Source organism: Mesoplodon bidens (assembly GCF_964165515.1).
Source record: "Mesoplodon bidens genome assembly, chromosome: 11".
NCBI lineage: Eukaryota > Metazoa > Chordata > Mammalia > Artiodactyla > Ziphiidae > Mesoplodon > Mesoplodon bidens.
The window spans coordinates 6,039,000-6,179,341 of record NC_138167.1 but is presented as its reverse complement, the minus strand read 5'-3'; the positions used below and the strand labels follow the sequence as shown (position 1 = coordinate 6,179,341).

At 49.3% G+C, this 140,342-nt stretch overlaps 6 protein-coding genes and 1 pseudogene across 32 annotated transcripts; 4 read left to right on the top strand and 3 right to left on the bottom strand.

Moving 5' to 3' along the window:
• Window positions 1-13,472: 13,472 nt before the first annotated feature.
• PEX5 (peroxisomal biogenesis factor 5) lies at window positions 13,473-30,895 on the bottom strand. 6 transcript variants are annotated; one of them, XM_081249635.1, is made up of 16 exons: window positions 30,757-30,895; window positions 29,979-30,141; window positions 29,627-29,662; window positions 29,225-29,357; window positions 28,873-29,004; window positions 23,054-23,159; window positions 22,444-22,534; window positions 21,928-22,038; window positions 21,573-21,665; window positions 21,087-21,206; window positions 16,909-17,052; window positions 16,634-16,704; window positions 16,024-16,236; window positions 15,614-15,779; window positions 15,116-15,273; window positions 13,473-14,919 (listed from the first exon to the last, which is right to left on the bottom strand). In XM_081249635.1, the coding sequence occupies exons 2-16, from the start codon at window positions 30,123-30,125 to the stop codon at window positions 14,718-14,720; spliced, it is 1,923 nt and encodes a 640-aa protein (XP_081105761.1). In that variant the 5' UTR covers window positions 30,126-30,141; window positions 30,757-30,895; the 3' UTR covers window positions 13,473-14,717. The 6 variants fall into 6 exon arrangements, with proteins under 6 accessions (XP_081105761.1, XP_081105766.1, XP_081105762.1 ...); XM_081249640.1 differs by lacking the exon at window positions 30,757-30,895 and adding an exon at window positions 30,417-30,591; XM_081249636.1 differs by lacking the exon at window positions 30,757-30,895 and adding an exon at window positions 30,277-30,410.
• A 16,935-nt stretch (window positions 30,896-47,830) lies between these two features.
• CLSTN3 (calsyntenin 3) lies at window positions 47,831-96,589 on the bottom strand. 14 transcript variants are annotated; one of them, XM_081248416.1, is made up of 22 exons: window positions 96,439-96,589; window positions 94,730-94,909; window positions 90,893-92,471; window positions 83,152-83,330; window positions 82,593-82,696; window positions 73,596-73,718; window positions 72,963-73,158; window positions 71,147-71,355; window positions 70,735-70,884; window positions 70,292-70,477; window positions 69,429-69,710; window positions 68,529-68,641; window positions 64,961-65,123; window positions 64,174-64,230; window positions 63,332-63,489; window positions 63,052-63,200; window positions 57,176-57,402; window positions 56,707-56,877; window positions 55,390-55,535; window positions 55,018-55,153; window positions 49,430-49,632; window positions 47,831-49,322 (listed from the first exon to the last, which is right to left on the bottom strand). In XM_081248416.1, the coding sequence occupies exons 4-22, from the start codon at window positions 83,313-83,315 to the stop codon at window positions 49,182-49,184; spliced, it is 3,078 nt and encodes a 1,025-aa protein (XP_081104542.1). In that variant the 5' UTR covers window positions 83,316-83,330; window positions 90,893-92,471; window positions 94,730-94,909; window positions 96,439-96,589; the 3' UTR covers window positions 47,831-49,181. The 14 variants fall into 14 exon arrangements, with proteins under 14 accessions (XP_081104542.1, XP_081104551.1, XP_081104548.1 ...); XM_081248425.1 differs by having other exon boundaries at window positions 90,893-91,124; XM_081248422.1 differs by having other exon boundaries at window positions 94,730-94,862.
• On the top strand, window positions 76,852-81,439 carry RBP5 (retinol binding protein 5; the record flags this gene model as incomplete). Its single annotated transcript, XM_081248507.1, is given in 7 exon segments — window positions 76,852-76,906; window positions 78,033-78,113; window positions 78,393-78,462; window positions 78,464-78,497; window positions 78,501-78,569; window positions 80,828-80,929; window positions 81,386-81,439. Coding segments are annotated over 6 exon segments (402 nt in total). The 5' UTR covers window positions 76,852-76,906; window positions 78,033-78,040.
• On the top strand, window positions 95,869-107,726 carry C1RL (complement C1r subcomponent like). 4 transcript variants are annotated; one of them, XM_081248477.1, is made up of 6 exons: window positions 95,869-96,029; window positions 96,598-96,877; window positions 101,371-101,557; window positions 103,375-103,500; window positions 103,626-103,700; window positions 105,963-106,689. In XM_081248477.1, exons 1-6 carry the CDS (start codon window positions 95,947-95,949, stop codon window positions 106,574-106,576), a joined length of 1,365 nt encoding a protein of 454 aa, XP_081104603.1. In that variant the 5' UTR covers window positions 95,869-95,946; the 3' UTR covers window positions 106,577-106,689. The 4 variants fall into 4 exon arrangements, with proteins under 4 accessions (XP_081104603.1, XP_081104602.1, XP_081104601.1 ...); XM_081248475.1 differs by having other exon boundaries at window positions 95,872-96,029; window positions 96,601-96,877; window positions 105,877-107,713; XM_081248474.1 differs by having other exon boundaries at window positions 95,872-96,029; window positions 105,877-107,713.
• A 1,428-nt stretch (window positions 107,727-109,154) lies between these two features.
• Window positions 109,155-118,592, top strand: C1R (complement C1r). Of its 2 annotated transcripts, none has more exons than XM_081248440.1 (11): window positions 109,155-109,307; window positions 110,045-110,273; window positions 111,540-111,732; window positions 112,048-112,194; window positions 112,288-112,484; window positions 112,934-113,081; window positions 113,177-113,298; window positions 115,075-115,153; window positions 115,503-115,658; window positions 117,051-117,125; window positions 117,706-118,592. In XM_081248440.1, coding segments are annotated over exons 1-11 (2,118 nt in total). In that variant the 5' UTR covers window positions 109,155-109,305; the 3' UTR covers window positions 118,476-118,592. The 2 variants fall into 2 exon arrangements, with proteins under 2 accessions (XP_081104566.1, XP_081104565.1); XM_081248439.1 differs by lacking the exon at window positions 109,155-109,307 and adding an exon at window positions 109,868-109,950.
• A 6,589-nt stretch (window positions 118,593-125,181) lies between these two features.
• Window positions 125,182-126,414, top strand: LOC308625172 (cell division cycle-associated protein 7-like; annotated as a pseudogene). Its single transcript has one exon. The product of its transcript is annotated as a cell division cycle-associated protein 7-like (transcript).
• Window positions 126,415-130,408: 3,994 nt separating this feature from the next.
• On the bottom strand, window positions 130,409-140,095 carry C1S (complement C1s). 4 transcript variants are annotated; one of them, XM_081248443.1, is made up of 12 exons: window positions 139,937-140,095; window positions 138,922-139,079; window positions 138,478-138,685; window positions 138,103-138,280; window positions 137,111-137,236; window positions 136,110-136,309; window positions 135,536-135,689; window positions 134,915-135,030; window positions 134,285-134,363; window positions 133,630-133,758; window positions 133,003-133,077; window positions 130,409-131,636 (listed from the first exon to the last, which is right to left on the bottom strand). In XM_081248443.1, exons 2-12 carry the CDS (start codon window positions 138,960-138,962, stop codon window positions 130,837-130,839), a joined length of 2,106 nt encoding a protein of 701 aa, XP_081104569.1. In that variant the 5' UTR covers window positions 138,963-139,079; window positions 139,937-140,095; the 3' UTR covers window positions 130,409-130,836. The 4 variants fall into 4 exon arrangements, with proteins under 4 accessions (XP_081104569.1, XP_081104567.1, XP_081104568.1 ...); XM_081248441.1 differs by having other exon boundaries at window positions 138,922-139,053; XM_081248442.1 differs by having other exon boundaries at window positions 138,922-139,050.
• Between the last annotated feature and the right edge of the window lie 247 nt (window positions 140,096-140,342).

The window sequence follows — 140,342 nt, the reverse complement described above, 5'->3', positions numbered from 1 at the left end:
CAAATAACACTTTGAAAGATTATTATGTACAAGAAACTATTACCTGTGATTACATGTAAGAATTCATGTAATCTTCACAACAATCCTGTGAGATGGAGTTTTTGTTAACATGCTTATTCTACAAAGAGGAAAACCAAGTTCAAAACTCATTCAAGGTCACCCAGCGAGCAAATGCAGTATTGTGAAGACAGGCAGTCTGACTCTGGAGTCTGTGCTCTTAACCTCCACTCCTTAGCAATCCTGGGTGAATGGTGTGGGAAGCAGAAGGCAATCTTGGAGCTGGTAGCAGAGCTGTTACTAAGGTTCTTTGGCGCCATCTGCTGTTGATCCAGGGTTGGCAGTGGCAAATGGTCTGGATTCTCTCTAGCTGTTTTTTATTCCTCTTACTGGATCATCTGCATATGATGTTTTCTTCTTCTGTTGGATCATTTATTCAAACAAAGAGACTGAGATTAATTGGTTCTCACTTAAACTATCATCCCTTGAACTGGTTGATTAAACTGGGAAGAATTAAAAGGCAGAGGATGATGACTCCAAAATGAGTTCACCTTTCTTTGAGTTTTGGAGCTGGTCTGACTTGTGCTTACCTTTAACCTGATCCAAAAGACTTGGAATTACTTTGGCTTTGAGAACCATCAGCAAGTAAGAGAACTTCAAATATATAACAGTGGTGGTAGTCATAGTTTTTTCTGCACGGTGGCAGTTCCCAGATGTTGTCAGTGGCATCAGCACATATATTTTTTGAACCAATGAAGACTGTGTAGTCAAATTTAGAGGAAACGTGATCTAAGCTCAGTCCTCTTCAAATTTTTCAAAATTATTTGAAAATGTTATCAACTTAGATACACATTAATTCAACTTGAAACAAACAGTTTCTTTCTTTGTGACATTTGAGATTAAGCCAGCCAGCAGGCATCAGGCGTAGGTGTTCTCAAACTGCTTGGAAACTTTTACTAGAATAGAACTTGGAGGAGAACAAAAGATACAGCCCTAGGTGGCAGCCTTTCCTCAAGACAAGGGGCCCACTGCCTTAAAGTGTAGGATAAATGTGTGATATGCTAGAAATCCTAGGACAAGCTGTTTAAGTGTTTTATCCTGAGATTGTGGGTGGGGATTTTTCCCCTGACTGAACTATTTCTTTTCTTTTCTTTGAAACACAAGGCTGCCTGTAATGGTTAATGTGACCAAACTTTAATTATTTTCATCTATTGTTTGAACAACTGGGATTTTGTTTCCCTATATGAGGGCCCAAGAATATTGAAAGACAGTGAGTAGAGAATCTATGATTTCAGGACCCCAAGGGAACTCCAGCCTTTGGATTCAGAAGCAGCATCTGCAGCGACTATATATTTCTGGAGAAAAGAAATGGGTAAATTGAAAATAGAAACTGAATCACAGGTATGAAAAACAAGATAAGGGTACCAGATTAAGAGATAAAACTACTAGGTATAAAATAGATAAGCAACAAGGATATATTGTACAACACAGGGAAATATAGCTATTATTTTGTAATAACTTTAAATGGAGTATAATCTATAAAATATTGAATCACTATGTTGTACACCTGAAACAAATATAATATTGTAAAGGAACTACACTTCAATTTAAATTTTGTTTCTAATTTATAAAAAAGAACTGATAAATTGAACAAAACCCATTTGTGCATTTACCGCTAGAGGAAACTTTGATCTAGATTAGTTTGCCTGTCTCTAGAATATTCTTAAATTTAAAGGCAGGAAAGTGTCTCAGTTGCTATGGATTCCTATTTAAGTTATTGTAAGAAAGACCATTAAGCAGTCTACATAAATCCTGAAAGAAATCTCAAAGGCTACTGTGGTAGATCACTGTAATATTGTCCTCAAAGAAATCATACTTCCTATAGCCACATCTCTGTAATGTGTCACTTCTTCTCATCAAGAGACAAAGTCTATTTCTTCACACGCTTGAATCTGCATTTCACTTATAAGTTTGTAAAATAAATGATTTGCCTTGACCAATAAAATGTGGCAAAAGTGAGATTGTGTGAGCCCCAGAGACTTGGTCATAAAAGGTCCTATAACTCCTGTTGGTTCTCTTTTGACACCCTGACACCACCAAGCTGTGAAGAAGCCCAGTCTAGTCTACTGGAGAACACGAGACCACCTGGAGGAGAATTGAGGATGTGTAGCCAACAGCCAGACATGTTATGCAGACATCTGGGACACCGCAGTCCTAGATGGACCATCAGATGCCAGCTGGCAGTCCCATGAGGGGGCCCAGGTAAGTACAGAAGAATCACTCAGACTGCCAACTCACAGAATCATGAGAAATAATCAAGCGTTGTTGTTTTAAGCCACTGAGTTTTGGGGTGGTTTTTTTTTGCAGCAAGACAAAATTAATACATCTCCCAAGAAAATCCAAATATCCAACCAAACTCAGAATGCTTTAAGTACACTAGCTCTTTAAGAAAAACTTTCCTATTTGGAAAACGAGAGTATAATCTTCATTGTCACCACTCTAATTTGCCCAAATATATTAAATATATTAATATCTCCTATGAACTAATAGTTCATAGGACTAAATCTTAAAATGATGAGATTTTCTACTTGGAAAAGGATTTTTCAAATGAAACATTGAATTGCTTTGAATTACAAATCCCTTGGTTAAAAGTAAATGCCACACTGACAAAAAGGAAAAAAAATTAAATACATATGGATGAGTGTGTATAAAATAAATTCTTAATAAAAAATTAAACATTCTTATTCTCTAAAAAAAATTTATCTACTTTAAAGTGTTTTTGGATGAGAATAAAAGAAATATCACTTTGGTTTAATAACCTCAGGGTCCCTGCACTGTTACCAGAAAAACTACAAAAGAAATGCAAATGGACAATTAGCTAATGATTAGGGATCATGAAAAGGTTGAAGAGAAACTAAAAATAAATACAAAAGATTCCAGGTCTAAATTCCTTTCAAATATATTGTTGCAAATTGAAAGATATTTTAAAACCTTCTTGTCCTAAAATTTAAAAAGCAAAAAAATAGAAGTTATGATGGTAAAAATAAATATGAGAATTAAATTTTAATCCAAGTTCACTCTAATCAAAGTAAACTGATATGTGAATTTTAAACATATAGGATTTCTATATATTTTCCTTCTGATTTTTCCCACATTGTAAAATAAAAATGCAAATGTGGCATTATAGCTTATGCAAGACTTTGGACTTTTCTTTCTAAAAGCCAGGATTAGGAACTTCCCTGGCAATCCAGTGGTTAAGACTCCGTGCTTCCAAATCAGGGGGTACAGGCGTGATCCTTGGTCGGGGAACTAAGATCGCACATGTGGCGCAGCATGGCCAAAAATAATAATAAAATAAAATAAACGCCTAGGGACTTGCACTCGTGGTCCAATGCAGGGGGCCCAGCCTCCATCCCTCGTCAGGGAACTAGATCCCGCGTGCCGCAACTAAAGATCCCTCGTGCTGCAACTAAGACCCGGCACAGCCAGATAAATAAATAAATAATATTTTTTAAACATTTTTTTTAAAAGCCTAGATTAAATGAAACCTCCTAAATTACTTATAGTTGCCTTAGAGATAAAATAAGTTATTACCTTTGCTATTATTAAGAGCATATAAAGTATGTAGGTGTGAACATGGGTGTTTAAATTTTTTTATTTAATTAATATTTAAATTTAATAATTTAAATAATTAATGTCTTTATAAAATGGTTTTCTTAATCTTACTCATCAGTACAAATTATGTAGACTACAAAGTTAGTCCATTTACACAGTCCGAGTAAAACCTTAAGATGCCATATTTCTCTGATAAGTTTGGACAAATCAACAGTAATTGCATGGACTTCCCTGGTTGCGCACTGGTTGGGAATCTGCCTGCCAATGCAGGGGATATTGGTTCCATCCCTGGTCCGGGAAGATCCCACATGCCGTAGAGCAACTAAGCCTGTGAGCCACTACTACTGAGCCTGCGCTCTAGAGCCCGCGAGCCACAACTACTGAAGCACTTGCGCCTAGAGCCTGTGCTCTGCAACAAGAGAAGACACCGCAGTGAGAAGCACGCCCACCGCAACAAAGAGTAGCCCCCACTTGCCACAACTAGAGAAAGCCCACGCACAGCAAAGACACAATGCAGCCAAAAATAAATAAATGTAGGGGCTTCCCTGGTGGCACAGTGGTTAAGAATCTGCCTGCCAATGCCGGGGACACAGGTTCGAGCCCTGCTCCAGGAAGATCCCACATGCCGTAGAGCAACTAAGCCTGTGAGCCACAACTACTGAGCCTGTGCTCTAGAGCCCGTAAGCCACAACTACTGAAGCCCACGTGCCTAGAGCCCGTGCTCCGCAACAAGAGAAGCCACCGCAGTGAGAAACCTGCACACCACAACGAGGAGTAGCCCCCGCTGGCCGCAACTAGAGAAAGCCCACGCAGCAACGAAGACCCAAGGCAGCCAAAAATAAATAAATAAATAAATAAATTTATTAAAAAAACAAAACAGTAATTGTTTTGTTCATTGATGTTAACTTCAATATAATTTCTAAATTTTCAAAATGACTTTAGAGGGACTTCCCTGGTGGTCCAGTGGTTAAGAATCCACCTTTTAATGCAGGTGACACAGGTTCAATCCCTGGTTGGGGAACTAAGATCTCACATGCCGCGGGGCAACTAAGCCCGCATGCTGCAACTACTGAGCCCACGCACTACCAGAGAGCCTGCATGCTGTAACGAAAGATCCCGTGTGCAGCAACTAAAGCCCGACGCAGCCAAATAAATAAACAAATATTCTTTTTAAAAAGGACTTTAGAACTTTTGAATAATACAATATTGTAAAAATTAGTTACTAGTTGGTATTTATCTGAAGATTTCTAAAGAAATTAAACACATACTCATGTTTTTAATGTAATATTCACAATTTTCTGAAAACTCTTAACAAATAGGAAAAACAAAAGCCTTTATAAAGTGATCAATTGTTTTTTCCAAAAAATTAGAGTAAGACATTCTAATTGGTAAAAAGTTAGAAGTATTGTATGTACAAGCAAGAACAAATTCTTTTATTCAATATAGGTTCTAGATAGTACAGTATGATAAGAAAAATATACAATAAAAGTTGTAAGTATTGGAGAGAAAGAAATAAGATAATTGATTTTGTATGGTATAATTAACTATGATTTTAGAAAATCTGAAAGAATCTATTTCCAGATTAATTAAACCTACTGAATTTGTTAGAGAATTTGGCAGTCGGATATAAAATCATCATACCAAAAAAATCGGCATTTTCATATACAAGAAATAAAATGTTAACATATAATTTAATAAATACATGTATTATAATAGCAAGTACCTAGAAGTGAATCTAACAATTATAAAACTTTACATTAAAACAATAACAGGGCTTCCCTGGTGGCTCAGTGGTTGAGAGTCCGCCTGCCAATGCAGGAGACACGGGTTCGTGCCCTGGTCTGGGAAGATCCCACATGCCGCGGAACAGCTGGGCCCGTGAGCCATGGCCGCTGAGCCTGCGCGTCCCGCAAAAAAAAAAAAAAAAAAAAACACACACACACACAAAAAAACAAAGATCAAAATAAATTGAAAGACACTTATACAAGTTTCAATGAAGAGAATAATCATTGTAAAGACTTTAGCTCTCTCCAAATTGATCTACAGATTAAATGCAATCCCAATTAACATCTCAATAGTCTTTCTCATGGAATTTTTTTAAACATCTTTATTGGAGTATAATTGCTTTACATGGTGTGTTAGTTTCTGCTTTATAACAAAGTGAATCAGTTATACATATACATATGTTCCCATATCTCCTCCCTCTTGCGTCTCCCTCCCACTCTCCCTATCCCACCCCTCTAGGTGGTCACAAAGCACCGAGCTGACCTCCCTGTGCTATGCGGCTGCTTCCCACTAGCTATCTATTTTACGTTTGGTAGCGTATATATGTCCATGCCACTCTCTCACTTTGTCACAGCTTACCCTTCCCCCTCCCCATATCCTCAAGTCCAATGATGGCATTTTAGGTCCCTTGAAAATTTGGGTATTCTCATTTCCCTTAGTATACGAGTACTCTGATACACAGCCATACATTTCTTTCGAGAAGATTTGGAGAATATTCATTGAATATATTTGTGGTAGCATTGCAGGAATCCTTTTCAAGAGGACCTAGCCTCCCTTTCAATCAATAACTGACTAAGACCTTGAACCTGAGCACGGGATCATGATTTTCCACCACAGCGACTAACATCAATCAGCCTGTTACATTACTTTCATTGGCTACCTACCAATGGCTCTTAGGAACACCATGGTCTATTAGCCTTCACCCTAATTTCCTATGGGTCAGTGTCCCCTGGTTTCCACCCCAACCTTACCATCTATTACAGTAATTATGGCCACCTTGCTCTTGTGGCTAAGTGTTTCCACACAGCCTCTGCTATTCCAGAATCCTGTCATCCCAATTGACACTAGGGACAACAGTGTTTTAATTAATCTTATGTGGGGCTCAGTATATCTTTTTAATTGAGCCTTGAGCCCCAGGACAATTTCCATTATTTGTTTAATTTACTTATTCATTTGTTCTTCTTTTGTAGTTTCTAAGTTTGATACGTTAGGTTTCCTAGATCTGTCCCCCTAAGTCCTTTGGCTTTCCCCTCATTATTATGTCTATGCTCTTATAACTTTCTATTGTTTTTGCTTGCTTTTCAGAGCATCAATTTGGTTCTCAGCAGTGATCATACTTCTTTTGTTTCTCTATTGCATTTTTACTTAGAAAATCATGTTTATTAATCTTACGGTTACCAGGGGGAAAGGGAGGGAGGGATAAATTGGGAGACTGGGATTGACATACACACACTACTTTATATAAAATAAATAACTAATAAGGACCTACTGTATAGCACAGGGAACTCTACTGAATACTCTGTAATGATCTATATGGGAAAAGAATCTATAAAAGAGTGGATACATGCATATGTATAACTGATTCACTTTGCTGTACAGCAGAAACTAACACAACATTGTAAATCAACTACACCCCAATAACAATTAAAAAAAAAAAGAAAATGTTTATTAGTCCAAAGAAGTCCTTTTGTGCTCTATTGGCATTTTCTTGAGAATCCGTGTGTGTGTGTGTGTGTGTGTGTGTGTGTTTTCTGGAGTTCTCTTCTGATTCTCTTATCAGTTGGCCATGGTTGAGTTCTGCTCCAATACTCTCCTCCTCCCTCCTGCCCGTGTAAATGAAAGCAGGACCGACAAAGGTGCAGCCCCACAAGCACCAGAAAGCAGTTTGTCAGCTGTCAGTGGCCTCTGCAATGTCACTGGTGGTCAAGGCAATCACTGCTCCATCATACTCAGTGTGGTGCCCTGCCACTGTTGCTCTCTCTCACGCTGCTCTCCTGTGATTCCTGGCACCGGGGTCCCTCACAAATCACTTATAAGCTCTGTAGCCAAGCTGCAGTCCCCAAAGCCACAGCCTCAGAGAGCTCCTTCCCACACCACGTGACCGCTGACACGTGAGCCCTGGGCCCCGAGGAGCCTCTGTGCAGGACGGCTGCCCCACCCCCGCAGATCTCCCTCTCCAGGAGCTGTGTTCTCCCTTCCGTGGTACCAAAAGTAGTTAAAGAAGGTCTTTGGCTCGTCCCATGGCTTTGTTCTGAAGAAGGGTGTACCCTGTGTGTCTGTCCTTTAGCAGAGCCCTCCAGAAAAGTACCCGTCCTATAGTTTTGTCTCAGGGCACTTTCTTTTGGAGGAGGAAGGCACGGTGACAAAGGATTTCAGTCCATCTTCTGCAAATAGGGAAGAAGCAAAACATTATTTCCACATGCGAATCAGCTCTTTGGGCATTTCTGGATTCTCTGCCCACATTTCTAGTATATACAGTAAGTCCCCTACATATGAACTTTCAAGGTGCAAACTTTCAAAGATGCGAACTGCGTTCACATGTCCAATCACGTAAGTTAGTTCACGTGTCTGGTGTACATTGTCACGTGTGTGCATCCTCCACAAGTGGTTGTGCTTTTGTGTACTTTACCGTACAGTACTGTATATAGTAGTACAGTATCTTTATTTCAAGCCCAGGATGTCCAGAAGCAAGAGGTTAGCTAGAATTGAATCCAGGAAGGAACGAGAACCTGTGCCATCAACGTCAGGCGTGAGTGAAATTGCAGCTTGCCCTCCGTCTCCTGTTGCTGACGATCCTTCAACTCTACCATCTCCCACCTCCTCTCCCTCCTCCAGTCAGTAACTCTTCTTGCCTGTTCACTCGATGCCAGCCCCTGTATGCCAGCTGTTGTGCTGTACTACTGTACTTTTCAAGGTACTGTACCGTAAGATTAAAAATGTTTATTTTTTGTGTTTTTTATGTATTGTTTGTGTGAAAACTATTAAAACCTATTACAGTACAGTACTATAGAGCCGACTGTGTTAGCTGGGTACCTAGGCTAACTTTGTTGGATTTAACGAACAAATTGGACTTACGAACATGCTCTCAGAATGGAACTCGTTCATATGTAGGGGACTTACAGTATTTGGTTCATTCAACAGGCATTGATTGAACTTTCATCTGTTGTGCAAACTGTGAGAAGTCAGAGGGAAGAGACAGCGTGTCATGTCTAAGGAAGTATATCAGTTTCATCATGAGGAGTTGGGGGTAAATGAAATGAGAAAAAACCAAGAAGTTATCACAGTAATTCACGAGAGGATGAGCCCCTAAACAGAAGTAATAGCAAAAGTACAAAAAACAGAAGACACTTGTGGGCTTTATTGAGGGGGTAGACCCTGAAGAACTGGGTGACTAAGGAGAGTTACAGGAAAATAAGGAGGAGGAATCCAGATCCACTCACAGTTTTCTCCTAATAAGTCTCCAGGAGTGTACAAAATGAGGAGCCACGTTGGGGATGAAATTCCTGTTTTGAATTTGTTGAATTTAGGGTAGCAGGGAAACATCCAAGCAGAGGAGAAAGAAGATAAGTGTGCAATGTATCCAAAGCTGGGGCAGAGATCTAGGCTGGTCTGTTATCACCATTTAAATGGTAGTTACAGCCACAGGTGTGGATCAGGTCGTCAAAGAACCTGCAAAGCAAGGAAAGGCCAAGAACAGAGCCCTGAGGAACATCAGCACTTCAGGAGCAGGTAGACAAAGAGATGCTTAAAGGAGACTGAGAAGCAGCAGCTTAGGAGAGAAAAAAATCACAGAAGCAGGGGAGAGGATTTAGAGGAGAGAGTGGGGGACTTCCCTGGTGGCGCAGTGGTTGAGAATCTGCCTGCTAATGCAGGCGACACGGGTTCGAGCCCTGGTCTGGGAGGATCCCACATGCCGCGGAGCAACTAGGCCCGTGAGCCACAACTGCTGAGCCTGCGCGTCTGGAGCCTGTGCTCCACAACAAGAGAGGCCGCGATAGTGAGAGGCCCGCACACCGCGATGAAGAGTGGCCCCCGCTTGCCACAACTAGAGAAAGCCCTCGCACAGAAACGAAGACCCAACACAGCCAAAATAAATGAATTAATTAATAAACTCCTATCCCCAACATCTTCTTAAAAAATAATAATAATAAAGAAAAATAAAGAAATGAGCTATCAAGCCATGAAAAGACATGGAGAAACCTTAAATGCACATTACTAAGTGAAACAGGTAATCTGAAAAGGCTACACACTGTATGATTCCAACTATATGACGTTCTGCAAAAGGCAAAACTATGGAGAGAGTAAAAAGATCACTGATTGGTTCAGGGAAGAGGGAATAGACAAAGCAGAGGATTTTTAAAGCAATTAAAATATATTATAATAATGGATACATATCATTATACATTTATACAAACCCATAGAATGTGTAACGCCAAATGTGAACCCTAATGTAAAGTACGGACTTCGGGAGACTCTCATGTGTCAATGTAGGTTCATCCTTGGCAAACGATGTACCACTTTGGTTAGTGATGTTGATAATGGGGGAGGCCACGCATGTCTGGAGGCAGAAGGTAAATATACAGGCAATCTCTGTACTTCCCTCCCAATTTTGTTGCAAACCTAAAACTGCTCTAAAATCTTTTCAATTTAAATTTTTTTAAATAATCATTTTTTAAATATTTTTTTAAAAAAGAAAATAAGTATAGAGGAGCCTCAAGGAGACAATGCCCATGAAGCACTTCTTGGAGAAGATGATGCCCCGGGATGCTTACGTGCTGGTTGGCTTGACGGTATCATGGAGATGGTCCATCAGCAACCAGAGTTTGGGGGCACTAGGATGTCCTTATCCAACTAATTGCCCTCATTCACAAAGCAGCCTTTTAATTATTTCACCTCCTATCAGTTTACCTAGAGAGGGAGAATGCTCTGGCCATACTCAAGTAAGCACTCAGACCATCTGCCAGTTACATTTCTTCCTATAAACAGAAAAACCTGAATTAAAAGTTGCTTGTTTCGGGCTTCCCTGGTGGCGCAGTGGTTGAGAGTCCGCCTGCCGATGCAGAGGACACGGGTTCATGCCCTGGTCCGGGAGGATCCCACATGCCACGGAGCAGCTGGGCCTGTGAGCCATGGCTGCTGAGCCTGCGCGTCCGGAGCCTGTGCTCCGCAATGGGAGAGGCCACAACAGTGAGAGAGGCCCGCGTACCGAAAAAAAAAAAAAGTTGCTTGTTGCTTTTTTGTCAGAAGACCTACAACTCAGAAAAAAAAAAAAAAGTCATTCTTTATAGATTCATACCTTTCAGGAACAAACAACTGCCTCAATAGATCCTGTACGCCTGGTAATCAGTGTATTTTACAGCCTTACACGCTCTTCATTTCCATTCTCTCTTTAGGCAAACATATCCAGTCTCGTGGCTTTAAACTCCATCTATATAAACAAGACTCTCAAGTTTATATACCAAGCCCTGACTTCTCCCCTGAGATTTATGTATCCAATTCATCTACTTGATATCTATACTTACAGAGATCTCTACGTCTGATCTAATGTGTCCGGTATAGAACTCTGTATTTTCCTTCCCAAACCTGCTCCGTCCAGTTTCCCCTTTCTCGGTTGAGGGCAACACCATTCTTGCAGTTGTTCAGGCCAAAAGCCTAGAAGTCAGCCTTCATTTCCTTCCCTCACCCTCTACATCCAATCCGGCAGCAAGTTCTAACAGTTGTACCTACAAAATCTGTCCGGCTTCCTCCACCTCTGTGCTACCATCCCTGTCCTCACTCCATCTCCAACTTCGACCAAGCACTACCGTCTCTCTCCTGGCTTGCTTACTGCAGGATCTTCCTAACTGGTCCGCCCACTACAGCTCCAATCACTCCAGTCCCCACACTCGCAGGACCCATTCTTTACACTGCAGCCAGAGTGATCTTTGAAAACTAAATCACACCATGTCACTTTTCTACTTACAACTCTCTAGTGATTTCCTGTGGAACTTAGAATAAAATTGAAACTCTCCACCATAATCAGAACGAGTCCAGTGGTAAAGAATCCGCCTTCCAATGCAGTGGATGCAGGTTCGATCCCTGGTTGGGGAACTAAGATCCCACATGTCGCCGGGCAACTAAGCCCGCGTGCCACAACTACCGAGAGAGCCCGCATGCGGCAAACTACAGAGCCCATGCGTTCCGGAGCCCACGTGCCACAACTAGAGAGAGAAAACCCGCACGCCACAACTAGAGAGAAGCCTGCACGCCACAACGAAAGATCCCACATGCCTCAACGAAGACTCCACGTGCTGCAACTAAGACCCAACGTGGCCAAAAAAATAAAGAAAATTTAAAAAGAACAGAGCCCAGCTGCCAGGCTGCCGTGCTCCTGACCGCCTCCACCCTGTCTCCTGCTGTTCCTTCTCTCCCTACGCTCCGGCCCCCGTCCCGGTGGACTGCACAGGGCTCTTCTAAGCTTGGATCAGAGCGTTTGCTTTCCCCCCTGGGACCCGGACCAGGCTCCCACCACAACAGCCCAGCCCCATGCCCCGCTGGCCCCTCCCACTCAGACCAGCTCACGACAAAGGCCTTTCCTGACCACACTAACTGAAGGTGCTTATTTACTTATTTGTTCCGTTGCTCCTTCAACTAGTACATCAGCCGTGAGAGCAGGGACCTCGTCTGCCTTGTGAACTGCATCCCTGGTACTGGACAGCACCTGGCACGTGATAGGGGCTCAGTAAATACTGGCTGAATTTGATGTGGATTCAAGAGGCGCTTGGACCTGACCATGCAAGGAAAGCATCCTCTTGGACACCTTCACGCCACCAAACACAGACAAAGCAGATCAACCTGGAGATTTTGCTTAAACCAGAGGTTAGCTCAACTCCTAAGCCATTTACCCAGCCAGACTTTTTTCCTTCTTTTATCTCCACTCCAGAAACTGCTGCATCAGCCTGCCCAGCCCACTCCCAGGCCCGTGGGCCCTGCACCACTGGCCTTCAGAGCCCCAGGTGGTGGCAACAGATGCCCTCCTCCCCGTGATGTTTTCTTTTTTCTTTTCTTTTCTATGCAAGTATTACACACAGAGAAAATTTGTAAATTACAGAGAAGTATGACAAAGAAGAGGGAAAATCGCTCATAATCCTGATACATTTAACATACTGGGAATTTCCTTCTTCTCTTTTCAAGGCACTTTCTTCTTGAGATAAAAACTGTAAAAAGTTTGCTAAACTTTCCTTCTCATTATATTGTTAGCATTTATTGTCATTGGAAATTGTTCCATAAACATAATTAAATAGCTTAATAATATTTCACTGTCTGGATAATTACTGAACCAGTTCTCCTTTAGACATTTTAAATTCTAACTTGGATATGGACATTTATCTCCAAACATAAATATTCTTTTTTTTTTTTTTTTTTTTGCGGTACGCGGGCCTCTCACTGTCGTGGCCTCTCCCGTTGCGGAGCACAGGCTCCGGACGCGCAGGCTCAGCGGCCATGGCTCACGGGCCCAGCCGCTCCGCGGCATGCGGGATCCTCCCGGACCGGGGCACGAACCCGTGTCCCCTGCATCGGCAGGCGGACTCCCAACCACTGCGCCACCAGGGAAGCCCCTGTAAATATTCCTACTTTTAAAATTTTCCCCAGGGCAGAGACCCATCTTGATGTGTCTCGAGAGCTCCTGATAAAACCAGGCGGAGCCAGCACTGAAAGGCTGGCATCTCAACGCCCTAAGCACTGAAGAAACTACAAAAGTCCTCCCGTGTAATAATTCGTAATAAAAAATAGCAAACAGTCACATCACACCCCATATCTTCCTGTATAGAAGTAACACAGATGTAAAAACTGCATGATTGTCCAACATCCGTCTCCTGCTACACCATCAGTCCCACGAACACAGGGACCTTGACCACCTTATTCATGTGCCTCGCATACAGTAGGCGCTGAGTAATTACTTGGTAGACAGATGGGTAATCGATGTACCAATGAGAATTTGAAAGATAAATCGAGAAAAACTGTTGAACACCAACCTCCAAACAGCAACTCCCCTCCCACCATCCCAACTGCACATCCAGCAGCAGGACTCAAAGCCATGTCTGTTCCATTTATTCCTCATACAAATATTTTACAGTTTTATTTTTTAAATCATTTACACATATTCATACAAAGAAAAATAAACTTTAGGATGGAACCTTGGGGCCACGGCAGTCTTAAAAAAAAATATCTCTGACCATTAACTACTGAAGACAAGGCAAGAGGCTTCACGGCCACTTCAGTCATTTCTGGGCTTGGTGCATCTCCCCAGCAGAATCCAAGCTGCTCACTCACTTTCCCTCAGCCTTCACCTTGTGGAGGTGATATGGGGGAAGGGGGTTTTTCGACCCTCCCCCCTACAAACATTTCAAGGACAGCAAAGGCTCAAGGTAACACTGAGCCCTCTCTTTGTCAGGAACTTGGCAACACTGCAATTTCTGAACCAACTTTCCAGAAGAGCTAGCTCAATGCCTACTCGCAGGTCTTTCTAAGAGGAGGGGGATGGCTGCACTCAGGACATTCCTCGTCCCACCTGCTGTCCTCCCTCCACAGGCCCCCAGGCCAGAGCCCCTGACCTGAGCCCATGTGGTCCCTTCGAGGCTCATTCCACAATGAGGCTTCCTCTCCCCACACCCAAACACTCTGTAGCAACGTAACCCTGGCAGCCCCTGAGGACCCCTACGGTAATGATGCCCTTGACTGCGTGCAGCGTTATCCAGGGACTCTGAGCTACAGCCAGGGGAGGTCCAAGAACGACAGAACTACGAGCACCCCAACAACCCAGCTCTGCGGAGCCAAACCAACATTTAAATCACACAGGCCAACCCCTGACACGTCCCACCCTAGACACAGTCATCAGAGGTGCTTGATAGAACCTGCCACACACCACTGCGCGAGGAGGCTGTACTATTATCAAGTCCCGGTAAAAGGAGAAAGGTGGGGGGTAGGACAGACGCTACAGATGTGGTAGACCCAATCAGAAATGGCCGCAGATGACAACCTGTATCTTTGGGTCCTTCCCAAAAAGCAGCACCAAGAAAGGGCGTGATGAGCAGAGAGATCTGGAGCTGCACGGACCGCCCTTGAATTATCAAGGGACTCCGACAACACAGCTCATTTTCCTACAATTATGCAGGAACTAGAACCCAGACTACCCACCCCTACACCGAGGCAGCTCCTGAGAGGCAGTACTGCTTGTGGCCATCAGCCCACCCCCTTGGTAGGCCCATTTGGGGAGAGGGGATCACATCCAGAGCAGGCACTGCTCCGGGCAAACACTCGCAGGGCAGCCCATTCCACTGTCACTGGGGCAGGCCGAACATCGCTAGGAGGGTGGACAGATCCCGGGCGTCAGCCGCCCCGTAGGCGTTGCTCTGGCCTAACATGGACAAGGCTAAGCGCAGGGTGCTCCAGATGTTCTCCGACATGGCACCCCCTTCGCCCCGAGGGCCCCGGCTTTTCCTCTGCATGTTCAGGGCCTCCAAAAAGTGTTCCACAGCCTCACTGCAAGGGAGAAGAATGAGAGCTGGTGAGCAGAACGCCAGTGGAAGGAGGTAGGTCAGCTGGCATGCGGAGAAAGCAAGCTGGAGCTCGTAGTCAAATAAGAGGATCAGAGAATGAGGAGCCAGGGCCAAAGGCAGGGAGAAGGAGTTCATTCATTCATTCATTCATTCACTCATTCCTCAGTAGGTACTCTCACCGGTGGGCCCCAAGGTTGATGCAACTGATGCCCAGGTTGTAGCGGGACCGTATATAGCCAGGCTGGAGCTCGAGGGCCCGACGGTATGCAGCTACTGCTTCTTCACTCTGGTTTCCATTGGCCAGGGTGGCCCCTAGCTTATTCCACAGCAAATAGTCCTAGGATAGGGATGGACAAGGGTTAGAAACATGAGCCAGGCTCAGATCAAACTCTGCCCGATCTCCCCCTGGCTCCCCACTCTGTTTCTCTCATGTATGTTACGGTTCCATTCCTGTCTCCACAGGTCACTGTGTGGCCACGACGTAACCACTCACCCCCCGCAGACTCCCCTAAGTCCAGATGACCCTAGACTCCCGCTCTTCCTTTCCCAATTCTCCCAAGGCACCCAGTACATGGAACAATGGAATGAAATATCCCATGACTCCAAAGGTCCCAACAAACGATTCCTCCATAAGGTACAGAGTCCTGTCCTATCTCCCTTCCTCCCCTGAGGCTCACATTGGGACGAACGCTGAGGGCGGCTGTGAAACAGTCCACTGCCTTGTCATACTCCCCACTCAGGTTGAAGAGGACTCCCAAGCCACACTGCACATCAGGGTCAATGGATGTAGGGTCCAGGCGCACAGCTGCCAGGAAGAGCTCTTTCACTTCGAGAAACAGGGAGCTGGACAAGGAAGAAAACAAAATGCGGAAAAGCAGGTGGGTGGATACGTCTATATTCCTACCCCCCCCCAAATAACCCTCTCACTAACCCATCATACCCCCGAGATGCACCCATCTATCCTTCCAATCCTGAGTCTTCCATCCCACTCTCAGACCCTGAGCCTCCATCTATCCAAAATTCCACAAGCCAGGTCCTCCTTCTACTCGGGCTGCCACTCGTCATCCCAGGAGGTCCCCACACTCACTCGGACAACAGGGAGCCCAGGATGCGCTTGCTGGGGCCCAGGCCCGCCCTGCTGGCCCCTTCTTCCCCGGCTGCCACCAGGTGGGCATAGGCCGGTGTGTAGCGCAGCCAGTCTCGCAGGGTCTCACAGGCCTGCCGCTGCAGGGACTCGTTGGTGAAGCTTACAGCCAGCGCCATCAGTGCCGTCCGGTTGTCTGGCTTTAGCTCTAGGCACCTGTTTGGACAGAGGCGGACAGAGCTGGTCTCTGCAGCTGACACTGCACCTATCAGCAGCCTGGGAGCCGAGCCAAGCTTCAGAACGCAGAGTTACCTGCCAACGCCCTCAGTTGAGGTGTAGAGGAATCCTCTACGGGTGGGTTATTAATAAAGTTACATTCCTGAGAAAGGGAACATTTCAGCAGCCAAGGAACCAGCCAGGGTCCCACAAATAAAACCAAAAGCTGAGGAATGAATGGAGCCAGTTATCTGCAGACTCACCCCAAAGCTTAGAGTTTCATCGTGAGAAAACACTCGTGTTAGTAGCCAGAAAGAAGAGTAGGATCTGTCATTCTGAAGGTTATTTGTAGAGCCCTGGGACCACCTTGCCCCCCCTACCCTTTCAGTGTACTCACTTCCGCAGCGCGCTGATGGCTGAGAGTTCTTGCTCATTCTCTGCCTGGGTGGTCCCCAGGTACTGCCAAGCCTAGAGAGAAGTTGCCAGATTTCATCACCCCGGTATCCACCTTCCCACCAGTGCTTCGTCTGCTCGCGCCACCCGCCATCTCACTCTCAGAACCCGACCCCAGGCTGTCGCCCAGGCCCTAATCCATCGGCACAACCCTTAGGGCCCTCCGTCAAAACTGGAGAGAGCGTCTCTCATCTGAAGTCAGAAGAACAAGCTGCTCACTTCCATGTGCTTGGGGTCTTGCTGCACAGCCGCCTCGAAGAGCAGGACGGCGTTCGGCAGGTCCCCCTCCTCGAGTCGCCGCAGCCCTTCCTCAAAAGGCTGGGGGTGGTCACGCAGGGGGTTCTCCTCCTCAAAGTGGTACCCCTACAAGGAAGGGAAGCCAAGTGAGACCCCGTCTCGGAGGGAGCTATCACAGAGCGGCAGGAATGGGAGCTGACAACCAAGACTGAGGTGGAAAAGAAGCTGAAGGCCTCCAGAAAGGTATCCGGATAAATGCTGGCAAATTCTCCGTGGCATAAAGGAGATCACCTACGACCACAGCAAAGAAGTTCCATGTCATGCCCACAGCAGCTGGAAAGCCAGGCAAATTCTGCTCCACGCTGGGATTAAGCTCATTTTAGGAAGTTTTTACCAGCTGGTGTTTCCACATCCTTGATCTCTCATTACTGGACAGAGCACATTTCTTAACAGGATTTGCTTACAGTAATGAGATAAGTTCTCTTTAGCTATTCAAGGAGCATTTCTTGTTATCCTGCAATAGTGTGATAATCTATAAAGGAGACGCAATTTGGAGTCAGAGGCCCTGCTATTCAAATGCAACTCTTACCCAGCTCACAGAGTCCTGTGCGCACTCACTGGACAGCACGTGTTCAAGCACTTTGAAAATTTTAATTTATTCCCCAATTTCATTCTTACAAGTTATTAATATTAATCTGTATCTGATAGTAAATGAAAGCTAGATTCCAAAATCCTGAGGGCAGAAAACGCTTCAGAAAGACCGGTCCTCTTCTAGCTGAGGCTTTCTCGTTTGAGGGAAGTTACGATGCTCTGTGCAGAGTTCTGCCCCCAGGTCTTCCACGTAGGCAGAGAGGTGTTAAGATAAAAGGGGTCCCTAGTAAGCGTGTGACTTGGGACAAGGGAATAAAATGCTCCTTTTTGGAGAGTAGTGGTTACCATCACAAAACAATACCCCAGAATGAAAACAAGATGCTAAATACAGGGCAGGGCCCTTTCTAAATGTAGTTAAGGACAAATCAGAATGAAACTGTACGAAATAAAGACATGAGTGAGGCCCTTCTCCACTATCATTGTGAAACTGCTCAAGGACCAGAAACGCTTAAATCTTGGCAGCAAAGTTCTAAACCATTATAAGTAATCTGCAAATTATTTGTAACAAATAAAAATTAAATAACTACAATGGAGACTTAAGAAGCGAGACATACAGGAGATGGATTTGGGATACATGTATAAAAAGTATATTCACGTTGAGAATAGGTAATGTTCCTGGGGCACCTCCGTGCAACAGGAAAACTCAGAAGACAGAAAAGGACCCTAGAACAAGGATCAGCAAGGGGCAGAGGATAAATATTTTGTCACAACTACTCATCTCCACCAGAGCAGTGAGAAAGGAGCCACAGATGATATGTAAACAAGCACGGCTGTGTTCCAATAAAACTCTATTTATGGACACTGAAGTTTGAGTTTTATCAATATATAATTTTCACATTTCACAAATTGTTACTTTTCATTTTTTTTAAACCATTTAAAAATGTTAAAACCATTCTCAGCTCACAGGCCATTAAAAAAAAAAAAAGGTGGAAGGGTAGATTTCCCATGGGCCACAGTTTGCCAGCCCCACCTAGACTATTAGAGTTCCACAAGATGAAGCCTTCTGCATTCACCCTCGACTACTGCCCATCCTCAATCCATGTTTTAAGCCACCCCGTAGGAAACAGATCATTGTCACCTATAACACAATTTCCTAATGAAAGTAATTCCTGCCTCTCAGAGCTACTGAGAGCATCAAATGAGAATATCTGCCACAGCCTTACCGAAAAGCTTAAAATACTGTGCGTGAATAGGTATTATCCTCAGGAGACAACGCAACAAATCAGTTCCATCATGCTGCAACCGCAGGGTTCTCTAAGTATGCTCTTGTCTGTGTTATCTATCCTCCTTGAGATTTTATCAATTGCTGATCAGAGAGGAATTTTTCAAAAGTAGAATATTTGTTGTATAGATGGGAAAAAAAAAGAAAAAAACAGAGTCCTCTGGAGGAACCTTTAACAACCCACAGGATGCAGGATAAGCTTGGGATCACTGTTGCATCTTAAAAAGTCTAATCCAAGCCATTCATTAGGTCTGATCCATCGTCTGGTCTGCTCAAAATTTCATAGGATCAAACTGCAAAAATAGGATCACTACTAAGTAGAGTGTGTCCCATCACAGAAATTTCTCCTTCACGCTAACAGTATACAGTATCATATCTGCTCCAGCTGTAGGTGTAGCCTTGAAAATTTAAGGATCATGAATAAAAAATACCCATGAATTTACCTGATAGAGTCAGATCAACATTTGAAAAAAAAAAAAAAAACAAGTACTACTGACATATAATTTATTAACAGTTTAACAAAAGGCAGACAAAATCTGGAACATTAATGCAAATGTTTCTAATCCTAATTTTGCAATATCCCAAGGTATCAATGATATCAAAATAGGGTTCAAAGATCTAAAAACATAATTATGTTTTTAAGTTTTGAATTAAAGAATTTATTCCAACTATCATGTCATAAATACAGAAGTAAAAAATGCTAAGAGGAGGTGCTGCTCATATGATATTAGAGCTATGTCTATATCAAAACCAGGGAATTTTTTTTTTGGCTGTGTTGCATCTTCATTGCTGTGCACGGGCTTTCTCTATTTGTAGTGAGCGGGGCTACTCTTCATTGCAGTGCACGGGCTTCTCATTGCGGTGGCTTCTCTTTTCGCGGAGCACGGGCTCCAGGTGCATGGGCTTCAGTAGTTGTGGCACGTGGGCCCTAGAGCATGCAGGCTTCAGTAGTTGTGGCACACAGGTCAGTAGTTATGGCTCACAGGCTCTAGAGTGCAGGCTCAGTAGTTGTGGTGCACGGGCATAGCTGCTCCGTGGCACGTGGGGTCTTCCCGGACCAGGGATCGAACCCGTGTCCCCTGCATTGGCAGGCACAGTCTTAACCACTGTGCCACCAGGGAAGTCCCAGGAAATTTCTGTCTAAACTTTATACCTTGCCATTTATAAGTCGACAGGGCCTGTGCAACTTATCAAGTGTCTATTACAAGTTAATAAAAGTATTATCTCCAGGTATTTCCTTCAGTTCTTCCTCATCACAAGTCTACAGAAGAAACTCTTACTATGGAAAACCCGGAGGACGGCGTCCCAAAAGGTAAGCTCCCTTTTCTATTATATCACAGAACAACTCTCAGAAAGTCAGGCTGGGATAATAAACAAAATCATCTTTTTCCTAGTACTAAGATTTTCATTGGCTTTTAAATACTAGCCTTTTCTAAGTTACCTTGAACTCTGTTCTTCTCTGTCTTCGCAAGATCTACCTCCAGAATCCTGGCCCTCTAGTTCTAGCCCCAGCCAGGTCTGAGCTGAGAAAAAGACACCACTGATCACCTCCCCAGTTCCTGTTTTGCCTTTTTCAAAACCAAGCAATTCTCTCCCTCCCCAATCGCGCTTCAACTCACAGCTCAATTATCACCCACATGTCCGAATGCCCCACAACCCACAAGCAGATTTTTTTCACAGTGATGCCCCGATGTAACATATGCTTCTAAGGCAACAGTATATACTACATGCAAAATTCAATCATTCTTCACCACCAACTTCTGGGAAATCTTCCTAGCATTTGAATTATTTAATATAATTCTTTGAAAATACCCTAAACTGGGGGCAAGTGGTTAGTACCTACAGGAAGAGATCAGAATTTAAAATAAACTTGTGAGTTAAAAGAGTAAATAGATACTAAGGTGGAGGGCAGAGAGATAGCCTACCACCCACCACTCTCTACCAAAGGAGCTGTCAATCTTCTTAAAATGTTTTCAACCAACCTCCAAAGCAGGGCTCCTTCCTCTGCGCTCCTATTGCATCGTGTGCAAACCTCTACTCTAGGTATTCTGTCGCTTATTGTTGTTATTTGACAAGGGTGGTCTATTATCACTAACTTTTACGTCCCAAGAATAAAGCGTACTCTCAATAACTGGAGGAGAGCAGGGGCAAGGGAATAATTCAGGCTGCCTTTCACGGAAAGGGGCTCAAGAAAATAATTACTTAAAAGTGGGTACCCTTCAGATGCAGGATTAAAGGAGAGACAATAAAACAAGGAAATCCGGCAGTCTGAAAAACTAGTTCTTACCTTATCGTAGGAAGCAGACGTGAGGTCGTCATAGTCAGAAAGCCAGGGGTGGGCCTCGGCATCCCGTTTGGCCATCTCCTCCAACTCCGCCTGCAACTTGTCCCAGAAATCGACCTCAGACTGTAAGGAAGGCAAGGCAGATAGAAACAGAAGATTCATCATGAGCACCCCGCCCCACCCTTAGTTCCACTAAGATGGAGTCCCTATGGCAGCAGTTGTTTAATTTCCATGTGTTTCAGATCACCTGAAGAGTTCTTCTTCATGCAGGTTCCTACATCCTACCCCCAGATTCTGACTCAGTAGTCTGTGATGCCCAGGAATTTGCACTTCTGATGGGCAACCACCCCGTCCCAAGCACTCCTGACAAAGAGCATCCAAGAACACTATGAAGTACAATGTTCACCCATCTCTGATGTTAAGACACCCACTCTCTCCAAAGAAGTGTTTTCTCTTGACTGGTTGCACCTGTACTAGCTGCTCTCTCACCTCTATAGCTGACTTGGCTCGTTCAAACTCCATATCAAAGGCAGATGTGTTTACCGGCCTTGTGAACTGGTCAACCCAGGCCTCTGAGGTACCCTGTGACAAAGAAGGACGGTCATACCACCACCACCAACTTTCTACCCACTAAATATCAACTAAATACCCATTAGACACCACCAGCCTGGGCACTTCTGAGAAGAACATTCTCAGAATCTCTTTCCCACCCACTCAGGACCTGGATGCTACCAAACAAGCTGGCAATAAGATCCCTTCCCCATCTGGGACCACTGAACACTGAACCCACGGCCGGGGGCACCAGCCGGCTCTGAGGTAGGACTGGGAGGTCACAGTGTCCTACCTGCTGCTGAATAAACTCTGCTGCCCACTGCTCTGCCTGAGCTCGGCCCGACCCTGCGCCGGACTCCAGGGACACCTGCCCCTCGCCAATCTGCCGCACGAATTTCAGGAACTGGGGCACAGAGACACACACAGGCCACTTGGGAGAGGACTTCCGGGTGTGCCCTCTCAACCACGCCCAGAGAAGCCTGCGCTTACCCCTCCCCCTGACCATCTCTAGCTACAGACAAGATAGGCTAAAGACCCTGGAAAAAGCAGAGAGCAAAAAGAAAGGGATTTCTGGCTCGAGAGATCTGAGAAGGCACAGAAGAGACAAAGGGTCAGTAGGCAAGGAAAGGAGGGCAAGGATACTGGAAGAGGAGGCAGGGTTGGAAGTCTCTGCTCTCTGTCCAGACAGGAAGGAGTGGACCTCGGAGCTCATCTCTTTCGCCTTAAACTAAACTGGGGTAAGAGAAGCAGGACTCCTGACTTCTCAGACCAGCTCTGCTGGGCAAAGCAGCAGCGGGACGTGGCTCACCTCAGAGTTAGCCAACTTTGGGTCATCCACCTTGGCCACAAAGTCGCTGGCCGCGTGCTGCAGGTCCTCCTCAGGCTGGTACTCATCATACCTGGGACAGGTGAGGACTCGCTCATTTTACACACATTTTTTAGTCTGCCACATCCTTCCCCACTCCCAGCCCATGGCAACTACACTTCTCATCGGGGAACAGAGAGGGTGACACTCCTGCTCTCTCTGGTTGAGGACCTACTAATTTCAATTTACATTAAAGAAGGACATTTGGGCCGGAGTGGCAAAGCACTAGCTACGTGCTTTTACCTCTCTCTGTCCCAAACGCGGCTTTCCAGAGAGAAGGAATAGACAGTTGCAGGCTCCAAATTAAAAGGGACACAGGGTGCATAAGATCAAGTTACACACTTTTGGTAGGACACTTAGGATTCTCGACTCGATGATGTTTGAGACATAAATGAATCGGGGTAATAATACAAGCGGAAACCTTAGAGCAGAAAATGAAGGGACTGCAACTGGGTTTAAGAATGTGGATAGAGCAGCTTGGTGGAGGGGAGCAGGAAACCTGTCCAGCGCTCCTTTCACAGGGGGCCACCCAGAGAGAAGTGGCTGGACTCACCAGCGAGCAGTGGCAGCTGTCTCCTCGGGTTCTCCCAGCCACAGCTTCTCCTCTGACTGCTCCAGATATTCCTCAGCCCAGCGGACCGGGGACACAGACAAAGGGTCTGCAAGGAGCAGAGAGGTGGGGAAATCAGCGAGGGATCAGGAAAGGGAGAATATTAACTCAGAGACCACCGGTCAAAAGAAAATACTACTAAATTTTCAACATCCAACCTGCTCCCAAGGGGCCTAGGGCAGGAGTTTACTGAACTGGGGACAGGAGACCAAATAAGGAGGCTCAGGAGAGAAGTAGGGACCAAACCCTTTTGTTTGAAGTGCAAGAGCCCTCACTAAGAAATAGCGGGCACTGGGCCTCCGCCTTCCTCACAGGTACTGCAGGGACCCGGCAGGGAACCAGGGGAGAACACAGGAGCTCCCATTCTTCAACCAAACCTTGGTCTGTCCTCCATCTACAGAGTTCACACCCTCCCAACAAAAGGAGCCTCATAATTGGGAGACTGGGATCCACATATACACACTATTGATACTATGTGTAAAATAGATAACTAATGAGAACCTACTGTACTGCACAGGGAACTCTACTCAGTGCTCTGTGGTGACCTAAATGGGAAGGAAATCCAAAAAAGAGGGGGTATACGTATATGTACTGCTGATTCACTTTGCTGTACAGTAGAAACTAACACAACATTGTAAAGCAACTCGACTCCAATAAAAATTAAAAAAAAAAAAAAAAAAAAGGAACCTCATAGTTCATCCTAATATACCTACCAAGAGAATCTGAGAAGCAGAATGCTGGGCTAGAACTAAAGATACATGGGTCCGCTCTTCCCACTGGGTTTTTTTTCATTTTTTGAGATGTAACATACAAACATGAAGGTACGTAAAGTGTACCAAACTTAGGTGTGCTGCTTCATTAATTTCTACCCGTGAACACACTCAAGCCACCACCACCCGGATCACGACATGGACCGTCTACAGTTCCCTCACAGGCTCCCGCAGGCCCGCACCCCCCGGGATAAACATTATTCTGAATTCTGTCACTTCTGCCTGCTTTTGAGAGCTATGTTTTTAAGTCTAATTCCAGAAATCATCTTAGCAACTCTCATGAAAAAGGGCACTGCTGCAACATCAGAATAAACATATCAAATGAGGGTGCTGAACTTTCCGCAACCTCCAGGACTTCGCTCTTTACTATTCTGGGGCCAGGAAAACAAAAAAGTAACGACACAGATTAGTTAAAGGATTTAAAGGGGCCCTGAAGAGTGAGTGCCCGGAGAGAAGGGTGGGCCGGCGTGTTCCTTCCTTCTACTCTGCACCCATATCCTTACAAATGGTCATCCTGTCTCTGTCCCTAATTTGAAGATCTGCTACTGCTTTTAACACCAAGAAGGCAGGTTTACCGCCTCGGGATTCATATGCAACAGAACTTTCTATTCCATTTAACTGAGACCCTGCCTGAATAATTTCAACAAACTAATCTCAACATCTGAGAAAATAATGTCAAAATCTGAAAAAGAAAGAAAAAAAAAGATCAAGACTCACAGGTTTCACCTAAGCATAAATAATAAGTGATTTATTACTAATAAAATAAAAGATACGTTGACAATTTTTTTGATCACAGACTTGGTCTCTTAATTTCGAGAACTCCTAACATTTATATCAAGATTTCCCTCACTAGCTTTTACAAGCAACATTTGTCTTTCCTTTGCCCCAGCTAGACTGTTAGCTCAAGTCTGGAGACCTAATAAGGAAATGCTTAATACTCCGTCCCGTTCTGCTGAAAAACACCCAGTCCCCCCTCCTCACTCTCCGGTCACTCCCTCTCAACTAGAGTGTTTCACAAAAGCATATTCTGGCCAAAAGTACTCCACAAATTGCAGAGAACACCATTTCTGTGAAATGCTCCTCTAAAGGACAAGCAGCAACAGAAAAAGTACAAAGCACCTGGACTTTAAAACAGACGAGAGGTAGTTTAGAAAAAAGAATCCCAGAGATAAGTCATCCTCAAATAGCTGTAATTTGGTATTTAGCCATATTGGCCACAAGACTCAGGATTTTCTGGCATTGGGAACCTGCTCCAACAAAGAAGTCAAAATAAAATAACCAAAAGAATACTACCTGGCCTTCAAAATATTTTTTGAGAAATTCTTACAGAAAATCAGATTCATCAGGATACCTGTGAGATGGAAGCAACTAAGTCCTGCTGAGTGGGAGGGACTATCCTAAGTCACAGAGATCACAGAGTGACAACCAACAGCCTAGATACCAAACCTCTGATTCAGAGTGTTCACCTGGCCTAGGTTCTCACTGTGTGTTCATTTCATCTAGGCACATCTACCCCAAGCTCAACAGGCAAAAACTCAGAACTTCCCACCTTCACCCATGGAAGTTTCCACATCCACTAAGTAACATAGTGATCAAGAATGCAGGTTCTAGGGTCAGGCTACCTGCACTCACATCCCAACTCCACCACTTATTCACTGTGAGTCTCCAGACAAGTTATCAACCCTCTAAGTTTCCAATTCCTTATCTATGAAGTAGATATAATAATAGCTACCTCACAGGGATCCTTGTGAAGACCAGATGAGATAATGCCTATGCAAAGCACAGCGTAGCAAATATTAGCTATTGTTATCATTACTGTCTGCTCAAGGCAAATCCATACAAAAGTGGAAAACATCACAATGAGATTATTAGTCCTTGTATTCCATAGCCTCTTCCTCTGCCATCCAGGGGAGAGCTACTGCCAATCATCATCTGCTACTGCTGGCCAGTCCTCTTCCTATGCAAGTACAGGTTTATCTCTCATAGTTGTCATATGAACCTCACACACCATTTTAGCTGAGGCTGTCTAAACTCAAAACCCCTTAAAGATGCGTTTCTTCTCTAGAGCTGAGCAATCACAAGATGGACAATTATTTGGCGCAGAAGATTGGGGTGAGAGGGAGGAGTGGAATTCCATCAAGAAATATTTCAGACTAAAAAAATGAGCTTTATGTGGTAATGGAATAATTTTATATCTTGATTGCAGTAATGGTTATGCAAATTTATATATGTGATAAAACTATAAACATACAAATATAGGCATGTAAAACTGGTGAAATCTAATAAGATCTGTGGATTGTACCAGTGGCAATTTTCTGTTGATATTGTACGTAACTAACAAATGCAAAATGTCACCACCGGCGAAAACAGAGGGAAAGACACACAGAACCTCTCTGTACATTTTTTTGCGACTTCCAGTGAAACTATATTTCCAAATACAACATTCTAACAAGGAAAAAACTAAGCTTCAAGGTTCCTTTTAAACTAGATTCTGGAATCCTAACAATGGGGAGTTAAAAATAATAAAGATTTAAAGAATATAACCTTCTCTCAACTTGCAGTCTACTTATCCACAAAGAAATAGGTAACCTGTACCACTACTGTAATAATATCAGCCATAAATGTTATGAGGCTAGTATCCATGGGTTCCACATCCACAGATTCAACCAACTGTGGATGGAAAATATTCAGAGGGAGAGGGGCAGGGGAATTCCAGAAAGTTCCAAAAAGCAAAACTTTGTATTTGTCCCATGCTGGCGACTATTTACAAAGCATTTACATTGTATTAGATATTATAATAATCTAGAGATTTAAAGCATACGGGAGGGTAGGTTATATGCAAATACTATGCAATTTTATATTATTTTATATAAATTTTATATAAAGGACTTGAGCAATTTTATATATAAAATTGCAATTTTATATATAAAATTGCAATTTTATATAAAGGACTTGAGCATCCAGGATTTTGGTAACCACAGGGGTCCTGGAACCAATCCTCTGCAGATACCAAGGGATAACTGTACTAGAAAATCAATCCCCGTTAGCTCTTTCTCCCAGATCTCAATTCTCTCATTCAATAAATTCTGAAGGGCCACTACATACAAAGCAATATACTACTGCAATAGGACATTTATATGAAGGCAGATCCCACATAGCTCAATATCCCTTTCCAGCTTTCCATATCCCTGCCTCTGTGAAGCAGGCACAGTTCCAAAAATATGTACAAAACAGAGGAAGAGAGAGATCCCCCAAAGACAATTTAACAGGTAAGACAGGTCCAACATGTTTTTCTAAAGTAGTTTTTCATTTACAGGTTAAGGAAGATTTCAATGGCTCCAAGTATTCAACTAATTTTAACAAAAATCTCATCAATCTCAATGCTTATAGTAGTGATGAGTTTTTCCTGAATTATCAAAAATGACTGATGCCCATACATTATAACAGAAGTCTCTCTGCAATAAGAAACGGCACTTAAATCTAAGGTTTGTACAAAAAGCTGACTTTCAGTCTGGTGGCGGGTCTTTATTACAGCTCAGATTTTCCAGTTGGGGCAATTCCACACAGAAGATTCTCAATGATAGTGTAATGATTCGAAGTATGGAGCCTGGAGTCAGACAGACATGAGTTTGCATATAATCTCTGTTACTGAATGATTTCAGACAAAGTATTAACCCTTCCAAATCTCAGTTTCCTTGTCTATAAAATGGGGGAGGAATACCTACCTTGTATTTCTGTGAAGCTCAACTGGCTCTGAGAATATAAAGTGCATAGAAACCAAGAACACCCATTGTTCTTCCTTAAACTCCAACTTAAAGGAGGGAAAGGGAGTCATGATAAAAGAGACCAACAGTTTTTATTAAAGGTGAGTTTTAGTTGTTAAGATTTGGGGGGTTTTCTCTTGTGTGTGGAGGAAGCCCTGTCTTTAGGAGAATAAAAATGATTGGGGGCAGGGGGTACCAATTAGGTCCCATCAATCATGTCATGAAAATTCAGAAACTGTGATGATGTGAGCACCCTGTGAGGAAAGAATCTTTGCAACTTTCTCCCTTTATCTCTTTTGTGATTCTTGATTTCTTACACTGGAAACAGGCTAACAGTGCTCTCTTTGAGGGCAATCAGGAAGAGCAAAGAGGAAGAGAATGCCCTTGCCCAGGCCCATAATCAGAAAGGCTTGGGGGAGAAGAATCAGTCCCCCAGGATGCAGTGAGCACAGACAACTCAAAGAGGGAAAATTAGGCTGGGACCCTGAAGAGCTTAAGTTGCAGGCCTAGCAGTATGCATAATGGGTAAGCCCAGACTCTGGAATCATTCAAACGCAGAGTCAAATCCCATCTCCACCACTTACAAAGCAGTGACTCCTTGGGCAAATTATTTAACCTCTCAGCCTCAGTTTTCTTATCTATATACTAGGAATAATAACTACCTCAAGGGTTCTCGGGGGGATTAAACGGACAATGCATTTAAAGCACTAAAACAAAGCCTAGAACATGGTTAAGTAAACATTAGCTCTTGTTATTAATTTTTATTATTATCATCAAGACCATACACTTCAGGCCTTTGAACTCCACAATTCCACTTTCCAAGGCTCTAACCCTGTTCAAGATGACTTAATGCCAGAATCCCAAGGGATGTGTTAAACATTTCTCTCTTCCTGGGGCAACACTGCCATCCATCCAATCTGCGGATCCTCTCCACCAAACTACAGTGCTAAAGTTCCAGATAACAAAGAAGAAAACCTAACTCCTCGTGTTCTCTCTCTCCTCAAAATCTCTTATCCAGTTCAAACTCACGCCTCTGTTTAATATAAGTTTCAATTCCCTGTTACCACCTAAGAGAAATCAGGTTCAGTGCCCTATAGGAAAGAGTCAAGAGTCCAGAAATGTCATAAGCAGCTGAAATCACTCTATATCCTAAAATGAATGAGGGTCACAGTGTAGAACTTTGCATCACAGGCACCACTGTAGATCTTCCCATAAGAAGCCTCCTCACCTGTAACTTCAGAGATGAACTCTTGGGACCAGTCAGTCTCATTGTAATCCTGAGTTACATCCACAGCATCTCCAGCTGCAAGGAACTCCTGGGCCCAGTTCTCCGACAAGGCCAAGTCTGCCACACCAGGGGCTTAAGAGAGAGACAGAGAGAGAACTAAGGAAAATACCTATCATTCTATCATGCCTAAGGAACCCTGAGTGCACATGAAAACACTCTGTTCCTTTTGTCTCCTTCTGCATCTCAGTTCCTCAATACCAGCAGTATCTAAATACGGAATCCCCTTGTCCCTACCTGCACAGAAAATGGTGACCCCCGCCCCCCCCCACCCAGAACCAGACTCTGGACCCACCTCTCTGGGGTGCCTGGCGGAAGTTTGACTGTTCAATCTCCTGCATCTCTGCCAGGAGGTCATCCATCTTGAAGGTCTGAGGGGCACGGGATACAAGTGGTGCATTCTGGTCCTGGAGGAATTCGGCCACCAACTGTCGGAAGAGAGATGGTGAAATGAACCCAGCAAGAGACAGGGGCCCAATGGATGAGGGATACTAACCTCAAACACAAGGAAAGGGAAACACAGAAACTATAGATTTGGAAACACTCGAAGAATACTTAAATCAAACACAAGCAGGAGAGCTGAGGCAAATCTCATTTGATCAGGGAAGTCCACAGACTGAAGTATGGATGAGCCAAGTTTAAAGTAAAAATACAATGGGCGAACGAAAAATGCAACAGAAAAGACTGGCATATTTACCTCATCTTCAGAGGCTACCCCCAAAGGCTTAGAGACCTAAGACAAAAGAAAGGGAGACAATATGGTACAGTGGTGAAGACCACAGCCACAAAACTCAGTTAACCCTGGGTTAAAATTCCAGCTCTTCTATTCAAAAGGCAAGTCACAAAACTTCTCAAAGCCTCAGTTTCCTCATCTATAAAATGGTTGCCTTCGTCTCTATAAAGACATTCAATGTTTAATATAGTAAACACCCATTGCGTGGCAACTGTTATCATTTCCAACACAACAGAGACAGCAGGTATCCCAAAGTGTGCATCTGGACCCTCCATCCCAGCTCACAGCTCGGGCTTTCCGCCTGAAGAACACTCACCGCCTCCGAGGCTGGGGCTGCTGGGGGCCAGGGGCCAGGCCTCAACCCCTCCTGACGAAAGGCCTTGTCCTGGGTGAAGTGCCCGGCCAGCTTCATGAGCGGGTTGGCACCCCCGCATTCCGCCTCCACCAGCTCCCGCATCGCCATGGTGACCGCCGGCTCTCTGATGGGCAGAGGTTTGGAACTGAGGTCCCGGAGCCAAACCCTTCCCCAACCCACAACTCAGCCTGGACCTGGGAGAGGCGGTTTTGGGCCGCTGGCCACTCTCCACCCCTGCGCCTTCTGCTGCGGCCCCCACCTCTGCCAGGAGTCGGAGGGCCGCTGCCCTCCTGCCGCCCCCCTCAAAGGCCACCGCTCTCCGCCTGGGCCTCTCCAGCGGCCTCCACGACGGCGGTCTCAGGCGGCGGGACAGGCGGCAGCCGCCCCCCACAAACGGACCTGAACCCCAGAGGAGCGGGAGGACAATTCCGCAACTGAGCTGTACGGGAGCATTGGCCGGGCAAGGGAGAGCGGACACGCCGCGGGACCGTTAAGCCCAGTCCCCTACACCCGCAGTCACCGGGCGAGCACTGGTGGGGGCCATTCCCTCTCCGTAAGTCACCTAAGCCCCTCCCCCTGCTCGGCCGGTCCCGGCCCACCCATCCGGCGCTCAGAGCACCCAGTCTCCCCGACCCGGGTCGCTGCTCAAGCTCCGCCCGCCGCGACCCGCGAGGACACCGCAAGGGCTGCTGAAAGACCAGGAAGGTGTCCTCGCGCCCCCTCGGGGCCCGGCACTCACCACCGCGCGCGAAGCCACACGACCCGCGGGGGTACCTGGTGCGGGCTGGAGCGGGAGGGGAGAAAAGGGGTTGGGGAGCCAGGGGCGGGGCTCGGGCTTAAAGGGGCCGTGACCGCCGCGCGACAGTCGCGGCCCTGCGGAAGCTGTTTGGGGGGGGCGGGGCCTTAAGTCTGCGACGCAGCGTGGCGGGAGGAGCCGTGGGTCTTAAAGGAGAAGTCTTGGAGCCTCGACTCTGCGAGCACTCGAAAGGATCACGGACGCTAGGACTTGTTTGATGGAAAGCTCAAAGAAGAATGGAGCTAGGAGGGGCTTCCTGGCCTTTGGGGGAAAGCCGAGCACGCAGATCCTGGGCTCAGATCATTCTGCCTCTTCCCGGGGGCGTATTGTGACCCAAGGGGATTCCCTCCCTTTCTGGGCCTCGGTTTTAGAGAAAGGCCCTAATGCGGGAGTGGTGGGGGTCAAATCCGGGGTCTTCCCCAGCCTTCTAGGCCTGCCCCCTCCCAAACTGCCCCTAGCAGGGCAGCGTCACAGTCTCCATGGTGACAGAGGCCTGCCCCCAATCCCTCTGCCACATCTGCGTAGTGGGGGAAATAGCACTGGATGACGACAAATTCCGGTGACTAAAGTAGGGTCCAACGCATCCTGAGACCTCAAGCCGATAACCTACTGGGAAGGTGCACCGTGAGTCACTCCTCTCCCCTCCTTCCTCCCTCACCGCTGGTCAAGGTCACCGTGGTGGCCTTATTCCCCCTGCCCCAGACAGGGAATGCACAAATATGATGCAAGAAGTGATCTTTAATCACGAAATAAGCCTCAGGCCCCACAGTCTGCCACAGAATTGGCTCTGGTGTCAAACCTCAAGGACACTGGGAAACAAACCCTGAAATCTCACCTGCCTCCAAGTCCAAGGGTGTCCCGATGTCATGAAGAAGGGCAGGAGGTGCTCAGGGCTGCTGGTAGATGGGCAAGGACAGGTCTGTGCCAAAAGGACAAAAGTACCATGCCAGCCTAGGGTACAGGAGAGGAGGCAGGTAGTCAGCAGGTGGCACCCTGGGCCAGGCTGGCTTCCTGGCTGTCCTGCAGATTTCACAGCTGGAGGCCCCAGGGGACCAGAGCGGCATGGCTGTGTAAACTCATCCCTGAGATGGTAGAGAAGCTGTTCTGACACCTCAGGGGAACAGAACAGCAGGGAAAACCTGAGACTGTGCAAAATTTCTCTTTTTCCTTACCTTTTCACCATGGATCCCAGCCCTTGCCTGTTTTCTGGTCTCAGGCTGACATTGTAAAGCAAATACCTAGTACCTAATAAACTAAACCATGCCAGTGAGGAAGGGATGCCCTCTGGAAAGTGCATACTTTAAAAAAGAGGATCCCCCGGGGGCTTCCCTGGTGGCACAGTGGTTGAGAGTCCGCCTACCGATGCAGGGGACAAGGGTTCGTGCCCCGGTCCGGGAAGATCCCACATGCCGCGGAGCGGCTGGGCCGGTGAGCCTGCGCAAAAAAAAAAAAAAAAAAAAAGAGGCTCTCTGGAGAGAGCAATGTTTAACTGATAGGATACAGTAGAATGTCAGAAAATCAAGGCAATCAGATCCCAGTACCATTTAAACCATAACACACATATAACCTTCAGCTCTGCTAGGCGTTTAGTAACTGATTAACAATAACTCACTATGTATGCCGCTTGTAGGAGAATCGTAACAATGATAATAACAGATGTTTATTGAATGCTTACTTAAATCCAGGCATTGTACTAAACATTTTATGTCCATTAACACTTTTAATCTTCATAATACCCCTGTGAAATAGGTATTACTAATCCCATGTCACAATTAAGACTTAGCCAAAAGTCACACAGCTAGGAAGTCAAAGTTCAATCCAGACATAACTCCAAATACCTATCCATTACACAACACTGCCTCCCAGTCTTGCTTATAAGCCCTGGAGAGCTTTGGTCTCCTAGGCCATAGCTCTTCACAGAACCTGGCTCACAAGCCCAAGAGGGACTCTGGCACTGGGAAAGGACTACTAGATTTACTTGGGCATTTAATATTTATTGAAGTTCCAGGTTTAAAACCTTAGATTTTGTTATTCCAGATTCAACTTTAAAGTCTTATTCTATTCATAACAAATATTTTTATTAAATGGATATAATTATTTTTTACCTATTCTTTAATTAATATTTTATTTTACTTATTCTTTAATTAATGTTTGATAAATTCAAGTTTAATAAGTTAAGTTCCTCCAATTTTTAAACACTTTTACTATATTTACTATGTGCCAGACATTGCTCTAAAGCATTTTTCAAATACTGATTTATTTAATTCTCACAATAACTTAATAACAACTGTTATCATCCCCACTTTATAGATGAGGAAACTGACTCACAGAGAGATTAAGTGACTTGCCCAAGCTTCTACTAGTAAGTTGCAAAGCTGTGAATTTAACCTACACCAGGGGCATCAAATTTTATCTGTAAAGGGCCAAGCAGAAAATATTTTTGTCTTTGCAGGCATACGTCTCTGTCACAACTACTCAACTCTGCCTTTGTAGCATGAAAGCAACCGTGGATGGTACGTAAAGGAATGACTATGTCTGTGATTCAATAAAAATTTTTATGGACACTGAAGTTTGAATTTTATATCTTTTTTTATGTCACAAAATATTTTACTTCTTTTGATTTTTTTCGACCATTTAAAAATGTCAAAACCATTCTCTGCTTACAGACTGTACAAAAACGGGCAGCTGTACATAGTTTGATGATCCCTAACCTATACAACCTGCTCCCAGAGTCCCTGCTCTTAAGCATTATGCTAGACTTACCCTTTTGAAAAATAAAATTTAAAGATCTCCTTAAATATTTTAAACTACATGGCATTTAATATACATATTTTAAAACACTTTAAATGGCTGACAGGGCACACCACCCCATCAGGCAAAATCTTTCTAAACCCTTATTCAACCCTGTAGGTCTAATAAATCAAATTTATAAACATTTATGAAATTATCTTAGTCCTCTTAAAATCTCAAGTCTAAAACTTTACTTCCCAAATTGAAGGCTCATACATTAGATTCTCTTAAAGATCAAACGTTTTAATTCATAACGTCACTTACACACATCTGGATAGCAAATTTACTGGCTCAGGTAGGTCAAAATTACTGGGTTAAATTTTTAACCACAGTACAGGTACTTAAAGGGTCAGAGGTTTGAGACCAAGACACAACACTTAGGACCTACATACTCCCAAGACGATGCTGTCTGAATCACAAGTGAACACTCTCAACCCATTTTTAGAGATGAGTTCTGTCTCCTGTGTCATGAATCCCCAAGGCCATCTCCTTCAACTGATAATGATACAGAACTCACAAGTTACAACCTTATCTAGTTTTTATTGTCTCATTTAGGTGCAGCTAATTTCTTTCACAGCTTCACTTGGGTAAATGAATGTCTTTACTTCCTAAGTGTTAAGTTACTTTGTAGCTTTTTGTTGGGAGAAAAGTTGGAAATGAGGAATCACCTCATCTGATCTGATTCTTCAGGGTTTTTTGATGATGTTAAGATGCAGTGTAGGGGCTCCCCTGGTGGCGCAGTGGTTGAGAGTCCGCCTGCCGATGCAGGGGACACAGGTTCATGCCCCGGTCTGGGAGGATCCCACATGCTGCGGAGCGGCTAGGCCCGTGAGCCATGGCCGCTGAGCCTGCGCATCCGGAGCCTGTGCTCCGCAACGGGAAAGGCCACAACAGTGAGAGGCCCGTGTACCGCACACACACACACACACAAAAAGATGCAGTGTAATGGAAATATCCATGCTCTGGAAATTGCAAACCAAGGTACAGTCTTCACACATGTACACGTAGAGGGGCTTGTTGGTTATGATGGCCCCTCCTCCTTTCACCCTCAGTTGACATCATTGGCAGAGACAGCTTGACAAGGGAGGAAAGCTGTACGTGAAGTGAGACGCAGCAAATCCCAAAGCTAGGCTCATCTAAATACGCATGGACAAAACTCACTTTGCTTTAAAAGTGTTCAGAGTAGTGAAATCTAGATTTACCCAGGTGTATCCAGAACTACCAACGTAGGTTTGGGTAAAACCCAACATACGTTTGAGTACCTAACTCTATCCCCTGGACACATAGCAGGGAATTCCCCCCAGATAGCAACAAGGACCATCATGCATATTCCCTTTATCCCTGCTTGGAGCGGAATCTTACCACTTTTAGCAATACAGGGAAGATTCAGTCTATGTCACCCTTACCAAAATCCAACTGGGAAACCTTGGATCCTTTCTCCCCCCAAAGTATGGACGGAAGCAAGGAAAAAAGAAATCAAGTTTTTTGACTTGGGAGTACTTCCCCCAATGAATGGTTTTGCTCTCTTTTCAGGATTTTTCACAAAACATCTATAGCATACACAGATATACAATGTGTTTGTATGTTGATTTGTTTGTTGGGGGAAGACTTCTGCTTTGGGAAAGATGGCGTAGACTTGCTTTTCTCTATTGCTCCCATTAAATACAACTGAAAGCCCTGGACATTATATGTAAAACAAACATAAGAAGATTCTGAAAGGTGGAAAAAAGAAAGCGGACTGGCTAGGACCTTAGGACCCGGGACACAACATGGTAGTGAGTTCTGTGGGTTTCTTTTTCCCTCATACCTCCCAGACTGGATGCTAGAGAGGTCAGCAACCTGGAAATTCCAGCATGCACAGACCAAAAAAAAAGCTCCAATAAAAGTCAGCTCTCTAGGGACTTCCCTGATGGTGCAGTGGTTAAGAATCCACCTGCCAATGCAGGGGACATGGGTTCGAGCCGTGGTCTGGGAAGATCCCACATGCCACAGAACTACTAAGCCTGTGCGCCACAACTACTGAGCCTGTGCTCTAGACCCCACGAGCCACAACTACTGAGACTGCATGCCGCAACTACTGAAGCCTGCACACCTAGAGCCCGTGCTCCACAGCAAGAGAAGCCACCGCAATGAGAAGCTCGTGCACCGCAACGAAGAGTAGCCCCTGCTCGCCGCAACTAGAGAAAGCCCACGCGCAGCAACGAAGACCCAACACAACCAAAAATAAATTAAAAAATAAATAAATTTATTTTTTTTAAGTCTGCTCTTTAGCCAAAAGACCAGGAAAGGGGTAGCCTACAAAAACAGAAACTTCCAGACAATAACCACTCTTCTCCAGCCAAACTCCAACTAAAAAACTGTGGCCCCCCACCAGCAAAGGCCAAGAAGGGAGCCTAGACTACCAACCTCAAGAAGCTATAATGAGACACCCCACACTGAGGTGGTGTCAGAGAAGGCCAGGTAAGGAGCCCATCTCCACAGACCAGTAATGAGGCTCTCCCCCATTCCTGGCAATGTTAGTGGAGACCACGTGGGATGCTGAAACTAACCCCCCTGCCCAGCCCAGCAGTAAAGGAGACGTCCCAGCCCCTCAAGTGTCAGTGGAGGCCAAATGGGGAACCTGGACTTCTTCCTCCACATGGTGGTAATGAGGTAGTGCCCCTTCTTTCCCTGCAGGACTGGTGTACAAAATAAGCCATTCAAAACAGAAGGCTTAAATAAGAGCCAGAGTCTATAACAAAATGCAAAAATGTCCAGGTTTCAATAGGAAATCACTCATCATACCCAGAACCAGGAAGATCTCAAACTGAATTAAAAAATGTCAACCAATAAGCTCCAAAATTTACAAACAGTTCATGCAGCTCTATATCAAAAAAACAAACAACCCAATCAAAAAATGGGCAGAAGACCTAAATAGACATTTCTCCAAAGAAGACATACAGATGGCCAAGAGACACATGAAAAGATGCCCAACACTGTTAATTATTAGAGGAATGCAAATCAAAACTACAATGAGGTATCACCTCACACAGTCAGAATGGCCATCATCAAAAAGTCCACAAACAGGGCTTCCCTGGTGGCGCAGTGGTTGGGAGTCCGCCTGCCGATGCAGGGGACACGGGTTCGTGCCCCGGTCCGGGAGGATCCCACATGCCGCGGAGCGGCTGGGCCTGTGAGCCATGGCCGCTGAGCCTGCACGTCCGGAGCCTGTGCTCCGCAGCGGTAGAGGCCACAACAGTGAGAGGCCCGCATACCGGAAAGAAAAAAAAAAAAAAAAAAAGGGAAACCAAAATTGTGAAAGAAATATTAAAAAAAAAAAAAAAAAGTCCACAAACAATAAATGCCGGAGAGGGTGTGTAGAAAAGGGAATCCTCCTTCACTGTTGGTGGGAATGTAAATTGGTACAGTCACTAGGGAGAACAGTATGGAGGTTCCTTAAAAAAACTAAAAGTGGAGCTACCCTATTATCCAGCAATCCCACTCCTGGGCATATATCAGGAGAAAACCTTGGTTCGAAAGGATACATGTTCATTGCAGCACTGTTTACAATAGCCAAGAAATGGAAGCAACCTAAATGTCCATCGACAGATGAATGGATAAAGAAGATGTGGTACATACAATGGAATATTACTCAGCCATTAAAAAGAATGAAATAATGCCATTTGCAGCAACAGGGATGGACCTGGAGATTATCATACTAAGTGAAGTAAGTCAGACAGAGAAAGACAAATATCATATGATATTGCTTATATGTGGAATTTTTTTTAAAATGATGCCTCTGAACTTATTTACAAAACAAACTCAAAGACTTAGAAAAAAAACTTATGGTTACCAAAGGGAAAAGGTGGGATAAACTAGGAGTCTGGGATCAACACGTACACACAACTATATTTAAAATAGAGAACCCACAAGGACCTACTATATAGCACAGGGAACTCTGCTCAGTATTCTGTAATAACCTAAATGGGAAAGGAATTTTAAAAAGAATAGATACATGTATACGTATAACTGAATCACTTTGCTGTACACCTGGAACTAACGCAACATTGTTAATCAACTATGCTCCAATATAAAATAAAAATATTTTTTAAATGTCAACCAATAGATGCCAACACCAAGATGATAGAGATATTAGAATTATTTTCAGGTAGCCATGATAACTATGCTTCAAGAAGCAATTACAAACCCAGTGAAACAAATGACATAGAGAACCTCAGCAAACAGATAGAAGCTATCAAGAAGAACCAAATGAAAACTCTAGAACTGAAAAATGCAATAACTAAATTAAAAGCTCAGTGATGAGCTCAAAGGTAGAATGGATAGGATAGAGGGAAAAAAATCCGTGAACTGGAAGATAGGACAATAGAAATTACCCGATCTGAACAACGGAGAAAAATTAGACCAAAAAAAAAAAAAAAAGAAGAAGAAGAAGAAGAAGAAGACAGAAGGAAAAAACAAAAAACAAAAACAGGGCTTCCCTGGTGGCGCAGTCGTTGAGAGTCCGCCTGCTGACTCAGGGGACACGGGTTCGTGCCCTGGTCGGGGAAGATCCCACATGCCGCGGAGCGGCTGGGCCCGTGAGCCATGGCCGCTGAGCCTGCGCGTCCGGAGCCTGTGCTCCGCAACGGGAGAGGCCACAGCAGTGAGAGGCCCATGTACCGAAAAAAAAAAAAAAAGTCATTGTCCCAAGCAAACTAATGTTCCCAGAATCTGGAACAATGCATTATACAATCCAAACCCATATTTGCTCAGGTCCGTATTCCCTCATCTTAAACTTTTGGGACCAGTTATGTTTCAGTATCCAGAACTCTGGGGATCTTACTGAGGTAAATATAGTATATGCATTACAACAGTGTATATGGATTACGTACCTTCCCCAGCCAGGTCTGGGGCAGCCCCCTAGAATCAAGCACACTAATACTTCTTCTGAAAAAATATGAATATTTACTTTGAGATAAAGTCTATAAACAGTTTCACCTGTTCAGGGCAGGATGGATTTTGGCATCAGATTAATTAAAAACACTTTTGGTTTTCAAAATTTTGTGGACTTCAGGACGGCTGGTGAGAGATTGTGTGACTATGCAGCCAAAGCCCATAGTAAAGACTTAGAAGTAACTAGAGAAAATGAATAATAGAAGAAATATTGGTTTCAGGGTCAGGCTATGCCAGTGACTCTGAAATTAAACTCTGTTGAAGGGATTTTCCAATCAGGAGGCTGATGTGGTGTAATGCTCACGTTCCACTGGCTCAGCCTTTCGGCCACCTTAATAGAGAAGGAACCTGAGAAATGTAGTTTAGACTAATGCCCAGAATGGGCTGGACTAAGGTTTGGTGAGTAGCTGGCGATCTCTGCAACATCCACCCTTCTGGTCACCAGTGTCAGGCTATACCAAAGACTATGATATTAAACTCCATAGAAAGGATTTTCCAACACAGAAGTTGTTGGAGCTGTTTCAATCTTCCAGTTTTTAGTTGTTCCCTTATGGACTCTACTACAGCTGACTCCAGGCTCCATACTTAGAATCATTACACTATCATTGAGAAGCCTCTCTGTGGAATTGCCCCAGTTGGAAAAATCTGAGCTGTAATAAAGACCCGCCACCAGACTGAAACTCAGCTTTTTGTACAAACCTTAGATTTAAGTGCTACCTCTTATCGCAGAGAGACTTCTGTTATAATGTATGGGTGTTGCCAAATCTGGTTCCCTATGCATCGATGCTGAATAAAAATACGGAAACAGAGGACTGGAACATAAGAAATAGAGAGGCTTTTTATTTTCTTTGCCAGGCAAAGGGAAGACACAGTAGGTTAATGCCTCAAGAACTGTGCCACCCTCCTAGGGGGATCAGGGAAGAATTTATACATGGGGCTCTCAGTCCGGGGTATGTGATAAGGATCAAAAGTGGTGAAGGTCTTGCATTTCTTTTCTTCTGCAAACTCATGGCCAAAGCTGGCATCAGGTGGCTCAGCAACCCGGTCTGGTGTCCCTAAAGCTATCGGCCCGTGACCTTCTTCCTGAAATGAAGAGTGCTACAAGGGAGTGTAGGGGGAGAAGAAATGCCAGGTGCAAAGGGTAATTTGTATGGAGTCAGAGAGTAATCAGCTTGGTGAAGGACAAGTCTAGCTACGAGTGTCTGTTAGTAGTAACAGCTAAAGAATGACCAAGATGAATTAACTCTTTCAGGCCTGTTTACATTGTTTCCCCCAGACGGTTCATTGTTTCCTTCTTTTCCTTGTTTATCAGAAAAGTCTCATTTCTATTTTTGCTGCAACATGGGCATCAGTCATTTTTGATAATTCAGGGAAAAAATCATCACTACTATAAACATCGAGATTGATGAGATTTTTGTTAAAATTACTTGAATACTTGGAGCCATTGAAATCTTCCTTAACCTGTAAATGAAAAATGACTTTAGAAAAACATGTTGGACCTGTCTTACCTGTTAAATTCTCTTTGGGAGAACTCTCTATTCCTCTTGGTTGTGTCCTGGACAGGAGATCCCTCTTGGCACCCCCTGTCTTGTCTGGGCCATGCCTTCGCCATCTCAGATTTCTTTAGATCCCATCACTCTTTCTGATCCAACAACTGATACCAGCTCCACAAACACTCCATCATTGTGAATATTCGCGATGTCTGATGCGCATAGAAAAGACTATTTCCAGTTACCTGGGGTTTAAATTAATATTTAATTTATTAAAATTGTAAGTATAAAGCATGGTTTTGCTTAAACCTTGAAATTCAAGTTACAAATCCTGAAATTCTATTTATAGATGTACTACATTTTTAAAAATTACTTCCACTTGTTCTTTGATTGATGTTTAACTCAACTTGAACAGATTTAAATTTCCTTAGCAATTAGTCTAATCTACAAAGTTGGTAAAATTTCCGTAACTGTTTTACACCATATTCATACACTTAATATATCTGATTTTTCCCCCTCATGTACTTCAGTTGCCTGACAAGGTTGTATTTAAAATACTCACAGGGCTTCCCTGGTGGCGCAGTGGTTGAGAGTCCGCCTGCAGATGCAGGGGACACAGGTTTGTGCCCCGGTCCGGGAAGATCCCACATGCCGCGGAGCGGCTGGGCCCGTGAGCCATGGCCACTGAGCCTGCGTGTCCGGAGCCTGTGCTGCGCAATGGGAGAGGCCACAACAGTGAGAGGCCCACGTACCGCAAAAAAAATAATAAAAAAAATTAATAAAATACTCACAAAATCTTTCTTATAACATAAGCAACTCTTGTAAGTCTAATTACTTTATTTACCATGTTCTGCTGTTTGATTTCTCTTGAATGTTCTAATACTGTTTATAAGCTTTCGACTAAAAATCATAACTCTAAAATCAACAGATATTTCAAGTTGGAAACAACAAAGTTTAACTTAAATTCATATAGATTTTAAAAAATAAATTTATTTATTTTACTTATTTATTTTTGGCTGTGCTGGGTCTTCGTTGCTTCACATGGGCTTTCTCTAGCTGTGGCGAGCAGGGGCTACTCTTTGTTGCGGTGTGCAGGCTTCTCTTTGTGGTGGCTTCTCTTGCTGCAGAGCACAGGCTCTAGACACGCAGGCTTCAGTAGTTGCAGCACATGGGCTCAGTAGTTGTGGCTCATGGGCTCACGGGCTCACAATTCACATGAGCAGGGCATCTGTTGCATTGTACCTTATCCCGTCTTGGGTAGATGTTCTGCTACTGTATCCCCACCTAGATGTCAGCAAATTTCCTTCACTTATTAAGTCCTTTTGTATTTTTCTTTCTTACCTGATCCTCTAGCCTTGTCGATGACCTCTCTTTTCTAAGCCTCTAATTAAGTGTCATCAGACCCACATAAACCTGCTTTTCCCTTTCATATCTGCCTGGCCTCCCAGACCTTGCACTCCTTCCACATGTATCTAGCCTGTCTTCAAAGACCATAGACCTTTCTTCCAGTGAAATCTACTTCTTCCTCCAGCTTAATCAGCCTTGTATTTTTCCTTCAATTTTCACCTCTTTTATTCCAGAAGAAAGACCAAACTTCATGTTGTTATTTTGTTGTTGTTGTTTTTAAGCAGTTCTTTCTTGATTCCTTGAACAAACATGCTTGTTAGAATCAGAATGTTCCAGACACTGGCCTTCTGAATTACCCTGTTGAGCCCTTGGGTTTGCAGTAAGTTCAATTTTTTCTCTATCTTCACAGGAAAATGATACATCCGCTATTAAATAAGGGATCTTCACTCCTTTTGATCTCTTCACTGGAAAAAATATACCACTCTTGCTAGCTAAAACCACAGTCTAAAATTCAAATTCTTGGCCAAGGATTGTATAATTGACTAAAGGATTATAAAGGTTACAATTCCAGAGCCACCTTGAGATGGTTGTCGGTAAGTCCTGGGAGCTTGTGGATAAGCCTAAGGATCTGAGAGGCTGGCCTTTCACACTTCCTTCCCTTGTCCCTGACACAGTTCACAAGGACAGGTAGAGGCTGCTCACGCATGGCCTACTTGGGCCTACACAGAGTTCACGGACACATGCTCAGGAGTGAAACTCAGCTCCTTTTGAGGTTTGAGTGTCAGCCTAAAAATCTGGCTGAAAAACATGGCAGAACAAAAAGTTATTCCATCCACCAGTGCCTTACCTGGAAAGCCTTTGTAGCTAATATTTTGAGGTAAGAGCAAAAGACCATATATTTGGTGAACTAACCTCTATTTTTGCCTTACCTGTAGTGCCAGGTCACCTTTGCCCATGAAATCGGCACCCGAAAGCCTATGAGCTCTTGTTACCAAGACCCTGTGGTGCTCCAAGGACAGTGGTGCTTCAAGGACAAAGGACGACCCTTCCTGAAAATGTTTCAGCTGTTACACCCCCTACCGGACTCTTACCCGCCCTCCCACCACGTTGCCATGGTTACGAAATTCCTGAGCCCACCTGGGCGACGCCCACCTGGGCGACGGGACCTGTCCCAAGTAAGGAAAAGCATCTGCCCTGTCCCACTCTCACCTGTAGAAGGAAGGTATATGTGCCTCGGCCAATCAGTAAATGAAATTTTCACCTCGGACCATTCCTTTGTTTTCTGGCTGTAAAAACTGATCAATAGCATATGTTCGGGCTCGACCCTCCCAGACCGCTAGGAAGTCAGCCCGCTGTTCTGGCTGCGACACTTCCCTCTAATAAACTCTATCTTCTTTACATTCTGCCTTATATCTGAAAATTCTTTTCCAACCCACGTTCAGAGCACGACAGACCCTAGCAGCTCCTGTTGGTAAGGCCCCCACTTATTAACAAAATAACCTGTGCTTGTCTCAATCAGCCTGGTAACTATAAAAATAGCCAATCTCCTATGGGCATTAGCCCCAATAAGCTTCTGTAAGCTGCCAAGGTAAAGAAAAACCCAGGCATGTCTGGCTCCAAAGCATGTGCTCAAAACCACAAGCCTGTGCTGCCTGGGCTTCAGGGAGAAGGAGCTTTAGGGATCCTGCCATCCCTGAGACTTTGTCACCAGGCTAGGGTTGGCTCTGTCAATCTCCCAGTAATCAATGATAATGATAGCTCACATATAACAAGCCGATTCTGAGTTGCTTCAGAAAAAGTTATCTTACTGAAGCCTCACTCAAGCCTTGGAGTAAACAATTCCTTTTGATACCTGGTGAGCCAACACTTAGAGAAGCTAAAGCCCAAGGCCGAACGCTGAGTGCTGGGATTTGAACGCAGGCAGAACTGATAGCAAAGGCCTCCTGGACCCCTCCTCCCTCCTCCCCACCACCTCACAGTAGGAGGCGCCCTCTGTGCTGTGGGATTTCCTCCAAGCAGCAAGATGGTATAGGAAGAGAAGGGCCTTGAGGTGGCCTGGTGGCCTGTGGGGGGACAAGGCAGCAGAGCAGCTAACTCACCTGGGCCTGGTACCCTGGGGCTTCGCTCTGTGGTCGTCTGCAAATTGTATCACCCTCTGTTCACCGTTCTGTGCCCTTTGGACTTATTCTCCCTCTCTGTGGCGCCCCGGAGCGCAGAAAGGCTCCTCTCCCTTCAGCGGCCTAACTGAAAATCGGGGCTTTTCTCAACTGCTGCTTTGGCCCTTGGACAGCCTCTCCGCAGCCAATAGAGAAAGGGCAGGATAATCCCAAGCCACCTGTTTAAGGGAAAAGACCACATCTCATGGGGATAGGGGAGGGGCTGCAGAGTGGGGATGAGAACTTCAGACATTTGGGTCAGGTCTTTGAGAATGGATATTCGGGGCGGATGTTCCTTTATCCTGTGGATTAGAATCCTGGTCGAGGTGATAAATGGAATATTTATAAGTGGAACGGAATAGGTACAAATGGAATATTTCCTGCCATATCAACAAACAAAGGATGTCACAGCCACCAATGATTGCAGCCCTCCAGCGTGAGCTGGTGAGCCCTGAGGAAACTCAGGGTGTGAAAATACGGGCCCCAGAGAGCTAAGGTGCCTATTAAAGGAATGATTTCAGTGAGCCCAGGCTCTTGCATCTTCCCATCCATAGAAAAGTGCTAAATTCCTTAACTTGAGATGTCTGGTTTTCTTTATTTAACAATAATCTTTTGACGTTCCCAATTACCTGCTCTTTGTCGCAAAACTCCTATATATCCTGGCTCCCCCCCTCGCCTCCCCGGAGCAGTTTTTCAGAGGTACCTGAAACGCTGTCTCCCCGACTGCAGTCCTCATTTTGCCCCCAAATAAAACTTCACTCGCAACTCTCACGTGTGTCTTTGTTTAAGTCAGCTGAGGCATCATGGGGTTCCAATTCCGTTTCTGACAAATCCAGCTCCACCGCATCCCAGAGTCCCCATGCCCCACCCACTGTTGCTAAATTTAAACCCTCATCTGTCCTTTTCCTGTAGGACGGGGGTATTTTAGGGAGCGACAGCGTGGTGCCGCAGGCGATGCCGTGACACCAGCGCTGTGAAAATAAGCGTGCCAGCTCCCCGCGTGGGTCAGAGGCCCCCGCCCGCCCCGGACTCGCAGATCTCCTTCCACACCGTCTCCCTTCCTCCTGTTCCTCGTCTCTCCGGGAGGGGGCGCCCTGTGAGGGAAGCCTCGGCAGGACGCTGGGTGGGGAGGACTCGCAGGGAGGCAAGGTCCAGGACCCCAGAACCCACAGCGCACCGAGGAAGACTGTGGATGCAATCTCAGTTCATTCTACAGACACCCGGGGACATCCCAGGGTCTGCGGATTTCACCCATCAACGCAGTCCAGAGGAGCCCTGAGGGGGCCCAGGGGACATACCTTGGGGGCCAAGGTGGAGATTAAAATCTAAGGGGAATACGAGATCTTCCCCGCCCCCAGGGCAGGGGCTGGCGGCTGGGGAAATGCGAGTTTCAGGATTGTTGCTGATGGCACATCAGCCTGAAGGTTGCAGGGTGGTGGACTCCTGAAGTGGGCAGAGCCGTGGTGTGTGAGCGCGTCTGTGTGTGTGTGTCCGCCCACCCGCCCGGAAGACACAAAGGTGAGCTTTCAGGTCTCCAGTCTGGTAACAGGAAGCAGAACGCCTATGGATCTTGAGCGCTTGGTTACCGTCTCCGCCTCTACAGCCCGGCTTCTCCCAAGGCCTAGTTTCTCCATCACGCACTTTTCAGGAAGCTCGTTAATTTTCACTGCAGAGAGTGGACTGCAGAGGAAAACAGCCTTACAGTGCAAAAGAAAAGACTTGAGTGAGGCCAAAGGAGATGTTTGCTGTTTCAAATGAAATGGGAATAGGGAAATTGGAAACCCTGCCCAAGGCCTGGCATCCTGGGGCTCTGGCGTTGGGGAGAGCCCCAGGGACGTTGTGAGGGACGTTGGGGAAGAACTTTCCAGATCTTGAGCAACAAAATAAAAACCCATTTGGACTCCTGCCTGCTGCCCTTTCTCTGCACGATGGGGGTTGGCATCTTGCCTCATTCCTGATGCCTATTTCCAGTGTGTGGTGTGTACGTGTGTGTGTGTGCGTGTGTGTGAGACAGAGACAGTGAGAGAGGAGGGTGGGCCCACAAGCAAGAGCAGTAATTTGGGGCATGTGTGGCTGCGGGGGCACAAGGGCTTCCAAGTCTTCTCCAGGCACCCACACTCCCGCGGACACTGACCCCCATCACGACACGACCACCCAGCTGTCATGTAGGGAGGGGCTGGCAACCATGGGCTGGCATCTGGAGTGTCAACACTGACGGTGAAAAGGACGGACAGAAGGGACTTCCCTGGTTGTCCAGTGGTAAAGACTCTGTGCTTCCACTGCAGGAGGCATGGGTTCAATCCCTGATCAGGGAAGTTCTGCATGCCTCACGCTTCAACCAAAAAAAAAGGGACAGGAAACGTTACACCTATAAGACACAGTCAGTGCTCGGTGGTTCTGACCCTGGAGAGTGTCTGGAAAATGAATGCAGAACGGCGCATTTCAGAAGAAACCCCCGCTTGGTCCCAGAGACAGATGATCCAGGAAGGCTGGGAGCTGGGCAGGTGCTAAGAGACGGACTCTGTGCTGCCGATACGTGTGTACTCAAGAGAGTGACAGAGGGCCCTGCAAGCTCGCCCTCTCCCGCACCCGAGAGCTGGGGCTTGAACTTGAATGAAGACCCCAGCTCCCGAGTCTCAGCCACGGTGTAGGGGCTCCAAGGGCAAACACTTAGCTTTGGCTCCCCTTCATGGGAAGCTGTGGTCCCCGAGGCCCGGGGTGCCTGAGGACTAGAGGGGACGGTAAGGGTGGGAGGCCTGAAATTTAGGACCATAAATTAAAAGCTCTCTCTCACACCCCATTAGTGCTGAGGCTCTGCCCGCTGAGCCATCACTCTGAGCCTCTGAGTAACTCCAGGTAGAACAGGCAGGGCTGCCCCCCACGTGTTATTGCCACAGACATGGAAACAGGACCTTGGCCTCTGCGGGGGCCCCTCCAGGAGAGGCTGCTGCAGGCACCTGCTGGGCCACCGCTGTCCTCTGTGCACTGGCCCCCCCGGGCCAGAGGGCCATCAGGGCAGCGCCATTCTCCCCTCCTACCAATACCTCTTTTCTCTTATAATCAGTCTGAGAGCTACACACGTCACCTCATTCATCATTTATGGAGCCCCTACTGCATGCCAGGCCCTGTGTGAGTTCTGAGAATACAGCGAATCTGGTGGTGGAGACAGACGCGCACCACCATGTCGTAAGGAGTGCTGTGATGGAGGCGTGAAGAGGTGCCAGAGCACAGAAGACTTCCTGGAAGAGGCAACGCTGGAACCAGGTCTTCAGTGATAAGGAGAAGATTGCTAGGCACACGGGGGGAAAGGCCACGCTAGACAGAGGGAACGGGACGTGCAAAGACAGAGGCGAGAAGGAGTAAGACAAGTAGTGGTTTGTGTGACTGACACCCAGGTGTGCAGGGGTGGTGGCAGAGAGGGGCGGGGAGGGAGGGAGGGGGGTTGAGGGGCCTCTCAAGGTGTCGGGACTTGACCCTGGCAATGATATGGAAGTAGGGAAGGTTCTAGAAGGAGAGCTGCACTTTATAAAAGTCACTCGGACCCAGAGCCGGGTGGAGTGGAGCAAAACATGGGAGGCAAAAGGAGAAGAGTTAGCAGGCAGGGGAGAGGCTCCTGCAATAGACCAGGCATGCATCGAAGACGGCGTGATCAAGGCAGCGGCAGCAGTAGGGGAAGAGAAAGAAAAGACACGTGTGAGAGATTTTAAGGGGTAAAAATGAGAAGGTTTAGTCATCATTTGGACATGAGGTTAACGGAGAGGGAGAAATCCAGACTGGCTCCCAGGTTTCTGCTTAGGTAACTGGGAGAAAGGTGAAAGGGACAGGTAACAGAAGAGAGCAGAATCCGGGACAAGGCTGCGTTTAGGCACAGGATGTCCTAGGGGAACTGCCAATAGTAGTTGGGTGGGAGGTCTGGGTGGGAGATTAAGTATGGACATCAACACATGGCTGGTGGCTGAAGCCAGGGGGAAGAATGGGCGCCTGCCAGAAGTAAGACCAGGCACAGGTGGTGCACGCAGCAGGTCAGTAAGCTCCACTCCCACCCCACTGTGTCCGTGAGAACCACAGAGAAGTAGGGGAAACATTACTGATACTCAAACCCCCATCCCACAGAAAGGAATTAAGACCTGGATCCCTAGTCTTTCCTGGGGCCGGGACAGCACAGGAAGGATGCTCCCCTACAGCACACTCTTCTGAAATAACCCCATCTGGTTTCTGCCCCTTACAGCCTGAGGGACGTGTCTCAGAGCCCGTTCTCTCTTATTACAAACAGCAGGGTTCGGCTTCCCTGGTGGCGCAGTGGTTAAGAAACCACCTGCCAGTGCAGGGGACACGGGTTCGAGCCCTGGTCCAGGAAGATCCCACATGCTGCGGAGCAACTAGGCCCGTGCGCCACAACTACTGAGTCTGCGCTCTAGAGCCTGCGAGCCACAACTACTGAGCCCGTGTGCCACAACTACTGAAGCCCGCATGCCGAGAGCCTGTGCTCCGCAACGAGAAGCCACTGCAATGAGAAGCCCACGCACCGCAACAAAGAGTAGCCCCTGCTCGCTGCATCTAGAGAAAGCCCGTGCGCAGTAACGAAGACCCAACGCAGACAAAAATAAATAAATAGATTTATAAAAAAAAAAAAAAATAGCAGGGCTGTCTGCACTCTCTCCCTAGACTCCCCGGGCAGGGCGCCCCGGAACCCCAGGCTGAAAATTCCAAGGGATGGGGAAGGGTTGACAACGTCCCCCACAAAGCCCCAGCGTCTGCGGCATTCCCTCAGTTGTCTATACTCTTCCCACAGGTGCTGAGGGAAGAAGACAGTGGGAAACAACCAGCCCTGCCCCTTACTTCAGCTCAGAGGCCGAAGGGGCCCGAGACCCCAGAGCTGCCACCCGCACAGCGCCCACCGGGGATCAGCCAGGCCAGAGGCAGCTCACCGAGCTTTTTTCTGGTTGTTTTATTTGAAAACCCTAGGGTGTGTCCCCTTCCTCAGCACACCCATCCCTACCCTAACCCCAAGACGTGACGATGCCACACGCACACGAGGCTGTGAGCTGCACACGGAACGCAGGGGGTGCGCTCACGACGACATGAAAAAATATACATTATATATAATACACCCGGGGCCCCTACAAGCCAGCCACAGCCGGGTCCTGTAGGAAGGGCAGGGGCTGTAGGACCTCAGGCAAGGGGAGGAGGGAGGGGGGCCAAGAGGAGAAGCAGGGATCCCCAGAAGGAAATGGAGAGAGGTGGGCTCCTAAGAGAACAGGGGAGGCCCGGCTGGGGGTCTGGTGGGGGGCTCCGTGGACAGGAGAGTAGGCAAGGGAAGGGTACAGGGTTTCCTTCAGTCCCGCCTACAACCCATACAGCGCGTGGCCGGCGTGGGGAGAGACAGACAGGGGTGAGCGAAGGGGCCGGCTGCCAGCCAAGGTCTGCCACCCGGGGGGAGGAGGAACCCAGAGGCTCGGAGGGGGGTGGGCTGGGGGAGAGGGGGAGGGGGCGGGCTCCGGTAGGGCCACGGGGTTCTGAGATTAAAGGATGACTCTTCCAGGAGCTGCTCCCTCTGGGTCTCTCTTCTCTCAGCGTGTCCTCCTCTCTCTTCGGGGGCGTGTCTGTCTCACCAGGGCGGAATCCTCTCTCTGTCTGGGGAGGGGTGGAGGCCTTAGTAGCGGTGAGGGGGGGTCTCGATGATGCGTCTCTCGTCGCTGCTGGGCGAGTCGGCTGCCTCGGAGTCGCTGCTGTCCTCGTCCTCCTGCTGGCTGCCCGCAGCGCCCGCCATGGAGGCCTGCCGGCTCTGGTAGGACTGGGGGAGGCAGGGAGAGGGCGAGCTCAGCGGGAGTCCGCACGCTGGGAGTGCGCCCCAGCTGCGCCCCGACGCTGCCGACACCCCCTTTCCCCCACCCCGCGCACCTCCATGGGGTTCACGATAATGGTGAGAGCTGAGTCATCCCAGAAGAGGTCGGGATCCTTGGGGTCACTGGAGGCCCCCGGGGGCCCGCCGGCCCCCGAGACGCGGCGGTGCAGCGAGTGGATGCGCACGAGGCCCAGGACGACCATGAGCACCAGGAAGCCCACGCACACCACGATGATGAGGGTCGCCGCGCTCGGGACCACTGCGGGGAGAGCCAGGCGCACCTGAGCAGACTCCGCTCAGGGGCGGAGTCGGGGACCTGGGCAGAGGCAGTCCCCGAGCAGAAGGCAGGTCCATGACGGCCCAGAAGAGGGGTCTGCCCTGCAGAAGCTGGAGGAAAAGTAGAGCTCCCCCCGGGACGGGCAGAGATGGGGAGGGACAGAGAGCCTGAGGGAGGGAGATCTGCAAAGCAGGTAAGGGCAGGGGAGGAGAAGGGCTCCCAGCCCAACGCTGGCCGGAGCAGCCCTGTTCTCAGCGCACAGAGGGCAAGGCCTGGGCCCTGCCGGGTCCTCCTGCCTGTGCCTTCCCTAGGGACCACGTAGTCCAGGAAGGAGGTGCCCAGAGCCCAGCGGGGAAAGGAGAGAGGCGGCCACACAGGCTTGACCGTGCAAGAGGAGAGAATGTTCTCCTGCATCGTAAGAGGAGAAGCAAGCTGCAAGCGCGGCCTGGCACCCAAGCTGGGGACAGGTCCAGGGCACAGAGAGCAGCCCCTTCACGCACCCACCTGGACAGAGCTCACCCCTGCTCCGTGACGCCTCCCATCTCCTTGCGGGCTCGAGCCTCCTGGACACCTGGGGCCCCTGCTCCCCTCGGGGTACACCCACCTCCCCCTCGGCCCTGTCAAGCCTCTGGGCCTGCAGCCACACAGGCTCGGGGGTGTGGACTCTGAAGGGCAGTGAGACGCAGAAGGGCGCGTGGACCCTCACTCGGACCTTAGAGCTGATGGCAGCAAAGCAGACGTGCAGGCGCAGGTACGCGCCCGGGAAGAGTGTGTGGGCGCCCAGCTGGACCGGGCTCACCATGCTCCGCACCTGCACCGGGCCTCTGCCGGCCTGCACAACTGCCCACACCAGCCACCTGGAGACCTGCTCACACGGCAGCATCGAAGGGACGCGCCTGAGGGTCTCTACCAAGGCAAAGGAGAGCCACACGTGCAGTGCTACCCAGCTCCCCGCCAGCTGGGCAGACCAGGACACCCCCTGCAGGAAGGCGTAAACGCCACAGACCTGGGCCCTGAGGGCCACAGGGCCAACAGTCGTGAGCACAGCCTTGCCCACCTCCTGTACACACACACACACACGGCCCCCAGGGGCAGCTGGGCCACTGCACGGCACATGGGTGCGCACCCCTGCCTGCCGTGTAGGCACAGCAGCTTACTAACCACAGAGGCTGCATGAGGCCCACAGCCTCACGGGACCCTGGGCAGTCCCGTTACTGAGGGACTATTAATGCATGCGTCACACACACACACACACACGCACACACGCACACAAATTTACCCACAGCCTCTAAGACTCACACTTTGAAAGACAGAGCAGAGCGCAGGGAAGCACACAGCACAGGAGCTCCCCAGCCCTGTGGCACACCCATCCTCCGGCAGCACACACACGCTGCCATGCGCTCCAGAGCCAACCAGGTGTGGGCGCACCCCCTGCCTGAGCAGCCATACTAGCCTCACAGCTCCGAGGCCGCCCTGATGATGCTCTGCCAGGTCGGTCCCCAGCCTGACCTGACCCATAGCCCACCTGGGGCCAACGAGAGCTGAGTCTGCTGAGCAGGCCAGGTGGGCTCCCGGGCACCGGCTCCGGGGAGAGACAGGGCTGGCTGGATGAGAATTTCTGCACTGTCTGGGGATGGGGGAAGAGGCGGGGGAGGAAGAGTTGCCCTTTCTGCTCCTCTGTAGGCAACAGCCCCTCCCGGGTCTCCGTGTCAGTGGGCAAGCTCCGAGGGCAGTGACCTCACCAGCAGAATGCCCCTGTAGCTAAGCCCAGGCTCTAGAAGGAGTAGAAACCCCTCCTCAGGGTGGAGGCCATAGCAGGTGAACTTGCTCTAGGGGCACAGTGACGACAAGCCAAAGCTTCTGTTTTGTGCCTTAATCAAATGCATTTGTTCCTCTGAGCCCCTGGCCTGGTGAAGGAAGTGACAAGTTGACTGCCAAGAATAAGAAATGACCACAAGAAAGACAAAATGCAGACTCTCTATCTGCAGGCAGACAAGTATGGTTAATTAGTTTCTAATCAGCCAGGAGGCCAGGGAGATGGGAGGATTTTTACATTAGTTACATTACATTACATTAGACAAAAATCAAGAGTTTAGGAAGTACCATCAACCTTTCTTTCTACATTAGACCCAAGCAGTTGATTCTGGCCTTGAATGACCTCCAAGGACAATACGAAGGGGTGTTTTAGTTTTAGCCAGTGGCCCGTGTGAAACTCCTGGCTCCGTGTGATTGTGAGATAGGGTTGAAGCCCTGTCCACAGCTCCACATGGAGCCCCCTTTCTGAAGAGCCTAGAGAGAAACATCCTTCTGCTCTGGGTCCCCGGGCTTCTCCTGAAGCACTGGTTGGTCCCATCATAGGACTTTCCTAACTGCTCAGCTTTCCTTCTGCTTCAGCTACAAGGAAGCTCAGAGTCCAAATTCTGGCCATTCTAGCAACGTCGCAGCATCTCACAGCAGGTATTTTATGAACTGACTTATTCCTTGGCTTCATCGTCTTCTTTCCTCATTGTCCTTTCCTCCTCACTTCCAATTTCATTTTCTATTTGTATCCTATTGCACTGCAGGCCTTTCCGCAAAGCCTCAGATACATGTAGGTAACAAACCAGGAAACGGTTCCAAACTTGGCTGCACGTTGGAATCACCTGCGGATCTTTAAAACCCCCTGATACCTGGCTCCCGACCCCAGACCTTCTGATTGAACTGGTTTGGGTATGGCCTAGGCACCAAGCGTTTTTACTGTTCCCCAGGCGACTGTGATGTGCATCAACGTTTGGGAAGACTGGATAAATGTCTTCATTGCTCATCTTACCCTTCTCAGACAGCCTCATTCTCCCTAAACACAACTCCCCATACCACCCACCCACCCTCAGTTCTCACCCACCCTCATTCTCCCTCACTTCCATCTACCCTTCTACCCTTCAAGGTCCAAGCTCAAGGTTTGAATGCACCACCGGACCTTCCCTGGCTCACTGTCCTGGTTCACACTGATCTCTCTTTCCTCGTGCACTTAGGAGCTTCAGAGAAATGAAGCCCCTGTCTCTTTGGAGGGAATTCTATCTTTTACTCTTTTGCATGGTCAGAGTAATTTGAAATTGCAAAACCACAATCCAGTAAATCCACTCTTGGGGCTGGGAGGGAGGGGAAAGGGAGAGAACACCTTGAAGAGTCAGGAAGGGTACATAGAACAGGTTTGATGAAATGGATCTCCTGATAAGCTGAGGAGGTGTCAATCACCAAGGCCCTCAGGTGAACTATGAACCCTGTGTCCTACTCTGGCCAAAATCAGGGGAAAAGGCAAAAGCAGGCTGCCGCTCTCAGCTGGGATCTCAGAGCAAGCAGAGAAAACAAGGATGAGAGTCTTACCGAGCCCAGCAGCAATGCCAACCTGGATGCGCCTTGAGCCTAACCTGAGTGGCAGAACTCAGTATCCAACCCCGAAGAGGCTGAGTGGGATAATTCCCAAGGAAAGAACTGGAGGAAGAGCTAGAGAGTTATGGCCCCAAAAGCCTATTTAACAAAAACAGGTTTAGTTCACTCACACACCTCTAAAGATCGTGTGAAGCTTCCTAGAACCTTTGCAACTTGGTTACGCCTTATACTCCCTTCTCACACCTATATCCATCTGCTTTGCTGTAGGAATCACAGGAAGAACACTTAAAAAGGCGTCTGCAGTTGTTTTCAGAGAGAGCAAGGATGAAGGGAGCCAGTCCCAGGGAAAGGGAAACACAAGAGACAGTGCAGTGGTGGCCACTGCCCAAGGAGAGGAAAACCGACTGAATTCCGGGGATACCAGGGAGCTAGCCTCTGTCAAAGATATACTGGGAAGCCCTAAGGAGCTCCCCCAAATTAGGTGCACCTATAAAGTAACGAGACTTTTTTTTTTTAAAGCATCAAACATAAATGGATGGTATAGAGCGCAATGGTTAGAGCACGGGCTCTGGAATCCTGCTGCCTGGATTCGAATCCTGGCTCCACCATGTTTTAGCTGTGTGACCTTGGATAAGGTACTTAACCTCTCTGGGCCTCCATTTCTTTGCCTTTAGAGGGGATAATTCTAGTACTTATTCCATCTGTTGTCTGTAATGATTCACAGGGTTAATAGGTATAAAGCCCACAGGCAGGGTGCCTGGCACACCGATGTGTTCATTATTCTTCCAATTACACGGCTGATGAGCGAGTGTCCTTTCAGGGTAGGGTTCAGTGACCATGACCTTCCAAGAGAGCATTTTTGGAACTCTTTAGGGAATTGCCTTCAGAGCCTGAGATACGCCTCTTGACTTTTTTAAAAAGTGACAAATCTCTGCCCTTTGAGAGTTGGTTTTATGTTTACAAACACAGAATGCTATCCAGAGCCAACTCTGACAAAAGTGGATGCTGAAGTTGGGTAATACTGAACTGGGCCAAAAGCAAGGTGTGTACCAAGAGGAACAAAAATAAATGCATCTCATAAAATGACTTTGAAAGCAATTCTAAAAAGAGATTCCAAAAATCACTTCCAGCAACATCAGAATCATTGCAGTTTTAACAATGGGGGAGAAGACTCATTTTAGAATATTAGGTGTAAATATTAGGTTACAAAATAGTTCGATCCCAAGTTTGTTAAAAGAAAAAAAAAACAGGCACAGACAAAAGCTGGCACATAATAACACCGTATTAACAATGGTCAATTGTGGTGGAATTATGGCTGACTTTTCTTCTTTATACTTATAGTTTCTAGTTTTTCTATAATTAAGTAACTCTTAAATTGTGGATTAAAAATTGCATCGTTAGTAAACAGTCATGGCCAGGGAATGAGATTGCTTTGAGAGGCAGCGCTCCAGCTGGATGTAATACTTGGCGTGTTTGCACATTTTGTTTTAGAAACAGTCTTATGACTTTATGGATAGCACATAATTACACATGCAATAGCACCAACTTTCTCCTTGAGGATAGGAACTGTATCTATCCTATAAATTTTGTATTCTTAATTGTATTGTGGACAGTGCTAGTACACAGTAGGTGCTTAATACATACTTGGTAGCTTCACTGTTGAGGACCCCTAGGTCCAGGGCTAACTTGATATTGTTGGGAGAGGGCAGCAGGAACAACAAAGGCTAAACCCACACTGACCACGATCCCAGGCATGAGTGCCCCTGTGATGACCCAAGGCTCGGACTCTCCACTAGGCAAAGTGAATGATCTGGGGGATAAAGGGATTGGATCACAGCCGTCAACTAAGTCAAGTTCCACAGGAAACAGAATCCATGGCTCCACCCCCTTCCTCCCCCCACCCCCACCCCCACGGCCCAGTGGTGGCGGGGAGGATGCCTTGTGCCCACCCACTCCCTCCACCCACCCACCCGGCTGGACCCACGCAGTCTTACGTACTGGAGTTCCGGTGGGAGCTGGCCAGACTGTGTCCAGCCATCTCAGGCGGGGGCTGGTGACCTCGGTGCAGGAACTGCTGGGAGCTGAGCATGTGGCTGGGGTGAGTGACCCGGTTCACGCTGTGCAGGACGCTGACCTGGGGCGAGGGTGGGCTCAGTGGGCACGCTCGCTTCTCCCCGCCCCTCCTCCACCCCCCGAGGGCCCAGCTCTCCCCCACGCTGCCCCCCAGCTTCCCCTTCTTCTCCAGCCACCGCCGGGGCCAGGAGTCCCCTGGGCTGCAATTTCCATCCCCACGCACCAGCAGGTTCAGTCCACCCGACCCTGGCTCCTCGCCAACAGAGTTGGCTGTGGAAGGAAGGGGACTCTGGGTACCTCCACGACGAATTCATTGCTGGAGTAACGCCCGTTCATTTCTGAGCAGGAAAGCCGGAACTTCCTGGCATAGAGGGCAGCCCCGCGTCGCAGCCGGTAACGAGCCAGCCTCAGGATCTCTTCATACACAGTGATGCCCTCCACCCCTGGCGACCAGGAGGCAGCTCAGGGCAGGAGCCAGCCAAGAGGCCTGGAGTCTCTCTCCCAGACTCCCACCAGCTGCCACCCCTCAACAGGGGTGCGACCCGAGTTCTCAGATGGAGAGACGCTCCCCTGCATCCCCACCAGCTCCGACTGACTGGGATAGAGTAACCGAGGCTCCATTTCTGCCTCCGCCCTCCTCTGAGAGCTGGGAGGAGGGATGGAGAGAAGGAAATAGGAACACCCTGCAGGACAGAGGGAGGTGGCAGCGGGGGGAAACGGAGAAGTTCTCGGTGAGGCTCTGGAAGGGAACGGAAACAGGAAGGGACTGACCGCCTCATCGTCTACTCTCCCTGATGGAGGGTCCTTCAGAGAGGAGGAGGCTTCCCTGGGAAGCTACCAAAAAGTCATTACCACCAGACATTAAGAGATGAGCACTTGACTTAAAGCTATGCTGTGTCCATGAGATTAGTGAGACGCAAGACAGAGAAAAGGGCGAGTACCAAATGGCTAGAGGATTAGAAAGCTACTCAGAGGACTTCCCTGGTGGCACAGTAGTTAAGAATCTGCCTCCCAATGCAGGGGACACGCTTCGATCCCTGGTCCAGGAAGATCCCACATGCCGCAGAGCAACTAAGCCCGTGCGCCACAACTACTGAGCCTGCGCTCTAGAGCCCGCGAGCCACAGCTACTGAGCCCACGAGCCACAGCTACCAAAGCCCGCGTGCCTACAGCCCGTGCTCTAGAACCTGTGCTCCACAACAAGAGAAGCCACCGCAGTGAGAAGCCGGCACACCGCAACGAAGAGTAGCCCCGGCTCGCCACAACTAGAGAAAGCCCGCGCGCAGCAACAATGAAGACCCAACACAGCCAAAATAAATAAATAACTTTAAAAAAAAGAAAGCTACTCAGAGACTGAGCCAAAGAAGAGTGGAGACCAAAGCGGAGGTGAGCTGGGCTGGAGAGAAGCTGGGCAAGAACCATCAGAGCCTAAACCCCAGCCACCACCTCTAGGGACAGTCTGGAAGCCAGAGGGCATTCCAGGCAGGGAAGGTGCAAGGGGGCACTTGGCCACATCCCTGAGCCTGGAAGGAGGACCCTCTGAGTTTCCCAGAGACTTGACCACGGGGAGGGGCGCACCCAAGGAAAGAGGACAGGTTCTCGGGCCCCACTGACCGGCAATGGTGAGGTAGGCAGACGTGTTGGTGAGCTCCAAGCCTCGCTGCTGCAAGGACGCCACGTCCAAGAGCAGGCTTTCCCGCTCGGGGTCCAGGTCATCCCCCACCAGAGAAATCTCACAGCCATCCAGGTTGTGCACGATCTCATCCGACATGCGTGTGTCTGTCACTGGACGGGAGGCAGTCAGGAGCTGGGTCAGAGCTGAAGGGCCCACCTCGTGGCCACGCTTCCTCCCCTTCCGGGGTCATCCCCTGAGAGCTACCAGCATCACTGTCAACAACGTCACTACCCATCAACCTTCTGACACCCGGGGGTCTCCCACTGGCTCTCGTTCCTGACAGGGGTTCTAGAAACGTGAATGAGGGGTGAGGTCGCTCTCATGGCCAGCCCCAGATCTTTTCCTTCACTCTGGTTCCAGACACGGACCCCTTCTCTGGACACTATCACTCCTTGAGGTCAGCCTCACCTGTGCCCTGCCAACTCTCATCCTTTTTGGCCTCCACCTGGTGAGAAATGGAGCAAGTGATTTGAAGATCAGGGAACAAAGGGACCCCTTCGGGTCCCTCGAAGTCCACAGCTGGGAGGGCAAAATGAGCAGTGCCACTCAGCAGGATCTGAGGGGCATCAGGCTGGAGCACCACCACGTAGCCCTCCACGTCGGGGATGGAGACACAGGATTCTTCACTGAAGCACCTATATGAGAAGAGGGAGAGAGGCAGCCTGTGACCCCATCACCCCCTCCCTTATAATCTACATTCTGACCACCACTCTGGGCCTCCACCTCCACAGAGAGCACCCCGTGTCAGGGAGGGAAAGGGAAAGAAAGGGGGATAGTGTCTCTGCACGACCATCACCCCCATAGCAAAGCTGGAGGGGGAGATACCCTTTCCAGGGAGGATAACACTGCAGGGAAGGGCCAGCGGCAGAAGGTTAGGCAACCCTGACCTTTGGGGATGATGACATCACCAACGCCCCACCCCAAGACCATGGAACATCTATCAAACAGTATTTTACAAACTGAACTTACAGAAATATATATACATACATAGTTCTTCACCCAAGATGTTAAAAAAAAAAAAGTGTGTTCAGTACACTATCCGGTAGATACGTGTCAAAAAATATTCAACAGGGCTTCCCTGGTGGCGCAGTGGTTGAGAGACCACCTGCCGATGCAGGGGACACAGGTTCGTGCCCCGGTCCGGGAAGATCCCACATGCCGCGGAGTGGCTGGGCCCATGAGCCATGGCCGCTGGGCCTGTGCGTCCAGAGCCTGTGCTCCGCAACGGGAGAGGCCACAACAGTGAGAGGCCCGCGTACCGGAAAAAAAAAAAAAAAAAAGTATTCAACAGGGCTTCCCTGGTGGCGCAGTGGTTGAGAGTCCACCTGCCGATGCAGGGGACATGGGTTCGTGCCCCGGTCTGGGAAGATCCCACGTGCCGTGGAGTGGCTGGGCCCGTGAGCCATGGCCGCTGGGCCTGTGCGTCCGGAGCCTGTGCTCCACAACGGGAAAGGCCACAACAGTGAGAGGCCCGTGTACCGAAAAAAAAAAAAAAAGAAAAAATATTCAACAACAAAAGTGGGGTGGGGGTGGGGAGCATATCAAAGGATGCCCTCAAAACTATAATTCAAAAAGATTCATACATCCCTATGCTCATAGCAGCATTATTCACAATAGCCAAGACATGGAAGCAACCTAACTCTCCATTGACAGATGAATGGATAAAGAAGATGTGGTACATATAAACAATGGAATATTACTCAGCCATCAAAAAGAACAAAATAATGCCATTTGCAGCAACATGGATGCAACTAGAGATTATCCTACTAAGTGAAATAAGTCAGAAAGAGAAAGACAAATATCATATGATATCACTTATATGTGAAATCTAAAATATGACACGAACCTATCTATGAAACAGAAACAGAATCACGGACATAGAGCACAGACTGGTGGTCCCCAAGGGGGAGGGGGTTGGGAGAGGGATGGAGTGGGAGGCTGGGGTGAGCAGATGTAAGCTTTTATACATAGAATGGATAAACAACAAGGTCCTACTGTATAGTACAGGGAACTATATTCAACGTCCTATGATAAATCATAATGGAAAAGAATATTAAAAAAGAACATATATATATGTATAACTGAATCATGCTGTACAGCAGAAATTACAACAACACTGTAAACCAACTATACGTGAATTAAAAAAAAAAAAAAAAAGGATGTCCTCCTGCTTGGAGTGTCTTCAATTCATCCCCTCCAGTATCAGAGAAACACATTTCAGTAGGTGAGCTAATCTGACCATCTTGGACCTGCATCTACCATCCCATGAAGCCTCACTGATCCTGGTGCCAGACAAACCCTCCCTAGAGGACTGAGCCAGCTCAAACCAACAATAGCACAGCAGCTCGGGGAACACGCTCCCAGGATTGCCTCCAGCCAGTCAATAATTCTCAGAGTGCTTGCTGCTTTGTGAAGCACTTTGTCCACATTCTTTCATTTAACCTTCTTTGGCTGCTGTTGCAATAGGGATAAGAAACCAAAGCTCTCGGGTCAAGCATCTTGGCCACATAAGAAATATGTGTCCCGGGCCAGGCTTGAAACCATTCTTCTCATTCCAAGTCCATGACTCTTCCACTAAACCACAGCCACCATGTGGGTTTGCATTAGTCCAATTTATTTGTAAACAAGTGCCCCCTTGGAAGTCCCTGGTGGTCCAGTGGTTAGGACGTGGCGCTTTCACTGCCCTGGACCCAGGTTCAATCCCTGGTCAAGGAACTAAGATCCTGCAAGGTGCACGGCACAGCCAAAAAAAAAGGAGGTGCCCCTTGAACAAGCAGTCTTCACAGGGGAGGTGGTAATTCCAGAGCAGGGCCTATGATGCATACACCTGGGCTAACAGAAATGATTTTGTTGAGAGGACTATCACACGTATTACCGAGCAGGCCCAGCTTGACTACTGTAGCCAGAGGGAGAAGGTGTAACCTCAGCGGATACCATGAACGCAGAGCCCTTGAAGGTACCAAACCCACAGTTTGCTGAGCTCCTGTGCCATAAAGAGCAGGGCCTGAGACAGTCTGCACAGTCGTCCAGCGAGACCCGGATCAAAGCCTCTTGGAAAACAACCCCAGCTAACTCTGGAAACACAGACACCAACAGACACTCCCACTGTGATGGGTGATCCAAAGGGGACCCAAAAGGTACTAGGGGGCTGGTCCAGACCCAAAGGACACTAATGAACTGGTCAAGAGATTAGAAATGGCACGCAAACCTTAAAACAAGAGCCAACATGGTCACCATCACATGAATGGAACAAACACAAACCCACGAGAGTTCAGAGTGGGAGAGGTTGTTTCTGGCTAGGATGGGAGTGGGGCGCTTGACAAGGGAGGGTAGGAATAATCAAGAGAAGTAGCAAGTGAGCTAGCCTTTGGAGGAGGGCAGAAAGTTGACCCTAGAGTGGAGGGTGAGGAATACACGAAGGGGGGTAGAGGAACGTGAGGCAGGAAACGCTGGGCCAGACGGTCACGGGCTTTGAGCGCAAGTTTTGTGCAGTGGGCAGGAGGGAACCGTGGATGTCTTCTTCAGCAGGGAAGTGTGAGGATGGACATTCTGATTCCAGATCACTAACCTAGCCTCTGGGTAGAAACTGAACTGAAGTTAGAATACTAGACATCGTCCACTAGTTAGGAGGCTAGAGCAATAGGCCAGATGAGAGGTAATGAGTGCTGCTGGAGATGGGAAAAGAGGAGACGGATGCCAGACATGGGCACAGAGCGGGATCTAGGTGACCTGGTAACCGATGGGGTGTGGAGGATACAGACGGAGGAATCAAAGGCGATTCAGAAGCTGCAAGCCGGGGTAACTGCGAGGACAGAGACCCCATTACAGAAGCAGAGAATTCAGGGGGAGGGGCTAGTTCAGGCATCGAAGTTCATTATTAAGCTTTAGCTCGTTTATCTGAGGTGCTGGCAGAGCTTCTAGAGGGAGGTTACAACAAGCAGGAAGAAATTCAAGAGTTAGGGAAAGAGAACAAAGCTAGAGAAAAAGGTGTGGTAGCCAGATGAGCTTCCCAAGAATCCAAAAGGTTAAAAAAAAAAAAAAAAAAAAAAAAAAACTTAGGGGAAACCTGCATTGACTGAATGGCTGCATAAATCTGGCTTTAAATGGACAGAGAGAGGTCCAAGCACTGAACACTGGAAGCTAGGGAAGCCACATGGACCAGGGCAAGGATATGCATCACTGGAAGGAAGGTGCCGCTGGGTATCTGTCTCTCCCTGTTTCTCACACACACACACACACACACACACACCTCTATATTTTCTCCTTCAACCTCAAGGAAGTGTTAGGGCAGCACTAACACATGGTAGCCCTAAAGTGGAGAAATGAGACTTCTCTCCTTCTTAACCTCATAAAGGAAAAAGGCCCCTTCCCTCGACTGAAGGACCAACGTCAGGTTCCCAGTCCTTGGATAAGCCTCTTCCCTGGGCAGGAAAGAGGTTGGAGGAATTCAGATAAGCCAGTCAACAAAGAGGGTGTCAACTCCCCCCTTGTGGGGTTGCCCCATGCAGAGCTCCACCCTAACCAAGAAGACAGAGCTCTCCCTCTGACGTGGCTCCTGAGCCTACGAAGGGAATGAGGCCATTCCTTGGTCCCTGAGGGATGAAGCCCTTCATATCTTCGTAGCTGGGTGAGAGCCCTCTAACAGCTAGAGTTCTGACTAGAACACGGTGGGGCGCATCCTCAGCGCAGATCTGCACCCACGTGACCTCATCTGCCGTGGCCTTCAGCTCCCCACCAGGACCACACCATGGACCAGCAGCCCAGTTCCCCAAAGCCCTGCCCCTGCCTTCCAAAGCTCTGGGAGGCCTGACAATCAGGCCCAGTCACTGTCCAGGGCTCAGAGCCCTCGCCTCTCCAAACCCACCCATGCCAGGACAGGGACAAGTCAGAGATGTTTCTCTTCAGACAGCTTTTGGAGAGACTGAGGCCGAGCAGGGGAGAAGGGAACACAGGAATCCTGACCCTTACAGTATGTCATCCACCACTGGATGGCAGTAGCTCCTAAAAACTGCCCCATAAACATAATACGGGGTGAAAATGCCTTTGTATAATAATAGCCAGTGTTGACAGAACAGGCACTTTGCTGGGCATTGGATCTGGATTCTATCATTTACCCTCACAACATTTCCATGAGTTAGATTCTATTGTTATCCCTGCTCTAGGGCATTTTCTCACTGCTAAGAAGCTAGTAAGGGGTTTCCCTGGTGGCGGAGTGGTTAAGAATCCGCCTGCCAATGCCCGGGACACGTGTTCGAGCCCTGGTCTGGGAAGATCCCACAAGCCGCAGAACAACTAAGCCCGTGTACCCCAACTACTGAGCCTGTGCTCTAGAGCCCACGAGCTACAGCTACTGAGCCCGCGTGCCACAACTACTGAAGCCCGCGCACCACAACTACTGAAGCCTGCGTGCCTAGAGCCCGTGCTCCACAACAAGAGAAGCCACTGCAATGAGAAGCCCGCGCACCGCAATAAAGAGTAGCCCCCACTCGCCACAACTAGAGAAAACCCGCGCACAGCAACGAAGACCCAATGCGGCCAAAAATAAATAAATAAATTTATTTTAAAGACTCTGTGTCCATAACTGTTATGCTTTCATGACCTCTCAATCTGTATTTTTAAATACCTAATATACTTAAACCTTGAAGTAATGCACAATTTTTCATTTAAAGAATTCAGAATCCTTCACTTAGAACTCAAAAGTCAGCAAACTTTTTCTATGAAGGGCCAGACAGTAAATATTTTCGACCTTTTGTACCAGTCTCTGTCCCAGCTACTCAGCCCTGCCATCATAGGGTGAAAGCAGCTCATTTCCATAAATAATATGCAAATGAGCAGCAGGCCAGATTTGATCCTGGGGCCATAGGCTGTCAATCCCCAGACTTAGATCATCCTGTTTGATCTTGCAAGAGCTTGATGAATCAAGCAACTAGAGGTCTTTGCCCAAGGTCATCCAGAGAATTAGTACTGAGTCAGAATGTGTCAGGTCTCCTGGCTCCCAATCCAGTACCCTCTTCCGTCCCACTTTACATATCAGCACAGAGACACAGAGATTAAAACCCCCCAAATCCTGGAGGTGTGCTTCAGTGGGAAGAGTCATGACTCTTTATTGGAAAATCTGAGTCTGGTCCAGACTCTTCTCCCAGCATTGCTGTGTCAATTGGGAAGGTCAGTTTTTCATCCCTAAAACGAGGGAGGTGTGCCTAGCCGTCGGTGGTGCCTAAGGCCAAGGAGTCCTGACACTGTCTGGCTCTGTCCCGTGACTTGCCCGCCCACCCAACACTCACCTGACGGCAGTGGTGAGGCGCAGGGGTCTGACGCCGGGCGTGGCAAAGCGCAGAGTGTTCATGTAAGCCACATGCTGCAGGGCATGGTTGAAGGTCTCCACATCATCCCCCTCCAGGGTGAGCAGGGACTGCGAGGGGTTCACGTGGACCTGGGCCCCAGACACAGACAGGGCTGAGAGCAGGACCAGAGGCGGGAGAGGAAGGGAGCAGAGGTGGGGGTGGGGAAGGGCGGGGTCAGGGGGCATGCCTGGAGGGAGGGGGCTAGAGGAAGGGGCGATACCTTCATGCCTTTGCCCAGGCTCTCGAAATCCCTATAGTCCAGCCCCTCCCGACATGCATAGAGGCACTCGATGACCTCACGGCTCTCCAGGCGACCTGAGCGCACGCTGAAACCAGCCAGGTAGCCGTGGAAGTAGTGGTGGATCGGCAAGGGGTCTCCTAGGGCAGGAACACAGGGGCGGACCAGGGGTGAGACGAGACACAAGGAGAGGGGGCTGAGAGAAAGAGCAGCAGGCTGGAGAAGGAAGACGGGAAGGAGCCAGGTGGAAGCCAAAAGAAGAAAAGATGGATGAGCGGCAAGGGAGGCGAAGGGAAGATGGGACAAGGCAGAGCGAGAAGACAGGATAAAACCGGGGGGGGGGTGCGGAGGGCGAAAAATAGAAGCCACAGAAAGGAGAAAAGCTTCCGGCAGAGGCAAAAGGAGAAGGAAAGCAGGACCAAAGGGAGGAAACAGGAGACTCAAGGCAGAAAACGAGGAGGGTGCGCGAGGAGGTCTTCACGGTGCATGCGGGGAGCACCGGGAAGGATGCGCGTGAGCTTCAGGGATGCCCAGCTCTCCCGGCCGCGTGGCTGCCTCCTGCCCTCTGCGCTCTGCCACGCGGAAAGCCAGCACGAGAACCCTCGACTTCACTCCGTGGGCAGCAAAGGACCCTGGCGCCCAGCCCGGCTCCATCTGGCCGCCCTCCCGGGCGAGCCCGCCTGGCTGCGGTGCTCGGAGGCTCTGCCCCCTGGTGGTGGGCGAGGCGGTGAACGGTGAGGCCGGGTAGGACCCTGCGGACGCGGGAGCCGGAGCCCTAAGCTGAGATGCTAGGTCTCCGGCCTCCAGGTCTCACACGCAAGTACCTGCTGTGGCGTCCGTACTGTTGTTGCCTCCCTTTTCCTTCTCTTTGTTCTTCTCCTCTGGGGGAGAAAAAATGCCAGTGAGCTCAGGGATGTGTGGCCAGATTGACAGAGAGGACAGGGAGGTCTTCCAGGCGTTGCCCCTGCCCGTGTAGGACTTGAACCTCTCTGCTGAATCCCAACCCTTCTTTTGTCATGTCTGAGATGATCTCAGGCCTCTGTTATAGACAAACTCCAAATATGCTGCTGAGGAAACACAAGGGCTCTGGTACAACGCACACACACACACACGCATAGATACACTGTACACACAAACCAGATACATCACATACATACACCCACCACATATGCAAATACACCACCCACCACACACACACAAACACTCCACATACACACCACACACACACACACACACACCCTCCCAGAAGGAAAAAATGAAAGAAACAGCTTAAGAGTTAGAAGGTTGCTGACCCTCTGCAGGGTTACTGTCCTCCAGCAGGGGAATGGGCTGTGGAATCATCATCACTGGGATGTTACAAAGTGGGAAGTGACGGAAGTTACAGAAAGAAAGATGCTGGTGATGCCTGAGCAGGAAATTCCTCCAAGTCAGACGTGATGACCAGTCTAACAGGAAGGAGACCTGAGGGGCTGTGGTCTCCTCCCCAAGAGATCTCTCCCAGCCTCCCTGCCCAACTTCAGGGCGATGAGCGCATGAGGTCATGAGCTCCTCCATCAGCCACTGGAGGCCCCAACCATGAGCACCTCCATGGAGAAGCTCAGCAGGACTTACCGGTCCAGCAGGCCCCAATCATGAGCGCAGGCTCCCTTCGGGGCGGGTGGATGAGACCATTGTCGTGGATGAGGGCAGGGTCGAAAGAGATGCCATCGGCATAGAGCGTGACCGTGGGGAACTCGAGGTTCAAGGCATAGTGGTGCCACTCGTCATCGCAGACCTGGGGGGCGGGGAAGGGCAGGAACCTGTCACATCATCCCCAGGGAACGAACACAAGCCTGGGAGGCAGGGGACAGTCCCTCAAAGTCCCTGTCCTATCAACAGGTCCTACTAGTGAATTGCTGCCCACCCAGCTAAAGGAATAATATCCTTGCCCAGAATCTATCAGGCTCCAACCTCGTACCTAAAATTCCACTCTGCAGGTAAACCTTTAAAAGCATCAATATCCCTGGGCTTCCCTGGTGGCGCAGTGTTTGATAGTCCGCCTGCCGATGCAGGGGACACGGGTTCGCGCCCCAGTCCGGGAAGATCCCACATGCTGCGGAGCGGCTGGGCCCTTGAGCCATGGCCGCTGAGCCTGCGGGTCTGGAGCCTGTGCTCCTCAACGGGAGAGGCCACAACGGTGAGAGGCCCGCGTACCGCAAAAAAAAAAAAAAAAAAAAAAAAAGCATCAACATTCCTAAGAGGAGTACGACACTGTCCATCAGCAGGTGCTGTCCATCCCGAGTCCAAACAGAACTAAAAGCTGTGGGTTTCTGTGCCGTTTCTCCATCTCCATTGCCACCCAATCATTCAAGTCCTCAGTCTCTCTCTGGTGCAACAGTCTCATCTGAGCACTTACACGCTTAGGTGTCTCCGATACCTTCCTCCCATAGTTGCCAAAGGGATCTTCTTTTTTTTTTTAATCTTTAAATCACTACTGAATTTAATGTTGTCAAACTTAGTATTCATTAACAGCTCATTACATTTGAAAAGACTGGATTCTCCTCACTTCACAAATGTTCCCAAATATAAATGACAATTGTTGAAAAATATAGCTAATTGCAAATTAAATGAATTACTTGTAACCAAATCTTTTCTGAAGCAAAATTAGAAAAATCCTTCCTATTTTTGCAACAAAAAAAAAATTTTTTTTTTTTGGCTGAGTTGGGTCTTTGTTGCTGCGTGCGGGCTTTCTCTAGTTGCGGCGAGCGGGGGCTACTCTTCGTTGCAGTGCGTGGGCTTATTGCGGTGGCTTCTCTTCTTGAGGAGCACCGGCTCTAGGCGCGTGGGCTTCACTAGTTGCAGCTCTCGGACTCAGTAGGTGTGGCTCACAGGCTCTAGAGCACAGGCTCGGTAGTTGTGGCACACGGGCTTAATTGCTCGGCAGCATGTGGGATCTTCCCGGACCAGGGATCGAACCCATGTCCCCTGCATTGGCAGGCAGATTCTTAACCACCACGCCACCAGGGAAGTCCCAAAAATTTATAGTTAATTTGAGAAATACATCCCAAATTTGGTGGAGCAGCACCTTCAAAATTTAAGATTTTTTTTTAATTGGACTGTAGTTGATCTACAATGTTGTGTTAGTTTCAGGTGTACAGCAAAGTGAATCAGTTATACATATACATATACAAAGGGATCTTCTTACAATGTAAATCTGATCAGGTCATGTCCCTGCTGTAAACCCTTCAAACGATTTCTCATAGGACAAAATCCAAATGACCCCAACTAACAAAGTCCACCATACACCTGATCGCTGTCCAGCTCTCCAACCTCAAATCCAGTCTCTGCCCTTGTTCACTGTGCTCTCACTCCCTGGTCCTCTTTCCATGCTTGCAACAGGTTGATCCCTTTGCTGCCTCAGGGCCTTTGCATCTGCTTTTCCCTCTGCCTGGAACTCTCTCTCACAGCTCTGTCTCATCCTTCAGGATGAACTGACATTTCACTTCTATCAGACCTTCCCTGAATTCCAATCTAAAGTGAGTTCCCTTCTCCTTGCCTCCTATTCTCTGCCTCAGTCCCTTGTTTCTTCTTTCACAGCATTTATCACAACTCATCGTGTTTATATGTCTGCTTACCTTTTAAAAATCTATCTCCTCAACTAAAATGTAAGCTCCATGAAGGCAGAGGTTTTGTTCCGCCTTAGACCCCATTGTATCCCCAGAATCTAACAGAATGGCAGGGAATTGGTATTTACTAGATCTTTGTTGAATAAATAAGGGTAAATAAAAGAAAAATAGAAAGAGGAATGTTACCAGTATTAGCAACGTGGGAGAAAGATCCAGAAGAAGCAAATGTCAGAATATCTCTTTAAAAGAGTGCCACAACAGGACAGGAATAAAGATGCAGCCATAGAGAAGAGACTTGAGGACACAAGGAGGGGGAAGGGTAAGCTGGGACAAAGCGAGAGAGTGGCATGGACATATATACACTACCAAATGTAAAATAGGTAGCTAGTGGGAAGCAGTCACATAGCACAGGGAGATCAGGTCGGTGGTTTGTGACCACCTAGGGGGGTGAGATAGGGAGGGTGGGATGGAGACGCAGGAGGGAGGAGATATGGGGATATATGTATATGTATAGCTGATTCACTTTGTTATGAAGCAGAAACTAACACACCATTGTAAAGCAATTATACTCCAATAAAGATGTTAAAAAAGATAAAAAATAAATTAAAAAATAAAAAAAGAGTGCCACAAAAAGCAGAAGCTTTTGGAGACAGCCCTCAATTATCCAGTTTGTGGGTTTTCGTTCCCCTTTCTCTCTCTTCCACTTCCTGCCTTTTTTCAGCCATTTCCTTACTCAGCCACTCCACCGGGGCTCACAAGAAAAACAGGAGGAGATGGAAACACAGTTCATCCCCACGGTCCTTGTGGTCAGCTTGGAGAATGAACAAAGAAGAGGCTGCAACTGTTGGCTCAAGAGATTTTTCTTTTCTTTTTTTTTGGCCCATTTAAATTTATTCCTCATAACCATGAAAATAGTGAGAATTTATATACATATATGTGTATATATATATATATATGTGCATGGATATATAAATATACAAACACACACACACATATATATATACTGCTTTTTGGTCTATAAAGGTCTATTACATCATTTAATCCTACAACAACCCTGGGATACAGAATTCTTATTATCCTCACCTCATAGGTAAAAAAAAACTGAGTTGTAAACATATTAACCAAGATTTCATGGCTTGGAAGTTCCCCTAGCGGGACTCAAACCTAATCTATGTTCCTCAGATTACTTATTTCCTCAATTACAACATGCTAACTGCTTGAGAGTCAGGGATCTGCACTGGTAAGGTTCTAGATATGAAACAGATGAAAGAAAACAAGAGGGGAAAGATGGTTGGTCAGGTGTGGTGTTCGTAGTCATTTGTTCCCTACTTCCTTTTAATCCAGGAGTGCTTTCTGCAAGAGACAAGCCTTGGAAAAAGAGAACAAGACAACGGAGCCAGGGCGAGGGGGGCGGGGCGCGCAGGGAGGTGTAAACATAGTCAGGAACTGAAAGTGGAGATTGAAAGAAGGGACACAGAGCAACCCAGAAAATGCCCACCCCTGCCCTAGGACCTCCTCCCCTGAAAGCAAGTTACATGCACCCAGCTTTCCCAGCAGCCTGGCTCCAGCCTCACCTGCTCCAGCTTCCAGAGGAACTTGACTGGCCGGGCACTCTCCAGCAGAGGCCAGTAGAGGAAGGCAATTCTGCAGCCATGGACGGTCAGCGAGTAGTGAGAGAAGCCGTCCTCTGAGGGCAGAGGATGGGGACAGAGGTCAAACACAAAGCGTGGGCAAGAACAGCTTCAAAGCACCAGGAGGGAGGGTATGCCGGATCCTCTTCATCCCTTCAGGTTCTCTCTCTCTCTCTCTCTCTCTCACACACACACACACACACACACACACACACACACACACACACAGAGTCCAGTGTAGGGCTTCTCTTGGGCACTGTGACTGGCTGAGGGGGGACACTGACCAGCCTGCCTCCACCCAGATCTTTACTGGTCCTTTGCTTAATACAAACTTCACGGGCAACACTCTTTTCAGTTCAAGAGAGATGAGCTCCGAGAACAGGCAGAAATGAAAGAGCAGGTCAAGGCTCAGCCCCTCAAGAGGGCTGTGCTACTGACATAGAGGGAAGAGGGGTCCTGGGAGCTGGAGCCCACTAGCCCTTAAAGAAGGAGGATGGGGTGGTGGAAGAGGAAGAATGGGGCACAGCATTACTCAGGCTCTTCCACTGCGACAGGAGGCTTTAAGGGGAGCAGGCCTGGGGGGGCAGTCTACTACACGGTGGATGCAGGGTGATCAGGCAGCTGCAAATGGGAAGGGCGGTGAGCAGTTCCATCACTCGGAGAGCGGTAGGATCTCAGCTTGTCATGTTGGGAGTAAATCACAGCAATACGAAACCTAGCACTGCTATCTTACAGATGAAGACAGAGGAGTGACCCGTCCACAGTCACAGACTGGACAGTGACAGAGGCAGGACAAGAAGCCAGTCTCTCCACACTCAGACGGGTGCCCTAAGGAAGGCTCACCATTTGGGACAGTGTTACACACGATGGTTTCCTCTTCCTTCTTGCCCTTGTTGGGAGTTACACCGTGCTTCATCCAGAAGGACAGGGTGAAATGGTCACTGAGGCTGTCCTGGGGCCCGGAGCCCAGCCCAGCAGTGCCACCCAGTGGCACCTGCACAGCTTGGGTGCCGTTGAACCAGTAGATAAGGCTGCTGTCCTGGCTGTAGTGCACCGAGAGGCCCGCCGTCCAGTTGGCATTGGGGCCGGGCATGGGCAGCAGATCCACCTCCCCAGGGGCCGCGCCTGCCGGAGCCCCAGAAGGCACAGGTGTCAGAGCGGAGAGGCAGCAGATGGGGAACAGGATGCAGGCAGGGAGAGAGGGACAAGAAAAGATTTCCTACAGCTACTTTCACCGCCTCTTCTGGCCTTTCAGAGATGAGAACAGAATGGCTAGGAATAGCTCTACAGTGACCTCAACTCCAACTCTTCATCTCTCCCTGCCATTGTCCCATAATGTATCTGGTGCCTTTCTTGGGCCACAATTATGCATCTTTGCCAACCACATATTTATGTGCTCTTTGGACCACAAGAGATAACCACATGCCGGCAGATATATACATCTATGGACGGGCAAAGGGAGATGTAAGACAGATTCATTATTTCTGTTTCTGTTTTTGGCCATAACGCACGGCTTACAGGATCTTAGTTCCCGGATCAGGGATTGAACCTGCTCCCTCTGCAATGCGAGCGCAGAGTCCTATCCACTGGACCGCCAGGGAATTCCCAAGACAGATTATTAAGAAAGAGGCAGGGGAGTTTCAGGCAGAGGCTGGGGGTAGGGGGCACAGGGGACAGGCCCGGGGAGCCAAGGGGGACACACCCACCACAGAGTTTCCGCAGTGCCCTCTCTGAGTAGTTGTCACGGTCACAGCCCTTGGCCACATGGTTGGTCTGCAGCTCTATGGTGGCCTGAATGTTCCAGAGAGGTTCATCACAGGTCTCCAGGCGGATACCAGGGAACAAAGCCAAGCTCCCAGCGCCTGGTGCATATTCAATCCTTTTGTTCCAGCCTGCAGGGGTGAGAGGGAGCTGGCAGTGGAGACGGAGATGGGTAAGGCAGCCCCTCCTATCCATTCTGCTCTGGCCACATCCACGGACAGTCTCGGGCTCCTACGAAAATAGCCAGCCAGGGTAGGCAGCTACAAGCCTTCCCCAAATATCCCTCCCCTGACTCCTAGCCTAGCCCCTGTGGTTGTCAGAAGGGATGCAAAGGGAGACCAAGGTGAAAGATGGGTTACAAGACAGGTCCCAGAGCGGAGCTCTTCACCTTGCCAGCTGGGTTTACAGGTGGGCTTCACCTGGATCTCCACCTCAGCGTCATCCACCGCCCGCTTTTTCCCGCAGTCATAAGCCGTCACCGTAAACTTGTAGAGCTTCTCGCCACTGTACTGCAGCTTCTCCGTGTTCTCAATGTTCCCTGGGGTGGGGGTGGGGGATGGAGAGGGTCAGGAGCACTAGAGAAAGTCTGGGGAGGCCAGGGAGGACTTGTGAGCTAATAGGGCAGCAGGTGAATTAGACAGCGGGAAGCTGGGAGGAAGGAATCTAGGGAAGGAGGCTCCACATCTGGGAAGGACGGCGAGGAATGAGGATGTGAGGGGCAGGAGTGGAGGGCACAGCCCCGAGATGTCCTGAGGGACGCGGGCGCCCAGGGCTGAGCAGCTGCGGTGGCAGGGGCTCACCGTCGTTGTCGATGAGGAAGGGGGTGTTGGGCGTGAGGATCTCGTAGTAGCAGATCTGGCTGTACTGGGGGGAGCAGTCGCCATCGATGGCCTCCACCCGCAGGATGCGGTCGTACAGCTTCCCCTCGGTCACGGCCGCGCGGTACAGCCGCTCCACAAACACTGGGGCAAACTCATTCACGTCATTGACCCGCACGTGCACGGTGGCCCTGCAGGTGCCAGAGCGGGAGGAGGACGAGGAAAAGTCAGCCACAGGTAGGAGTCCAGACCGGGAAGCAGAGCAGGCAGGACCAGCAGGTCCTGGAGCCCGGGGCAGCGGGCACGCTCATCCCCCCCAGCCAGGGCACCAGACCCAGTGAGGGACAGGCACCACCGGGGAAAGGGTGACTGATGTACGGGGTGAGGAACGACCCCAGGGGATACCAGCGGCCGATTTTGATGACTTCTATACAGAATGCTATAGGCTGGGGACAGCCACACGAGACAGAGGATTCTGTGTCCAGCAGGTTGTTCCTTCATGAGAGTCAAATCCAATGGGACAATCAAGGAAGATGCAGGGACTTCCCTGGTGGTGCAGTGGTTAAGAATCCACCTGCCAATGCAGGGGACACGGGTTTGAGCCCTGGTCCGGGAAAATCCCACGTGCCGCGGAGCAACTAAGCCCGTGCGCCACAACTACTGAGCCTGCGCTCTAGAGCCCGCGAGCCTCAACTACTGAAGCCCACGTGCCTAGACTCCATGCTCCGCAACGAGGAGCCACCGTGATGAGAAGCCAGCGCACCACAACGAAGGGTAGACCCCCCGCTCGCTGCAATTAGAGAAAGCCCGCGTGCAGCAACCAAGACCCAAGGCGGCCAAAAATAAATAAATAAATAAATAAGCCTTCTTAAAGAAGAAAAGGAAGATGCAGAATAAAAACCAAATTAAAAGCAACCCTATTCAGGGAAGTGGCATTTGTACCAGAGTCACAAGTCATCTGATGGGTGCAGTGAGCAAGCCGGCTGTGCCCCCTCCCCCGCCCAGGCCCCCCGCGGGGCAAGCAGAGGCTGGGGAGGGGCTAAGCCCTTCATGCTGAGCCCTGCCCCCAGCCCAGATCCTGGCACCCAGGGCCCAGAGGCAAGGGTCCTGTCTCCAAATGGGAAACTGAGTCATCACGAGGAGTGGTTTATCTCTAGTGCCTCGTAGTGGCCCAGGAGTCCTGACCGCCCATCTTCCTCCCATTCTCAAAGGAGAAGTGAGCTGGGGACAGATGTCTGAGCCCTGGGCCCCAGCCTTCTTCCTGCCGTAGCCAGTTCCTGCCCTCCCTCACCCGCGGCTGTGTGTGTGCATGTTCTGTGTGTGAGTGTGGCACACACTGCAGACGGCCGGACAGTCGGAGGAATCTGGGTGTGTGCTGAATGTACCATCTTCTTCCTCGTTCTCTCAGCATCCTGACTCCGGGTATTGAGCCCTTTCAGTGTCAGGCACTGCAGTGCCTGCTTTTTATACAAACCATCTCCTTTCACCTTCACAGTAACCTGAAGAAGTAGGCATCACCATCACCCCATTTTACAGACACGGAAAAGCAAATCCAGAAAGGCTAAGAAGTTGCCCAAGGTCGTAAGAGGCAAAGCCGAGATTAGATCCCACTGAGTTCTACCACATGCTTCCGTCCCCTTGGCTGAAGGCTCCCGGACGACAAGGCCCCGTCCCTAAACCCCAGGAACAGAGAGGGGAGGGGGTAGATAGTCAGTGACCGCGAGGACAGAGGATGGTGAGGGGCCTGGGAGGAGGTGGGGGGCCTGCAGCAGAGGGCAGGGGACAGGAGTGTCCTCACTTGTGGGACTTCTTGGTGTTGGCCCCGTCGGGGCCCTCGCCGCAGTCATAGGCCTGGATGGTGAAGGTGTGTTCCTTCTGGGCCTCGCAGTCCACGGGTTCCTTAGCCCGGATCAGCCCTTCTCCTGTCGCCTTGTCCAGGATCACGGCCTCAAAGGGCACTCCAGACCCATGCAGCCGGAAGCCACAGATCTCGCCTGGCCAGAGAGGGAGGGAAGGACGCAGCTCCTGCACCACCTCCAGGGTCTCCTTCCCACACTCGCCAACGCCCCTCAGGCTCCCACTTCACCTCTCCTTCCAAATCCCTGTCCCTTCTCTTGCACATGGAAAAGCATTAATTATCAGACATTCAGCTCCAACCCCAGCTTCCCTGAGCGGCAACCTCTCAGAGATCCCTGGTCTGAGATCTGGCAAACTCTGACTGCGTTGACCCCCACCTGCCCACCTCCTCCTCTCTGGCCCCCTTTACTTTACCACCTTGCCGTGGCCCGTTTCCTCCTGGAGTCTGCTTCTTCCTCTCCCCCCACGTCCTCACTGCGCTCCCTCCCAGCACCTCCCCTCTCCTCCCTTGCCCCTGCCGTCCCGCCCACTTCTCTCTGTCCTACCCGCCCACCTCTGCCCCAACCCCGTTTACCTGCGTAGCGCAGTGGGGCATCCTTGTCCAAAGCAAAGAGGGGTGGGTTGAGCAGAACCGCGTTGTCGTTCTCCATGACGATGCCCTGGTATTCCGCCTCGATCCACGGCTTGTGCTTGTTGGCTGCCCCCACCCCAGGGAGAGGAGAGGAAGCGCCCTGTGAGCTGGCCCTCCACCTCCAGACAACACACTCCAGCATCACCACCCTGTCCAGCCCCTGCAGAAGCACCTGCAGGAGAAAGGACTGAGGACGAGAAACCAGCCATGAAAGGAGTCAGAGGGTCTGCGGGAGGTCACAGGAGAGACAGTTTCCATGGCCACGGCCTGCCCTGCGGGGAGGGGGACTGCCATGTCCCCTGGGAAACCTGGTCAGAAGATGGAGACTCTCTTGAGAGATTTCAAGAGTTAGAGTGTAGACACTGGGCCTTCAGGGAGCAGTGGTGGGCCATCAGAAGGCCCTGGAAAAGGGAAGAGATAGATTAAGGGCAGAGTTGAGATTAGGAAAAGCAGACTAGAAGCTTCCTGGGGTCCTGATTGTTTATCATCTCCACCACCACCACCCCCCCATTTCAATCCTGATCCCTTCTTCTCCCGGCCAAGCCCCATCCTAAGGCCATTCTCCCAGGGGAGAGGGAAGAGGAGAAAAGAGAGAAGGGAAAATCTATAGGCCAGAGGGAGGAGGACAGAGAGGGCCAGGGATGCAGCAGAGGAATCAATGCCGAACGACTGGGCCCAGCAGAGCCGACATCCTCGGGGATTATCGGACTGGCCTAGAAACACAACAAATCCTCTCCCTGCTTCTCACCCTCACACCCAGAGAACACACTCATAACCAACACGGTCCTATGTCCCCCAGAAGGCCACCAAACCCCACACTCCCTGAGCCCCGCTCTTATACAGACTCATGGCTGAGTCCTAATTCTCGCCTACCCCACCCCTCTTCCCTTCAGCCACCAGCCAATCCACGACGGATGTGGGACTCACTCAGCCTCCACATCTCCCCATCTGCTACCAGACTCAACTCAATCACGTCTCCTCCCCAGGACCAATCTCCCACCAGCCTGGTGAGGGTCTCCCTTCCCCTCACCAATGCCAACCTCCACTGCCTGCTCTACTGAATCCCATCAAGCCAAAGCACATCCACGATGGCCCATCAGCGAGACCTGGGCAGAGGAAGACGTATCATCAGAGGGAAACTGAGTCTCCAAAAGGAAATTCATCCCCAGTATGTCATGGTGAGCAAGAAATCCTGATTTCCATTCTTTCTTCCAGTGACATCCCCCAAAGCCTTCTGGTATCTGAATGCCGGCCCCTTCCTCGCCGAAGACCCACCATAACCCCCTTCTCTAGTGGCGGAGGAGAAAGCCACAAGATGGTGCCCAGAAGGCAGCACAGGAAGTGGCAGGAGGCTCAGAAGCCGGCTGAGGTCAGAGATTGAGCCGAGGATGGAGGGGCTGCGCACAGCTCACGCCCCACCCTGCCCTTCTGCTGCCTTCCTCTTGGCCCCCGACTCTCTCCTTGTGTCCATCTCCTCTAACTGACTCCTGGGCTCCCTGTCTTTTCCCTCCTGGACTCTCCCCCTCCCCCTCTCCTCAACTGTTCTTCCTGATTTCCCTTTCATTCCTCTCTCTTTTTTTTTTTTTTGGCCTCCACCTTGACCCTGGTCCACCCCCTTCTCATCCCCCCCCACACCTCATCTCCCTTCTCCCTTCTCCTCTCACCACTCATTTAGCACTCCAGGACACCCACCTCTGCCCTTCCCTGCCCGTCTCCACCTACCTGAGCCCTCGGCCCCCACCCTCTCCCTCCCTCCCTCCTGGTCCCTCGGAAGGCCTCACCCAGCTGAATTTATCTGCTGTCTGCAGAGAGGGCAGCTCTGGTAACCCTCAGCCCAGCTGTATGCAGACGGAAGGTTATGGATGCAGAGGAACACGCCAAAACATACGTGCTCCGAATTGCTGAGCTGCAGGGAACAGTTTCTCCCCAGGATGGGATGGAGAGGAACCAGATGGATGTGCCACACACCCTCAGCTCCGGCACACCCCGGTGAAAACGGAGACCCGCCCAGAGATGTGTATCGCCCCTCAGGGGCAAGTCCTTCTGAGATCTGAGATAGCTCCAGGAGGGAGAAATTGGGGGAGGGGGAGAGAGAGACCCCAGGATGGGAATGGGGACCAAATGGGAGCAAGAGAAGCACATGGGTAGAGATGGACCAGAGAGGAGGATGTGGGAAAGGGGGTGCGAGGGAGAAGAGAAGGGGGCAGGTCTGAGAAAACGGATGGGAAGGGGGGTGGTCTGAAGAACCACCTGTCATGTGCCAGGGAGCCTTAAGGGCTCCTGCCCACCCCGACCACCCCCCCCCCCGCCCTGCCTGAGACCCCTCCTTCAGTGCCCCCGCCCCCCGCCTCACTCACCTTTGTTGCAGGAGCTGGAGGGGAGCAGGGAGCCGAGCAAGAGGAACAACAGCAGGAGGGTCATGGTGTGGCGCGGGCAGGGCAGGGCCCCGATCGCTCTCCCCTGGGAGCCTCAAGCCCGCTTATTCCACCTTGGGGGAGGGATGCAGGGGCTCTCCAAGGAGGGGAGGGAAGAGAGCAGGCAGCAGGGCAGAGACAGAAAGGAGCCTGCCGCCCACCCTAGTCCATAGAGCAGACCTGAGCAGCCCCCCAACCTGGGTGGCTGAGGTGGGGGACTGGCAGTGGCTTCTTCTCCTTCGCTCTGGAGCCCCGCGTCCTGGCTCTCTCTCTCATGCCCACCCCATCCCCGCTACTGCAGGATGACGTCAGCACGGCCAGGCGAGGATTGATGGGGCCGCTGGCCAATCGGGTGACGGGGGGCGGCCAGGTGCTGCAGGGCGGGGGGAGGGAACCAATGGGACCGGAGAGCAGGGGTGGGAGAAGGTGTTAGGGCTTTTTCCCCTGACTGCAATCTGGGGGCACAAGGGAAGTGCGGGGGTTGGGGAGGAAGCTGGAAAGCCGTAGAGGGGGTGGGAAAAAAGAGGGCCATGGGGAGAACGAAGAAGCGAGATGCTCGGGGGTGGGGAGAGGAGACGTCAACGGAGACCTGAGGGAGGCGAGGAGGGACAGCATCCACGTCACCCCACCACCACCATCACCAACTCTGCATTAACCTCTTTTTACAGCCCATTCCATCAGCAAGTCCCTGCTGGGTGCCTCCTGGGAACCGCGCAGTCAAACCCACAACCTGACCCCGACCTACGCTAGCATTTCATTTCCCAGCCCCAGGTCTCTGAGGAAGCCACGGGGTGGGCAGCCGGGCCGTGGACCCGGCTCTGGGACCGGAGGAAGAGCGAGGTATTTGCGCTCACCCTCCCTCACCCCCTCGCCCCAAATTTCCCACCTTAAACCCTGATGAACCAGCCCAGTTGGTTCTGAAGCCAAGGAGGCTGGTGGGCTCGAGAGGCAAAGAAGAGTGCGCGTCGTCGGGGGAGGTGGGGGGAGTGCGGGGCGGGGCACACAGTAATTGAGGCGCACCGCCCCCCGCAATGGGAGTACATCTGGCCAGCGTGGGCTGGCCAACGGCTGCGGACGCGGGTGGCTGACGGTACCACCAGTGACTCCAAAAGGAGAGGGGAACCTCTGGGTCCCAAGCCAAAGCGCGTAGAATTCTCCCGAACAGCCAAGCGACCCCTCCCTCACCTTCTGCTCCAGCCAGACTTTGTCAGGCTGCTGGCGGCCCCCTCTGCAGTTTCTCTGCTCCCCTCTTAATGGTCCTATAAGACAGAGTCTGGAAAGCCGGTGTCGGGGGCCCCAGCTCAGCGAAGCTGTCTGAGGGAGCTGTAGGGACCAGAGCTGGAGGATTTTCTTCACTGGGGCTCCCGGCCAGCTGGCTGTCCCCACTTCTTTCCCCACCTCCTCCCCCTCATACCTTTCGGGATCCCCGACTCAGCCCCGAGATCTCAGGATATTGTTAGAACTCACCCTTGGGTGAGTCTGAAAGGGCGCCCCCCTCCACCCAGCAAGACCAGCTCCCTCCCAGGAGAGGCTGCCCCTGGAGTCTCAGGATGGTTCCCAAACCTGCCAGAAATGGGCTGGAGGCCAAAACTGACCTTCGGGAAGGCTCAAGTGTTGCCTGACTGACAACCCCAGATCCTGGTCCAGGTTCCCTCCTCAGGAAAAGCCGAGGTCAGGCAAAAACTTGCCAAGTCCCTGCCCCTCTCTGGAGCTGCAGACACCAGCCTCACACTCGTCACGGCGGGTGGGGGAGGGGGGGGAGGGAAGGAGGAAGTGTGGCAGGAGCTCTTACTGCAACAGGGCCTCAGCTCTATAAAAACCCTGGTAGCACAGACCTTACACAAGCTGCCTCTGTGTGTGCAGAGGCTGGCCAGGAGTCTCCCAGCCCCACCTGTCAGATGACACCCGCTCCGTCCTTGCCCTGTCCCCTCTATTCTCCTGAAATCTTGACCTCCACCTTGGCCAGCCTGGACCATGCCTCCCAACCTCACCGGCTACTACTGCTTTGTCTCACAGAAGAACTTGGAGAACTACCTGCAAGCTCTAAGTAATGGCCTCACCCCTCCTGAGCCCTTTCACTCCCGTTCTCCCTTCCTGCCTCCAGTCCCATTGAGGAGGAGGGATGCGAGGGTCCAACATTGTGGAAAGGCTGGGGGTCGGGGGGCTGGGCTCCTTTTCTAGCCAGGGGCATTGCTAGGAAAGAGTAAATCCACAGTCCCAGACTCAGCCCAGGGAATGCTCCCAGCTCCAGGCTGCTGCTGCGAGTGGAGGAGGCCCTGGCCAGCTGGCTAAGAGGACCCTTGTCCTAAGAGGAGAGGCCCCGTAGACATCAACGTGGCTCTGCGGAAGATCACGCTGCTGCTCAAGCCAGACAAGGAGACCGACCATCGGGGCAACCGTGACAGTGAAGATTCTCAGCACCTTCCGAAACTAAGTTCTGGAATTCGAGGTGGGAGTGGAGTTTGAGGAGGACTTGAGGATCACGGAGGGACGGAAGTTCCAGGTACCTTTTCTCAGGCTGGCGGGGAGGGGGTGTGGATGGGCAGGGGGCACTTCACAGAGTGGGGCAAAATACAGTGACCTTTCCCATCCAGAGCCGGGAAGTGATGACCACAGCAGGCTATGGAGTCCCTAGGATAACAGGCTCCTGATGTCACCCACCCAGCCCCCACTCCCTCCAACTTCTCCCCTGCCCCCTCTTAGCACCAGCCAAAAGGGCAAAAGGCGCAGGTCACCCTCAGGCCAATGAGCAAACATGTGCTCACCCTCTAGCCTGTGACCCTGTGGACACCACAGTCTCTTTTCCCTCAGCCTCTTTAACTCCACTCTCGTGCAGTCCTTTCTGCTTCTTACATGTTCCTTTTGGCCTCCTTTGCAGACCGTAGTTCCCCTGTTAATCCCTTAAACTGGGATTTGCCCCCCAGTATTTTGTTCTTGACCTTCTCTCTCTTGTCTGTATACTATCCATGGGCTAAATCATCTACACCCATGTGTTCGGTGGCCATCTATAAACTGCCTTGGACACAGATTCTCCGGCCAGAGGCACCACCTGAGCTCCAGGGCGAAGTTTCAACTGCCTGCAAAATGTTTCCATCTGCATGCCCCAAGGTCAAACCCGAAGTCATGATCTTCCTGCACAAACCTATTCCTGCTTTTATATTGACTGTCTCCCTCAATGTCAACAACCAGCAGGACCAAGTCATTACCTTGTGTTGGTCCTGCTGGTTGCGTCACAGTCATTACCTTGTGTTCCCTTACCTCCATGCTTCCAACACGTGCGCGCGTGTGCACACACACGCATGCACACGTGCACCACATGTAATGGGTCAAGAAGCCTGTATAACTCTTCTGTGCTGTCCAGTATGGTAGCGACTAGCCATATACAGATATTGAACATTTGAAATGTAACCGGTCCAAATTGAGATGTGCTATCAGTGTGAAATACACGCTGAATTTTAAAGACAATACCAAAAAAGAGTATAAAACATCTCAGAAATTTTATATTGATTACATGCTGAAATTATAATATTTTGGATATTTTAGGTTGAATAAACTAGATTATTAAAATTAATTTCACCGGTTTCTTTTTGCTTTTCTAATGTGGTTACTAGAAATTTTTAAAATTATATATGTGGCTTGCATTTAAGACATACTGCATTTCTATTGAGCATCACTTGTTTACATGGCTCTTATCTGTTCCTTCCTAACCTTTCTCTTTGTCTCCACCTTATTTCAAGCCCTCATTTCTCCTGGTGCCCAGTCTTGACCCTCCTCTAATCCCTCTGCCTACTGTAGCCACAAGGATCTATCGAAAATGTAAAAGTGACCACGACACTCCCTGACTTAAACCCTTTCAGTGACATTTTGTTACGTTCCAGGTAAGGTCCATATGCTCCACATTGCATCCAAGGGCCTCCACACAAACATACTGGGTTAGAGCCCCTCACAACTACCTACTCTTCTTTCTTACCTCTACACTGTTTCTATCCTTGCTGGAAAGTTCCCATCATCTCCAATCTAATTCACTGCCTTGAAGACGCACTCCCTCCCCACTCCCACCGGCAACAGTCTTGCCTGGTATCACAGATACCTACCAACTGTTCCTCTATCTGATCAAGATTCTGAGCTCCCTGGGAATTCCCTGGTGGTCCAGTGGTTAGGACTCTGCACTTTCACTGCCAGGGCCCTGGGTTCGATCCCTGGTGGGGGAACTAAGATCCCATAAGCCGCATGGCACGGCCCCCCAAAAAATCCATAAGGTTCTGAGCTCCTTGTTTAGGGGGGCCTGTCCTATTGGGGGCGCCTAACAATGGTAATTGGAAGGCCCAGGCCCACCCAGCTGTGATTTGGGGGGTTGACCCTTCATTCTCAGGGACACTGCAGCTGCCCTTGAGACTGAGAAAAAGGAGAAAAGAGATTCCCTGATTGGAGATTCCCAATCTCCCTTCTTTCCCAAAATCTCCTCCGGGTCAACCAGAAGTGGCAGAGGACAAATTCTCCGTTCTTCATCCCCTAACCCCCAATTTCACCACCCCCCCTCCATGATCCTGCTTCATCCCTGCTCTGCCCAAATGGTCACTGTCACAAACAGTGGCCTTTAGGAGTGGGGGATGGGAGTCCTGCTGAATCACTCAGAAGGAATGGACTGTAGCAAGACAGTGTCTGCTGGATGCAAAGCAGGCAGCCCAGCCAGAGTGAGCTGGATGCATTTGGGGTGTCCTGCCCCCCCAAGTCTCCCTTTATTCCCGCGTTCCCCCATAGACCATTGTCACCTGGGAAGAGGAGCAGCTGGTATGTGTAGAGAAAGGGGAGGTTCCTGACTGGGGCTGGAGACACTGGCTGGAGGGAGAGACGTTGTATCTGGTGAGCAGGGTGAGGGCTGGGAGAGGAGACGCAAGTGAGTGTATCTGAGAGGGGGGCCTCCAGCTAGGATGCATTCCCTTACCCAAATCAAGTCAGTCTGCTACTCCAGCCTCGCCTCCCTTCAAGGAAGGCAACTAAGGAGGGGAAACAGAAGCCCTGGAAAGAGTGGAGAGAGGAAGAAGTGGAGTGGCCAAGGTGGGCCCTGGTTGTAAGTCAGACGCATGTCCGTAAATCATGACCGGAGACATGGAGACTTAGCCACTTCAGTTCCCTGACCCAGCTACCTTCCTTCCTCTGGGGTGGAAAGCTGAGGGTTTGCAACAACGCTACAATTCCCCATACATCAAGTGCTCTAGCTGATGTGTCCTGAAGGATTCAATGGAGGTCAAGGGCCTTGAGAAATGGGCTCTGCTGGCAAGAACCTTCTCTGTTCTCATCATTCCTACTCTACCCCAGGAAATGACTGCAAGGGATGCAGGGCACGAGCAGGTCTTCAGGAAGGTCAAGTAGCCGGAGAGGAGCTGAGAGCCCCCCCCGGACCACGGCAGTCCCCAGTCTCCTCTTGTCTGTGCCCCCTTCAAGCCCAGATGGTCCCAGGTCAGCAGTCCCTTTCTCAGGCCACTTACCCTCCCTCTGCTTCCCCCCTCCCTCTACCCCATGTTAATCTATAACTTGCAGCCCCCAGGCCAAAGCCCTTTCTTTCTCACACTCCACTGCACAATAGCGACCTCATATCCAGTTCAAGATCTGGCCTCCTGGATGAGAGAAACAGGCAAAGGGGAAAGGAGCCCAGAGGATAACGGATCCCCACTCTCTTTCATTCATCTGGCCTCCTATTTTCTATCTAAGAACTCAGCTTTGAGCATTTGAGCATTAGTGGAAACCATACTGGTGGACCTTTTGGAAAAGTGTGACTGGATTCAAGAATTTAAACAGCAGCTACTGGGAGAGGGTTTTTGTCCGTTTCCTTGTCCTTCTTCTTGAGAAACCTCATGGGCTCAACAGAACCAGGCCCAAGGCATGGCCCCAGCCACACAGAGTTCAACAGACCACGTTGACCAACATCTAATGAGCCCTGGCCATTGTAGGCTTGCATCCTACATGTTGGGGAAGAGGGATGGGTCAGGGCGAGACCTCTGTCCAGTGCTGGGGGAGGCTGGAAGCTTCTAAATAGTGACCTGGCCTCCATGTCTGCTTTGGGAAGGACAGGCGGTAAGAGTGCCAGAAAAGACTGAAAAGGGAAGCAGATGAAGGATACAAGGCCAAGGGCTAGAAAGATGAGGGACATGAGGGCATGAAGGTGACAGTAGGTGTGAAGGCAACAGGCTTCTAGGACCCTCTGCCTGCAGTCCAGCAAGGCTGGGGACGGAAGGTAAGGGGGACAACTGAAGACAGCACAGCCCCTCCCTTAGGGTCCCTGAATCGCTGCCCTGGACAACAGTCCAGATGGGTAGGGCCTGTTCAGATTCAGGGCCAGCTCCAGCCTCTGGTCACCTCCCTACCTCCAGGGGCCTTGGCTCTTTCAGAATAAAAGTCCTTCCTGTAGGGCAAGAGCAGAGAGAAGAGGGCTCAAGGTGGGGTGGGGACAGAGCCTGGCTGGGGGAGAGGAGGGGGATGCTGGGAAATCCCTGGCCTGTGCTCACTGGATGAACACCCCTGCTACCTCTTCCTGCAATGGCCAGGCCCCTGCACATCCGAGATGGTCTCTGGGGCTCCGGCCAAGAACCAGGATTGCAGCACTCATCCCACCACGAGCCTGGAATGAATCTGGAAAAGAATTTGGACAAGAATGCAGAGTGGGGCTTCCCTAGTGGCGCAGTGGTTAAGAATCCGCCTGCCAATGCAGGGGACACGGGCTCAAGCCCCGGTCTGGGAAGATCCCACATGCCGCGGAGCAACTAAGCCCGTGCGCCACAACTACTGAGACTGCGCTCTAGAGCCTGAGAGCCACAACTACTGAAGCTCGCGCACCTAGAGCCCGTGCTCTGCAACAAGAGAAGCCACCTCAATGAAAAGCCTGCACACCGCAACTAGAGAAAGCCCGCTTGCAGCAACGAAGACCCAACACAGCCAAAAATAAATAAATATTTTTAAAAAAAAAAAAGAGAAAGAATGCAGAGCGGACCTGAGCAACTTCATCCCTGTCCAACCTCTCCGCAGGGTCCCCAGCAGAGTGGGGAGGGCAGAGCAGCAGAAGCTCAGAGGAAGTGGGGGAATCCTACCTTTTCCATTCCCAGGTGCGGTGAAGGCACAGGAAGATGCTCCGTGTGTATTCACCAGGTCCCAGCCACTCCGAGTTCACAGTGCATATCCAGGCCTCTCCCCATAGGACTGCTGTCTGTGCTCTGCATGTCGGCCCCTCGCTGGGATCTTGCCTGGAGCACATAGGCCTCCATGGTGACTGTTGGACCCAAGCGGAAGCAGCCTCAGTCCCCCAAAACTCCTGTGACATGAACACCCACACCCTCCCTCCTGCGGGTTCACATCCTCCACTGGACCACTCCCCTCCAGGAGCCAAAATCCAACAAGAGGCCTGGAGACCCCAAAGGAACACAAGCGACCAGAGCAGGACTGAGCTGCTTCTGGGCATCTCCAAGGGGGTGGGAGCGGGATCCACCCAGATGCAGGAAGCCAGGGCTGCCATTTCCCCCGTGGGCAGCAGGGGGCAATGCTCGCTGCAGTAGGAGCCAGAGACCCACCAAGTTCAGTCCTCCCTCCTCCAACACGCTGTTGGATATTTTGTCCCTGCCCCCACTAGACAGACAGACAGACAGACAGACAGACACACACACACACACACCCCAATCCCAGCCCACATGCTCACCCTGCGAAGACCCTACCCCTCATTCAAATCTGGCTGCACCACTCACTGTCAGATGGAAGAGATGGTCACCAAGGGCACCGACGTGTGGGTGATGAAAAGGCGGGGGGTAGGGGGGAGCTACAGCCACGGATGGGTGGTCCCACCCCAGCCCTTCTAGGGACACACAAAGCTGTGCATCCCAGGACCGTCTTTGACCTCATTGACCAGAGTCTGAGACCCCAGGGAGATGATCAAGAATCAAATATGTTTATTTCCACGTGAGATAGAGTGACTGCACGCTTCTAACGCAGCTCCACGCCAGACCCCTGCCCCTCCCCGTCCGCCAGGCCCAGATAGCACCAAATGGTTACAAACAACCTTCCAGCCTGAACTCCAAATGGTCCTTTAGCCTTGATTCTTTAGGTCGGTCCAGAGCTCTCTGCTCAGAAAAAACTGACCAACATGGACCAGAGGTCAGGATCGGTGTGTGCCCTGAAGCAGAGGACCCCGTGCTGCCCGAGGACTCAGGCCCCACGTCCTGGTAGGGGACGGAGTGACAAAGTCTTGCTGCGTATCCCCTTGCAACTGCCCTCTCACCTCAGCCACCGTCTCCCGCATGCCCCCACCCCACGTGCCCAGACCTGCAGGTTGAAAGGGGAGCAGGAAATACCTCAGCTGCAGAACACAAAGGCATCCCAGGCAGGAGCTGATCCTGTAACACAGTGGGACCCCTATTGCAGCAGGGGACCCTTAGAGGCCACTGCAAATCCTAGGACACCACGAGAGAGCAGAGTCCTGGAATTCCCATCCTTGTGTCATCTCTTCCCACCTTGTATCAGGGTTGGTCTGTGTGACCAACAGAATGTGGCAGCGGGGATGCTACGTTCCCTCCAAGGCTAGATTATAAAAGACACGGGGGCTTCCTTGGTGGCGCAGTGGCTGGGAATCCGCCTGCCGATGCAGGGGACACGGGTTCGTGCCCCGGTCTGGAAAGATCCCACATGCCGCGGAGCGGCTGGGCCCGTGAGCCATGGCCACTGAGCCTGCGCTTCCGGAGCCTGTGCTCCGCAACGGGAGAGGCCACAATGGTGAGAGGCCCCCCGCGTAATGCAAAAAAAAAAAAAAAAAAGACACGGGATTTTCAGTATGACATTGTGCCTGTAGTTAACACTGTACACTTAAAATTTTGTTAAGAGGGTAGATCTCATGTCAAGGGCTCTTACAACAATAAAAAAATTTTTTTTTAATTTTAAGACATTTGGGCCTCCACTTTACTCTTTCTATCTTAGATCACTCTGGGGAAAGCCAGCTACCATGTCATGGGGACACTCAAGTGTCTTAGGAAGAGGGCCATGCAGCAAGGAACTGAGGCCCCCAGCCCTCAGCCGTATGAGGGGACCATCTTGGAAGCAGGACCACCAGCCCCGTCAAACCTTCAGGTAACTGCAGTCCTGGCCAAGACCTTGACCATGAGAGACCCTGAGCCAAAACCACACATCTAAGCTGCTTCTGGATTCCTGACCCTCAGAAACTATGTGAAATAATCCATGTTTGTTGTTTTAAACTGCTAAGCATACAAGTGATCTATTATACAACAGATAACACATATTCTCAAATATGAGTTTCATCATAAATGACCCTAATCCTATCACCATAGCCTCAATAACTGGCAAAAGGGTTGGGGGCAAGTGACTTAGGGCGATAAAAACCTGTCCATCCACAAAAAGATATGGCTCTACACCCAGTGTCATAGGCCCTTCCATCCTAGCTCTAAGCTCAGACACCTTCTGAGCATCCGGCACTGGGGGCCCAAATCTCAGCGTCAGCCCCTCTAGAAGTCTAAAGAGAATGGAGTTCAGAAACAGACAGGTGTCGCCTGTCCCTCCTCTTTGAGGCCCACCTGCTGGACTACTGTCTGAGAACCCACCTCTTCCCAAGATAATTGTTAAAAGGAACATCCAGCGTCTTCGGGTGATACCCCACCCCTTTCACCAGTGTGTGACCTTACTCTGTGGCTTCAATAGGACAAGTGCAGCAGAGTCTAACTCAATAAGCCTCATGTCGTTAGAGAGAGTGTCCATCCAGAGGCAGGGAGGATATCTTAGCTAGAGTCAGATCCTTGCTGGTGGGAAGTTGATTGACAAATTCTGCAGAGGACAGAGCGGCAGGGTCCTGAATCCCAGCAGCAATGAGGGGAAGGTGGTGTCCCGACGTACAAGGCAGGGGAGAGCCACACCTGGACCTGGCTTTACCTCGCAGAGTAAGGAATCTCTGGGGTCCTCCCCTACTCTCCAGGGCCAGCACAGTAATACCAGAGCCAGAAGTTTCTTTGCTGAAAAGAGGGGGGTGAGATGGAGAAACATCAGTGGAAGAAGACTTGGTGTAGATGCCAGAAGATGTAGCCAAATCTGATGACTGGAAAGAGCAAGCCACCAAAGAAGTGTTTTAATGACTCTCTGTTCTGCTGTGCTCTCCCCCTACCCTGCCACACTGTAACTTCTTCTGTCACCCAAGAGAAGCAGACTGCTCACCGGGCCAGATCCACTACCACTGCCAGAAGCCCTATCACCAAATGAAGACCAGAGCAGGTAGTAGCCAGGCCCCCAGGTGAGGACCAGCCAAGCTATCTCAAGGACACCGTCCATTTATAAGGCTGCTCTCTCCAAAAAAAGGCAAGGTACCCAGCAATGAGGGGCAGGGTCACATGACAATGGCCAGGACTCTCACTGGGGAACAGTAAAAGGTGCAGGGCTATGGTGGGAGTGAACTTCACTCCCTCCCCCCACTGGCTCAGGAGAACAGGAAGGAGGCTCAGGCACCCTCTCCTGGACCATATGGCTCCACGGCCAACCCCAGCTCCTGGACGCACCTGTCTACCATGGGCTCTCTTCCTCCCCGGGCACCTGCCTTGGAAACTCCTGTACCTGCGTGGTGCACACTCTCCCTCTCTGCCCCATAGGGTGAGCTCATGCACAGATACAGGTGGGTACCTCCGTGTGCCCCAATAACGGCTGAGCAATGTTGCCCTGACAGTCAAGGAGCTTGGGCTTCATCTTGAGGATCAGAGGGCAAAGTCCTTGAAAGGCTTTAGGCTGGGGAGGGGCATGATTGGTGGATACTGTAGACAGACAGCTGACAGAGTAGGGAAGGTGGACAAGAGGGGCAAGGCTAGTGGCCGACCCGCCTTTGGGGTTGACCCAACCCCTCCCCACTCTCCTTAACCTATGGAACACAACCTGAAACCAGAGATGACTTGGGAATAGGGGAGTGAGCAGGACAGACCTAACTCCAGCAGAGTCACCCTTACCCCTAAATCCCTGGTCTGCCCACATCTCTACTGGCCATTAAGGACAGAAGCCCAGCTGACTCAGGCCTCCCCTGCCCCCTCCGCTCTCCACCTGGCTCCTGTATCTCTCCTCACCTGGTCCAGACGGGAAACTTCTCTGTCCCCTCAGCCCAGGGTCTTCTGAGGTTGTTTGGATTCCGAGAGAGAGCAAACTCCTCTGGGGTCTAATGAAGGCAGCCGAAAAAACCTCCCTGATCCGGAAAACCCAGCGTCGCCCCTCCCCCACACCTCCACACACACGCCCCTCCCCCGCCACCCCTGCCCGGTTGGGTCCTTCCCCTTGCGGGACAGCAGGTGGCAGCACCGAGGAGAATTTCAAAAATAAAAGCAAAAATAAAAATGCAAACTCGGAAAATGAGTCTGTGTACTAGGTGCGCTCACGGCCATGCCCTCCCCCTGCTTTGTCTCCATTCCCCCATCACAGCTTTGAAGAGTGTCCCCGCCCCTGCTCTGCCCTTTGCCCTCTTCAGTTAATGAAAAACACAACTCAGTGAACCCAGAAGCAAGCTCAGAAGGTGTAAGAATTGGAGATGAGGGGCAGAGTAAAGACAGCGGGATGCAGATGTGTCTTGAGACATAAGCTCCCAGGGTGGAAAGGATCCGTGTGTGGCCTGAGCTCGTATCCGAGGACCAAGAGTTCTTCTTCATTAATCACATGGATTAAAGATGCCCCCAGAGCCAAGATCTAACATCAGGATCCATGACCTCATCCTTCTAATCTCGTCTGGCTTAGAAAGGGCTGTCTGGTCACAATGATCACTTTAAATACATTTATTTTGTAATTATCCAAAGGATTTAACAACATGACCAAAATTTCACTAAACAGAGAAACATTTTTTAAACCATCCATAGTGATGTACTCTAATAGACCGTTATCTTAGACTGGTCCTGTGTTTTCTATTTTTGTGGACATAGTGTACTTAGAATTTTGCTTCCTTTATTTTCTTTATTCAGTCCTCGTACCTGTCTTGGGGGCCTGCACACAGATCGGATGGGCTTTTGCTCTTTAGGGGCTCACATTCGGCTAAGGGAAGGGGGACAAAATAGATGATGGAAAGGCTATAAATTACCAACTGACCCAGTTTGCCCGGGACTGAACCAGTTTTAAGATTGAAAGCTCCATGTCCCAGACAAACCAGGACGATTTCTAGTAGGTCACCCTACTAGAAGCAAGTCCCCCCAAATTAAACCCGGTTAGAGTCCAGAATTCCATTTTCACACACATAGTGGCCTTTTAGCTCCACCTCTTTGCCTTTCTCTTCTTACTATGTTAATTTATTTTTAGTAGTTGCTCTAGGCAACTGTTCTCAAACTTTATACCCTTAAAAAGTATTGAGATCACTTATTCTTTCTTCTGCGTTATTCATTCTGCTATTCAGTGCCTTTAGCTCAGCTCTCATCTCTGCAAATGATTTTTCTAATTTTTCTTGGCTCCTTCTTATAGTTTCTTGCTCCATTTTTTTTTTTTTTGCGGTACGCGGGCCTCTCACTCTTGTGGCCTCTCCTACTGCGGAGCACAGGCTCCGGATGCGCAGGCTCAGCGGCCATGGCTCACGGGCCCAGCCGCTCCGCGGCATGTGGGATCTTCCCGGACCGGGGCACGAACCCGTGCCCCCCGCATCGGCAGGCGGACTCTCAACCACGGCGCCACTAGGGAAGCCCTCTTGCTCCTTTTTACAGTAATGTGCTCTTCTGTCCATAGCCTTTCTTAACACCTCAGACAGTGGTACACATTGTAAATCAACTATACTTCAATAAAATAAATTTTTTTTAAGTATTACGGACCCCAAAGAGCTTTTGTGTATGTAGGTTATATCTATTCATAGTCACTGTATTAGAAATGAAAACCAAGAAGAATTTAAAACACCAGGATACACAGCACACATCCTGTTAGTTGTCTGGGGTGATGTCACAGCTCATGTAGCCTCTAGTAACCAAGCCCAGGGTGCCCTCATGAGAGGAAGACAGAGAAAAAAGATGTCAAGGACACCCCGGGGACTTCCCAGACCACAGGCAGAAAACCACGGTTCTAGAGAGAACAGCGTCTAGCAATTGGAGTTAATACTGTATGAAGAAACCAGCCCCCAGGGTTTATGCTATGGTTTTCATGTATGTCACATCCACATATGTTATAAACCCCACGATACAACGTTATGTCTTGCTTTAAATAGGTATATGTATTTTAAAGACATTAAGAAGAAAAATATGTCTTATATTTACCTACAAATATACCATTTCCCTTGATCCATTCTCCAGCTCTGCTCGTCCACCTGGACTCCTGCCCCTCAGGCTAAGAACTGAAGCATTTTTCCCAGAGCAGGTCTGCTCACGACAAAGTCTTGAAGTTTTCTTTTACCTGAAAATGTTTTCACTTCATCTTCAGACCTGAAGGATATTTCCACTGGAGAAGTAATTCTGGGTTGACAACTTTTTTTTTTCTTTCAGTGTTCTAAAGTGCCACTGCCTTCTGGTCTATATGGTTTTTGATGGGAAAGCAGTGACATTGAGAGTGTTGTTCTCTGCTTGCGATGTGTCCTTCATCTCTGGCCTCTTTCAGGATTTCCTTTTCATCTTTGGTCTTTAGCAGTTTGACTCTGATGTGCCTGGATGTGCTTTTTTGTTTACTTTCAATTCTGCTTGGAGTGTATGGAGTTTCTTGAACCTAAAGCTATACGCCTTTCACAAAAGCTGGAAAGTTCCAGTCATTATTTCTTTGAACGTTTTTGCTGCCTCACTCTCTCTCTTCTCTCCTTCTGGGACAAGCAAACTGAGGCAAGTACTGTTCCACTATATTGGCTTTCTCACCCCAGAACATTGCACATCTCTTCCACAACCTTCTTTCTGCTCTGAGGCTTCCTCCCTACCCTTCCTTCCAGCCACCCTGGCAGGGAAGAGGCAGGAGGGTTCTTTTGGGGGAGGTCCCCCAGCCTCTTTCTCACACTAAGTTCTCAGTGGCTGGTGGACAGAGCTCAGAGCCTTGGGAAAAACTCATCCCCTCCATGAGTACGTTGAGATGACATTTTTTTAGTGCTGAAAAAGAAGGGAGTCTCTGATTTCAGTGGAGAGAAGGGGGTGAATTTCAGTGGCGATTCTAGGGGAGTATCTCTGTGTAGCTCATGGGAGCTTGGTGACTGAGGCACTGAGCACAGAGCTGCTGGAAAGTGTCCCAGGTAACCAGGGCTCAGACTGGGTCATGGCCACAGAGACTGGGAGAGCAGGTGGGGCTAATGAGGAGGAAGGTCTCTTGCAGCACAGCCGCCATATTGAAGTAGCTACCAAGCACCATCCACTAAGACGACCGTATAACATTGTCCAACGGGGAAACTATTAATAATTACACGGGAACAACCGGTGTAAACTAGGACTGTTCCAACCAAACTGAGACATATGCTCTCCCAAAAGATGATCCTAAAGAGTGTTCTGGAAGATTGGGTAAAGTTAGTCCACCACAGCTACAAAGAGGGGAGAGTCTACACCCTGGTGGGTGAGGCACTAACAATCTTGCTAGACCTATCCGAGTCCCTCAGGGAGATGAGACAGTGATGGAAAGGAGGAGCCCTCCTTCCTCTAGGAATTCCTTCAAATAAAGAGAATCAGGGTGGGTAAAAATAAATGAAGAAGTCACCAGTATCGTGAGCGCAGATAGCGGTTAGATAGGTATAGGATGGAATAGCTATAGTGAAGCTATAGTCAGAGAGACAAATAACACAGCCTGTGGCCCCCTGAGCCTTATGATCCCCCTCCTCCCAGGGCCGACTCCTGGGGGCTCAGCGCCATGGCCCCTCTTGTTCATTGGCAGTCCCTGGCTTTTTACCTGCAGGTGTCAGTAGGAGGCTTCCTCTTCTGGGGCTCCATTTGCCTCGTCCTTCTGCTGCAATTGCCCCGACCTAGACTTGTCAGGCCATGAGGCCTCCCTCCCATGGGCCAAGCCATCCGCAGTCGGCCACCTTCTGTGTTCTGACACCCAGTGAGAAGGCAGGACCTCAGACACGACTGTATCTCCAGATTTCCAACTCAAGGCAAGGTGGAGTAGCGAAGACCGGGCACTGCGAAGGAGTCCACAGAGGTGAATTCCACTCCCCGTCATGGGACTCTTTCTCCCTCCACCACCTCATTTCGATGGGGTCGGGCCCTGGTGTCCCTCCCAGGGCCATCGCTGCTCTCCCCAGAGCACCCAGCCTGGAAAGGAAGGGCAGAGACAACGAAAACCATGGGCTAGGGGACAACTGATAGAGAACCAGGACCATAAAGAAATGGAAATTGAGTCTCTAACATGGAGAACTTTTTTAAAAATGGGCAACTGGGGCTTCCCTGGTGGCGCAGTGGTTGAGAGTCCGCCTGCCGATGCAGGGGACGCGGGTTCATGCCCCAGTCCGGGAAGATCCCACATGCCGCGGAGCAGCTGGGCCCGTGAGCCGTGGCCGCTGAGCCTGCGCGTCCGGAGCCTGTGCTCCGCAACAGGAGAGGCCACAACAGTGAGAGGCCCGCGTATAGAAAAAAAAAAAAAAAATTTAAAAAATGGGCAACTGGCATGGCTCCACAGCTTGTCCTTTGAGTTAAGCCTGGGTGTCAATGGGTGAGAGGTCTTCCCGGTCTCAGAGACATCAAGCCTCAGTTGGGTCTCAGAGACATCAAGCCTCAGTTGGAGTAAAACCGTCCAATACTTCAGCTACCCCTGAGCCAGACAGCAAGTGGTATCTACTCTAGAGACTTTTGAAAGGCCGTGCTGATGATCGCTGTGTTTCCAGGGACTTTCTGCCACTCCTGAGCCTTGGGGTCGCCCCCAGCCACAGCTGCATTGCCTCGCTTGGGCCAAGCCCGCACACTTGCCTTGAAGTGAAGGGACCTGTCTCCCAACTGAAGATGAAAAACATAATGTGTTCCATATCCACTTAACTTTCTCTTTTCTTTACATTTTCAGCTTCTTAGGCCTACCTTTTCTTCCCTCTAAATACTCTGTAATGAAATGCTGGTACTTGGTTTTCAAAAGCAAGACCCACAAATGCTCATGAAATAAATCTCAGGAAGACGAGAGTATAATCCCTCTTATCCTGGAGCTGCAGAAAATCAGACATGATTCTGCTTCACAGACTCAATTCTGATAAAGCGGTGAATCAAGAACATTCAATCTCAGTGGTGTGAAAATAGATAATCCTGTTCTCTGTTATGCTTCTGCCATCTTTGCAAGTGTAACTTGTACAAAAGGATCTTTTAAGATATTCAAACTTCAGAGATGATTGCTATAGGAGCACTGCAATATCATCTATAAGCCTTAAAAGGCTGCAATTCAGGAATTCCCTGGCAGTCCAGTGGTTAGGACTCCACCCTTCCACTGCAGGGGCCACGAGCTCGATCCCTGGTCGGGGAACTAAGATCTTGCATGCAGTGAGGTGCTGTCAAAAAAAAAAAAAAAAAAAGTTGCAACTCTGGTTAGCCATTGAAAACTTATTACTCTGAAAACAATATTTAAATTAACCACTTCAATTTCCAAAAAGCATAAGTACTTGTGAAACTATTGTTTGTTTGTTAGACCAGAAGTATACCTTTGGGACTCTCTTCTCCTTTCTAGCATAAAGGTAAAATCCCATCACTCTGCTTGATTTTTTTTTAGAGATTTCAACAGCTTAAGAGCCTACAATTATTTGAATTAACAGGAGAAATCCCTGCCCTATGCCTTACCAGGAGAGGCAGGAATCAGCCTCGTGGGAAGGGCTGGAAAAAGAAAGAAGCGGGACTTCCCTGGGACTTCCCTGGTGGCGCAGTGGATAAGAATCCGCCTGCCAATGCAGGGGACATAAGTTCGAGCCCTGGTCCAGGAAGATCCCACATGCCGCGGAGCAACTAAGCCCGTGCACCACAGCTACTGAGCCTACGCTCTAGAACCCGCGAGCCACAGCTAGGGAGCCCACACTCCACAACTACTGAAGCCCGCGCACTGCAACAGAGTAGCCCCCACTCGCCGCAACTAGAGAAAAGCCCACGCGCCACAACAAAGACCCAACACAGCCAAAAATATAATTAATTAAATAAATTTTAAAAAAGAAAAAAAAGAAAGGTAAGAAGGGGAAGCAGCAGAACCCTGAGTTCAGTTAACCTGAAGGGATTTGGAACTGGTCTGTGACCTATAGCACCACTTCCCTGGGGGGTAATTATAAGAGAGACAAATGCTCTGACCATCATATGTGGGGTCCTCATCTCCGTGGTGACCCTGTTACAAGGTGACAATAAAAACTCCCAAGCCTGACAGCAAGCTACCTCCTCAAGTCAGAGGCTCCCAGGAGGATGGAGCTACATGACGCTTAGCAGAGTGGAAGCTCCAAGAGATTAAGCTTGGCTGGAGGAGGATGAGAACAAGAACACAGAGACCTGGAGAAAGGGAAGAAAGCGATGGAGGAGAGGGAAAAATAAAGGAAGAGTAACGACAAGCAGGGAGCATCCCCCAGGTACCTGAGCCATGTGTGGGGCCCCAGAGTAGAGGTCACTTCATGAAATGGGGTGCAGGCAGTTGCTTCCCAAGCTCTCCCTGGGACTAAGGGTGGAGGAAAGATGCTCTAGAAGGAGAGGAACCCAGAGGAATGGTGCTTGACAACAGGACAACAAAATATTACAGATGTGAACCATGTTAAGAATCTTTTGTATCTTTAGATTGTTCTCACTTATTGGATAGCTGTGTTTTGTTGCCTCGTGTAGGGTAGGGGAAGCATCCTACAGGAGAAGAGGAAGAGGGGAAAGTCAGGTCCCAAAAAGTGGCAGCAAAAAGTGCTTAGCGGGCTTCCCTGGTGGCGCAGTGGTTGAGAGTCCACCTGCTGATGCAGGGGACACAGGTTCGTGCCCCAGTCCGGGAAGATCCCACATGCCGCGGAACGGCTGGGCCCGTGAGCCATGGCCACTGAGCCTGGGCGTCCGGAGCCTGTGCTCCACAACAGGAGAGGCCACAACAGTGAGAGGCCCACGTACAGCAAAAAAAAAAAAAAAAAGTGCTTAGCAAAGTGATGGTGGGGCTGGAAGAAGAGGGGTTAGAGGGTTAGCACAGGGGAGGAGGGGAGGAAGCTGGCTAAGAGGCTTTCTACCCAGGTATTCAAGATTCAGCTACATGCACGTCACCATCTCGTATCCAGGCAAGGCAGCATACCAGCCATCAGTGATGGAGAACCCAGCAGCCACAGTCCTGCCTTCTTGGAGCCTGCTAGCTGGCCTGGGGGACGGTTTGGAAGGGCCCCTAGGGGTTCCCAGAGAGAATCGTTTTTTTTCACTCTATATCTTAATTTATTCTTTTTTTACTTTCATTGGAGTATAGTTGATTTACAATGTTGTGTTAATTTCTGCTGTACAGCAAACTGACTCTGTTATGCATATACACATATCCACACCTTTTTAGATGCTTTTCCCATATAGGGCATTACAAGGTATCGAGTAGAGTTCCCTGTGCTGTACAGCAGGTCCTTATTAGTCCTCTATTTTATATATAGTAGTGTGTATGGGTCAATCCCAATCTTCCAATTTATCCCTCCCCCCCCTTATCCCCCCATAACCATAAGTTTATTTTCTACATCTGTAACTATTTTTGTTTTGTAGATAAGTTCATTTGTAGCCTTTTTGTAGATTCCACAAATAAGCGATAGCATATGATATTGCTCCTTCTCTGACTTACTTCACTCAGTATGGCAATCTCTAGGTCCGTCCATGTTGCTGCAAATGGCCTTATTTCGTCCTTTTTTATGGCTGAGTAATATTCCATTGTATACACATACCACAACTTCTTTATCCGTTCATCTGTTGATGGACTGAGAGCACGGGCGTGGGTGAGGAGCCTTTCTCAGCAAATGGCAGCCTTTGTGGGTGGAGAATAGGGAGGGAAAGGGTACCCAGGACTCTGCGATGAAGCCACCACGAGCTAAGAGCCTGAGCCCCAGAGGTGCGCAGAACTTCTGGACCAGGCTGGAGTCCACCACAGGACATGACCCTGTGACCTCCAGGGGTGCAGAGGCTGCCCACACCTGCCTACACACCCTCCCCTCCCCTCTCCGATCACAGTGGGTGTGCAGACTGTTGTGAGCCAGCTCTGTGGGCAGCAGGGATCCCCAGTGGGCACACCCCACCCCCTCGCTCACTGGTCAGAGGGAGTCTGTTTCCACGGGGAACAGTTTGCGGGTGACCTCTTAGAGCAGGACTCCCAGCCTCCACAAGGGCTTCCTGGTCCCCTACCAAGCTGTGGGTGAGAGTCCCCCCTGGGGGTTCAGGGAGGGCAGCCCCTGCCCACAGACATGGCCCCGGGTATCTGCCTAAAGAAGCTTCGGCCTGGGCCTGACCCCGGCCCTGCGCCAGCCTGACCCTGCTGGACCAGCAGCGTCCAGGGGTTGTGGGCAGGATTCAAAGACTACCTAAGTGAGTGCTGCCAGCCATGCTTGGTGAGGAGGGAGGGGGAAGGAGGGGCTCCAGTTCAGGCTCACAAACTTCAGTTTCTACAAGAGGCTGGTCACAGAATGAGCCAAGAGGTCAGGGAGGGAGAGGTATGGCCCATTAAAGGGGACAGCCTAACTCACAAGGAGCCATCCTACCGTGTGTGATACATGCACATGGTAAAAATTAAATAGTTTTAAATAGTGCAAAAGAGTCAGGAGTCAGTGCCCTCCCACCCCTGGTCTCTCCTGAGGGCCAGCGTGGTTTTCGAGATGTTTTTCCCGAGTTGCGGTGGGTGAGCTATTACTGAATCAGACAGCAGGTGGCGCTCAAGCCAGAGAATTAGAAAAAGGGAACTGCCGAGAGTTACTCAACGCATTTCCAGTAACTTCTCCCTCCTCCCCCGCAGGGCCTTCTCCAGCCCCACTTCCTGTTCCCTGGCCCGGGCCAGGTTCCCTCAGGGCTCAGATGTCGGCTTCCAGATGCCCGGACTCAGAGTGGGGGAACTGTCTCTGGGGAAGCCCCATTCCACTCGCTGCCCAGGCAAACACGTGAGTGTGCCTGGAGGGGCTGGAGAGGCTGGGGAGGCTGCGGAGGAGGAGGGTGGGGATGCGGAAGGGGACCCAGGGTCAGATGAATACACACACAGCCTCCAGCAGCCCTTCCCCGGGGTGCTCAGGCTCAACGCTCCAGAGAGGACCCCGTCACCTTTAAATGTCCCTGGGGCTTCCCTGGCGGTCCAGCGGTTAACACTGATGCTCCCACCGCAGGGGGGCCGTTTGATCCCTAGTCAGGGAACTAAGACCCCACATGCCATGTGGCCAGAAAAATAAAATAATAAATGGCCCTCACTTGTACTCCTGTCGCTCCCTCAGACCCCAGGGGAGGCTGGCTGAAGCAGAAAGCAGCCCCTGCGGGGATGAGACTCTCCAGGGAGGTGGGCAATGGTGGAAAACTCACCTTCCTAGCGCGGGCTGACCAGGAGGCTGAAAGAACCGGGGTGGGGGGGCAATAAGGGAGTGGCCAGAGGTGCCCAGGCGTCAAGGGCTGAGGCCACCGCTGCTGAGCCTTTGCCAGGCCTCTCAGCCCTCAGCACTGCCTGCCCCGTTCATATCTCAGCAGGCTCCAGGCCACAGCCATGTGGTCCCATCTGCCCTCGCCCACTCCCAGGTGGTGGCTGCTCCTCTGGGGAGTCCTCCAGGCTTGCCCCGCGCAGGGCTCCGTGCTCTTGGCCCAGCCGCTGCCCCAGAAGCTGACGTCCCCGGGGTACCCAGAACCATATGTTAAAGGCCAAGAGAGCTCCACGGACATCGAGGCTCCAGAGGGCTTTGCCGTGCGGCTCGTCTTCCAGGACTTTGACCTGGAGCCATCCCCGGACTGTGACCGGGACTCAGTCACGGTGAGCTGGGAGGGGCTCCGCGGAGGGAGCCTCCCGGCCTGAAGCCCAGGGGCAGCGGGAGGTGGCCAGCCCCGAGGCGCGAGGCTTACCTGGGAGGCCGGGTGTACCTAGCGCACAGCCTCCCACCTGAGGCCCGGTGCCGACCTGTGCCCTCTGCCGTCTGGGCCCCATAGAAGAGGACAGGGCAGCAGGTCTGGCCCTGCCTTTGGAAGTCTCAGAAAGCAACACACAAACACTGCGCATCCCTAGAGTCAAAAGCAAGAACTCACACATCAGTCGTTAAAAATCCATCATCAAGGGCTTCCCTGGTGGCGCAGTGGTTGAGAGTCCACCTGCCAATTCAGGGGACACGGGTTCGTGCCCCGGTCCGGGAGGATCCCGCGTGCCGGGGAGCGGCTGGGCCCGTGAGCCATGGCCGCTGAGCCTGCCGTCCGGAGCCTGTGCTCCGCAACAGGAGAGGCCACAACGGTGAGAGGCCCGCGTACCGCAAAAAAAAAAAAAAATCCATCATCAAGTATGTTGAGTGCCTGCTCTGTCAGGCTAGGAAGCTGGACGTAAATATAATAAAAGATTAGGTGACTATGAGTTTCCCTTAGAGGCGCTATAGCAAAACCTCACACATGACAAGGGCATTATTCAGAATAAGGACACTTTAAAAACAGAATTTTACGTTACCTTTTTTTAAAAAATAAATTTATTTATTTATTTATTTTTGGCTGCGTTGGGTCTTCGTTGCTGTGCGCGGGCTTTCTCTAGTTGTGACTGAGGGCTACTCTTCGTTGCGGTGCACGGGCTTCTCACTGCGGTGACTTCTTTTGTTGCGGAGCACGGGCTCTAGGCGCACAGGCTTCAGTAGTTGTGGCACACAGGCTCTCAGTAGTTGTGGTTCACAGGCTCTAGAGCGCAGGCTCAGTAGTTGTGGCACATGGGCCTAGTTGCTCTGTGGCACGTGGGATCTTCCCAGACCAGGGCTCAAACAGGTGTCCCCTGCATTGGCAGGCGTATTCTTAACCACTGTGCCACCAGGGAAGTCCCTACATTATCTTTTGGTTTAAATTTTATTTCTATCCAAATAATACATGCGCATAATTTAAAAAAAAATAAGAGTACGCCAAGGCTTATCATCTCCAGCCTCCTCCCCCTGCCCCATTGCTGCTCCCCAGGGCAGTCATTTATGATTCATGTAGCTGTTTCATCTGGTATTTATGTTCAGAAGTATAAATAATTTCTCTATTAACTTCCAGCTGTAAAAGATGAGGACTAGCTTTATCTCTCTTAGACCTTCACCACCCACGTTTCCCCTCCCCCATCCTCTCAGTTTACCTCTATTATCGTTTTTAGTTAAAGCTATATTCATGTTTTACATCATTATGACTTTAAAATGCTCACATCTGTGCACATGGTGTACAATTTCCTTTCTCCAGCTTTTGGATTTCCCAGCAGTCCATAACTACATAGTGTTTTGGGGGTTTGGGGGTTTTTTGTTTTGATTTTTAGTTTGCTGAGTTCTCTCTGTAACAAATCTCCCCCAAACTCTCAGCCAGGAGAGTAAATCTCTCGACATCTTCAAGTACAAATCTCAGTCTCTCAGTCTTCCTTTGCAGTTGGTGACATCCCACCCCATCCCACATGGGGTGACATCCCCATGACTTATTTCTTCAGTCTGAGTTCTTTGCTTTCTAAGCCTTCACTTGTCTGGGAGTTCCCTTTTCCCACATTCTGGAGATTCCTTTTACTTGTCCTGTGTTGGAAGTGACTCTCATCTCCTTCTCTTTCTTGGTTTACTCTCTCCTTTTGGAGAAGCATATTCTCCTCGAGAAAGGGAATGAGAGAACATTTTAGAGCATCTTATATAGCCCTGAATGTCTTAGTTCTCCCCTCACACCTGGTGGATAGTTTCTCTGGATCACATTCTAGGTTAGAAGTCATTTTCTCTCAGAATTTTAATGACATTGTCTTCTAGCCCTAGTGTTGTTAGAACTCCTGATCCTTAGTGTTTTCTATCTAGAACTTTCAGCATATTTTCCTTATTACCAGCATTCTGAACTTTCATCAGGATGTGCCTTGATGCAGGTCAGGTCATTCTGTACTCATTGTACAGGGTTCTTTTAATCCAGAGACTCTCTTGCAAGACGCTTCAATTTGAGAATGTTCTTGTATTAATTTTTAAATCATTTCCAGACATCTACTTTATTTTCTCCTTCTGGAACTCCTATAATTTCACTGTTGTTAGGTTCTGGACAGATTATCCAGTTTTGTTATCCATTCTGTTCTGTTTTCCATCTCTTTGTCTTTTTGTTCCACTTTGTGGGAGATCTCATTGTAAATACCAACTTCCTAATGATTTTTTTCCTGCTAACATTTTTTCATGTCTAAAGGTTCATTCTCATTTTCTAAACGTGCCTTTTTGTTGAATCTCGTTCTTGTTTCGTAGAGGCAATATCCACTCTTTTCCCTCTATTGGGATTATTTTAAAACATTTCTCTGCTCCCTGTATTCTCTCTTCTTCACCAAGTTCCTTTGTACTGTTCATTTGTTCTGGCCTCTGCTTTTCATGTTGGAGACTTTCCTGCAACGTGTGATAATCCTTGGCTGTCCAATCATATTTAAGAGTGACGTGCAGAACACTCTTGGATGCTCTGTGTGGATAGCTGAAATCTGTCAAACGACAGGTTTGGAAATCGGGTTATCCACGAGGTGACCCAGATGTACTGCTGGGGTCCTCCTGCACATCCACAGCAGAAGGGTGTTCTCTGGTGACAGCTGGTTTCTTCAGAGGAATCCTCCCGTCTCCTGCTTACGCCGGTTCTGACACCTCCCAGGGATCTGTGATCAGAACCTGCTGCTTTCTGTTGCCCCAGCCCAAGACTCAGGTCACATGTGTCCATCTCCACTCCACCTTCCAAACTCTGTGGGCATCTCTCAGCAGCTCTCACCTCCCCTCACCTTTTTGTCCTTGATAACATATCCATTTTTATCCCTCTGCTGTCCTATTAGTGGGATTTGAGGTAGGAGAGGAGATAAATGCATGTATTTATTTCTTCAGGTTTAGCTGAAGTCGGGACTATACTTTATTCAACTCAGCCTATGTCTGTCGAGCACCTACAGAGCCCTGTTCTCCTTAGCCTTGAATAATTTTAATCCCAGCCTGACTCTTCCCTTGTCACTGACGGAGTTCGAGCTCAGGAATAGGATTGTTCCCTCCTTCCTGCTTCCAGAGTAAATCACACACACACACACACACACGCACACACCTCAAATGCAGAATTCAACACACTGTAACCTAGTTCATCTTTTGCCGGTCAGGATCCTCAGCCAGACTCTGGTCTCCTCGGTAGCAGAGCTGTGTCTTAATTCACATGGCCCTGTATCCCCAGCACCTAGCACAGCATCTCCCACACAGAACATAATAAACAGCTGTTTGTCAAAGGAATAAAGGAAAGGATGAATGAAACCCAAGCTTGTCATGCGTGTAGGACACACAACACAGTGATTTCTGAATGAGCGGGTATTTGGTATCACTTTCCCCACTGCTTTTCTGCAGATACTGGAGAGCTGCCCTAGGACACAGTGGTGTCCTGGCTGGAAGGGGCCTCAACAGACCACTTTATAGGAGAGGAAACTAAGATCTGGGGAGAATGAAGGAATGAAGAGCCAGCAAGAACCCAGGATATGTGGATCAGTATGAAAGTCAGCAATAAAATGAGTTGAGCAGTGAGCTGTATGCCCAGGAGAGAGATTAAACATGAAGCGGTGGCCAGGGGAACTCCTTCCAAGGTGCCCTTCCTTGGGTTGGGGAACCCATAGGAAGGCATTTGAGCAGGGTTTTGATTTAAGTTAGGCAACAATAGACAGTGTAACCACACCGTGTACATTTTGTGTCCTTAGATTCCATACCTTGCGGGGGCTTCATTTATAGTTTGTGGGGTAAGAGGAGAGACACTCCAAAAGAAGGACAACAGGGAAGGCCAGGAACCCCAGGGGCTCAGTCTGTGCAGAGGGTCTTCTCGCTTCTCAGATGTTGGCCATAGGAAGTTACTCAGAGAAGTGAAATGTGATGCAGGTGGAGGAAGCCGGACGGGAGGGACTTGTGTCTGCATATCCATTGATTCAAAGCTGTGATGCTGTAGGTACCATGTTGAGCATCAGGGACTCAGTGGGGAGCAAAATAGATGTAGTTCCTGCCTTCTTAGAAGTTATAATCCAGTTATTATAAGTTTCTATTTCAATTCTTGAAATATGGTGGGCTGTATGAGATAAGCATGGCAGGCTAAAGAAATCTGCTAGGTATCTGGTCATGGATGGAAGAAACCTGGGAGCCAGTAATGGAACAGGAAGCAACCTGAGGAAGGCTCCACGGGGTGGTGCGGTTTCTGAGCCCCAGCGGTATGTAGACCTTCAGGGCGGGGCTGGGGTCCAGGCTGTCGCATGACCCTGTGACCACCTCTGGTGCAGATTCACCCCACGCCTGCCTGCCCCCCCTCTCCTTTCAGATCACAGCCAGTGGAATGGATCCCAGCCGGTTCTGTGGGCAGCAGGGCTCCCTGCTGGGCAGCCCCCCTGGTCAGAGGGAGTTTGTGTCCTCAGGGAACAGTTTGCGGCTGACCTTCCGTGCACCCGCCTCTGAGGACAGGACCCCGGGCCTCCACAGGGGCTTCCTGGCCCTCTACCAAGCCGTGGGTGAGTGAGCCCCTTGGGGTGCAGGGAGGGAAGCCCCTGCCCATAGCCCTGGCCCCTGGTATCTTGAAGTGACAAGTGGAAGCTGAGGCTGGGGGCTTGGGACACCTGGGCTCAGTCCCCCGCTGCCCGGCCCGCCCTGCTGGTGAGCAGCCTAGTCACAGGGGCACCCAGCTCAGCTCCTGTCTCCCTGCATGTTTACAGGCCCAGCACTTGCAGATCATCTCGTTGTTGAAGAGAAGCCAAAAATTCAGATTTTTAAGGGAAATTCTAGATTTTCAAATGGTAACCCCAGGTTTTTTTTTTTTTTTTTTTTTTTTTTTTTCTTTTTGCGGTACGCGGGCCTCTCACTGCTGTGGCCTCTCCCGTTGCGGAGCACAGGCTCCGGACGCGCAGGCTCAGCGGCCATGGCTCACGGGCCCAGCCGCTCCGCGGCATGTGGGATCCTCCCAGACCGGGGCACGAACCCGCGTCCCCTGCATCGGCAGGCGGACTCTCAACCACTGCGCCACCAGGGAGGCCCCCCAGGTTTTTTGAAAGATAATACATGCCCACAGTAAAATTTTCAAAAAAATAATCTTCCTCTAACCTCTGGCCCTTAATCCCTGGCTATTCTGTCCAGAAACGACCCTGTTCTCTATTTCCTGGGTATTCTTCCAAAGACATTCCAGGCCACTCGAATATAAATATTGTGGGGCGTGTGTGTTGCTAATAGTCACAGTGTTTTAAATTTGCCATTTTTCATTCAATGATACATGTTTTCTTTCTTTCTTTTTTTTTTTTTTGTTTTTGTTTTTGGCCATGCTGTGCAGCTTCTGGGGTCTTAGTTCCCCAATCAGGGATCAAACTCAGGATCAAAATCAGGCCCCGGTGGTGAAAGTGCTGAGTCCCAACCACTGGACTGACAGGGAACTGCTTCAATGATATGTCTTAAAGATCGTCCCATATACATGTGGTTAACATTGCCTAATTCTTTTTTTTTTTTTTTTTTTTTTTTGCGGTACGCGGGCCTCTCACTGTTGAGGCCTCTCCCGTTGCAGAGCACAGGCTCCGGATGCGCAGGCTCAGCGGCCATGGCTCACGGGCCCAGCCGCTCCACGGCATGTGGGATCTTCCCGGACCGGGGCACGAACCCATGTCTCCTGCATCGGCAGGTGGACTCTCAACCACTGCGCCACCAGGGAAGCCCATGCCTAATTCTTTTTAATGACCATACAATATCCCTTTGATTGATGCATCATGATATATTTAATTAGTCCTCCACTGATAGGTATTTTTCTCCCACAAACAGTACTGCTCTGAATATCTTCACATATACATCTTTGAGCACATATATGAGGATAAATTCTTAGAAATAAAAAAGTGAAAAACATTTGCAATTTTAATTTTGATATTGCTAAATTTCCCTACATAAGTTTTGCTAATTTACACTCCCACTAACCATATATGAAAATGCCTGTTTCCCATACCCTACTTTCACAGTTACTTTCAAACTTTTATAGCATTAAGAATCTGCAGTGAAAAATAATTCAAATAATAAAAAAAAAAAAAAAAAAGAAGACGACTGTGCTGGGAATTCCCTGATGGTCCAGTGGTTAGGACTCCGCGCATTCACTGCCGAAGGCCCAGGTTCTGTCCCTAGTTGGGGAACTAAGGTCCTGCAAGCCATGCGGCCAAAAAAAAATTTTTTTTTATTTAAAAAATAAAATTAAAGAAAGACTGTGCAGGTCAAACTAAATATGGCTACGGACCAGAATCAGTCCCTGGGTTGCCAGTTTGCAGTTCTGTTCTCTGTCCTATTGACCTCTGTTTTCCTTTAGGTATGAATCATAGTCAGCCCATCCGCCAGGCCAGTGGGTACCCTGAGGCCATCAACACACCTGGAGACAACTCCACTGAGATCCAGAGCCACTGCCAGGAGCCCTATTATCAGGCTATGCCCGCAGGTGAGTCCCCACCTGCTGAAGAACCAGCTCCTACCTGCCTCACTCCCCCCAAGAGGTCTGAAGCTTCTTTCAGCCCCTCCTCCCAATTCTGAGCCTGTTCTGTGCCTCCCTCATTTCACTCCCAGGGACACTCACCTGCACCGCCCAGGTGCCCTGGAAGCAGACACAGGAGAGGGAGGAGGTTCCTCGCTGTGTGCCTGGTGAGTGGGGACCTGTAGCACCATGGCGGTGGCCACTTCCCAGACAAGCCTCAGCTGCTGCACGGGGCCTGTCTAAGGGCGCAGGACAGCCGTAGAATAGAAAGGGGGAGGTGAAGGCAGAAAGTGAGGAAGAAAAGGGGAACCAAGAAGGCCCAGAAAAGGAGAAGGAAGGAGCTCATCCCTCCTCCTTCGAGGATCAAGGGATAACTGGGAAACGAAAAGCCAGAAGGAAGCTAATCACAGGGACAGATGAGTTGAAATAAGAGAAAACCCTCTTTTGACGTGGTCTGCTTTAACGATACACAGACAGGCTCTCGGTCCCCAAAATATGTCCCTGCCTTGATGCCACAGCACCAGAAAGCCCAGCATTAAAAAAAAAAAATTTTGTGAGATAAAATTCATATAACATAAAAATCACTATTGCAAAGTGTACAATTAAGTAATTTTTAGTGTATTCACCATGTTGTGCAACCATTACTACTTATTCTAGAGCATTTTCATCACCCCAAAAAGAAACTCCAACTCTCCCTTCTCCCATCTCCTGGCAACCACTAACTACTTTCTATCTCTATGGATTTTATTCTGGACATTTTACGTCAATGGAATCATATAATAGCTTTTGTGTCTGGCTTCTTTCATTTAGCGTAATGTTTTCAAGGTTCATCCACGTTGTAGCATGTATCAGTACTCCATTCCTTTTCTTTTCCTTTCTTTTTTTGGCCAAGCTGTCCAGCATGTTGCATCTTAGCTCCCCAAGCAGGAATCAAACCTGCGCCCCTTGCAGTGGAAGCAGGGAGTCTTAACCACTGGACCGCCAGGGAAGTCCCAGTATTCTATTCCTTTTCATGGTTGAATAGGATTCCACTGTACAGATAGACCACATTTTGTTTATCCATTCATAGATTGATAGACATTTGGGTTGTTTTCACTTTTTGCCTTTTATGAATATTGCCGCAGTGAGAATTCATGTACAAGTTTCTTTTTGAACACATGTCTTCAGGTCTCTTGGGTATAGACCTAGGAGTGGAATTGTTGGTTCACATCCCAACTCTGTGTTTAACTTTTTGAGGAACTGCCACACTGTTTTCCACAGTGACTGTACCATTTTACATTCCCACCAGCAATAGATGAGGGTTCAGGTCCACCATTTTGGGGTTCTTTGGCGGGGGGGGTTGGTTTTCTTAATATTTTGGCCTAGCCTAGCAGCTTATGGGACTGTAGTTCCCCCACCAGGGATGGAACCGGCACCCTCGGCAGTGAAAGCACAGAGTCCTAACCACTGGACCGCCAGGAAATTCCCTCAGGTCCACCATTTTTGAAACCCAGTCTTTTGAGTCAAACATGCCTTTCTAACCCAATCTGAGTACATTTCTCAGGTTTTACTCCTGAGCCACAGAAAGCTCTGGGGCAGAGCCTGACATAGTGCTTTGGGAGAGGGAGATGTTAAAAATGGAGAAATGGGACTTCCCTGGTGGCGCAGTGGTTGGGAATCCACCTGCCGATGCAGGGGACACGGGTTTTGAGCCCTGGTCCAGGAGGAGCCCACGTGCCGTGGAGCAGCTAGGCCCATGTGTCACAACTACCGAGCCTGCGCTCTACAGCCCACGAGCCACAACTACTGAGCCCGTTTGCCACAACTACTGAAGCCCACGCGCCTAGAGCCTGTGCTCCACAACAAGAGAAGCCACCACAATGAGAAGCCTACGCACCGCAAGGGTAGCCCCAGCTTGCCACAACTAGAGAAGAGCCTGTGCACAGCAATGAAGACCCAATGCAGCCAAAAGTAAATAAATAAATAAATAAATAATTTTTTTTTTTTTTTAAATGGAGAAATGACCCAGAAACAAAGACAGGAGACACTGAAGACAAACTCTGCTTGCTGCACGATTTTGCTCAAAGGAGGTCCCACCAAGAGTCTAAAAAAGTGGCTTAGGACTTCCCTGGCAGTCCGGTGGTTAAGACTCCGCATTTCCACCGTAGGGGGCACCGGTTCCATCCCTGGTCGGGGAACTAAGATCCTGCATGCCTCGCGGTGTGGCAAAATAAATAAATTAATTAAAATTAAAATTAAAAAGCGTCTTTAAAATGGCTGAGGAGGCAGGAGAAAGAGCACTTCACAGAAGTAGGTTTTCAGATGCAGCGGCTGGTTTTTCACTTTACCCCTCCTCTCTCCCAGTCTGTGGACGGCCGGTCATCCCCATCGCCCAGAGCAGGGAGCACGTTGGTGCCTCCAGAGCTGAGCTGGGCAACTTCCCCTGGCAGGCCTTGACCAGCATCTACGGCCGAGGTGGCGGGGCCCTGCTGGGCGACAGGTGGATCCTCACCGCCGCCCACACCATCTACCCCAAGGGCGGTATCTTCCTCGGGAAGAGCCGGCGCGCGGAGGTGTTCCTGGGCCACACGGACATCGACGAGATGCTGGAGCTGGGCGGCCACCCGGTGCGCCGCGTGGTCGTGCACCCAGACTACCGCCCGGACCAGACCCACAACTTCCACGGGGACATCGCCCTCCTGGAGCTGCGGCACAGTGTCCCCCTGGGCCCCCGCCTCCTCCCGGTCTGCCTGCCCGACCGCAAGGCCCTGTACCGCCCGGGCCTGGTGGGCTACGTCAGTGGCTTTGGCGTGGAGAACGGCCGGTTGACCACGGAGCTGAAATACTCCCGGCTGCCTGTGGCCCCGAGGGCGGCCTGCGAGGCCTGGCTCCGAGAGAAGCGGAGGACCGAGGTGTTCTCCGGCGGCATGTTCTGCGCCGGGGACAGCACGCGGCCGCAGAGTGTCTGCCAGGGGGACAGTGGTGGTGCCTACGTGGTGTGGGACGATCGTGCCCGTCGCTGGGTGGCCACGGGCATCGTATCCTGGGGCATTGGGTGTGGTGAGGGGTACGGCTTCTACACCAAAGTGCTCAACTACGTGGACTGGATCAGAGGAGTAATGGGCGGGAAGGATGACCCTGGCGTGCTGAGCAGGGGCACCCACCGTGGAGCCCAGACGGGAGAAGGCTGGGTTGAGGACTGAGCCCTGGGCATGGGGCGGTGGGGACAGAGATTCCTATTCAGGTCACGGCTGCAGCAAACCACTGAGCCAGAGAAATCCTCCGCGTCCCTCAGCCGCCTTCTCACCCTCCACCTTCCTGCGGGTTTGCGCGCTACACCCACACGTCTCCTCGAGTTTCCGCTTTGAACTTCATCCCCTGGGACACGGCGTCTTCTGCACTCTCCAGAGAGAAGTCACCTCATCCTCCTGTTCAAGTGCAGTGCGGGAAAGTAGTCTCAGTTCATTTCATTTCTGAAACACTTCAAAGCCCCTGTGGTCGACCTTCAAAGAGTCAAATAGTCTTGGCTTCACCTAGCACAACTCCTTGGCTGCAATTATAGTCACAGCTCTTTACGTTGTTTTGTATCTTCTTATATCAGGCGCTTCCCATGTGTTACTTCACTGACTCCTCACACCAGCTTTGCAAAGGATGAGTTATTATCCTCGCTTTACCAAGGAGGAAACTGAAGCTCAGGGAGATGAAGGGGTTTTTCCAAGCCCCACAGCTGATACAGGACGGCGAAGGCATGTCCCTTCCAGTACACCTCGACAGCTCTCAGGTGTCCTCAAGACCTACTGTATCGCCCACTCCCCGATCCCCGCATCCTTTTAGATTCTCCCTCCTGGGAATTCCTGCCTCGGTGAAGCTGACAACAGCTGGCTCACACTTTCCTGCTGGCCGCACTCCTGCAGACACCTCGGTGAGCCCAGCCCTGGGCTGGACAGTCCTGCAGGCACCCCCAGAGCTGCTGGACACCCTGGGCCATGTCCCCAACATCAAGCACACTGCTCCCCCTGAAAAGACCAACTCTTTCATTTTTAGTAAGGACTTGATGTCACTTACAGTAAAGACACAAGTAAAATACAGTTGTTCAAATGGAAAACAAATAAAAAGACACAAATAAGAAACAATTGTTCAGGGGCTTCCCTGGTGGCGCAGTGGTTGAGAGTCCGCCTGCCGATGCAGGGGACACGGGTTCGTGCCCCGGTCCGGGAGGATCCCACATGCCGCAGAGTGACTGGGCCTGTGAGCCATGGCCGCTGAGCCTGCGCGTCCGGAGCCTGTGCTCCGCAACGGGAGAGGCCACAACAGTGAGAGGCCCGTGTACCGCAAAAAAAAAAAAAAAAACAGATTCCCCTTCTTTCTTGCCTCCTGACCTGCCCCTTACCCTTCTCCCCTATCTTTTGTCCTTCCTCACCTGACAAGGCCACGGATCACGCCGCGGATCATGTCATGGAGCAGCCCCGCCGGCAGACTCAGCCCTCAGCTCTGACATATAAACCTGCTGGAAATCCTCCAACCCTCCAACCTAGGCTGGTGTTGCCTCTCCCATGTGCCTCCTCTCAGACTACATGCAGCGATGACTTGGTCGCTGCCTAATGGGAAGCTGCCACATCTTCGCGAGCCCAGTGCCTGGGAAAGTGCCTGGCCCTTTCAATAGGTAGCTTCCAAATGGATAAGTGAGCAGGTGGGTGGGTGGAGAGCCGGAGGGATTCATCTCATAGGGGAAACAGAGGCCTGAGAACTCAGAGGCCTGTTCTGGATCTGCGTCTCCCTGGGGAGCACACCACTACAGGGTCTCTGAGCCCTGGAGAGTTGAAGAAAGTCTTCCCCAAAGAGCAAAGGTTTAAAACAGAACACGATGGGCTGGAGGACGAGAGAGACCAGAGCCCTTTCTCCCTCCCAGGGGCCTGGCCTCCTCTCAGAAAAGACCAAGTCACTAGTGGTCCACAGCCACACTGTTTGCCCAGCCCTAGGCACCTGTGACTGACCCTCAGGGGCTCAAACTCTTGACCAGTTTCTGAGGATAAGAGGATGTGTCTCTCCTGTCCTCAGCTGCCCTTGCTTCTCTAAGAGACAAGTTCATTGGCAGGCCTGAGTTCACTGAGGTGGGGAAGAAGTGTCTTAAACCAGAGCCCGGTGCTGCTTTGGGGTCACAGCAATGCCTGCTCTACAGGTCATGGCTAAGTGAAGTAGGCCAGGGCCCCAGGGCAACCGAGCTTCATTCTCCTCTGTGCCTCCTGCACTACCCTCCCCAGCCCTTGTTCCCGTCACATCATCCTGGGCATTGAAAGCCTGGCTGTTCCCAGACCAGGGCTGCCAGGCGACTAAGGACAGGAAGGGTCCAGGAAAGAGAGTCACCCTCAACTGCAATCTCCACTGCCCTTTTGGTAGGAACCTCGTACAACAACATCAGACCCCAGGAAGGTCCCTGAAGAAAGAGGGAATCCCCATCAGATTTAGAAACGGAAGTCTGGGCCTCCAACCAAAGGCTTTACTGTCCCTAAAAATGCAGACCCATCTCTAGACCTTCCCTATGTGGCCAGCAGGTGGCACCGCCATCAGGGATTTCAAAACCAAAACTAAATTACACTGGAAACAGATTTTTTTTTCTTTTGGTTTTGTTTATGCAAATAGTTCATTCCCACAACATTCCTCCCGTAATGGTCCCCCCCTTTTCCCCCTCATTCCCTCCCCCTTCGCTTCTCTGCGTGACCCTGCTCTCCCTGGACACAGAGTGGATGAAGACGCTGTCAGGAGAGTCAGAGACCCAAAAACACGCCTTGAGAAATGTGAGTAAGGCTGATGGGGACCGAGGAGGGAGGGAGAAGCCAGAGCAGAGAATCCGGGGCACGGGAGGCAACGCTGCCCCCAGATTTACTCAGGGAGGTGGGAACACACTTCCCCTCCCTATATATACCTTACCCCTTCCAACGTGCACATGCGTGCACACATGCAAACACAATACCCCCTATCCCTCCTCCTGAGGGCAAAAGGAGACCTCAGACCCAGGAGCTGATGCCACCTTGTCTTCCTCCTCCAGCTGCTAGGGAGCAGCGAGATGGGGGACCCACTCGGCCCTGGAGAGGCGTCGTTTTGTGCCCGAAACCATCTTCCATAGGTGGTTTCTCCCAGAGGCCTTTGCTGAGCCTTTGGGAGCCCTTTCAGAGAGCCATGACTGGAAACCCTCACCCCCAATTAACGGGTCCCAAGCCAGCCCTATTCTGGGAAGGGGAGGGGAGTGATGGGACGGGGCAGAGGAGGAGGCTGGGGAGAGAGGTGGAGGGAGTGTGATGACCTCTGGACTGGACACTGCCCTGGGGAGTGTGCACCAATGCCACAGCTGCAGAGACCAGCCTCTGCACTCCACCCGCCCCCGCCCCCCTAGAACATCTCTGTGAGGTCTAGAATGGGCCGAGAGAAAAACACCCGGCGGTATGATCATCCCCACCCCCTCCGCAGCCACTGCCCAAACAGCAAGGCTGCTGCACCCCTCCAGCCCTACAGATACCTTTTTTCTTTTTGGCAGGTGGCTCTTATACGTCCTGGTGCCAGTCCTGTTCTACAGGGTGGGAGGCTCCATCTTCACCCCTCGGAAGCTCTATGGGGAAGTGACTTCCCCTCTGTACCCCAAGCCTTACCCCGACAACTTTGAGACCACCACTGTGATCACGGTCCCCGCGGGATACAGGGTGAAGCTCGTCTTCTGGCAGTTTGACCTGGAGCCTTCGGAAGGCTGTTTCTATGACTATGTCAAGGTAGGGGGTCAGGTTGGATGGGCAGAGGGAGAGTTGGGTGTCTCTGGAACCTGGGAACTTGTGTTCTGACCACCCTGGATAGGACCCCCACCTGTGGACAAAGCCCCAAGCCTGTAAAAGCTGATGGCCAAGTGGGGTTCTGGAAATCAAGTGATGCCATGGGTGGGTGTCCACTGGTTTGAGAGCCCCTAGGGGAGCACTGAGGGGAGAGACACAGAGGGAAGGTACGGGCCCCCCTCTCAGGAAATGTACTGCCTACAGGAATCAGAAAAACCTTCCCCATCTTCTTACTTGCTAGGATTCTTTGGGAAATCGCTGTGCCTCAGTTTCCCTGTTTCCATGGAGAGTATCACCTTGGCTGCCACCTCACCAGGAACACAGGGACATGGGGAAGGGAGACGCTCATGGTGGTGGCTCAAGCATAGGCTTCAGCTAGGACAGGGAGCTCAGTCTCCTCACCTCTGTCATGACCAAGGGCACCGTCCCAGTCCCATCTTTCTACATCCAATAAGAATGAGATTCTTGACTCAGGATTCAGGTAGAGCGATAAATACTAAATAAATACTATTCCAAGGAGACCTCCTGGAGGTGAAAGAGAATCACATGAAAGTGAAACGTCTTCCTGGCCCAGAGGACTTGAGATGGCAGTGTTGGAGGCGAGGGGTCTTGGTGGCAAGGGATGGTGAAGAATGAGGTGGGGGGAGGGATGGCTTCTGCTTTGGAGGGGTTAAGGCATCTGTGAAGAAAGAGGTAAGGGAAGTTCGGCCACGCATGCTAAGGCTACCAGGCCCCAGAGGCTCACGTTCAGCTGAATCCATCACGAGGCATGGCTGGACGTGAGTGGTTTGACGAAGGCGAGGTGGAAAGACAGGGCGGAAGGTAAAGCAGACCATCCAGGCTCTAGGGATGAAGGAATGACAGAGGCCAGGTAGAGGCCACCAGGATTCCAGTGGGAAGCGGGCACAGGAGGAGATGGGAGTGAAGAAAGGTCTGAAAGGTGCTGGGGGTTATAAAAGGGGAGGGACGATGTTTGGGGGACAGGATAACGTGCAGGGTTAGCGGATGGAGGTGCAGGGGACAGAGGAAAGGCACCTGGGGAAGCTTGCAACAGCCAGAGCCCAGCAGGCAGAGAGCAGCTGGAGGCCATCCAGCAAGGAGGCACAATCCGCTCGTTGGGACAAGAGAAGGATGACCTTCCCTGACCTTCCACGTGGGACGCGTCCCTTCCACAACCGTCTTCCTACCCCACTGTCCTTCTTCCACCAGATCTCTGCCGATAAGAAAACCCTGGGGAGGTTCTGTGGGCAGCTGGGCTCTCCACTGGGCAACCCTCCAGGAAGGAAGGAATTTATGTCCCAAGGGAACAAGATGCTGCTGACCTTCCACACGGATTTCTCCAACGAGGAGAATGGCACCGTCATGTTCTACAAGGGCTTCCTGGCCTACTACCAAGCTGTGGGTGAGTGGTCCCTGTGCCCGTGTTCCAGGCCGCATATCGCACAGGGGCCGGAAAAGGAGAACCTTGACTCCAAAGAAGCAGGAAGCCTGGCCTTCCTTGCTTTTCCCAAGAGAGCTTTTTCCAGAAGAGGGCTGTCCACCTGAGCCCTGTCCCCACTGGGCAGTTCCCAGAAAGCCTTAGAGGGGCCGGGAGGCCCAGGTGGCCAGGAGCTGACTTTGTCTATTTAGGCCTCTGGTGAGTGACCTCGCTGAGACCGGCGCCACCACAGAAGTCCGCCGGCAGGAACTGAATCCTTCCTTCCGGAATCTCTTCCAGACCTGGACGAATGTGCCTCCCAGCTCAACTTGGTCGAGGAGAATCCCCAGCCCCTGTGCCAGCACCTGTGTCACAACTACATTGGTGGCTATTTCTGTTCCTGCCGTCCAGGCTATGAGCTTCAGAAGGACCGGCATTCCTGCCACGGTGAGGTCAGGGTTGGGAGGCAGGGACTGAGCAAGGGCTCACCGGGCCAGCCCGAGTCTCCGGGTAACCCCCCTCCCGGCTTTGCTCTCACAGCTGAGTGCAGCAGCGAGCTGTTCACAGAGCCGTCGGGCTACATCTCCAGCCTGGAGTACCCCCGGCCCTACCCCCCCGACCTACGCTGCAACTACAGCATCCGGGTGGAGCGGGGCCTCACCCTCCAACTCAAGTTCCTGGAGCCTTTCGAAATCGATGACCACCAGCAAGTACACTGTCCCTACGACCAGCTACAGGTACAGCAGACCTCCCCACCCCCAGAGGCTTCAGAGTGAGGAAAGATGAAGTGGTCCCAGAGCCACAGCCTTGAAGGGGAAAGGCGGGTGCTCCCCACAGAGGGAGGAGCCTGCTTGGGCCCCACCCCCCCCACGGGGCCTGACCTTTCACTCCTGTAGACCCCCTGTTCCAGAAACCCCAAGAGGGCAACGGGGGCCTAGAGGGCTCACCACGTGGCTCTCTTACCCCTCTTTCCTGCTGGACCCTCTGGCCAATTGGTACAGAAATGGCCAACATCACACATGAGTTGGGCAAGTTCCTACACACCTGGCAGCTGGGTGCTGGGGATCCCTTTTACCCTCCAGCTGAAAACATACACAAAGCAGGATCCCCACCACCAGCACCACCACCCCAGCCCTGGGTAAAAGTCTCTGAACTGGAGAGGTGACCCTCCCTCCTCCCCCATCAGATCTATGCCAACGAGAGGAACATCGGTGAGTTCTGTGGGAAGCAAAGGCCAGAGCCCATTGACACCAGCAGCAACTCTGTGGACCTGCTGTTCTTCACAGACGAGTCAGGGGACAGCCAGGGCTGGAAGTTGCACTACACCAGCGAAAGTAAGGCTGTCCGGGGCAGCAAGGGGGCAGGATGTACTGGGTCAAAAGAAGGCCAGTAGCTCTGCAATACGTGTGCCCTCTGCTTTCCCTGACAGTCATCAAATGCCCCCAGCCCAAGATCCTAGACTCGTTCACCCTCATCCAGGATCTGCAGCCCCAGTACGAGTTCCGGGACTACTTCATCGCCACCTGCAAACAAGGCTACCAGCTCATGGAGGTAAGAGCCACAGCTGAGGGGAAGGAACTGTCCCAGCATCAGGAATAATTTGCACAGCCAGGCCCCCAGCAGATGGAGGCTCAGCCCCAAGTGGAATCATATATGTTTGAGCTGGAAGGGTCACCTGGCCTGTTCCAACTTGACTCCCCACTGGAAACACTTAGGATTTTAAAATACTGATGTCCAGGTCCCCTGCTAGAGACTAGTCTATGGGTCTGGAGTGCAGCCTGGGCATCAGGATTACTAAAAGCTACTCAGGTGATACTAATGCCCAGCCGAGTTTAAGAGCTACTGGCCTTGCCCAATAACTCATTGTAGAGTTAGGAACCAAAGAGGCGTGGGCGCAGGTGAAGTGCAAAGAGTGACTCAACAGTACCGGGATTGTGTACAGCAAGGATTACCACCAAATCCCCTGCCTCTTGCTCCAGGGCTCTGGGTTTGGGGATTTTGTTGTTTTTTTTTTTAAGACCTAACTGACTTTATTCAATGATTCACGAATCGGGCAACATCCCACCTACCAGAAGGGGCTCCTTTTCTGTACATTGGTGGTCTTACCCCAGGTCCACCACCCTGTCCTCAGCTTTGCAGACTCAGGAAAGAATATGGTTTTCTCCACTGGTCAATCTTACAAAAGGTGGTCAACTAAAATGCTATTTTTGAAAAGCATGCAGTTGGAGTTACCCCTGGCCAGGGACCTGGGACTGGACATCCCGTCTTTGTTCAATAGAGCCACTTGGAAGACCTACTCTGAATCAGAGAAGAGACCTTTGGCTTGTCCTTCAGTTGTAGCAAAGTCACCGAACAAACGTTTTAAGTGTTACTGAGTGTCAGGCAGTGTTCTGGATGTGGGAAGTACAGTAAAAAGCGACACATATTCGTGCAGGCTTCGTGGAGCTTACCTTTGAATGTTGCATCAAGCTGAGTTAGCCAGGTAACTGCTCCTTGCTCCAGGAAGGACTCAGTGTCCTAGACCCCTCCTCTTTGCTCAGGTTACAACTCGCCACGTCCTATGCCACCCGCACCCTTACCTTGGCATTTGTCATTCACATCATAGAGTTTAAAACAAGTCACACGGTTTATCTCACATTATTTACATTTCACTGGAACATCCTAGTCCTCATACACATTCTCTTGCGATCTGTTCCAGGGCGAATTATCTGGGATGACTGTTGATCTTAATAAAACTCATTCATTTTGTCCAATTACTTTTCATTTCAGAGGGGGCCATCTCCTGCCCTGGTCCCTGCCCTCTGCTCACCTACGACAGCACTTAGCGTACGTCAGCATCCTCAAGCACCCTTGAAAGTGGCTGGGCTGCGCTACTATTTTAGGAAAGGCCCTTGCCCTTAAGAAGACTACAGTCTAGGGGCGATGAGGTGATGCAGGGTGCTCCAGAGGAAGAGAAACATGGTTCTACTTCAGGGCAGAAACTTTTGTTTCAATGCAGAGAACACACAACTGGGCTTGTTGTTTTTTTAACTTAAAATTGTGGGGTTCAATTGGACCTCAGTGGAAACAGGCAAGAGTCCAGAGAGAGGATTACTGGGTCTAACAACTAGCCCTAGGTCTGACTTCCTGCTGTGTGGCTCATGTGTGCCCATGTGTAAGTCTGGCCTGAAAGGACCGGCCAGGAAGAAGGACGCTAAGTCCATGGATGCTAAAGTTTGAGAGCTTGAGAGATGACTTTGCATCCCTACTGCTCCCGTGTGGGCGAGGACAGGAAGGGAGCTGCAGCACCTCCTTGTACTAACAGCACCTCTATCTCTGATCAAACAGGGGAAACAGGTGCTCCTGTCCTACACAGCTGTCTGCCAGGATGATGGCACATGGCATCGCCCCATGCCCAGGTGCAAGAGTAAGTTGCAACTCAGGGATGTGTCTCCTCCGAGGAGAAGGGAAGAAGGGTCTGGCCTAAGCATCTCCCCCAAAAGACCCTCCCCTGACTTATCCTTTGAAGCCTCTGGCCCATCCAGGAACCAGTCAGCCCTCAGCTTAGCAGGACTGACAGGCTGTACCCAGAGCTGAATTTCATTGTATCCAGTTCCCGTACATCACAAGAGCCCCCCACTCACCATAGTTCCCGAAGGTTCTCAGCATGTTCTGTGGGTCCACTCCTGCTCTGTGGGCAGACTGCTCACCTTCCTCCCACTGAAGTTCCAGTACAATCCTTCCCAGCTCTCAGGCCGCCCTGTGTTCTCTCCAAGTCAAGGACTGCGGGCAGCCCCGAATCTTGCCTAATGGAGCCTTCAATTATACGACCACAGCGGGGGTGAACACCTACCAGGCCCGTATCCAGTACTACTGCCATGAGCCGTATTACAAGATGCAAACCAGAGATGGCAGAAGCAAGTCTGAGCGAGGTAGGGACCCATGCAAACGGCAGTCTTCTCCCTCTTGTTGGGACATCTTCCGCAATTTCTTCCAATAGAATCCCTAGAGAGTGAGTATTAAGATATTTATTCAGGGCACTGGCTTCAGAGGTACCAAGAGGCATCTAATAAAGCTGAAGAAGGAAACACCTGAGCTGATACAAAGAAAGACTTGAATCTCATAAGCAGCTTCTTCTCACCACCACCACCATCACACCACCATCACCACTACCGCCACCACCACCACCACCATCACCACCACCATCGCCATCACCACCACCACCATCACTACCACCACCACCATCACCACTACCACCACCACCACCATCACCACTACCACCACCACCACCACCACCACCACCATCACCACCACCATCACCACTACCACCACCACCACCACCGCCACCACCACCACCACCACCATCACCACCACCGCCACCACCACCACCACCACCACCATCACCACCACCATCACCACCACCACCACCATCACCACTACCACCATCACCATCACCACCACTACAGCTTTATCAGTGAGGCTTCCTCAGTCTTCTCCCCACATACACTCTCAGGCTGCTATGTTGTGAATTTCTGCATTTAGGTTTACTAAATTACTCTCAAGTTCCTCTATGGTTATCTTTAAAACTTTTTTTTAATGAAAGGAATCACATGCCTTGTACAATAGGTGTGAAACATGCAAAAAAAGGGAAAAAATCTTATTTATAGACTATTCAAGGTGGTACTTAAGAGCTGAGCTTTGAAGTCAGACAACCCCCACTTTGCATCTTGGTTCTGACACTTAGAAATTATGTGACCTTGTGCAAATTATTTAAACTCAGTTTCCTCGTCCCTAAGATGGGGATAATGATGCATATCTGAAGGCCTCACGGTGGCGCTTAAATGAGATAATGCAGATAAAGTTCTGAGCAACGAGCACCGGCACACTGTCCGTGATCAGAAAACATAGCTACCAGGAATCCCCTGGCGGTCCAGTGGTTAGGACTCCACTCTTTCACTGCCAAGGGTGTGGGTTCAATCCCTGGTTGGGGAACTAAGATCCACCCAGCACCGCCAAAAAAAAAAAAAAAACACCATAGCTACAATTAATATCTACTACCCAGCACCAAGATGCAATCACTGATGGAAGTTTGATAAGTTCCTTGCAGGTTTTGTGTCTACTTTCACAAATAGGGATCATGTCGAATATAATAGTTAAGTATTCTGATTTTTCCACTTAGCATCAAAACAAAAATATACGTATGGAGCCTCTTAACACTTTCAATATCCCATCCACATATATGTGAACCTTTCCCTTTGATCCTTGTCCTCTCCCTCTCCCCTGCCCACGACCTCCCAGCCTGAACGCAGCCCCTCTCCCCTCAGGGCGGTACACCTGCACAGCTCAGGGCATTTGGAAGAATGAGCTGGCAGGAGAGAAGATGCCTCGGTGTTTGCCAGGTGAGTGGAAACCCTCCGCCGTCCTCTGTGGCCCTGACAGCCCTGGCAGCCCTGCAGGGCCTCAGAGGAGGCACAGCGCAGAGCAGGGAGAGACACTCCAGCTTGAAGCTGAAGGTAGACACGGAGTGAGGGAGGAATCAGGAAGAAGGCGAGGAGACACCCCAGCAGAAGGGCAGAGGGACCCAGAGAGCTGGACCTGTCCCGACATTCCTGGACTTTTCACTGAGCAGGTGGGAGATGAGGAATAAAAAAAAAAAGAGCAAGAGGGACTTCCCTAGCGGTCCAGTGGTTAAGACTCCACGCTCCCACTGCAGGGGGCACGGGTCCGCAGCGCGGCCAAAAAAAAGAGAGAGAAAAGCCCCAGGAAAAATAGACAAGAACGAGAAGAGGCTGACCGTACGCCAAAGACGGAAGAATAGGGAGGGAGGAGAGAGGAGAAAGGGCCCTGAGCCAAAAAGAGGGGGCGAAGGGGAGGGGACAGCCCGCGGTGCGGGGCGCTGACTTCTCCCCCGCAACCTCCCCCATTCTCCTCTCCCCACGCCCACTTCTCCTCCCCCCCCCGCCCCCTTCTCCTCCCCAGTGTGCGGGAAACCCGTCAACCCTGTGGAGCAGAAGCAGCGCATCGTTGGAGGCCAGAAGGCCAAGCTTGGCAACTTCCCCTGGCAGGCCTTCACCAATATCCACGGGCGCGGGGGCGGCGCGCTGCTGGGCGACCGCTGGATCCTCACGGCCGCGCACACGCTCTACCCCAAGGAGTACGAAGCGCAGGGCAACGCCACCGTGGACGTGTTCCTGGGCCACGTCAGCGTGGAAGAGATCACCAAGCTGGCCAACCACCCCGTCCGCAGGGTCAGCATCCACCCAGACTACCGCCAGGAAGAGTCCCACAATTTCGAGGGGGACATCGCCCTCCTGGAGCTGGAAAATAGTGTCACCCTGGGCCCCAACCTCCTCCCCATCTGCCTCCCCGACAATGAGACCTTCTACGACCAGGGTCTCATGGGCTATGTCAGTGGCTTTGGGATCATGGAGGAGAGACTTTCTCACAACCTCAGGTTTGTCCGTCTGCCCGTAGCTAAGCGAGAGGATTGTGAGAGCTGGCTCCGGAAAAAAAATAGGAAAGATGTGTTTTCTGAAAACATGTTTTGTTCTGGGGACCCGACTCTAAAGCAAGATGCCTGTCAGGGGGATAGCGGAGGGGTCTTTGCTGTAAGGGATGAGGAAAATGATCGCTGGGTGGCGACAGGCATCATATCCTGGGGCATCGGCTGCAGCAGGGGGTACGGGTTCTACACCAAACTACTCAACTACGTGGACTGGATCAAAAAAGAGATGGAGGAGGAGGACTGAGCCCAGAATTCACTAGGTCAGAATCCAAAGAGCGAGGTGCAAAAAAAGAAGAAAAATTAGCTAACCAGTTGTTGACAACCACTAAGAATCCATATTAAAATCACTGATGCAGAAAGACACTGTGTGAAAGAAATTCTCTTTTCTATAATCCCATCCACACTCTTCACCTGAAACAGCCCAAAAGTCACCTTTATTCCCCCCACCCCCCCACCCCAGGGTTGCAGAAGATACATTCCACAATCTCTAGTTATCATTGTCCTCTTCCATTTTTATAACCATCAGGTAATTGAATAGAACTCCTTCCAAATAAAATTTTATGAGAAAGCCTATTGTGTAAAATGAATTAAAAGCAGTATTTAATAAATATAAAAATAGTTAATGAGATCGTATTTAAAATATTTTACTTAGGAAGGCAATGAGAACAATTAAGTTTATGCCCACATTTACAATTAGAGTTGTAGATAACAATTTATTTCTGTATTTTGTTTTGCTTGTACAATATGAAGAAAATCCTTATTTTCCCACATACATAGCTGCAGATATAAGAGCTTTTTTAACAGCTCACTTTCCAATCTCTAAATATTCCTTAAGAGAGGAGTGATATGCAATTTTTGTTCCCAAGTTGAGTCACTAACAGTATTTTTTTTTTTTTTTTTTTTGCTGTACGCGGGCCTCTCACTGTTGTGGCCTCTCCCGTTGAGGAGCACAGGCTCCGGACGCGCAGGCTCAGCGGCCATGGCTCATGGGCCCAGCTGCTCCATGGCATGTGGGATCTTCCCGGACCGGGGCACGAACCCGTGTCCCCTGCATCGACAGGCGGACTCTCAACCACTGCGCCACCAGGGAAGCCCACTAACAATATTTTTAAATAATTTGTATTCTTTAAGATATATTTAAAGGCCAGAGAAGTACCCAAAACTTGGGATAAGCATTATAAGTATTTATGGTAGAATATTATCATGAGATTATTGCACAACTGACTCTTCTGGACATGTCTGAACAACTTTACACGAGCTGACTCACACAGGCCTGAATTCAAGAAGCCAGGGCAGAGTTAAAACAGTTCCAAGTAATGACGAGTTTTTAAGTCCAAATGCGGGTCCACAATCCCTTCTCTGACACCCTCAAGGCTAAATGCCTTTCAATGTTCAAGATTTTACAGATTTCAGAAATGCAATATACCATCTATGTAATGTAATGTAATGGCCCCAGCAACACCCTGTAAGAACACAGATGAATAATTCTGAAAAACATTTGAATATTCACAGTAAGTGAGATAGATGACGGCTCTAGACAACGACCCACCAGTTACTGTCAGGTTTTGCTACTAAATAAGTTTTGATGCCAAACTTATTAAAACACTTTCTGTTTTTAAGAGCATTTTAAATGTTAGGATTGTGGACTTGTATAGGTGGAAATGGAAACGTTTTCTCATATAGTCTACACAAAAGCATACACAAATGTTGTGGGTTACATTTAAGGAGCATACATTGATTGCAGTTTGGTTTTTTTTTAAATAAATTTATTTATTTATTTATTTTTGGCTGTGTTGGGTTTTCATTGTTGGGTCTTCGTTGCTGCACCTAGGCTTTCTCTAGTTGTGGTGAGTGGGGGCTTCTCTTCGTTGTGGTGCATGGGCTCCTCATTGCAGTGGCTTCTCTTGTTTCAGAGCTGGGGCTAGGCACGCGGGCTCCAGTAGTTGCAGCATGTGAGCTCAGTAGCTGTGGCTTGCAGGCTCTAGAGCGCAGGCTCAGTAGTTGTGGCGCATGGGCTTAGTTGCTCCACAGTATGTGGGATCTTCCTGGACCAGGGCTCGAACTCGTGTCCCCTGCATTAGCAGGTGGATTCTTAACCACTGCACCACCAGGGAAGTCCTACAGTTCTTTGAATGGTTAGAAATGTTTTCAGAAATGAAACACCTTCAGGACTCCAATGGAGGCAGGAGTTCAGTGGGTGGAGGAGATGGAAATAGTAAAAATTTAAAAATTCAATTCTATGTTATTTCTAAGGTTCCTGGCAAATTTAAGATTCTGAGTCCCTGGTCCTTATTGTAATCATCAAATGTGATCTCAGGAGAATCCAGTGACTGCTTTGACCTCTCTGGTTCCCACTCTCTTCCCACAAAGTCATGTGCATCTTATTCTTCAAGTGCACTGGAGTAGAAAAATTAGGACAAAACCAATACTCTGTGAATAGAAAACTAACAGAAAAAAAAAATAGAAATTGCTTTTGGACTTTGGGGCTTAACGTAACTCATAATAAGGAAAATATTTAAATTAAAACACTATCTTTTTACCAGTAAGATTGGCAAAGATAATATATTATATTGGTGAAGACATAGAGAAAACAGACACTCACGCATTTTTTTCATGTAAATTGGTACAAACTCTCTAAACAGCAATTTGGCAACATGTAATCAAAATTACCAATCCACATGCCTTTGACCCCGCAATTCCACTTCCATGAATTTTTCCCACAGATATCTCACGTATGAGTTAAATGACCTATGTATACAAGGTTAGACATCCCAGCATTGTTCATAATAGCAAAGTATTAGAATCCTGAATTCTGAAAGATCTGGTACCAAAGTTTCAAGTAAATTATGGAATATCCAAATAATGGAATACAATGTAGCCATTCAATCTCTAAGATAAATGAAAAGCAGAACAGTATATATAAAATACTACCATTTGTATAAAAAAGAAGAGTGGTTTTATATTGCTTTATATGTATAAAATATTGCTGGAAGGTTATATAAGAAATGGTGGTGGTCTCTGGGGGAGAAGGAAAGTTATCATGTATTCTCTTCCTATCTTTCAAAATTTTGAGTCATGTAGATGTTTTATCTGTCCCAAAAAACAGGCACAGAGCTATATTAAAATATTTTTAATTAAAAAAATGTTAAGGAGGGCTTCCCTGGTGGCGCAGTGGTTGAGAGTCCACCCGCCGATGCAGGGGACACGGTTTCGTGCCCCGGTCCGGGAAGATCCCACGTGCCGCGGAGCGGCTGGGCCCGTGAGCCATGGCCACTGAACCTGCGCGTCCGGAGCCTGTACTCCGCAACGGGAGAGGCCACAACAGTGAGAGGCCCGCGTACCCCCCAAAAATAAAAAGATTAGGGAAATAGCAACATGTCTATATGCTGATGGGAATTTCATAATAGAGAGGGAAAATGAGTATGATGTGTGGAGGAGGGGTGAGATGGAATCCAGGTGCAAGCATGGATATGTTATCTAGGGTAACAGGCAAGCAGAGTTTAAGATGCTTCCATTTCAGTAGATGTGGTGGTAGGAATGTGTCGACGTTCTCTTCTAATTCTTCATTTGTCTTGGTCAAGTAGAAAATAAGGTCATCAGCTGAAAGTGTGGATAGAGAAGGATTTGGGGGTTTGAGGAGAGAGAAGAAGGAATGAGATAGTCATCCAGGAGAGTGGAAGACAGAACAGGTTAGGGAATTTTGGTCACCCGGGGGCATAAGGGCCCACTTGAGATTCAAGATCATGACTTAAAAGTTAGGAGACAGTTGTATGAGCTCGGTCATGTGTTTTCCCCCCGCCATTATCAGCTGCACCAATACAGGCACAGAGGAAACAGATTCGATTTTGCCAAGTGGGTATATTGAAACCGTAGAAGAGCAAGGGAGTCCAGAATGTATGAAAGCGAGTTATCATATGGAATTTAAGCCAGGCAAAGAGGGGGTCAAGCACGAAGTGGGTGGTGGGCAATAAATATGCAGAAGATTTGATGTATCAGGGTTGCTGGTGTCATGGTATATAGAAAGTGTGGCCCTACAGGAACAGACCTGGAAGAATAGGAGGTGATGGCAAAAGAATGGGGTGTGTGAAGTTGAGATTGCTGGAGAGATTGCAGGTATTGGTAATGACAGGGTCTGTCTAGGCATGACCATGGGAGTGTGTCGCTGAGGTAGAGTGGAAGATAAGATTGGAGAAGATTCATGGAACCACAGGGCCACAGTTTTAGAAGGATCACCTATCTGTATGTTGAAACTGCCAAAAATTAAGACAGCAATAGTGTTAGAATGACAGTGAATCAGGAACTAAGATCATTGAGCAATGAGGGGAATGACGTGGGTCCCAGGAGGTGACTGTAACAATGAGTAGCTGTGCATAAGATAGTCTGATGACATGAGCTTCAAAACTGAGAGGCTGAGAAAAGAGGGGGAGGATGGGTTGTACGTGGCAGTGAGGGTCACGGAAGACCCAGTGAAAGGGAGGCTGTCAGGGGGGAAATACCGTCACCAATTGAGAGAGCAGCAGGAGGGCACCAGAGTTCAGGGAATTGGCTCTGGGGCTAAACCACCTGGCCACTTTCTATCCATGGTAGCTTAGCAAGTTACTTAACCTCTCTGAGCCTCAGTTTCTTTGTCTATAAAATGGGGGTAATAATAGAATCGCATACAAATCTTATACAATATTATCTCATGCAATCTCATATAAATATTAAAGAGTTACAGCCATAAAAAAAAGATGAAAGAATGCCATTTGCAGCAACATGGATGTAACTAGAGATCATCATACTAAGTGAAGTAAGTCAGAAAGAGACAGATATATACCATGTGATATCACTTATATGTGGAATCTAAAATATGACACAGATGAACACATCTACGAAACAGAAACAGATTCACAGACATAGAGAACAGACTTGTGATTGCCAAGCAGTAGGGTGGCGGAGGGAAAGATTGGGAGCCATGGTTGGTTCCATGAAAAGACCAGATTCTCTCCTTTGGGGCTTCTTTGGGATCCTGGTCTCCAGTGATCCCAGGATTGTTTTTATTTTATCCTGAGTTTTCTCTCCACTGTCTACTTAGGCACTTTTTTGCTTTTGTCCCTGTCTTCTGTGAATTTTTATTTTAACCATCCTCTGTTTTTTTTTTTCCTGTTGGAAACCTTAGGTTCTTCTTGCTTCCTGTCCAAGAGAGATCAAGAAACATTTTCATTTTACCCACGAATAGAGGGTGCCCAGACAAACCTGAGCATTGTGCCAAAAATATTTCAAATTCAGTCCCAAGCAGTGAAGACCAAAGAAATAATTTGCTTTCTCACTAAACATAAAGGAAGACAGAGACTGCAAACAGCCTATTTGGAGGTCAGACAGAATACGGTGGTTAAAGTTAGAACTAGCCCCTTGCTGACAGTTGTTGGTATTCTATGTCATTTGTATTCCCTTGTAGTACAAGAGGTTTTTCAAACAGGACCTGGACCCCCAGGAAAGAAGAAAATAGGGCACTCTCTCTTTAAGTTTATGTTCTCCCCTTTGGGGTTCCTCCACTGTGGTTCCTGTGACCACAACTTCACCATCCCCCATCATTTATCTAGTCTCCCCCTTTCTCTGGCTGAAAGGTGGATACACTCAAAATCAATTCCCTTGACCTCTTAGCACAACTGAGAAAAGGCTGGATCTTTCAAAAGTGTCTTTTTAAACTTGTAAAAGAAAATTAAAAAGTAAAGAATGTGACCTTAAAGGGGTAGCATGAGGGAGATCTTTGTGGTGATGAAACAGCTCTGTATCAATAGAAAAGATCGATGAAACTAAAAGCTGTGGGGTTTTTTTTTGAAAAGATAAAATAAATAAACCAATAGCTAAACTTTCCAAGAAAAAGAAAAAAAAAGAGAGGACTCAAATAAATAAAATTTTAAATGAAAGAGGAGACATTACCACATAAAGGTTCATAAGAAACTACTATGAACAATATATGCCAACAAATTGGACAACCTAAGAAGAAATGGATAAATTCCTACAAACATACAGCCAACTAAAACTGAATCATGAAAAACTTTTTAAAAAGAACAGCTGGGGACTTCCCTGGTACTGCAGTGGTTAAGAACCAGCCTGCCAATGCAGGGGACACGGGTTCGAGCCCTCGTCCAGGAAGATCCCACATGCCACAGAACAACTAAGCCTGTGCACCACAACTACTGAGCCTGTGCTCTAGAGCCCACGAGCCACAACTACTGAAGCCTGCGTGCCTAGAGGCCGGAGCTGCACAAGGAAGGAAGCCACTGCAATGCGAAGCCCACGCTACCCAATGAACACCCAAGGCGGCCAAAGATTAATTAATTAATGAATTAACTAATTAATTAATTTTAAAAAACCAACCAAACAAACAGCTGCCCTCCACCCGGGCTCTGCGCACCTCGCCCGCCGGCCCGCGCGGCTGGGGCTCCGCCCCCTGAGAGGTGGGACGGCGATGGGCGAGGCTGCTGGGCTCTCCCCGCTCCCAGAGCTGGCCCCAGCATCAGCGCTCGCCACATGCTGCAAAAGGATGGCAGAGCAAAGAAGAACTTCAAGATATTCAGGTATGTGAAGCTGATTTCCATGGAAACCTTGTCATCGTCTGATGACAGTTGTGACAGCTTTGCTTCTGATAATTTTGCGAACACAAAACCTAAATTCAGGTCAGCTATCAGTGAAGAACCGGCAAATGTTTTTTATGAGGACTCTGCTAATGAATCTTTCTGCAGCTTTTCAGAAAGTGAGGTGCAAGATGTGTTAGACCACTGTGGATTTTTACAGAAACCAAGGCCAGACGTCACTAACGAACTGGCCAGTGTTTTTCATACCGACTCAGAGGATGAATCGTTTTGCGGTTTCTCAGAGGTGGAATGAGGCTGCGGGCAGACCGTGCGGCTGTCGGAGCGAAGTCAGTGAAGACGTTCCGGACCTCTCCGGGTGGCCATGAAATTCCCAACTCGAAACACCGAGGTGGCGCAGTGGTTGAGAATCCACCTGCTAGTGTAGGGGACACGCGTTCAAGCCCTTGTCTGGGAAGATCCTACATGCCGCGGAGCAGCTAAGCCCGTGCGCCACGACTACTGAGCCCGCGTGCCGCAACTACTGAAGCCCGCGCGCCTAGAGCCCACGCGTGCTCCGCAATAAGAAGCCCGTGCACCACAACGAAGAGTAGCCCCCGCTCTCCGCAACTACAGAAAGCCCATGCGCAGCAGCGAAGACCCAACGCAGCCAAAAATAAATAAGTAAAATAAATAAATTTTAAAAAAGAAAAAGAAAAGGAACACCGGGGGAGCAGCCAGCAAAAGAGCAGCGGCCCCATCCCCACCCCGAGCCCTCAGAGAATTCCTTGACCGATTCCAATTCTGTTTCAGAAGACGAAAGTGGCATGAATTTTTGGGAGAAAAGGGCTTTAAATATAAAGCGAAACAAAGCAATGCTTGCAAAACTAATGTCAGAATTAGAAAGCTTCCCTGGCTCCTTCCCTGGAAGGCGTTCCCTGCCAGACCCCAGTTCACGTCCAAAGACACCCCGAAGGCACACATTCCCAGGTGTATCCTGCAGGAGAAACCCTGAGCAGAGAGCTCGTCCTTTCACCAGGTCAAGATCCCAGGTCCTTGGGTGGCTCAGCGCCCTGCCTACAGAGGAGGGGGGGGGAGGGGGGGGAGGGGGGGGAGGAGGAGGACATGTTGGTGAGAAATAGGAAGCCCCTGGCCGGCTACATGAACGAAAATGACATGCCCCAAAGTCATCGCCCCGGCTCCATGACCCTTCCCTATATATTCGCGCCGTGGACGAAATCACATGGGAAGAATTGGACAACATCTGCAACAACTCTGGTGAGAAGATCTATAACCGCTCATTGGGATCGACTTGTCATCAGTGCCGCCAGAAAACTATCGATACCAAGACAAACTGCAGAAACCCAGAGTGCTGGGGCGTTCGAGGCCAGTTCTGCGGTCCCTGCTCTAGAAACCGTTTATGGTGAAGAAGTCAGGGATGCTCTGCTAGACCCAAACGGGCACTGCCCACCACGTTGTGGGATCTGCAACTGCAGCTTCTGTCAGCAGGGAGAGGGGCGGTGTGCGACGGGGGTGCTCGTGTACTTAGCCAAGTACCATAGCTTCGGGAACGTGCACGCTTACTTGAAAAGTCTAAAACAGGAGTTGGAAATGCAAGCATCATAATTGGAAAACCCACTACCTGCCTTCCACTTCACAAACCTTCCTTGTTAAACTTTTCAATTTTGTCACGTGATTGAAAGCCAAGTTAAGAATTCTGATGATCAGTGTGTCTTATAGGCAAATCAAGTTAATATCATTAGACACGCAAGTGTGTCTGAGCATCACAGAGATATAGTGCCAGCTGTACTCTGCCCTCCTACAGTTTCTCCTTTGCTTTCCCCCCTACCCCTCACCCCATGCCATCCCCCACTTATTTCCAGTGGTTCTCTTCCATCATGTAGTTTCAGAATCCTCTTTAAATGACAATTTTATGAAAGTATGTTTGATTTAATTGGTGTTAAAATAGCCCTGGAATCCACCCAAAAAACCAAGCACTTAGAAATGCAGTAGTAGTGTTAACTAGCTACATCTATCAAATTCCAGAGACTAGTCCTCTAACTTGCTTACATGAAAACACTGGGTCTGATTTAGTGTTTGTTGACATTTTTAACAGAATCAAGGCACAAAAGTCTTAAAACCATGTGGAAAAATTAGGTGATTGATGTCAAGTGGAGTATATGACTTTGGAGGCCTTTCAGGAGAATATTGCGTGTATTGTGCTTATTATTCAAGTTGTCACAGTTGAAGCTTAGTTGCTGCTGATTTCTTCCACCAAGTGCATCAGGCCCATACAGTCATGCCCCGAAGGTTCTCGGGTAGCGCTACACTTGAAATCATTGTAGAAAAGCCATCCTGGGGAATTGGGACAGGGAGCCTTCAGGAGTAGGTCGATTTGAATTCATGGAATAAAACGTCAGGATAATTGTAGTTTGCCAAGTTTATTTCAGTTCATATCATAGGATGTTTCAAATAAATTCTTGATTATGTTGCATGGAAAATTGAAAACTAAGAAGACCAGCTATGCAGAAAGTAAAAAGTCACATTTTCATAGAATATTTTTCTGATTCTAGAAATCATGATAAAAGCAACTTTTGAGAATCCCATATCCCTCAAGCCCCTTCTGGGCTAGTCCTGTTTCAACTAGGGTCCTTCCCCTAAAGTCCTCTTGGCTCCATTTTCTTCCCCCAGCATGAGGAGCTGAGCCACCAGTCCAGTTTCTTCTGACCAAAGAAATGTGACAATTCACCTGCTTTTTTTAAAGTTAAGTGTTTTCCTGAGTTTCAGGTGAAGCACACATGTTATTCCCAAGCGACTTGCAAGGCCGTACGATTGATGTCTTTTAAGCCACAGTGAATGATTTTCTAGCCCTCTAGGCCCTGGTGATGAGCCTTTCCCAGCTCCCAAGTCTCTGATGGGGATTCACTTAAAACCCCACCCTGCGCCTCACCCAGGGGAATGATCTGGCAGAACAGCTAATGATGCCCAAACACAGACCCACCCGACGGTCCAAGGCAGCAGCGACGAGCGAATCCTTTCACCAGTACCTCAGCCCATCCGTGAGGGCAGAACCCAGATAGACGAAAGATGCTCTCTGGGGCTTCCCTGGTGGCGCAGTGGTTGAGAGTCCGCCTGCCGAGGCAGGGGACACGGGTTCGTGCCCCGGTCCGGGAAGACCCCACATGCCGCGGAGCGGCTGGGCCCGTGAGCCATGGCCGCTGAGCCTGCGCGTCCGGAGCCTGTGCTCCGCAACGGGAGAGGCCACAACAGTGAGAGGCCCGCGTACCGAAAAAAAAAAAAATGTAGTGAAGGGCTTCCCTGGTGGCGCAGTGGTTAAGAGTCCGCCTGCCGATGCAGGGGACACGGGTTCATGCCCCGGTCCGGGAAGATCCCACATGCCGCGGAGCGGCTGGGCCCGTGAGCCATGGCCGCTGAGCCTGCGCGTCCGGAGCCTGTGCTCCGCAGCGGGAGAGGCCACGACAGTGAGAGGCCCGCGTACCGAAAAAAAAAAAAAAATGTAGTGAAGGGCTTCCCTGGTGGCGCAGTGGTTAAGAGTCCGCCTGCCGATGCAGGGGACACGGGTTCATGCCCCGGTCCAGGAAGATCCCACATGCCGCGGAGCGGCTGGGCCCGTGAGCCATGGCCGCTGAGCCTGCGCGTCCGGAGCCTGTGCTCCGCAACGGGAGGGGCCACGACAGTGAGAGGCCCGCGCACCGGTAAAATAAATAAATAAATAAAAAAGATTCTCTCTGGCAGGGATGGACTTCCTTTTTTTGTTATTTGTCAGATTCCAGGTTGATTTTTGTCCTACTCCTGCAATTATTAAAAAGAAGGAAAATTTCTATATCACAAGCATGTTTCTTAATATTTTTCCAATTTCTTTTTTCTCTAGAGGAATCACCCTTCTCCTGCCCAAGACTCCGTAGTCCAGTGTCCACTGTCAACTCCATGGCACACGTAACAACAGGCAGGTAGGGGGAGGTAGTTGGCAGGTGTAGAGTTAAGGAATAAAGTAAATGGCTTTATGCTGCTTGGTTGATATGACACGATACTTCCAGTAGCTTCCTATTGTTGGGTTTTTGTTTTTTTTTTTTCTGGCTGTGTTGGGTCTTCATTTCTATGCACGGGCTTTCTCTAGTTGCGGCGAGCGGGGGCTACTCTTCGTTGCAGTGCACGGGCTTCTCATTGCGGTGGCTCCTCTTGTTGCAGAGCACGGGCTCGAGGCATGCGGGCTTCAGTAGTTGTGGCACACAGGCTCAGTAGTTGTGGCTTGCAGGCTCTAGAGCACAGGCTCAGTAGTTGTGGTGCACGGGTTTAGTTGCTCTGCGGCATGTGGGATCTTCCTGGATCAGGGCTCGAACCCGTGTTCCCTGCCTTGGAAGGCCGATTCTTAACCACTGCACCACCAGGGAAGTCCCATTTGGTTCTTCAGACCTTCTGATTAGAGTTCTGGTTACTTCACGTTGTGTTAACCACCAGCCTAACGTCCGCTGTTGAATTTTGCCCTTTTGGTCCATGGAAGATCAAAGTCCTTTCTTGATGGGCCACAAATATACCCCTTTTGGCTTCTGATAAAAACTGTTCTCCTGAAAGCCACGTGTCACGTCAAACAGACCAGAGTGTCCCTGAACTCTTAATCTCAGGCCATGGCTTTCGTAAGACACCTTGTTAGGGCAATGGCCACCCTAAGATAGCTCTTCTGTCCTCAGTTTAAAAAATACTAATCTCTGCATAGAAAGCAAATTTATGGTTACCAAAGGGGAAAGCGGGGGAAGGGATAAATTATGAGTTTGGGATTAGCAGATTCCAAACTACTATATATAACATAGATGAAAAACAAGGTGCCCCTATATAGCACAGGGAATTATATTCAATATCCTGTAATAAACCCTAATGGAAAAGAATATGAAAAAGAATATATATATATATATTCACAAGGGTGTAAATCAACTATACTTCAATTAAAAAAAAATACTAGTCTCTATTGTCTGGTCCTTTTTCACCACTAATCATTTTGTGGTGATGAGGAGTTGTTTGTTTGTTCACTTGTTTGTTTTTCTGTTCCCTTGGAAAAAAGTAGAAGGGAGTCTGGGTCCTTCCTCACCAAGATGAGGTGTAACATCTCAGTGCAGAGTTCAAGCCAGAGAAGACATTGTTGCCTGACTGACAAATTAACCAAAACCACCAGGAAAGCGGATGAGCACATGCTGAATTTCTTTTGTTTTTCTTTTTCATTGAGTCATAATATTGTATTATACAAATGTGCACTAAAGGAAAATTCATTTTCAGGAGACATATTGAAACAATTTATACCACAAAATTTTAGACTTAAAGATCTTCAACAGCCAATTCTAACTGTTGTATGTGGATGTCTCAGTGAGGTTCAAGTACATTTGATGAATTTCAAAAACAGAACACGGTACCTTGTGCTGACATGATGCTAAATCCACAATACTCAGTAAATGTCAATTGGAAGAGAGGAGAGAAACTGAGTTCCCTGTTTTCATGACAGTCAAATATTAGCTGCTAGGGGCCCAAATTCCCAGGACACAACAGCCCATCGCACTCCCTTCCTATGGTGCTGAAGTCTTGATGTGGAATAAGACAAGTCAGCCAGAACTGGGTTATAAACATGCTTTATTACCGGTAGATAGTAGACACTGATAATGATAAACTGCAAACAGGTAAAGGGGTAACAAAAATCAGGGGTGTGCCCCACAATGAATTGCAGAGTCAGAACTGGAACAGGAGGCAATCATCAGGAAAGAGGGCTCCCGGTGGAACAGTCCAAGATAAGCGTCCCTTCCCACACTGTTGTCCACAGGACAGATTCAGGGGAGAGGACCCCAGGGACTCCAACTACACTGAATGACCAACACAACTACATGATCCAACCCCACCTCCAACCAGGTATCCCAACAATCAAGTTCTAGTTAAATCATACTCCCATGTCTTCTCTCAGTCATGGTGAAATAATGGGATTATTATGAAGAACAGAAAGCAACAGATGGGTCACAGCCCTTAGAGAGGCTGGTGGGACCTGTACGGTTAGTCTACACTGGGGGCACTATTTTCCTGCATCGTCTTCATGATCCAGTCAATGTAGTTCTTGACACGAGTGTAGATCCCATAGGTACCACACTGGGGGCCCCAGGACACCAAGCCAGCGACATAGAATTTGGGGTTCTCTTCATTAGGGACCTGTAGAGCAAAGGCCCCACCGCTGTCCCCTTCACAGCTATCAACACCTTTCTCACCTCCAGCACAGATCATGTTCTCAGTGAAAACAAAGGAATTTATATCTATTCCGGGGTTTAGCCCCTTCACCTCCCGGCACTTTGCTAAGGGAGCAACAGGTAACTTTGCCCCTCTGAGCTTAATGACATGATCTTTGGCATTTGTTCGGCCCCAGCCTGAGATCAGCCCCAGATCTCCCACGGAGGGGTTGTATTCTGAGGAGGCACCTGGCAGGCAGATAGGGGAGACAGTGGGTCCCATTTTCACTGGGTCTTGCAGCCGCACCAGCGCAATGTCATTGTCAAAATTCTTCCGTATTTCCGAGGCATCCAGGTCCTTCCAACCAGGATGAATGAACACTTTCTCAGCAGTGAGCATCTGGGCATTTGCCAGTTGTGAAGTGACCACTGAGGTAGATCCAACGTACATCACCGGGTCATGGTTCCCCTCCACGGTGTGGGCAGCTGTCAGCACCCAGTGCTCATCTATGAGAGCCCCGCCGGCCCGGGGGTTCGAGAAGAAGACTTGCCAGGGGAAATTTTCAATCTTTGCAATGGAGCCTCCAAATATCCTCTGTTTTTCTGTAAAGGGCTCACCAGGGACGCCACAGACTAGGGAGGAACAAAAGCAAGGTGGGAAGGGAGCAGGGTAGATTGCTGGCCCCCCTGAAAATCCTACAGCCACTCAAACACCTGCTGGGCCTCAGCGTTCTCAGCACAAGATGGCCAAATAGTTGGTCAACGATCTCAGCACCTGACTCATCCTGAACTGACCTAAAGGACCAAACATCCCGCTTTGCCAGTGCCAAAAGCAGGCTTGTGGGAAAGACTGGTTTAAACTGAGGCTGTGTGCGAATTACTGAACCCAAACGAACCTCACACTATGGACAGCTTAACTCACAGCGTGGGGAGGACACTTCACCCCAGGCTCGGCACATGGGGCCAGGGGCCCAGCTGGGAGCCAGAGCTGGGCAACCCTGTCCTCATACAGGTGTTGGGGGAAGTGAGCATTCTACCTTCCTCTGATGCCCAGATCAAACACTTATCACCTTCTTTTCTCAAGTCCTAATTGCAGCTAGCCCCTCCTTGTAACCTGTGGAAGGTTCTCTTTTTCCATCTTTCATCTCATCCCCCATTGACCGGATCCAGGTTTGATTGCTTTGCCGTTACTGAATATAACTAAAACGGAATTTTATTTCAGATCAAGTTGGCTTTCCCAAATTCCTCACTAGTCAGCCTGAATGGACTCTGAGTTGAGCATAACAGACAGACCTGGGTTCAAAGCCTACCCATGCCCCTTCCTAACTCCGTGAACTTGCACTGAATTCCCTCAACTGTAAAACGGAACCAAAAACACCTACCCCAGAGCATTGTTGCAAAGACTTAATTGAATGAGATAATAAATGCAATTGTTTGATTGCATTTGATTACTTGATTGAGAGCTAGCTCGGTCCCTAGCTCTCAATCACACTGTTGTTACTAAGAGGATGTTTATTATTATTCTGGCTTTGCCTGGGAGTCTTCTTCTACTCAACTCTGATCTCTATGCAACCCCTTATTTCTTTTATTCCTCTATAGCTTGTTGTCAGATAGACTTTTAATATAATAACTAGGCTCTTCGAGTAGTCTTGTTTCTGAGTGTTGATTCCTCACTCTCTTATTTCAGGCCCTGTTTTTAGCAATCCCAGACGCCCTTACTACATCTACATTACCAAACCTAACTGGCCCAGACTCTGACACCAACTGTCACTGGCTGACTTTTCTCTTTCCCATCCATTGGTCTGACAGTGTGGTTGATGAATTCCCCAAGGCCCTGGCAGGTCCACGGCCCAGCTTTGTCTCCATCTCACTGAGCTAGACTCTGGCAGCCCAGACTGTCAAGTCCCTTCCCAAGAGGATTACAGCTACTTTTAGAAGGTGAGACCCATGCAACAACACCTGTGGCTGTGCTCTCTACCCAAGCCTGAGCCCTGATTACCTGGAACACATTTTGGCAGCTCTGCGCCCAGCAGCTCATTCACCCAGCTCCCGTTGCCAGCGCAGCGATACTCCTCTGGAACAGCACAAGGGACAGGGACACACTCACCATCACATCTTCTGGAGTCTGTCCCCCACTTTTCGTTCAGAGCCTTAGCACCTCTGGGATTTGAGGAGGCGATCAGATCAAACGAACTAGAAAAGAATCTTGAGAACATCCTCCAAACAATCTCTCTGGCCCCTATCCTGCCAAGGGAGGGGAAGGAACAGTCTCCAAAGCAGAAGGAAGAGGGTTACGGTAGAGGCTGGGAAAGTGCTTCAACTGGGAAAAGAAATTAAATTAAATTAAAAGCAATGAAGTGGGACATATTGTGAGCCATCCAGACCTTCATCCAGCACCACCAAGGCCTCTCCATCGAGAAAGTCAGGCGTCATAGAATAATGACCTGAAGCTGGAAGCATTACTCCTGTTCTACATTAAATAGTTGGTCAGGGGACTTCCCTGGTGTCTCAGTGGTTAGGACTCCGTGCTTCCACCGCAGGGAGTACCCAACCCAGGAAGACTGTGCTATTCACCCTCCAACACTCTCATTCTTTCTTTCTCTTTTCTTTAGTCAAAGAAACCTACCGCTTCTTTCATTTTCCATGTAGTAATATGGCTTCTCACAAGTGTAGCGAGTGACAGAACCAAGTAGAGTATTTTCTGGATCTTCGACGCTACCATGCCGAATGGGTTCGGGAGCGCCACAGTCCACGGCTACAAGAGGAAGGCAGGAGAGAGATGGTCAGGATGGCCACTTCCTCCCAGGAGGAGTCACTGGGCCAGTCCATCCTCCCAGCTGTGTTCTTCACTCCTTCCCCACTCCCCACATCCATAAGCACACCTGGGATGAATCCCCCACATCAGCCTCTCTGTGGCCATGATCTCCGACTGGCATCCCTCAACACCCTAGCCCACTGAGTCCTGCCAGGTCTGATAGCCCCTTGAAAGCTACAAGGATGAACCTGGTTCTCAGTGATTGGTGAGGCCTCTGAAGGAACGGACCCATATAATGCTATTAACTCTACCAATCTCACAGCCTCTTTCTTTGGAAGAAACCTGCTAGTCTGGCTGGCCTGGGATCAGATCAGGGCTGGGACTCCATGACTGACTTCCCTTCAAAAACCCAATCTACTCTCTCACAAGCCTAAGAGGAAACCATGCATTTGTATCTTAATGCACTAATCTTTCCATTCCTTTTGGGAGAAAAAAAAAAAGAGTCCCATTTTAAAGAGGTACATACGTTGACACCGCAGGTTGGAATTACTCCACTTTCCATTGCTTTGGCAAGTAGAGTAGAAAGATGTCGAGCCCACACTTCCCTGGACAATAATAAACATCTCCATTAATTTATAAGCAGAGATATAGGGAATCAAAATCCAGAAATGGAATCGATGGACAATAATAAACATCTCCATTAATTTATAAAGAGAGATATAGGGAATCAAAATCCAGAAATGGAATCGATGGACAATAATAAACATCTCCATTAATTTATAAGGAGAGATATAGGGAATCAAAATCCAGAAATGGAATCGCTCTCTGGCCTTGGGTCAATGAGGAGTCCTCACCACAAGAAGCTTGGGGACATCGTAGCAGAATGACCCAAAGCACCCAGGAGTTGGGGCTAAAAGACAACTTTGTCCCAGCATATCAGCCCCCCTGCCCCAGGAAGACCAAAGCCAAAAAGGGAATGTCAAGCTGTCCACGGATCTTCATGACTGACAAGGAAAGACTAAAGATCCTGAGTGGTTCTCTTTATGGAGAAGGTGTTAGACCTTGCTGGAACAAGGACGCTCGGTAAATGATTAGACAATTCCAGTACGCTCATCCTGACCTAGGGACAAGAGAGAAGCCTCTAACGGTGCTTTACCTGTACAACTTCAAACCCATCCACACAGGTTATCTTCACCACATCTTTGAACACATATTTTGCTCTATCAGGCTCCCAAAAAGAATTGGCAGTGACTTCTTTAGGACAAGGGATTGCTTAGAAAGGACAGGAAAAAACTTTTTACCAAATCGTTGGAGAATCTCTATGATATTTACATCATTCTCACACTTTCTACAGTTGTTCAGTCATCCTCAATCCTGACGCCCAGCATTCCAATACGCAGGTGTCTAAAATAACATGACAGGGAATGCCCTGGTGGTCCAGTGGTTAGGACTTGGCGCTTTCACTGCTGAGGGCACCTGTTCGACCCCTGGCTGGGGAACTAAGATCCCACAAGCCACATGGTGTGGCGAAAAAAATTATTAATTAATTAATATGGCATTACTAATGAACCACCCCCAAGCTGTCTGCATTCAGAAGTCCAGTTGAACGATTCCTAGAAGTTGAGGCATTTCTAGCAACTACTGACAGGTTTAGGTCCTGCTGAGGAAGTGGAGTATTCTCAGGATACTTATCCATACAACAATCTACCTGTTTTGATTTTACATTGTGCAAGGACTTTGGTACCACCAACCAAAGAGCAACTTCTGAGTTACTCACGATCTCCATGGTAACGAAATCTCCATCCCTTTTTTTGCTCTGTTTCATCAGTTTGGAAGATGATATTGAGAGCATTACTCTTGGTTTCAATAGTTAGTGGCCCAGGGAATCCATTACCGCAGTAAGGACCAAATTGCTGGTTTCCTGCGACAAACTGAAGAGAGACAAAATGATGAACTCAGAAGACAGAAAGAACTGAAATAAAAAGGCAAAATGGAAGGGAAAAAAGTAAAATAAGGGTTTCCCTGGGGGCGCAGTGGTTGGGAGTCCGCCTGCCGATGCGGGGGACACGGGTTCGTGCCCCAGTCCGGGAGGATCCCATATGCCGCGGAGCGGCTGGGCCCGTGAGCCATGGCCGCTGAGCCTGCGTGTCCGGAGCCTGTGCTCCGCAACGGAAGAGGCCACGACAGTGAGAGGCCCCCGTACCGCAAAAAAAAAAAAAAAAAAAAAAAAGTAAAATAAAATAAGAAGGAGGGGAAAAAAAGAAAAGAAGGGACAGAAAGCTATATAATTTGTCTTCAAGGAGAAATCCCTCTGTGTGAGTTGGGAGAAGAGTTCACCATCCATCACGCACAAGTAAACTGTCAGCACAGTGGCCCTCAGAATCAGCAGGTTCCACATCAAACTCTTCTCTCTGCATAGTCACCACCACTTGGAACCCGTCCTCCAACAGGATCCAATAGTCACACCTTGAGTTCTCTGGGTATAGACTGGGATAACCGGGACTTGTGAGCTCCCCAATCAGTGTGGTGAATACATCCCCACTGCAGTTGACTAGGGGAGAAAAAGAGAAAAGTAGAATCAAATACAGGGTCAAGCAAAGGAGCCCCTGCCTTTTCCTATGATACTTCTCATGGATTGACAGTCCACATTCACTGATTGATTGAAGCCCACATGCCACAATTTCATACCCAATACATATCAGCAGAGATACCCAATACCTATTGGGTTTCTATCACTTTGCTGATAATGAGGCTTTCATGGTTATGGAGCGCCCCAAGGTGACACAGGCACCTATCTCTCTTCTCCAATTAATTAACTTGACCCCGTAGGTTTGTCTTCCTCCACTCTTGTAGCTCCCCTTCAGTTTCCAGGTAACTAAAAATAGATGCCAGACTTCCCTGGTGGCACAGTGGTTAAGAATCCACCTGCCAATGCAGGGAACATGGGTTTGAGCCATGGTCCAGGAAGATCCCACATGCCGCGGAGCAACTAAGCCCGTGTGCTACAACTCCTGAGCCTGCCCACCTAGAGCCCGTACTCCGCAACAGGAGAAGCCACCGCAATGAGAAGCCCGCACAGTGCAACGAAGAAGGGTAGCCCCCGCTCGCCACAACTAGAGAAAACCCGCGTGGAGCAGCAAAGACCCAATGCAGCCAAAAATAAATAAATAAATAAATAAATTTTAAAAAACAAAGAAAGAAAGAAATCAGCTTGTAAACTATTAAAAAATAAAAATCGATGCCAAGTCAAGGCTGAGGCTAATCAAAATCGAAGGGTAGACAAGCCCCCTACTGAAGCCTCAAGCCATTCCAAATCCCAGGGAACACGCACCCTTCTTGATGACAAGCTCACCTCCGCAATTCCTCATATCATCATGGAGGAAGTATTCTGGGGGGCAGGAGCAGAAGTAACCACCAATGAAGTTGTTGCAGAAGTGGCTGCAAGGGACATCTGCAAAGTCTGTGCACTCATTTACATCTACAAAGAGTAGAGAAAGATTGAGGTCAAGGACAGAGACCTAGAAGGAAGAATGAGGTTAAGCCCCACACTGCAAGGGTAAGAAAAGTAGGAAGGGTCTGTTGCTTAAAGACATTCAATGAATCACATTTCAGGATGGCATTATTCTATATTACTCTTGTGAACTATGATTCCGGAGTTGCGCTCTACCATTGCACAGCTATAGGGGAGCTCTCAATGCCAGAGACCCTTGACCTTTCTCACAAACAGAGCATTTCAGCTCCAGAGACAACACTCTGCAAGTTGAACTTGATAATGTCTTCTGCAGGGAGGAACAATTGGTACATGTATTACTTTATAGGATGTTGGCACTTCTGTCAAGTCTAAACAATACTTTGGCTTTATGAGATGTCCTGACTTCATTTCACCCTGGAGATAGCTGGAGACTCACACAGAACTTGAAAGTTTGTTTGTTTACCGTATGTTAAATGCGTTTGAATACCATACATTCCTTGTGTGAGTCTTGGCAAGTTATTTAACTTCCTTAGTCCTTACTTTCCCTATCTTTAAGTAGATATAATAACACCTAGTTTAAGAATTGAGGTGAAGATTAAATTAATATAGGTAAAGTTCTTAACGCAGTGCCCAGTTCATAGTGGTTTTCAATAAATTACTGCTTATTATCTCTTTTTTATCATTACTATCATCATCACCAGAATACCATTATGCACTTGAATTTCACAAAAGCAATTCATGGAAGAATCCAAGCCAAGTCAACACTTCATAAGAGTTATAAACAGAACCCTCACTCCCTGCATTGCTCAATGTTTGTCCGGCTTCTAATCCCGTGGTTGGATCAATGAGGCACACAGAGGGGTGAGCCTTACCTACAGCAACGTAGTACGCAGAAAACCCAGTGAAACGCTCTTCGTTGGAGAAGTCTGACTTGAAGATCACCTGGAGTTTATTGTATGGGACTTGGAACTCTTCCACCACGGGGGAGTTGGGATTCTTGCCGGTCCTCTGTCCACAGAGTTTCCCTTCTTCAAGGCCTCCTGACATTATCTAAGAGAAGAGTCAAAAGAAGCTAGGAAAGGGTAATATTTTGGTATGGAGGTCAGAGAAAAAGGGACAGAGAGACTGGACCATTTCCCATCTTAGGACTATGTGAGCACAGCTCACTGTATGCCAGTGGCACCCCCTCCTGCATCCTCTCAGCCCACCAGCCCAGCCCCATCCTTTACGTGCTTATTACAGTATACCTGCACTGAGTCATATGCGCAGTTCTCGGACAGCTCTATGTCCAGGTGGGTAAAGTAAAGGTGGATCCCGTACCCTTCAGGAACTTCTATATCCCAAGACTTCTCTACATCATTGGGGTATGCCTGAGGATAGTTGGGGGACAGGATCTCCCCATACATAGTAGGCTCAGCATAAACCCATGCCAAAAGGGAAAACAGGACAATGCACCTGAAAAAATAAAGAAGGCATATGGAGAGGTGGGTGACCCAGGTGCCAGCAGACAAGTGCAGGGAGAAGGGATGGGAAAGGCGAAGGGCACCCGCACATGCAGGAGGATCTTGGGTTGGAATGAAGCAAAAAGGCCCAGGTCAAAGCAAAACCCAGGCTTCAGATCTGAGCCATTTTCTTGAGATGATGAAGGGAATGGGGTCCATATACTTCTCTGTAGACCGGTGATCACTCACCACATCTCTGGCAATTTGTCCATCCCTGGTGAGCAGCTCATCTCTTGGTCCTGGCTCTCTGCACCTCTGGACTTTGGATCTAAAGCAGTGGCAGACCTGGTTGTATTTGTCTAACAAGCACACAGGCACCTGCTTGGGTGGTAAGGGGCCAATGTCACCTTGGTAAGAATAACACAGAGGTTCAACAGAGCCATATCATTAATCATCACTGGACGACACCCATCCTCTCACACTCACCCTGGTTCTAGACTGAAACTACATCTTATCCTTCTCCTCTGGCTTCTCAGGACCTTCTCCCAGTTTTTCTCCAAAATAATGAGTAATTTCTGCCAGTTTTCTGCTTCCTCTGTTCTCCTCCCTCACCCTCAACACCCACCCCAGCCCCGACTGGGTCAGTCTCCCTCCTGCCCTAACAGAACAATAAATATCCCCTTTTCCGCTCAGGATTTCAGGAGTCTTTCCCCATCATGACTATCCACCTATGACATGTCTCCCTCTTCTTTTGACAAGGATCACCCTTATCACCTCGAACCAGCTCTCCTGACTGTGTATTACTGCATGTATTTCTCCCAAGGACCACTGATGGAGGAATGAGCTTCTTTTCCTAGGGGAAGGCAGTGACCTTGGGAGCAGTGGTCTGAGACAGGGTTGGATGTGGAAGGAGAAAAGGGACAGTTGAATGACAAGAAACAGGAAAGGAAAGGAAAGGTATTCCCTCAATTTCCTACCTTAATTTTCCAGTTTTTTTTTTTAACCTTTACTAAAAAGACAACCCATCTCCCCATAGTTCTTAGAAAAGTGTTGCCAAATATGCTTCTAACCCTGAAAACAGTGGTAGGTGGTGGGGTGACATGGGGGTGGATGGGGTCAACCTAAGAGAAATAAGTGGTTTATATTCTCCCACTGGGTTCTGCTCTTTCCAGCCCTCCATCTTTGCCCAAAACCTTCCTATGTAAAGTTTTCTGCCTTCCTTTTTCCTCCATCAAAGCTCTGCTCTTTGATTTTAAGTTTTTACCTTCAGAAGTTGATGGGAACAAGTGGGTCAGTCCCGTCTCTCTTGCCAGTGGGCGTGCCGGGCAGCCCTGCCGGCTCCCAGGAAGAGCAGCACAGGGCCTGGGTGCAGGAACCTCCACCTCCCTGTCCTGGTTCCGTTCCTGTGATTCTCTACCCCAGTGTGCATGTCTGAAATTCCCTGATCCAAACAAAGAGGGGGCTGGGAGACCATGACTTAGGGAAAGGGGAACTCAGCCTTGATCTTGGAGCTCCCTCTGCCTTTGAAACAAGAACTGCATACTGAGGTCTGAGATTCCTCTTTCCCAGCCCACAGGGGGAGAAAGGAGGGATTGGGGAATTTCACCAATTGCCTAATGCTCCTTTTTAGCCAAAGGGTGTGTTACAGAGTTTTCGGGGAAGTCAGGTGA

Excerpts from the sequence above, each read along its gene's own strand:
- C1R (XM_081248439.1), top strand. The coding sequence starts at position 109,925 with ATGGGCCGAGAGAAAAACACCCGGCG. Across the intron at positions 110,274-111,539 it reads GTTTCTATGACTATGTCAAG|ATCTCTGCCGATAAGAAAAC; the intron begins GTAGGGGGTCAG and ends TTCTTCCACCAG. Across the intron at positions 115,154-115,502 it reads CCCCATGCCCAGGTGCAAGA|TCAAGGACTGCGGGCAGCCC; the intron begins GTAAGTTGCAAC and ends GTTCTCTCCAAG.
- CLSTN3 (XM_081248416.1), bottom strand. The coding sequence starts at position 83,315 with ATGTGCTCCAGGCAAGATCCCAGCGAGGGGCCGACATGCAGAGCACAG. Across the intron at positions 63,201-63,331 it reads GCCTGGGCAAAGGCATGAAG|GTCCACGTGAACCCCTCGCA; the intron begins GTATCGCCCCTT and ends TCTGGGGCCCAG. Across the intron at positions 49,323-49,429 it reads TTATCGTGAACCCCATGGAG|TCCTACCAGAGCCGGCAGGC; the intron begins GTGCGCGGGGTG and ends TGCCTCCCCCAG.
- C1S (XM_081248443.1), bottom strand. The coding sequence starts at position 138,962 with ATGAGCTGCTCACCAGGGATGGACAAATTGCCAGAGATGTG. Across the intron at positions 137,237-138,102 it reads TGCGTACTACGTTGCTGTAG|ATGTAAATGAGTGCACAGAC; the intron begins GTAAGGCTCACC and ends TACTCTTTGTAG. Across the intron at positions 136,310-137,110 it reads TGATATGAGGAATTGCGGAG|TCAACTGCAGTGGGGATGTA; the intron begins GTGAGCTTGTCA and ends TTTCTCCCCTAG.
- PEX5 (XM_081249635.1), bottom strand. The coding sequence starts at position 30,125 with ATGGCGATGCGGGAGCTGGTGGAGGCGGAATGCGGGGGTGCCAACCCG. Across the intron at positions 21,207-21,572 it reads GAGCCAAGTCAGCTATAGAG|TCTGAGGTCGATTTCTGGGA; the intron begins GTGAGAGAGCAG and ends CCTTCCTTACAG. Across the intron at positions 17,053-21,086 it reads CGTCTGCTTCCTACGATAAG|GGGTACCACTTTGAGGAGGA; the intron begins GTAAGAACTAGT and ends CCTTCCTTGTAG.
- C1RL (XM_081248474.1), top strand. The coding sequence starts at position 95,947 with ATGTCGGCTTCCAGATGCCCGGACTCAGAGTGGGGGAACTGTCTCTGG. Across the intron at positions 96,878-101,370 it reads GTGACCGGGACTCAGTCACG|ATCACAGCCAGTGGAATGGA; the intron begins GTGAGCTGGGAG and ends CTCTCCTTTCAG. Across the intron at positions 103,701-105,876 it reads GGTTCCTCGCTGTGTGCCTG|TCTGTGGACGGCCGGTCATC; the intron begins GTGAGTGGGGAC and ends CCTCTCTCCCAG.